Genomic DNA, 144,179 nt, shown 5'->3' on the forward strand with positions numbered 1-144,179 from the left:
TATTGGGATATAAATACTGGTTGGTTACGAGATTAATTCCTTAATTCCTTAAGGGCTTGCTAAACCAATGTTCATTTCCAGTGACCTTTTTGATAAGATTCATTTCTTAACTCAATTTGATACCTTAAGAATATTTTATAAACGATAAACTCAGCAGGTTATATAAATTGCACATCTACTGATTATTTTTAATAATGATTAGTATTTAATTAGCCGATATTATAGATTAATTCAACTACTGGTGATTTACATTTTCAGCATGTTTATCAAAATACTGTTTTGCTAATTGATTTTATACCTAACTTCTATTCATAAAGTTTAGCACACTGTGAAAATTGATTGATTTGAAGCATGAAACACGCATAAATTAAACATCATATGATACTGATAGATTATTAATTTCATAATATTTGTAAATTTGTAATCAGAAAAATACGCTTATTTCAAAAAAAAAAAACAAAACAAAAAAAACAAATAAAAAAAGGAGCTGAAGACATACCTTTGGAGTTTGAAACAGGTAAATCCTGTGTGGGGGTCACTTTGTTCCAACCACGGAAAACTGGGTCTAATCATAAAAAATGTTTTAGATTAAAAATTATTAATAAAAAAATTATTAATTATAAAAATACTCTATTCGGTTATATTGTTTCAAAACCCAGCAGGTTTGTATATCAATGGCACATCTACTGATTATTTTAATAATGATTAGTATTTAATTAACCGATATTATAGAATAATCAAATACTGGTAATATACATTTTCATTTATGTTTAGCATGTTTATCAAAATATTGTTTTGCTAATTGATTTTATACCTAACTTCTATATGTGAAGTTTAGCACACTGTGAAAATTGGGTTGATTTGAAGCATGAAACAAGCATAAATATCCATGTTGAGACTCAGTTATATTGAAAGAATATCAGTTTCATGATATTGGTAATAGAAGAATACGCTTAATTCTAACAGAGGAGTTGAGGAAATACCTTTGGAGCTTGAGACCGGTAAAGCCTGTTGCGGTGTTACTTTGTTCCAGCTACGGAAAACTGGTTCTAATCATGGAAAAAAAATTAAGATAAAAATTATTTTAATGATCAATATAATCCTTTTGAACACGTAAAAGACATATTACTAATAAGAAAAAAAAATTAATTTCTAACAAAAGAACTGAAGACAAACCTTTGGAGTTTGAGAAATTATGTTGCGATGTCACTTTGCTCAAACTACTGAAAACTGGGTCTAATTATAAAAATACTATATTGGGTTATAATGTTCAATGATCGCTACATTCGTTTAAACACATAAAAATCACATTTTGGAAACCGAAAATCAGTGGAAAAACGTTTATTTCTATCAAAAAAAAAAAACAAAAAAAAAAAAAAACAAACAAAGACAAACCCTTGAAGTTTGTTTTTGATGGCGTCTCTTGTGAATCGACTTTGCTCCCATGACGAAAAATTGCATCTAGGTATAAAAAGATAGTTTAAGGTGAAAATATTTTAAATGATCATTGGAATCGCTTTTAAACGCCTTAATACAATATTTTACAAATCTCAGATTCTAAAAAATGATTTATAGAATGTTTCTGTGGCTAGTTTTGTTAAACATTTAAACAATGATTTGTGATATCCCGGGCAATTATTATAAATTAACTTAATGTTAAATTGAATTCATTCACTCACCAGTGCGTTTGTCCTGGCAGATGGAAGTTAGCTTTCCTTGACAATGTCTTGGTATGGCTTCATATACTCCGTTCTGCTCTCTGACACTGATACACACCGTCCCTTTCTCCAAAGAGCTGGACCCTGAGTAAATCACATTTTTAGCTCTTCTGAGCCAAAGGCTCAAAGAGCTAATGCTATGGCCATTTGTGCGGTGTGCGTCAACTTTTTAGAAAATGGGCCATAACTCAAGAACGCCTTGGCCAATCAGTGTCAAATTTGTCACAGGGTATCCTTGGCCCAAGGGCTACCATTTGTGCTAAAATAAGGGTTGGGACCCTTAAACAAAGGGAGATAATCAGGAAAACACAACCAAAAGTACTGGTTGCTAAAAAATCTTCTTCTCCAGAACCACCCGGCAGATTTTCACCAAACTTACACACAAGGATTAGAATATGTTGAAGATTAAATATTGTTCAAGGCATGACCCTGGGACAAAGGGCGTGATCTCAAGGTCGCTTCAAAGTTTACCTAAATTTACAATTGATAAAAACGTTTATATTTTGCTTACTATAAGGACTAGGATCATCAAATCCTGTAAGTTGATGCATCTTAAGACTTCACATCATGTTAAATCAAAAGTAGGTCACCGTGACCTACTTTTTTAATTTTGCGGGTATTTGTTTTCAAATTGATTTGAAGGCATATTTTGGACACTTTAAGGCCTATGATCATCAAACTTTGTTAGTTGATGCATCTTGGGTCCTTGAACAACGTCAACTTAAAAGTAGGTCACCTTGACCTACTTTTTGAACTTTATGACTTATCCTTTTTAAAACATTTAATCCCATTATTGCAGACACTGAGAGGGTTAGAATCATCAAATCTTGTAAATTGCTGCATCTTGGGACCTTAAAACATATTTATGAAAAAGAAGATAACTGGGACCTACTTTTTGAATTTTACAGGCATATGTTTTCACATTGTTTAAAAGGCATATTTTGATTACCTTTAGACCTACGATCATCAAACTTGGTCAGCAGATGCATCTTGAGACTTTGAAAAATGTTGACTAAAATGTAGGTCACGATGACCTACTTTTGAAATTTTATGGCTTTATTTAAGTATCTTCGGTATTTATTGGCTAAGAATCATCAAATTTTGTGAGTTGATGCATCTTGGGTTTTCGGAGAGTGACGACCAAAAAGTAGGTCACGGGGATCTACTTTTGACATTTTATAGCTTTTTTATGTATCTTAGCTTAGGATCATCAAACTTTGTGGGTTGATGCATCTTGGGTTTTCGGAGAGTGACGACCTAAAAGTAGGTCACGGTGACCTACTTTTGACATTGTATAGCTTTATTTATGTATCTTAGGTATTTATAAGCTTAGAATCATCAAACTTTGTGAGTTGATGCATCTTGGGTTTTCGGAGAGTGACGACCAAAAAGTAGGTCATGGTGACCTACGTTTGACATTTAATAACTTTATTTAAGTATCTTAGGTATTTATAAGCTTAGAAAAATCAAGCTTTGTGGGTTGATGCATCTTGGGTTTTCGGAGAGTGATGACCAAAAAGTAGGTCACGGTGATCTACTTTTGACATTTTATGGCTTTATTTAAGGATCTCTGGTACTTATTGGCTTAGAATCATCAAACTTTGTCAGTTGATGCATCTTGGGTTTTCAGAGAATGTCAACCAAAAAGTAGGTCATGGTGACCTACTTTTGAATATCTCAGATACATATTGGCTGAGAATCATCAAACTTTGTCAGTTGATGTATTTTGGGCTTCCAAAAATCGCCTACTAAAAATTAGGTCACAGTGACCTACTTTTAACATTTTATGGCTATAATTAAGTATCTTCAGTACTTATTGGCTTGGAATAATCAAACTTTGTCAGTTGATGCATTTTGGTTTTCCAAGAATGTAGATGAAAAAGTAGGTCAAGGTGACTTACTTTTGAATATCTCACATACTTATTGGCTTAGAATCTTCAATCTGTGTCTATTACTGCATCTTGAGTCCTCAGAAAACTTCAATCTTAAAGTAGGTCATTGTGACCTACTTATGGTTTTTTTTATAGCTTTATTAAAATATCTTCAGTTATAATTGGCTAAGAATCATCAAACTTTGTCAGTTGATGCAACTTGGCTCTTAGAATACTTAGGGTTAGAGGCTTCAAATAGAAGTGATAGGTTGTACAATTTATCAGAAGAGCAATTCAAGGCCCTTGGGCCTCTTGTACTTGTACAAAATGAAAAAGGAAGAAAACAAACAGTGATGGATGAAATATTATATAAATATAGCCCTTTGATGAGCACAATCCATAGATATATCTACTCCACCCAAAAGAATATCGACCGAGCACGAAGGGCGCGGTCGATATGATTTTCTGTGAAGTCGATATATCTATGGATTGACCGAATTAAAGGGCTATATTTGTTATATTATTTTTAACATATATTGACAAAACAAAATTTGAAAATAATGGAAAAAAGGCACAAATTTTTCCTCTTTAACACTTAGAGACTAGATATCAAAATGAATTAAGCTGTTTGATTTGAATATGTTTCTTTTATATTGACGTAGTTATTTAGAGGATTCATTTATTCAAAATACTTAATTCATATGATTATGTTTGTATCAACTTTTGACAAACATATTCAATATGTTTTTCGAGGCATTGTTACGTCTCATCAATTACGAAACATGAAAAAAATATTAATACAAGTAAAGTTGTACATAGTAAATTTTTTTTTCAGAAACATCAAGTCATATTCTGTAGTAGTTATAATTGTGAAATAAGTACTATTTTTGTTTTACAGAAAATTATTTCCATTCTAAGAAACATCAAATCGATATGCATATCAGATTCTAGAAATAGTAACGCAAGTCTATATGCTGTTATATACATTATCATGTGATCAAGTTTGATCCAATCAGAGAGCTTGGGGTAAATGATTAAAATAATATGCTAGAATATTATGGAGATTATTAACAGTATTTGATCTCAAAGCAAACAATAAAAAGAAGGAGCAGAGCAAACACGGACCTCTAAAACATCAGATATGTACACAACCGTAAATATGACATAAAGAAGGACCTTTGTAAATCCCAATGGCGAAATCAGTTTCCGCTTTGGGTCCTTTGTATACAGTAGTTCAGGTAGACGGGACATGCCGTAGTCAATTTCAGTATCAAAACAATAGCATAACAATTGTAATTAAACAAGTCAGGCAAAATTCACCCAATCATAGGTTATTTTTGCTTACATGGCCATTTTAACAATAATAATATCCACTAAATACTGTCTTTATATAAAAAAAAAAAACAACATAGGATTTACTTCAGCAATAAGGAATGTTGATGATGGTGGAAAAAGAAAGTTATAAACTAAACGTTTGTCATACAAATAGAGTTTAGTTAGACCTTATCATCTACAGCTGATAAACACCCAAATCTGAAAGAGATGCGGCATACTTGAAGGTGTTTTTTAATTTGAACTTCACTGGGAAATAACCAATCGACATAAAGATGAAAGTTATTCTTGTTAATTTATAATACATCGTCGAAATATCTAAATGTTAACAATATTAACATTCTACATGTAACCCCCGCTTTTAAAAAATGTCAACGTTTCTTACCATCATTCCAGTTTATCATTAACCGTCGAACAAAAGGCAGCCATCTTGGAAGAATGTTCATTTTCTTTCCATTTAAATATGTGCTTTTGGCAAAACTTTCAGCCCATGTACGTCTTGTGTTGTCTATGATTATACAACGAAACTATGAGTTTTACCATATCCAAGGCAGTATCAAGTCATTTTGAGAAATTCTGCAGAACGTTTGATAATAGCAATGACAACATACCCGCTGAATCACAAGGAAACGTTTCATTTCCATTGACAGTCTCTATCAGACATTCACCTAGAGTATCTTCTACAAAGAAAAACAATGTTTAAAGGATTTATGTTGATGCTGTATCGAACCTGTTCACAAAAATAAAATATTCAGTTGTTGAAGTAGAGTATATTTCTAGGAGATAAATAATTTCCTTAGATATTCAAAAGTTATGTGGTAGATTGCTGAAGAAACCTTAATTTGTAAAGGGTACGTTTAAGGAGTTTGAAGGGATAAGCATTTTTGGAGCATTGTCATATTACAATGATGCATAATGCTTTAAGCACAATGCATGAAATATATGAAGATAACGAACAGTATTTAACTCAAGAACCAATTGAACAATACAAACTAGGAGCATGGCAAACACGGTCTTCTCAAACATCAGAGGTGGGATCAGGTGTCATAGAGAAGTGAGCATCCCCTGCCGACCGATCACGTAAAGAACAATTGTCACTACCTTTAGTTATTATTAATTTTATTTACACATGTTTCAAATTCCAAGTTTAGTAACTGTTGAAATATTTTTGTAGTAGAGTAACAGTGCAGTACAGTAAACATTTCAAAGATGCATATCACTCTCAAAATATTTTGAGAACAAAAAAAAAAAGAATATCATTTTTTCGTAATCAAAAGTTTGTTGTTTTTTTTTTTTTATCAAAAAGAGGATTTAAAGATAGTTTATTGATTAAATGATTAGTGGATGTAACAAATCTTTAACTTTGTTTTGTTATTTAAATAAAAAAATTTACCTAAATTTGTGATACGTTCTACTTTTCTATAAACAGCAAATGCATGGTAACTATTAACGGTGTTGCCTGTTCCAATTATATCGTTCTTGATACTGAAGGAATTTTTCAATACACACGTGCCATTGTGTATTTTTCCAAAAGCTGCATTATTTGCACAAAAACAAATTGCATTCTACAAAAAATGAAAACTTCGAAAAATACAATCATTTAAGATTTGAATGCTGTATATTTTTATTCCAGCAAGTCAAGGGAAAATGTCAAGCAAAGAATAATGTAAAGTTTATTTGGTGCCCCTCTAATAACCTCAGGAATATCAAACATATGTCATATGTGGAGTCTTCTTATTCCCAGTTTTGGTTTTGTGATTTATGTTATTTTTCATTCATCAATGAATGTGTCACCTGCAAACGGAGTTTATATTTTTCAGTTGATTCGATACAGAAGAGCAAGTTCTACGTATTTACAATTTAAGCGAGGTAAGTTATTGATAGACACACTCGTGAAACAAAAATATCAGCAATCTCGTTTAATGTCAACAATTCGTAAATTCTATGGCCGATACATGGACCATGTATTCGTACTTACATTTATCCCAAATAAGGAATATTCTTTACAAATTTGATAGCACTTAGTGAAGAGGCTGATTTTTGATGTGGCATCCGTAATACTTGCGTTCTTCTCCACGAATCTATACAGAAAGCAACCTGGAATCAAAAGAAAACATTTAAAGTAAGTAGTATCTTTGGAGCAAGCAATTGCAAAGACCTGCTCAAAGATTTATGAAGTCCTGGAGACTTAAACTGATCTACTTTTAGAAGATCTCATTGTTCATACTTCATGCAATGTTTTTTGATAAAGTATATATCATAGGTACTTTACACAGGTGTAATAAGTTGCGTTTTAATGTGCGTGCTATAGAAACTTGTGGAAGGATTAAATTCCATGTATATTCATTATTCAAGAACATTTATTTAGACAATGTAATATGGCGATTACAAACAGTATTCAAGCTCTAAAATCCATTAAAAAATTCGAATCGGAAGAATAGCAAATGCCGATCTCTAAACATCAGAGGTGGGATCAGGTGCCATGGAGGAGTAAGTATCCCCTGCCGTCGGTCACATGCACCAGCAGTGTGCTTCATGTCATGATTGGGCAAACGATAAATCTGCAAACGATTAAGTGAGTAAATAATGGTCTAACAATTCAAATAAAGAGTGTAAATCAACATTGACTCAAGGATAGATTGAATTTGCTGATAACGTCATTGTATCAAAGATAGAAATTGTCGAATGATGACTTTAACCGAGACCGTTGATATCGATATCCATGTTTCATCATCTTGCTTTTTTTTTTACAATAACTTGCTTCGTTTTAGAAATCGTCCACATGCAGAATATGTACTTGAGTATAATATCAAGTATGAAACGTCAACCTCATAAATTAAGGAAGTTGAGTTAATATGCAACAATTGAAGTAATCACGTTAATCTTAAAACTTAGTTATAACAGTGGATGATATCATTAACATCTTTACATATTTAAGTACCTAGTATATATTAAACCTTATGTGTCAAACTCTTGTAGTATCTTTTATTTCAAGTTCACGGAGATGAAATATGATATATATGTATATAGCTATACAAGAATATGTATCTTTCATAAATATCAATTTATCTAGATAGACACCAATGGCCAGTTCTTATAAAAGCAAACATTCACATGAATAAAGAGCCTACAATAAAGCTACAGTAAGATAAAAATCCTTAATAAACATTTAATTACCCAGCAATTCAAACCATGGTGTGAATGTCCCTGTAGCTCCTATTCATTGAAGATCACTCGGTTGACGCCCAATAGATTGTGTGGAGGTTGTGGGTTTAAGAATTGGAATGTCTGTGATTGATAGACCAAGGAAGAGGGACCTATTGGACACGAGCAAGTTACAATTATCTGACGCCTGTGTCCAGTTATTCAGGATCTTCTCCAAATAATATCCTAATCAGGACAAAATGTACCAAATTATACTCAAGATAAAAACATTCTGCTTTTATTATTTGTCAATTTGTATTTTGTTTGACTTTAATTTGATATTAAGGCTTGTTACGAGGAATTGATTTTGTTAAAGTACGATTTTCACAATTTTATCGAGTCGTATAATTTTCATATGTTCTGATGTTTTTGTTATCATTCAAAATTCTACCATAAGAAATAAAATTCCTAAAATAATCCTACCTTTTCTGCCGGTTTTAAGTAAAGAATCAGCCTTTTGTAATAGAATCCAGACTAGGAAAAAGGCAAGTACTCGAGGAAAGTGGGGTTTCATTGCTGGTCTTGAGGTTAGTTTTCCCTGATGTCGTCAATTTCAATTTTTAACCATAAACACGGGTTTAATTGTTTAATCAAACAACTTTTTTGTCGATGATGACCCTATTTTTCACGTACTCGTTAATAAAATAAAATGCTTTCTTTGGCACCATAGTGTACCAACACTAAAACTGCAGACACATTGTCTCTATATACCAAATAAAAATAAATGTTTATGTCAAATAAGGAAGTTTTCTTTTTTCAGTGGTGATCATTTCCGTTCAATAATTATGATGGGTGTGATATAACACGAAGACTCAGTTAATATCTATTTTGGAGCAATTAATGTCTTAAATTGAATTGTAGAGGGAAATCTTAAAATAAGTTGTTTCTGCTTTGCAAAAGAAATTATTCTATATTTTGTTCTTACATCCTGAAAGTTAAATTCTTTTATCCCCTCAAATTTTTAAAAAAAACAGATCTAGAGGAAAGATGGTGTGCATTTGCCTTTAAAATGTCTGATATGATTGTTTATACATTCTAAAACTCTGTATCCATTCTGCGTGAAGGTGTCGAAGTTTTCCCTTCATATTTTTTTGACGAATAATGTTCTGTCACCATTAAAAATTGACTATTTGGAAAGTTGCATCTTATATTCCTAGATTCGGGAGTTTATAGTTTTGTCATGTGAATCCGTCTGTCTGTTTTCCGCAAATATTTTAACCTTGCCTAGTATTTTTGAGTGTGTGAAGCTATATCTTTCATGTTACGTGTATATTCTATAGGTATATGTATGTTATTTATGTGTATTTCTTGTAACTTTCTTTTGGGCGTATTTAATTTGACCTCTTGACCTTGGAGCTTGACCGACCTTTACAAAAAAACTACTTAACTTTAACCTTGACCATACCCTTTGAATAGATGGTCCTATGGCTTTAGTACTTCACATTTGCTTTTATTGAAACAAGACATTTCAAAGGGTTCACATTTTCTTTTTACTTTGACCTTAAGGATTGACACAATTTTAACAAAAAAAACTTTAATCTTGGCCATAACTTTTGAATAGTTTATATTAGAGCTTTCATATCACCTTTCGACAAAACCTTCCTTTTTTGACTTGTTGACCTTGATTTGGATTTTGACTTACATTTGATAAATTTCTATCTTCACCATAATCTGCCATAGGGGGACATTGTGTTTCACAAACACATCTTGTTTTTCAAGTTTTTTAACAATTGCAAATAATTTATATCGTTTTTTGATACTTAAAGACCCAGAAACATAAAAAAAAACACCAATTTTAGAACAACAAGTACATTTTTTAATACAGAACTTTAAAAAAAATTTCAATATTAATAACGATACATATTAACAACATAAAAATCATTTTTTTTAATTAACCACAAGGGATAAATTGTAACTCATTCTAAACGCGTAAAACAGTAATCATTCAAATCATAAGTCAAAACTTTTGGACTGCCAATAAACATAATCTTTTTAGAAATGATGGGTATTGAAAGAGAAAGAGCCACTTTTGGCCTTATTTGGTCCTGCGAATTACTGAAAAATCAAAACCGCTATGTTTAGGTTGAAAATACAGTAGCTATCACTTGAATTGTTGGTGACAACGTATTTATTAATCATGACGTAATTTTCTTCCTAGTCAATGCATTATGACGTCATTAAATGCGTCATTTTCCTAATATCCTGTAAATTCCTTTGAAAATGGCCTATAGTTGTATTCTTTTACAATATTTCATATAGAGCACAACCTCTGCTACAAAATATGAAAAAAAAAAAAACATAATGAAAGATCTGTTTCTGACGATCAAAAAACATGTTTGGTTTTTTTTTTTTTGGATTGTGAGCCGTGCTTATATTTTAATTCTTTGCTGAAGGTAGTCAAATACGCATGTTTTCTGCAAATTTCAAGAACATTGCAATTTCTCAAAGCCTGTTTTCCAATATCTCGATTCTCAAAAAGAAATGTTATTATAGGTAATGATAGGAAATAATAGGAAGTAGACACCAAGTGTCTACTTTATTTTGATATATGAAATGGAAAGATGGTGATAGTTAATTAACTGATAAAAGTACAGGGCCATTTTATGCATAAAATGAATCTCGCTTTTTTCCGCATAAATAATAAATGTATATCCCTGAAATCTTTAACTTTCAAAATTGAAAAGATATTGATGCAAAATAAAACCTGACGTAATTAAACTACACAAAAGTGAGTGATAATTAATAATTTCTAGAATAACTGGTTTGTCTTAGTTTTTTTTTAATAACGTTTATAGACATTGTTTTGTTTGCAATTTGGCAAAATAATTCTTTAGTGAGAACTTCAGTAAGTTAGCATATTCCATATGATGGTCGAATATGAAAAAACTAAAATTACTAAAATTAAAATCTGTTAGCCATACTTTCCAGCCTTCGATTTTGTCTAAATATTTAGCTTGTGTGATGATACAATGATTCATTTTAATTGACAATGCTCTATTTTCATCACCGACTTAAGTTAATTCTGTATTATTAGTATCTGTTTGATCATACAAATTGTCATCATTTCTGTTTAATATTGTTTTTTTTTTTCTTCAATTTCTTTAGTTATAACTGTATTACTAGTAACAGTGATCATACACGTTTGCGTCATTTCCGGACATTATCGAGCTATACACATAATCTGTAAGCTGTATTGTGATTGGTTTATCCCAGGTGTGATTATACACGTCTGCCTCACCATTAGGCACCAACTTCCCATACTCTTTAGAGTCCTCAGTTATCTTCCTTTTTTTGACAGACATCATAGTATCGTAGTCTATTGTGTTTTCAGTAGGTGATGGTTCTTCTTTCTCCATTGATAAATGCGGTTTTCTGTCTTCTTTCATTTCTCTGAAATGAACTTTTTCTGTCGGAGTAGGGTGATATATCTCTTTTCTATCTGGACGCCTGGCAAAATAAATAACATAAAATAAGCAAAATTCTTTCAAAAAAAATATTTTTCAAGGGAAAATTTATATAGAGTAGGAATTTGCCATTTAAAAAAAATGAAAAGCACATTATAAAGGGCAAATTATCCCGAAAGAACTCATTTAAAAAATAAGATATCATTTTAAAACATCTATCGGGTTATATACTCACCGTCAATGAAAACGCAACACTCTAATTTTAGGGTGAAAAGTATATACGGGTTATAACTATGTACCAAAAAGGTTAGGACATCTTTTACTTTGCCAAATAAGTTATTTAACGGTTGAATGAATTTATTTCCTCTACCGGAAGTTGCTTTTTAGCCCTCTTAACAGAAATCAAATTTTTGCATTTTTAATAAAATTTTTAACAATATTTTGGGTTTTCAAGGTGTTGTAGCTGTTAATCATAAGTATTGTACTAAAATCCCGGGAAAAAATTCCTTCTTTCTTTACCTGGTGTGATGCTTATATTTCCTCAAAATGACTGATTTTCATTGCTAATGCTGGAGATTCTCAAAATAAAGAAGAAAAAAAAGCTGCAGATGCAAATGTACACTATTTAACGACTCATCAGGCTCATGTGTTTCAATAGCATAAATAACAGTTTCTTAACCGGAAGTCCAAAAGTTACTACACTACGCCAAGTTAGAGAAAATTCGACCGCAGTATCTGAACAACAGGCGATTAAAAATGCCCAAGAATATTTATTTCGCTCAGATAAAGACATTGATAAACCTAATGTATGGTAGAAATCGGACTGCGTACATGTATGTTGTTCATGGCGGACTAGCATGATTTGATTAAATGGTCGGAAGGGGGTGTTTTATTTAAATGTTATCTGTTAAGAGGGCTAAAAAATCAATTTTCGGTAATAGATTGAAAACCATTCAACCATTAAATAACTGATTTGGCAAAGTAAAAAATGTCCTTACTTGTTTGGTACTTAGTTATATCCCGTATATAATTTTTCACCCTAAAATTAGAGTGTTGCGTTTTCATTGACGGTGAGTATAAATACCCGTTTTACAGCCCGATAGATATTTTAAAATGATACCTTATTACTTATATTTACATTTGTGACTTATTCATACTTTATATTTGCCTGATTGTGACTTTTAACGTGTGAAATTATTTATTTTTCAAACGCAACGGCATGTATGTAATCCACTGTTCGCTGAGGTATTGTTTGTAATTATTTTTCACGTTCCTTGTTGCTGTTTCACACTTTTCTAATACTTGTACAACAAAAGGTGCATGAGAATTTTAAGGATATCCGATCCTCAGCCAGAAAGGATAACTTCAAAAATTAACATTTAATTTAAAATGGATCAAAATGAAGCTTGAAAATGACTTTTTTTCATGCAACAATTTTCATTTTATTCATCTTAAGGTATTTGGAAGTTTTAGAAAAGGTCTTACAAAAGTTGACATTTGTACCCTTTCAAAGGAGAAAAAATGAATAAAGTTTTAGAGAAATAAGACTTTCTTGAAGCCAGCCTTAGATACCGATGCTTATTAGCATGATATGAAATGGGAAGTGATTTATGGTGTGTTGCAATGATAGCAAAAGCCTTTTACACTATGAAATATAGAATACATGGAGGAAATAGAATACAAAAAAAAAATACCAAATAAGTATAAAAATAATGACAATTTCTCTGAATGCATCGATACCTATCGTTTTTAAGCCTAAATATATTTGCTGATTAATTTTCCATTAGAAAATGCATTGCTGATATTCCAATTCGCTTTTTCTACAAAAATATTGGAGATTTGACAATTTTCCCTATTTAATATGATTAACTTTGATCTTTAACTTTAAAGAAATACTGTTGATAAAATTACAGAACTTTGTGGATTCAGAGATACTTTTATAAGTATTTTTGATTACTTAACTGCTAATTTTATAAACCTGAGGATCGGACTACCTTAAGAGTTGTAACGAAATAATATATACCACTAATTAAGATAAATTCGTATATAATACCTTCTTTTGATGAAAATGACGATGATAATACCGACAATAACGATACATAGGAGGCCTCCTACAACACTTCCAATGATCAGAGGCAGTGTGGAATCTGGTGGCTCTGCAAAGTTAATAGAAATATTTTTATTAGGTATAAACGTTTTACAGATAAACGAGATTTTAAAAACGTCCAAGGAACCAATGGTTTAATTATTTCCGAATTGCTTTCGGAAAAAATTAAATATTTTGCACACAATATAGCTGTAAGAGAAGATAACAATGAGGTAAAGTCAAAACAACTTTATCTTACTTGTATTTTGTAATTTGCATGTCATTAAAATAATTTGAGTTAATACAAAGTCCATATAAACGAGAGAAAAAATAGCATTTCTATTTCTCTCCAAAAGTTGCTTTTAAAAAACAAACGTTTCTTAATTAAACTTGACATAAAGCCAGTTGGTAGAGACTCTCTATATGTAAACAGTCAAAAAGTATAAAGTATGAAGTTAGTTGGCATAGTAACCGTTGTTGTCATTATGACGATCAACAGGAGATGAGTCCGTTATTTGTTGCCCAAACGTCGATTGTCCCCTCGATGTTCCGTAACTAGATCTTGTAGTACGTGGTGTAGTTGTACCTGCAAAGTTAACAATTATTCAAAATTCTGAATACTTATGTTTTTATGCGGAGAAAGAGCTATTCAATCAATAGGAAACACATGCAGCAGGAGATGCTCACTCCTCCATGGCACCTGTTCCCACCTTCGATGTTTTGGAGCATGCCAAGGAAACCTTAGCATGCTATCCGTAGAACGAACTCAATAAAAGCCGAATTAACGTTAATCTGTGAAACTCCCCCGAGAGATGTTGGCGAGGCAATTAATGTCAGTAGTTTTGAGGGAGGGATCTTAAGTTTTACAGGGTTTAAAACATAGGTACAAAATTAATTATTTAGAAGCCTGTGCACCCTTTTTTTTGGGGGGGGGTCTTATTAAATAAATACTGTAAAAAAAAGTAAATTAAAGAAAAAGAAAGTTATAAAAATTATTAATTACCGGTATAGTAAACTAATTCGTCAGTAGAAATAAGCTGTCTTTCAATTTTTTACGTATTTCCATATAATTTTTTTTTCCTTAGTATAAATTAACGTAGGGTACGATGAACTTGCTAGTTTATTCCCGGAAGTTGACATCATTTCCTGGTAAAACAAGAAGGGAGAGGAGTACTAAATGGGTAGAAGTGTCACACCGGTAATTGACCAATCAAATTGAACTTATCAAATGTAGGTCCATACATATAGAACTGATTTTCCTTTCTTTTGAGACGTTTTTCTATTCTCTTCCAAGCCATTTTTACAACTTTGGTACTTGTGTCTAGTAAATTTTATGTACTTTTGAACAAATAAAGGTTTTTGACAGGAACTATTTTTTTCCGGGCATAGGAGGCTACTTCCTGTGATGCACTCGGAATGTTTATAAACACATTAAAAAACACGTGGATTTGAGGGTAGCCCTCTTTGCAGATGGAAAAAGTCAGAAAATGCCGTGTAGGTACCGTTTTGTGTGTGAGGGTGTGTCAGCAAGTGTGACAGGTAATGTTTAACACCTACTTAATATTTTTTTCAAGTAAACAATTACCTGATTTTTTAAAACAATTTTTTTAAAGTAAAAACAATTGCCGGTCTGATACCTAGACGCAACCTAATTGGCTATGTTAATATTTTCATTTTAAAGCCATATATGGCGTATGTACAATAAAAATTATTGGACTAAAATTATAAGAACTTATTATTTGTATCATTACTTTATATAAAGATAGAACTTTTCTGTAAATTACAAAATCTAATTCAATTGCGTTATAAAGATATCACAATTTAATATGGATTCTCGGAATTTTCTCCGACTCGGAAGAAAATACAAAAGATTTAAATAACATATTACAGAGAAGATAAAATCGTATTATTAGATGAAACGAGGTGTTCTCCGTGTTCAGAATTGTATGAAAAGCTTTAATTTAAATGTATCAACTATATTTCTTTACTTAATTTTGTATTTTTCAAAAATATATTTTTTTGATCAGTTCCGCCATATATGGCTTTAATGTAAAAATATCACTGATAGAAATAAATGGTGGAATGTATCAAGTTTTTCTTAACTAAGAAAGCTGAAAACCTAGGATCCATCCCCCTAAAATCAAATCGAAATCTGCTGCCGTAAATTGTCTTGCTGGACAGCGTTTGGGGAATATGGGTGATTTGCATCAATTACGCTTTTATTGACTTCATCGGTGCACGAGATTTCTTGGCATGGTCCTTGTTTGCTCTGCTCCAATTTGTATTGTTTTATTGGCCTTGATATTGAATACTTTTCGTTATCTCCATATCATATCCTTCATGCAATGGAATATACATTGTATTGAAAGAACGAGAAATAAATGGTTTGATTGCATTTTTATTTTTAAGCGCTAAGCGCGCATGCGCAAGCGATTTATAGGGTGTCTTCAGATTCCATGATGATTTTCACGATCTTTTTATCAACGCCCTCTACCGACCACATTTATCGGGTCTGCATTCAATACCGTAGTTGCTAGTAAACGTAAGCGTAGTTTAATATATTGCTATATACCCAGTTGTTTTGAAAAGACAGCTCGTCTACCCGTAAGATGTTAAAAAAAATTCTATTATACAATCATTTCATTTATAACTAATATATGGAAAAAGCATGCAAAAATTGAAGGTGTGAGATTTTACGATTAGATAGAGAACATTAATTCCTTCAGTTAGTACACCGGTAATATATACAGCATGTCGCGTGATACAAAGTAAATCCAAGTAGGATTGCAGGATTTCAAACTAGGCATAAGTATTTAAAATGTATATTTTTTACGTGACTGCTATTCTTGTTCAAATTTCGTATCTGTACTTAATATTCATCTAGCACTAAGATCTTGAACGCGCCCTCTATAAATACTGATATAATTATGTAAACAAATGGGTTCTATAATGCCTTTGCAAGGGCTACTGTTGTTGACCTAAATTATCTCCGTGGTGTAATATGGTTCTTTTTAAAGGTGATTATATATATATTTTTAAATAATGTATATTATGTTGAATATGTTCTCAAAATGACGAACTCTATAACGCGGAGTGATACATTTTAAAGTGTTTAGACAGCCTACGAAATACAGCACCACTTAGCAAGTTATGTAACTCTACCGAGTCGTCTAAAAATATACAACTGGAAATCCCCGACCCTCTGTCGGCTACTTTAGTGTAGGAGTTATCATAATAGGTGTTAATTAGTACAATCGATATTAATTTTCGTATGTTCAAAAATCCTGCGTTAGTGGATAAGGGCGGTTCTTATTTCCGAACAATATGGTGCGTATTAATAAGTACTGGCAAACACTAATTATATTTCACAAATCTTATTTCTGCAGTGGTAATTCGAAAAAGTAAATTACCATACATGTTTATATATTTATGCGCACGTGTATTTAAAAGTCTCATTAAGATTTCAATGAGTGTTTAAAAAATCAAATTGGAATTAAATCTTTTAGAAGTATAATTCCATAAAAAAATTATTTTATTAGGTTCTATATCTAGTTTGTATCTACATTTTGTAGTCTCATTACATGGGTGTTGTGGCTATTACTTTCTGTCAACCTGTTTTACATGATAGTAAAAAACTGAAGCATTTTAAAGTATTTTCGCCAAAATGAGTTCAAGAAAAATACGAACGAATTTTAATGTGATATTATTTTCTTAGTAGAAGAGTATTTGATTTAACTTTTTTTATTTTAAAAAGAAATATTGACAAATCGGCTTTAAATATAGCACGAGAAACAGAATGACCAAAATTTTTTTTATTAATTTCAGTAAAAATAAATTATAATTCATGTGTGTGAGAGTCATAGATGAAAGATCACAGGTACTTGTGGACAGGACTTCCCCTTTCATATTGTGCACATGATGAATAAGTGTAATAAATATAATTTGTGAAAAAATGTCCAACAAGCCCGGGGGTTGAATATTGAGGGGGGGGGGTCCTGTCCACAAGTACCTGTTTGAAGGATAATAATGGTTTTTCATCAAAATGACAAAAAGACAAATGCAATATCTTTATACCCAAAATTGATATTTACATGTAGCAAAGTAATCTGAAAAAATGAAGTAAAGTCTTCGGGGATTTTTGTTACATGATGATAGCAACATGCTGCGCGAGGTTAGATTGGTATCACAATAAATGTAACATCATGTTATTCAAGTGTAGCATATTCAAAACAAAATTTAAAAGTTCAATTTTTATTCATTATTTATATAACCATAAACTTGTAATGATTGTGTGTATATATTACAAGCTACTATACTAGGAATTTTCATTTTGTAAAACCTTATTTATATAAATTATAACTTTATAAATATTTATGAAGAGGAGAAAAAAATCAAAATAATAAAAACCGTTCAAACAAAATATTATGTCTTATTTTAAAAATCGTTAATTTATAATACCAGTATATTTTATCATTAAGGATGGAACAAATGAAAAATAATATCTCATTTCTCCGTGTACACTTTCAAATACAATCACCAATAGATCGATCACCCCTGCGGCCGATAATAACAAATAAAGATGCCGACAGCCAATTTTGAATTTTAATATGAATAATATTCTTCATATTCTTGAGAGTAGAATGATTCGTTGTTCAAAATTTCATTAGAAGGTTTTGTGTTCTCCACTTTACATTCCAGAGAAGGATATCAGCAACATTTTTTTTTTGTATTCAAAATTTGTCCAAAAAAACAAAAACAAAAACAAAACAAAAAACAAAAACAAAAAAGAAAACTTTCCAACTAATGCAGAGCTATATACATAATCTGAAATGAGGTAAGTCAGAAGAAAAAAATCGGATTGTAATATTTATATTAATTCAATTTTATCGCAGAAACCTGGATCCACAATGCAACATAGGTAATCTTGTTTTTCAGACGGGTAAGAGTGTTACTGTCCTATCGTGCGACAGAAGGGTTAAAAAAGTAAAATCACTTTCTTTAATAAGATTGCACAGGGATAGTAAATTAGATTCTCTTGGTTAATTTTTTTTCTTCAATTTTTAGACTTTGTTATAGTATCACAACTTACATTCGATGTTATTTAACGTAACAGTCAAGGCGATCAAGAGGCGGGTTTAGTTGAACCATGCTTAGCGCTTCCCAGTACTTTCAGTACTTTGACTATTTTTAAAGTAACACAATGAGTCAAAATCATGTGTTTCTTTTAAGATATCTGTACAGAAATGACTTCAAAAATGATGAGTATATAGCGAAGATGCGACAATTAAACTGCACTGTAAAGCAAGAAAAGACTGCACAATATAAGTGCCGGAAAAAAGGTTTTAACTACTGTTTCGTTGTATTCGTGTATGTCAAGATCATACCACTTTTATTTTTAGCTCAAAAAAAACAAAAAAACTGGAGTATGCAAATATGAGAAATATATTCCTGGGTCACAGACGTTGTTGACTTTATTCTGTATAATTTTATAACAAGGAATGTTTATTCCTTTCATCATCTGGACTTACTCAGAAATCAAAAATTGAATGTCGAATTCTTTTTCATTTCTAGGTGGAATTGCTAAGGACAGTGTTTATATAGATTAGGTGTCGTTCCTGACTGAATTATAGGGACTGAATTCTCCAGTGGGAGACCTGTGAGTCCAGGGCTGGAATCAGAGGGGCGGTGTTCGATGTATGGAGGCCCAGTGGTGTAAAATCTAATGAATGAAATAGCCAAACGTTAAAGTCTCCTTTAAGAAATAAAACATTGATAAGAATTAAATTTGATATTTAACGGATTTGATATTTACAGATTTTGTTTATTAAAAAGTGATTTTTTTCTGCAAAAACTAAATTAATACAGTTTTGATTTTTCTATGTGATTGTTTCAAGTAAAGTTACAATTTATGGTTTGAAAGCAACAATTGTTTGTTGACAATTGATTATGTAAAGTTAAATCTTTATTTCATTGTCAATATTATCTGGTTTTCAATTTAAAGTTATGTTTTGTTTTCTTTGTGATTGAGGGTGCGTGAGAGTGAGTTTGTTTTGATTATTTATTTGCTTTTTTTTATTAAATTAAATTAATTTTTTTTGTTTATTCTACGGCTTACCGTTTTCTCAACTGCCCGCACAAAACCCAAAAGAACTTCATGACAGCATTCATTTTGAGAATTTTATTCAGGAAGTCATAATACCCCTTTGATTTCATGCATTAAGAATATACTTGAGACTTGTGTCTTCTCAAGTGTATGACATGAACAGGCCTTTTTTATATATATAAAATGGCTAAAAACTATAGTTGAACGTCATAAAGATCTGTACATACGTCGTCTAAAGGTCAAATGTAAAGCATCTTCTGAACAGGATTTGAAAAATATGTAGATTTTTTACCAAAAAAAATTCGAACAATGTTTTTCGAATTACCGGGTAAGCAAATCATTGTTTCCTAGTTGAGACGAAGATAGTTTGAAATCCAAAAAAAAAAAAGAAAAAAAGAAAAAAAATAATGAAAGACTTCAAAAGTTGTGTTATAATGGACAAACAGCAGATGATTATTACTATATTTTGCAATATTATTTTTTCAGAATGTAAAAACGCAAGCTACATAAACATAGAACAAGTCTACTTTTCATAATAATTTTTGTTGCTAACTTTATAATTTGGATGTATTTTCGCCATTTCACGTTTATCGTGTATATTGTTTTTGTATATATTGTACATAGAACCTCATTTACCATAAATTGGAATGAGTGAATTAACTTAACTTGAACTTGTACACATCTGTCCACTGGTACTAAATTGCGTATGATTTAAAGATTCAAAAAGGAAGTAAAACAAACGAAAAAATTAATAATTCCATATAAACCTATATAGATATTTATCAAATTGTAATTTTTAAATGTTTGTGTTTTGTTTGATATCCATTTGTTTAAGTTCCAGGTTAAAAAATCATCACAATTTTTTTTTCAATATTAACAGATTTTGCGGTATAATCTGAACTGTATTTTGATAATGTAATATCCGAGAAAATGCGATGCATGTGTTCTGTGGAGCATGAAAGGTTAATTTTAAAGCAGAGCATGCTGTTTTTTATGGTTACAATATTAAATCGATGAAATGAAACATAGGAAGATAAAGAAAAGTCTATAAAGCAAAACAAAATATGAGCAGGGCAAACACAGAGCCCCAAAATATCAGATGTGGGATCAGGTGCAATGGAGGAGTAAGCATCCTCTGCCGACTGGTTACACTTGCCGTGAGCTGCTTGTCATGATCGGGAAATAGCGAAAAAAATCCGTCGTCAATTCAGTGTATAAATAATGGACTATCAATAAGTATGAAAAAAAGTCAGTCAACATTTGACTCGATAAATTATATTTGATGACAAGGTCATTGTACCAACGATAAAACTTAAAATGACGACTTTAAATGAGACTGCTGATATTCTTGTTTCATCAACTTGTTTGTCAATAATTTATCTCGTTTTAGAAATTGTTCATACGTAGAGCATGCTCTTTAGTATTGAATCAACTGAGATTTTATAAACTCCGTATGCAGGGGATGAAGGTATATTGCTGCATAATTAACGGAAGTTGGCGATAGAAAAGTTAAAATTATTACGTTTATCAAAGAGCTCGGTTGTTGGATTACCATTAACGCCTTTTTCAAATAAAATATCCAAATATGAAACAGATTTGTCAGACTCTGTGGTATCTTTAATCTCAAGCTCACCAGGATATATCGTATCGACATATCAATTCCAAGTATAAAGGCAACATATGCCAAAAGAGAAAATATCTTAAATGAAACCTTGTCAAAAAAATTAGTTAGGAAATAATTTAACTGTCCTTGTCCCTGTGGCGATTAATGGAAGTGGTAGATGTCATGTTGTGCACAAATGTCGTGTGCCTCATAGATGATTTGAGATCAGAGCTTGTGGTATGCTGTGTAGTTGTATCTGTGTTAAATCAAAATCAGTTATTAGCTTTAGAAATGGTTAATATTTATTATTAAAAGATATATAATGCATAAGATATACATTCGGTAAAAAAGAAATTGAAAGAAAATTAAACTGTTAATAGAAAAAAGTAATCGATTTCATTTTAAGTTCGAATCTTGATTTCAAGATTTTTTTTTTTCATAAATAACAAAAATAATATTTCTATTTCTATACATCCCAAATAAACTCGAGAAGGAAGCCTTTTATCATTGTTCTGGTCCACAACTTCTTATCAAAACAATTATATGTTATATTAATTTTATATGTTATATTAAGTTGCAGCTGTACAATGACGAACCTTCTATCTGATGAACAACAGTTGTTTGTCCTCTCTCTGTTTCCAAGTTAGAATTGGACGTCCTCGGTGAATTTGTACCTAAATTTAAAAAATATATACAGCTATTTAAAATTTTCAAAAATATGAAATAAATGTTATGTAATTATGGTATCTGTACCCTACCTATATTGAATATAAAATATATATCACTCAGTGAACAGGATATGCATGCACTATAGTACACACCAAAACTATCAAGTATTATTAGGTTTTCGGAGCATTTTTCTCTTGATTTTTTTCTTGGGGGGGGGGGGTGTCTTTCTTCTCATTTTTGTTCGTTCTTTTTCTTTTATTTTACTTGTTTCTTACAATATTTTTTTTGCTTTTTATAGGGCTTTAAACATCTATAAAAACGTAAGAGAAATTATACAGTAACCTGTCGTTGTGCCTGCATTCTTGCATATGGAGGTATGAGTTTCGTCACAGCGTCGAGGTAAGAGTTCGTAAGAGCCATTCTGGTAACGGACTGCTATACATACTGAAGCTTTCTGTTCAGCACTGATATCTGGTAGAAATATGTAAAACACGAAATATGATGGTGTTATTATGAATTGGAAAAAAACAGTTATAAAGTTACAAGTTAAAAAAAAAAAAACAAATTGAGAGCATAGAGAACTTGGACTTGGAAACACAAGAGGGGGTCAGATATCATTAATAAAACCTTTAACAATAAATTCAGTCTTACATTACTTTTATATTTGTGTTGTTAAAGGGGTAAAAGCCAGAACTACAAATACATGAAATCCTAAATATAGGGACTCACAAGTTGGAGAATGGGAAAAAATTTCGTCATTCCTTGATAGAGGATATAATGCTATATCTTTGATGGTGATATGTTGCAGTCTACTTCATATGGCATAAAAATACACATGCCAAAACGTCTAGCATTTTATGGAATTGTTTACATAAAAGTTTCAAGTCAATATTGTGTTCTTACCTTTCTTCCAGCTTATAATTAATCGTCGAACATAAGGTCTCCATCTTGAAAGACTGTTGTTATTTGTCTTATGTCGGTATCTTTCTACCCTCGTACGTTGTGTAATGTCTAACAATAAAACTGTTACGATGAATTTCTTGCAATTCAGATACATTAATTAGAAGATCCATTCGATATTGACATGACAAACCTGCTGCATCACAAGGATACGTCTTATTTCCTTTCTTTGTTTCCATCAGACACTCGCCTAATTTATCATCTGTGAAGAAAAAATAATCTTCTGAAAGCATTACATATACATGTACACATATTCCAAGCTATTCAATGTATCAACTTTGAACGAAATAATCTTCCAAAAGCCTAGCATACATATGTCGAACAATTCAAGCTACAAAATTAAGCACATTTTACTTCCTGGGGAAAATCTTTTCTATAGGTGAAAATGTCTAATTACGAGAAATTTTCATTACCTTTCTTAAAGCGCACTTTGAAAAAATATGCATTTTAATTGAAAAACTAGTTCAAAATCTGTTAATTTTAGTAGCAAGTAACGCATTCTGAAAATAGTATTTCTTTTCATGATGCGTTTATATTGATCATGTTAAGGCACGTTGAAAAATATGTGTACGGCTTACTTAACATTTTTGCAAATGATAATTTTTTTTTTTTATTTTTCGGTGATAAAATTTCTTCAGATTCTTAAACTTAGATTTTAAGATTTTTTGGATTGTTTCTTCCCCAAGGTACTCTTAAATGTCGTAAAAGGGAGGTTGATTTTTCTTATATTAATTGATGAAAGAATTATTTTTTAAAATCACAAGATCGTTCCATTTATTTAATACATAAAGGGCTTGATAAATGAATTTATTCATTTTTAGCTCTACTGGTCAGAGACCAGAAGAGCTTATGCGATAGTAATGCATCCGTCGTCCGTCCGTCCGTCTGTTTGTCTGTCTGTCTGTAAACAATTTTTTAAAATGCTACTTCTCCTACAGTTTTGGTCCGATTTCAGTATAACTTGGCACACAAGTAGACGACACTAAGATACATAATTCTGTGTATCGGTTTTTGATTTCGATGAACGGTGTTGCCGTGGTTACTAAAAATAGAAAATTTTGTGAAATTCTTTCAAAATGCTACTCCTCCTACAGTTTTGGTCTGATTTCAATATAACTTGGCACACAAGTAGACTACACTAAGATACATAATTCTGTATATCAGTTTTTCACTTCAATGAATGGTGTTGCCATGGTTATTAAAAATAGAAATTTCTGTTAAATACTCTCAAAATGCTCAAAATGGAGATAACGAACAGTATTCAGTCTCAAAGTCCATAAAACAATGCAAAATAAGAGCAGAGCAATCACGGACATGATCAGGAAATAACGGGAAAAATCCGTCGTCAATTCAGTTTATAGATAATGGACTAACTATTGGTATGAAAAACGTCAGTCAGCATTTGACTCAATGATAAATTGTATTTGCTGACACAGAGTCATACACATTGTTTCATAGTTGGATATTTTACTTGAAAAAGACGTTAATGGTAATCTAACAAAAAAATTCTTTGATAAACGTGATGACCTTATCTTTTCAATCGTCAACATCCCTTACTTGAGCGGCAATATACCTTCATCACCTGCATACGGAGTATATATATCTCAGTTGGTTCGATACGCAAGAGTATGTTCCACGTATGAACAATTTCTAAAATAAGGAGAGTTATTGACAAACAAGTTGATGAATCAAGAATATCAGCAGTCTTGTTTAAAGTCATCATTTCGTAAGATCTATGGTCAATACAATGACCTTGTACAATTTATCATTAAGTCATATGCGGACTGGCGTTTTTCATACTGATTGTTAGGCTATTTTAAAGTGGAATATCCCTCTGATAAGAGAGATAACTCTTCTGAGAAGAGAGATAACTTTCTTCAGACATTTTGTCATGAAATTCAGTGAATTGTCATGTCAGAGTTTACAAGTTTCATTCATAAGGACAATTTTATAGTCAACTCAATCAAACCTATAGTATGATACAAATGTTGATTTCTAGTTTCTATTGCTAGTATATTGATTAATTATCTATAATAGTTTACTTAAAACATTTATACTCAGTTCCTTTAAACAGTGTAAATTGAGAAATCTTTTTCTCTTAAAGTATATTTCTTCTAATTGTACAGAAATTTCAGATGCAGTATTGTTTATAAACATTTAATTAATACTTTGTTTCATTAAAAAATATTTTCAAGGGCGATAATGGAACGATAACTCTTGTTTATGGATGCGTGTTATTTTAAGAGTAAATATTATTTTTATATATACCTCATATTTCTAATTTAATTGTGAGATAAAAAATAATTAATCTTTCTATTTACCATATCAAATTTTCTTCACATCATGATCTGACATATTATTCATTTCTGAAAAAGTAAGCAACGCTTCATACTTCAAACTATTTTCTATTTGAATTTAATGCTACAGTTGTTGCTGAAAATCAATGTCTGGATTTAAAAAAAAAATGTCGTGAAATTTGGAGCAGAGGGATATTGCCCCTTAAACACACTGAGTTGACGACGGCTTTTTTCGTTATTTCCCGATCATGACAAGAAGCAAGAGCGGATGTGACAGGGGATACTGACTCCTCCATGGCACCTGATCTCATCTTTGATTTTTGGAGGTCCGTGTTTGCTCTACTCCTATTTTGCTTGTTTGATTAATGAACTTTTGAGCTTAAATACTGTTTGTTATCTCCAATTATTTCATTCTGTTAGAAAAACAAAATAAAGGAATTAACAGTTTTGATATCTACGGATTCTTTTTTTTTTTTTTGCAATGAATAACAGCTTTACCTATTTCTGTGATATTTTTGATTTTCCTATACAATGCAAATACATATCTTCTCGGTACCAATCTCTGATCGTTACCAGTTCCGACCAAGTCATTCTTAACGTTTTCTGAATTTTGTAGACGACAGGTCAAATTTTTAATCACACCCGCATAATTATCCTCTGAGCAAAAGCAATGCGTTTCCTACAATGAATTATAAAATTTTGTTTAAATTCTTTAACAATTTCACAAAATTAACCTAAGCTGTATGAATGAATTTGCACAATAATTTTTTTTATCCAATATGTTATATTTTATTTAATGTCTTTCCCTTTGAACGTTTGGTCTCAATATCTATGAACATGAAAAGGGAAATATAAAGTGATTTTTACGAACTCCTCAAATAACAGTTATTGTAATTGTTGAAACAATTATCAAGTTGTGTTTTTCAACAAAATCTAATTTTAGAAATCAGATAAACAACTGAGACTTTTCAATAATGTTAAACTTAAATAACTTCATAAAAATCTAATAAATCTAGTTTGCTTTCTTAAATGATAAAAGTCACAAACAAATCATTAAATCAGCGAAATATCAATTTCTAAAGCGAGGTAAATTATTGACAAATAAGTTGGCGAAACAAGAATATAAGCATTCTCGTTTACATTCATCATTTTGTAAGTTCTATGGCCGATACAATGATCTTGCAGCAAATCTAATTTATCATTGAGTCAAATGCTGACTGACTTTTTTCGTACTTATTAGTCCATTAATTGTACACGGAATTGACCACGGATTTTCCCGTTATTTTCCGATCATGATAAGGAGCACACGGCGGGTGTGACCGGTCAACAGGAGATGGTCACTCCTCCATGGCACCTGATCCCACCTCTGTTGTTTTAGAGGTCCTTGTTTGATCTACTCCTATTTTGTATTCTTTTATGGACTTTGATATTGAATACCGTACCTTATCTCCATATCCTTTATTGAATACTGTTCCTTATCTTCAATTCGTATGAATATGACTAATCATGGGTTCGATGTTCTTGATTTAAAGATTTTTTCCTGTATGTTCTTACATAGATTTGATCAATCTGGCCAAAACCTACTCCCTTAAAATGGTTTGGTGTAATTTTCTTTAATAAAGATGTCTTTCAGAAATTTGATTTTGAAAAAAAAAATTGTTATGACTACCTACACTCTATAATTATTTCATTTTGAAAATAAATAGATTTAAAACAAATCGTTTTTGGAAAGTTATCCTTTCGTATATGGATATACTTACGTTTATTCCGAATTCTTTGTAGCTGTTTTTCCGGTTTTCACATATTTGATGACATTGAGCCACAGGACCAAGGTTTGAACTAGACCTCCATTGTTTAATGAATAAAAAGCTACGATACAGGTTGCATCCTAAAAATTTTAAAAAATTACTTCAACTGACGTAAATGTAGAGTAATTTTTTTCCAGGACCTTGAAAGCTTTCTTTTTTTTTTTTTTTTTTTTTACAATATAACCAAATTGCTGCAATGTTTTATCTGATTCATTTAAAAAAAAATCGTTTTTGTTCTATTTCATTCGGGGAGGAGGACGGGAATTCATTTTTTTTAAATTTCTTTTTTTTTTTTTTGCTTCCTGTTTCATAATTTTTTCTATATTTTCCCAAGCTGTACTCATCTGTTCATTTGTAGAGAAATTATACAAACTTCCCTGAAGTACAAATATATGGAAATAAAAAAATATCTATAATGAACACCAAACTACCTGCTAATTCAAACCATGGCGTGAAAGTTCCTATTGCCCCTATCCAATGAACATCATCAGACCTGTTGATCGGATCAGACGATCTGTGTCTGAGAACAGGGATATTAGTAATGGGAACACCGACGCGGAGAGTTGTGTTAGAGACCACCAAGTTACAGCTTTGTGACGCTTCACTCCAGGTCTTCTTGGCCTCTTCAATGCACGGATCTATCGAGATATATCCACAACGTTTTATCTAATAACAATATTCATTTTCATCCCTTAGTTGTTTTGATATAAATAAATAAATGTATCTCACTGGATTCGACATATAAAACATATTGCAAGGTCTCACTTATCTGTTTGGATACTAGAAAAGAATTCTTATGTAACTATTTATATATGATTTACTGTAAAATTACGTATTTTCGTGGGGTCAAATTTTTGTGGTTTGAGGAAAATCTTTTGGTTCGTGGGGATTTGATTTCGTTGATCAAGAATTAATGAGTACTTAGGTATGTAACATTTTACATTTCGTGGTGGATTTGAATTCGTGGGTCTTGTTATACATCAAAAACAACGAAAATTAATTCCTTAAGAATTTTTTTTATTTCACAGTGTATAACTCTTTAAGAAAACACAAGGTGTTCGTTTTAAGTTCGTTTTAAAAGGATGTATTCGCTTTGACAAAAGAATTGACCTATAGGAGAAAATAATTTCCCGGAAAAGGTGACATTTAAAATTTCATCTTTATTTGTTGTTTACTACCGTATATATGTTTAAATTTTTCAAATTTATATTTTACACCTAAAATTTATTATTTACAACTTTACAGTTAACCTCCAAAGTTGGCCAAAACATCATTCTGTACGTTAAAGCGTTGATTTTTGCATGAATTTTGGCCTAGAAGTCCTTTAGGGCAGGCCTGCCCCTAAATAAAATTGTGATATTTTGATAGGTTTTGATGTAAGGAATAATTTAAGATAGGATTTATTTAGGGGCACCCCTACCCTAAGGTCGAAATTCACAAAAAACCTACAAAAAATAAGGAAACCCGATTTTCATAATCTGCTTCAAATTTATACCTATCAATATTATAGTCAGACTAGCTCATTTGATATGTGCGCTGACTTTTACACCGTGTAAACAAACATTTTAAAGTCGGGGGTTCAAATCCACCTGGTACCACACTTTTAATTTTTTTTATTTTCGCCTTTTCAAAGACTATTTTAAGTTCTTTTTTATAGACTTGTGTATTTTCCTTCAATTATCTATCCTTTATGCATGGCCATTCTTGATATCAGAAACATTAATAAAAGAGATAATCAAATCGTAAAAATCCAATGTACAGTTGTCAGTCAGGCAGAACAAACCTCAGTATAAGCACACTTTCTCTGAGGACAAGAATAACTCACTCTCTGTTACTCAATACAGGTATCCTTGGCAGCATTGAGCTGCGATGAATGTCAATTGTATATATTCCTTAGAATTTAATAACATTGATTTTGGGTACATATATCAGTGACTGTACTCCCTCGGATTTGATTTAGGCCTATATAATTTGCACACATTAATGGCAGTTTTATTATATTCATGGATAAAATAGCCTAGACATAAAAATAGAATTTCAGAGGAAGTAAACATTACCATTATGTACAATGCAAGTAAAGAAAAATATCAATTATTACATTTGGAGATAACAAACTCAGAAAATCAATGGAAGAATTTCCTCCTACCTCTACTCACTGAAATAAAGATTTGGGAAAAAACAAATAGTTAGATGTATTTAGCCTAATGTCATTAATCAGAACGGAAATCGACAAGTTTTTGTAGAGAAAAAAAAACGTGTCCTGTCTTATAGGTCAAATCCCTATCTATAATGAAGTGATCCTTTATTTACATTATTTACACATCATAATAAATCACAGTAACATCCAAGAATCACACACACATAATCCTAATATTAAAACAATTATAATGTAATCCAAGTTCAGCAAGTAAGTGACTTATTACAAATTCTGCGCAAGTGTATACTTTCTGAGAACATCCCCCCTATATATATCTTTAGGCCATTGCTCGCGAGGAGCAATGCGTTTTTGGTCATTACATAATAGTTGACCATTGCTCGCGAGGAGCAATGGTACGTAAACAAAATACTACATGTATCTCTAATTATATAATAACGGAATCAAATATAAATAAACATAATGAAATAATTAAAGATCGTTACACTTGTCATGATCAGGAAATAACGGGAAAAATCCGTCGTCAATTCAGTGTATAAATAATGGAATAACAATTGATATGAAAAACGTCAGTCAGCATTTGACTCAATGATAAATTGTATTTGCTGACAAGGTCATTGTATCGACCACAGAACTTACGAAATGATGACTTTAAACGAGACTGCTGATATTCTTGTTACATCAACTTGCTTGTCAATAATTTACCTCGTTTTAGAAATTGTTCATACGTAGGGCATGCTCTTGCGTATCGAATCAACTGAGATATATATACTCCGTATGCAGGTGATGAAGGTATATTGCTGCATAAATAAAGGAAGTTGACGATGGAAAAGTTAAAGTCATCACGTTTATCATATAGGTTGTTTGTTAGATAACCATTAGTCTTTTTCAAGTAAAATATCCAAGTATGAAACAGAATTGTCGGACTCTGTGGTATCTTTTATCTCAAGCTCACTAGAATATATCGTATCCACGTAGGAATTAAAATTCTTGTATTCTAAAATCATGTGTCGTTTTAATATATCTATTTATAAAAAGAAAAAAGTTGAAAATTGTTATTTTACACTCAAAACTGTTCGTGAGGAATTCATTCATATAGAGCTGTTGAAAGGCAATCCCAACAAAAGTAAAGGTCTGGATAACATCCCAGCTAGATTTGTTAGAAATGGAGCATTTTGTTTTTAAAATACCCATTACCTATATAATCAATCTGACTATCACTTCTGGTATTGTACATGATGATATTAAAATAGCTAGAATTAAACCTCTGTATAAAAAAGGTAGTTCACATGACGTTGGTAATTACAGACCTGTTAGTATTTTGAGTATTGTTTCCAAGGTTTTAGAGAGGGCTGTTCATACACAACTTGTTAGATTTTTAAATCAATATAAAATTTTGTATAAATTTCAGTCTGGTTTTAGAGGACATTTTTCTGCTGAAACTTGTTTAATACATTTGTATGATTTTATAAAAGGAAATACATCAAAGGGTTTATATACAGGTAATGTTGGACCTTCAAAAGGCTTTTGATACTGAAGATCATAAAATTTTATGTAGAAGACTAAATGCGATTGTATTAAGAAATACAGACTGGTTTATATTTTACTTGTCAAATAGAAAGCAATTTATTTGTACAACAATTAGAAAATGTTATGTCTGACCAAGATGTAGTAAATGTGGGGTACCTCAAGGCAGTATTTTAGGCCTTCTACTATTTTTAATCTATGTCAATGATATGGCTTCCAGTATTGATCCTGACTGCAAACTTATTTTATATGCATATGATAGTGCAGTTTTATTTTCACATAAAAATGTAGATTATATTTCAGAAAAAGTTAGTACTGTTTTAAAACAATGTTCTAAATGGTTAGTTGATAACAAGTTATCACTACACCTGGGAAAAACTGAATGTATTTTATTTGGATCAAGAAAGAAACTTACAAATGTTCAAGATTTTCACATTGAGTGCAATGGTCATATAATTCATTCTATGGAAAAAAGTTTAATACTTAGGAATTTTTATTGATCAATTTTTGAGTGGTGAATTTATTATTGAGTCCATTGTTAGAAAAATTAACAATAGGTTGCGTTTTTTATACAGACAAACTCGTTTTTTAAATATAAGAAGTAAAATGCTATTATGCTCTGCTCTTGTACAATGCCAATTAGATTATGCCAGCTATGCATGGTATGCAGGTTTATCAAAGAGCCTTAAAAGAAATTACAAATATTCCAAAACAAAATGGTGAGATTTATACTTAATCTATCCCCTTTGCTTACCATAAACTATAAAGGTCTTAGTACACTGAATTTGTTGAATGTAGAAGATCGGCTAAGACAACTCAGATGAAACCATGTACATGTATATAATATATACCATGGTAATGCGCCATCTTACTTAACCGAAATTCTTACTCTAAAATCAGCTGTGTCTTCACTCAACACCAGAACATCCACTAATGAAGATTTTTTATACCTCATGTGAAAACATGTCAAGCTGACAAGTTTTATTATAATGGCATAAAGGACTTGAATTTTTTACCAGCCTCTATTAAGTGTACAAAAGGAAAGAGTGATTTTGAGAAACAAGTCAAGACTTTTATCTTACAAAAAGGCATTTTAGAACATGAAAGTGATATGTCTCTGTACAAGTTTATAAAATATATTGTATTATTTTATTGATAAAGTCAATGGTGTCATATTTAAACTCAGTTTAAATGTTTATGCTAAAGTTAGTGTGCCAAAATTATTATAGTGCTTTAATGATGGAACATTCATTACATTGTATTGTTATTTATTCTTTAAAGTTATTTAAGATAGGACCCCATTGGAAATAAGCTCTGGGGCTTTAATGGGTTATCCTAGGCCTGGTATAAATCTAATCACAGTGAAATCGTATTTCTAAAAATATTGTTACCTTAATTATTTATTTATAAAATCTTGATTACCAACTTTCGTGTTTTATAAGATAATGTATAACTATGTGTATTTGTTTTATGTATGATGAAATGATACCAAATAAATACTACTTCTACTACTACTACAAGTAAAACATGATAAAAGCGAAGACTTTATTTTTTTATCGTCAACTTCCTTTACATGTGTAGCAATAAGCATGTACTCTTAACATATAGGATTTATGTCTCTCAGTTAATTCGATACAAAAGAGCCTGCTCTTCACACAACGTTTTTTGAAACGAGTTAAGCTTTTTAAAAACATGTTGATGAAATAAAAATATCAACTATTCTTTAAAATTATCATTTAGAAAGTTCTAATGACGATACAACTAACTTTTCAGCAAATATATCTATCAATAAGTCGAATGCAACCCCAAGTTTGTTGTACATATACACTAATGCATTTAATTACCATTACTATAGGAATTTGGGCATTTAATAACCATTACTAATTCTCTAATTTCTTAAAGTTATTCTATTTAGTAAAGTGACCATTACTTTTATTTTTGGGTTTGTTCAAAAACAGAAATTAAAAATCTATTTTCATATGCATCCCGCCCTTTCAAAACCAAACATGATGAATGATAAATAATTCAAATTTGATTTCAAGTACTTGTATTTATTACATTATTAATGCTGTACATTTACTTGTCAAAAATTGTTTCAATGGCTGTTAGGGCTTGTTTACAGTTTGCCATCTTATTTCATTTAAGGAGATTGATTGATCGATTGATTGTCATGATCTTCTTCTTTGTTGGAAATAATTTAACGTTAAAAAATTATTATAAAATAACATAATCATGTGAACGTCATACCTTTGTTGACAGTTTCACAAAACGACTGAGATTGGTGGCACAGAATCAAAATAAGTAACCCTCCCCAGAGAGCAGTGTCCCTCATGTTGTATATATCTCAGTTTAAATGTCCTCCTCCAGATCAGCAAGTTAACACATCAGGGGAATTCCACACACTATGTCGTCCTGGTTTTCTTACAGTCACAGTTATAATATACTTCCTGATATATTTTCATGAAGATCTTTTGTGTGCTTCATAAATCCATTCTATTCTTCCTGAGTTTAAACGATAATTAACCAAACGATAGTCCAAAAGAATATTAAATTGAACGTAAGTAAATTGTATTATTCAATACTTTACGTCTCGAGCATTTCTAAGAACGTAATTTCATTTTCATATTATTTATCATAACGAAAGAAAATGCTCAAAAAGGGTTAAAACAAGTTTCTGTCCTTTACAAAAAGGACTACAATACGTATGCACGTGTTTCTAACCGAAATCCAATTAAAGACAATTTCTATATTCATTAAATATTGATGTACATTCGTTCAAATATTTTCTACAATGATCTGCATCTACCTACTTGACTAAAAGTACTTTCATAGCAAAATTGTTAAATTTCATCTCTGATTGGCCTTTACTTTTCCTATTTGAAAAAGTCGGTCTATTTTTATCCATGTAACACATAAGGGGTTTCATATCAGATATGACTTTATGCGGAAGAAATCGTACATTGGAAAGATAGATTTGATGGTATCGATGTAGCACAGATCTATCGTACGCATGATTTTTTTTTCGGTCACTTTCCTCTCCCAAATGGAAAAATGTTGCTACAGGCATGTATCAAGCTGTATTTTGGATTGCTGTATATCAAATATTTTGAGAGCCCTGATGCACAAAACTAATGCCGGGAAGACTTTTTTTAAAACCTAGTACTAGTCGTTGAATGAAATTTTTAAATTGTGAAGCTATTTATAGACGTCGAAACCGGGAGGCTGGGGGGGACTTATTAGCACTCCTTTTTTTTAAAACATTCTTTGCAAAGATAAACATAAGATAGGCATTGAACATTGGATCGTTGGTTTGGCCACCCTCCCCAAAAAGACGATGTCAAAGAGACTGGAATTTAATATATTATAAAGAATGGTATATAAAGTGATGAAATGTTGATGTTTTTGAAGCTATTTATATAAAATTGTGATTTCAAAATTTCTAAAAGTTCCTCGGAAGGTTTAAATGTCCACATCTGAGTTCCATCACTTCTCGAACATACTGCTTCAAAGTTCTCCTGTAGTTTGTCCCTTCACTGCTGTTTTAAAATACTTCAGTGAGGAGTAAAGTAAGAGTCTTCGCAGAATATTAATTGGACCATTCCGTACTTTTGATAGGAATTCAGTATAAGTATGATAATTAAAATTCATTTTGATTGTAGACAATAGAAAAAAAATAACCTCACACACGATTCTGAAGAATGTTCTCACTAGCAAGGAAGGTATGAGTATAAGTTGGATAAACAATTGTAGAATTAAATCCAAGTTCCTTTAATTAAAATACAGTTCAAATAATGAGTCTTACGAAGAAAATGTTGCATGTACTTGCTTTGTCAGCGGGAGAACTTACTGATAGGTAATAACTAATATTTTCCAAGTCTATTCCATTCTCCAGTTCTTAGGAGAAAAAATTCTAAGAATTATCCACTTTTCTAAACTTGTGACATGATATTAAGTCTCCTCTACAGAAAAAAATTGTTTGTATCATCTGTCCTTAAAATAAAATCAAGGATTTCAATTACACAAGGTTCTCAAAATATAAAGTAAGGACAAATTTTAAAACCACAATAGTGTTGCTCAAAAGGTATATCTCTCCTCATGCAGATATTGATTGATTTAGTCAGGCAAGCTTTTGAAAAGCTGATACTTGTAAAATAGAAAACTCGCTGAACGTTGCCTCGTTGACATTGCTTTCAGATTGTCATTTTTTAAATATATTTACAATCCAGTAATAATGGCTACTACATATAGCATTTATATTTTCAAAGAAGACTTGAGAAATCATTTCTCTTAACAGTATGCTGGTTATTTTATAGCAGTTGCAAATATAGAGTGGCGTGTATAGAATTGTAATTAAATTCATTCTTTTTTTATAATTATACATAAAAATTGTGTAAATTGTGTACATAATGAAGGATATGAAGATAAGGAACAGTAATCAATATCAGAGTCCATAAAACAATACAATAAATATATGGTTTGTCTTATATATTTTTAAAAAGTTTATAGACATTGTTAATTTTGCAATTAGGCAAAAGAAATACTTAGAAGTAAGTAAGTATATTTTTTTGGTGGTTGAATACGAAAAAATTAAAATTATCTAATATCTGTTAGCCATATTTTCCATCCTTCGATTCTGTCTAAATATTCAGCTTGTGTGATCATACAAATTTAAATCATTTCCAGTTGACAGTTATCTGTTCTCATCACTGACTTTAGATAACTCTGTATTATTAGTATCTGTGTGATCATACAAATTGTCTTCATTTCCGTTTAATAATGTTCTTTTCTCTTCAGTGTCTTTAGTTAACTCTGTATAACTAGTAACAGTGTGATCATACTCGTTTGCGTCATTTCCTGAGAAAGTCGAACTATACACGTGATCTGTAAACTGTTCTGTGATTGGTTTATCCCATGTGTGATTATACACATCTGCATCATCATTAGGCAGTAACTTCCCATACTCCTCAGAGTCATCAGTTATCTTCTCTTTGTTGACGGACATCATGGTATCGTAGTCTGTGCTGTCAACTGTTGGTGATGGTTCCTCTTTCTCCATTGTTAATTGTGATTTTTTGTCTTCTTTCATTTCACTGTAATATACATTCTCTGTAGGAGCAGGGTGAGAGTTCTCTTTCTTATTTGGACGCCTGACAAAATATATAACTTAAGATAAGCGAACATATTTCAAAAATAAAATAAAAATGAGAAGATAAAAATTATATATTCAACAGAAATTTGCTCTATAAATTAATAAACATTTATGCATAAAAATACTTGCAAAGCACAATATAAAGGAAAAATTACCCAGAAAAAACCCCATAGACAAATAAATTATAACTGTAAGAACCGTTAAAGTTGTTTGTATATATATCTATATTGCTTCTATATTTTGGGTTTCTGTTTACATTTACATTTTCCAAATATACACTGTACGAGTGTATAACAAAAGGCACATTGGGATTTTAAGAGTTGTAAGAAAATCATCTTCACTAATTCCTGTATTTGCAGTTACCTTCTCTTGATGACAATGACGATGATCATTACGACAATAACGACAGAAAGAAAGCCTCCTACAACACTTCCAATGATTAGAGGCAGTTTCGAATCTGATTGCTCTGCAAAGTTAATGTGCTATTAAAGTTTTACAGATAAACGAGATGTTAAAAAGCTACTAAGAACTGATGGTTTTATGACTTCCGAATTGCTTCTGGGAAAAAACAAATATTTTGCAGACAAACTAGCTATAAGTTATCAATGATGTAGTATGATGTAGTTTCATTGCAAAACATTTTACCATACTTGTATTTTGTGATTTGAATTTCAAAATCTTTTGGGTTATAAGTCCGTATGAACTAGAGATAGCATTTCTATTTCTCCCCAAAAGTTGCTTACAAAACAATTGCTTCTCAAATGAACTTGAGATCAAGCTAGTGAATAGAGATATTTCTCTATGTAAACAATCAAAACATAGAAAGTATGAAGTTAGTTAGAATAGTAACCGTTGCTGTCATTATGACGATCAACAGGTGATGAGTCTGTTATTTGGTGTCCCTTCGATGTTCCGTGACCAGATATTGTAGTACGTGGTGTACTTGTACCTGCATTAAAAAGATAGCAATTATTCAAAATTCTAAATATACTCAAAGTTTTTTATGCAGATACAGATGTACTCAATCAACAGGATGCACATGCAATAAAACGTTGAAAGAATGAAAAATGATGGTTTGATTGCATTTTCAATTTTAATTATTTTGCTCCATTTTTCTTTTTCTTTTGCTTGCAATACACAATACCATGTAAACACTATTTGTTACACAAAACTCTGTACATATGCCATGTGTTTTTGCTTTTTTTTGAATTTAATGGAAAATAACGAAGATGACCATGGTTAAAATGATCATTCACATTTCAAGTTTTTTGAACTTGTAAATCAATATTAGATAGATGCTTAAATGATGCAGTGGTAAGAACGTTTTACTCTAGATTCTCAGAGTAATTAGTTGACCCTTACGTAATGTGCAACGAAGAGACCAATTTATTGGATAAAACCATGTAAATCGCGGTCCCATAACACAATACGTGATAGCACGAAACGACCTTTCGTACGAAAAATTAGACAATGGATGTGAGATACGCAATTACGAAAATGCTGAGATATTAAAATTTTTGAAATACTTATTTTTGATTTTAATAGTATTACTCCTTGTGTATTATTCTCTGAGTATGCATCTCAAATTTGTTTAGCCTTGATAAGTAGCTGTGGTTTATGGTGAAACTGGTTTTTTCCCTTTGTATATATCGATGTATATAAGATTGATATCCCATCAGGCAAATTACTTATAAGCCCTGAAAATAAGATTGTTTCTGTTACGCATACACATTTACTAGGACAATTTATTTAGGAAGTTATAAAAACCCTTGGATTTTTTGCATTAAAAATATGCTTGATACTTGTGGCTGCTCAAATGTATGGCATGAACAGACGCTTTTTAAATACTTTATGGCTGAAAACTATATTTGAACAATGTCATAAAGATCGGTACATACAGAAATGGCAAAGTGATATGCGCAATTCGTTTAAAGGTCATTTGTATTAAGTATGTTTTAAACAGAATTTGAAAATTATTAAGATATTGAGATCTGTAGCTATAGAGCATGAAAGGCTAAGTTTAAAACATAGCATGCTGTTTCATAGTTTTTCAACATAAACCAATCAAATACATACGAGGGGCGTTCAATAAATAATGTCATTGGGGCTCGGAAAGAACAAAAAAAAAAGCTTTTGTACGATTTAGTACTAATGATTTAACTAAAATATTATCTTGTAATTAAAACACACGTCCGTGACATTTTCCTTCAGTTTCTAATTGTTTTTAGAACACATTTTTGAGTATGATGCTTCTTATACTGGAATATGACAGATCCTATGATTTGTTTGCTGTACTTGTTTTTTCCTTTCTAATAGATGTTTTTCTAAGTTGGGGAAATGAAACAAGTCAAAGGTTGAAGGATCTGAAAAATTTTGTTGGTGTAACAAAACATTAACTTTCTGTTTGTCCCCAAAACTCATTTACTCTTCATGGCATGTGGGTTTGGACGCTGTCATGAGAAAATTTAATGTAGTGAATTCCTCATTCTGTTTCTTTCCTCTAATAAACCTTACAATATTTTCGCAAAACAATTGTTTTCTAGACTCCTCCAGAAATTGAACTTCCTCCCTTGAATATGAATTTGAACAATAAGACCGCTAATATTTAAGAAAATAGCATATAAAACTGTTTTTCTGCTCTTTCAATTGTTTGCTCTTCTTAGGCCTTTGCAGTTTTGTCAAGTGCATCTTATTTGAAAGAACTATATGCGGTATATTACATATATTTGCCCACACAAAAGTCAAATTTTGAAAACTTCCTGAAATGTGCTGAAGCCAATAAATTGTATGAGAAAAATAAATTTACTGAAAATATTATAATGTCAAAGCAGTGTATTCACAATTTTTGTTTTTATGACGTCACAAACTAGTCCGATTTTATATCCTTTTTCAAAAAGGGGACAAAATTTCAACAATTTTAGCTTTAAAATTTATAGAGCGCAAGTTTGTTCGGGAACAATATTTACATATTTCATTGATATTATCATTCTACACATTATATCAAAATATTTTTTCTGAACACACATGCGCTCGGTGACTTTTACTCAAAATATTAACGAAATATGTACATTTTTCTGTAAAATTCATAAAAAACTGAAATTTACGTCATCTTTGTGACGTCATTACGTACATATGGCGTCATTACTTATGAAAATATTCAGTGCTTTGAAGTCAGCATATACTCCCCTGTTTAAGAACTTAATTTTTATTTTTTTTTTTTATTTTTTTTTTTATTTTTTTTTTATTTTTTTTATTTTTTTTTTTTATTTTTATTTTTTTTTTTTTATTATTTTTTTTTTTATTATTTTTTTATTTATTTTTTTTTTTTTAAAACAGGTGGCTCCCATCAGCCACGTACCTCCGATCACCTGACTCTACACTAATTTAGTGTTTCGGCGGTGTGAAACGAGGTATATTTTTATAAATTGATTTATGATGAAGAAATAATTTTCTTCATATTGCTGCAAATCCGCCTCATCAGGAGTTTATTTGCATTATGCATTTATGTATCTACACATAATATTAAATTAAATTATTTAATTGTTGAGGAGGTGAGAATATCACCTAAGTTTTTATTGCGTTTGTAGGACACAATAGGTAATTCTGAGAAGACTTTTTTACAGTCTTCATCCTTTGTAAGGATATGCCAATATTTTATCAGTTTTCTTTTTAAATGTCGTATACAGGGGTTGTATTTTGTGACAAAAACAAGAGGAATTCCTTTTTTCTTGATGTCACTTTTACTTTTTAGGGTTTTCTCTCTGCTATAATTAGCGAGTACATTTTGCATGTTAGATTTGATTTCAATTTCATCATATCCTCTTTTTAAGAGATTAAACTCAAACTCACGCAGAATTTCAAGCAAAGTTATTTCATTGCTTGTATTTCTCATATGGCGTATTGTTTCACCTTTGATGAATCCTTTAAAAACAGAGGAGTTATGTGCACTATTCCCTTCCAAATATTGGAATGTGTTTGTTGGTTTAATGTAGATTTTAAAATCCAGAATTTGATTGGTTTTAAATCTTTTTCCTTTGAACACTGTAGTGTCTAAGAAATTGATTTCTTGTGTGGAGATTTCATATGTGAATTTGAGTAGAGGATGGTGTGAATTGGCTATCTCAAAGGGCGACTTCGATTCGTACCCGAGTACGTACTCGAGTTACTTGAGTTTCAATCGAACGACCATAGTTACTCCTCAAAATACGTCATATGTCCTTATGAACTCTACCCAAGCTAACCCAGCCATACAGTAGGATTACTAGAGTTTCGATATGGCGGCGTCGAAAGAAAAACCCGAGTGTAGGAATTATATTTTACTAAATATTGTGTTTAGCATCGGTTATCCATAAAAGCAAACTTCGAAACGCACTTTCTACATGAACGCTTTATAATTTATATGAATATATGTTTATTTGATTAGGTTTTTCAGGCTTACTGCCCAATAACAGCAGAGACATAAATTCAAATTCGAAACCAAAAAAGTTCAGAGCTGAAAAAGAAAAACATTTCAACTGCAGCAAAAGCTATAGAAAAAATTAACTCAACAGATGATGTCAAAATGGACCTATTCGACCGCCTTTTAAAACTCATAGAGGAAATTTATTTTATTTTCGCTACCCTTCAAACTCATATGAGTTCGCTTGAACACCACATGTTTGTGTAAACATCCGGTTATGTGACGTCAACCAAGAGTTAATACTCGGGTATGAATCGAAGTCGCCCAAATAGTTCATGGATGACAGCTTCCGATCCGTGAAAAATGATAAACCCGTCGTCGCGATAGCGACCATGATATATTAAATCATTCTTCCCTGTAAATTTATCGATGATTTCATCTGTGATTTGGTGAAGGCGAATGTCGCACACAGATGGGGAACACTTAGAACCCATCGCACATCCTATTGTTTGTTTATACATAACAGAGTTAAATTCGAATATATTGTTTTCTAGTACAAGTCGTAATAGAAAACAAAGATCAGCTGTAGGCGGAGCTGGTATAGTATATTCTGCTTTGCTGAAGTTGGTATAGGCTACTTGAACAGCCGTAATTAGCTCCTCAAATTGCATATTTGTGTAGAGTGAAGTTACATCATAACTGACCAATAGGCAATTTTGCTGTGGTCTGAGTTGTTCAACTTTTAGAATGAAGTCTGAACTGTCCCTAATATACGTGCTTAGTGTTTGCACGATGGGAGTCAAAAAGTAATCTACATACTGGCTAATGCGTTCTGTAGGTGAACCTATTTGTGAGATTATAGGTCGACCTGGTGGAATAATTGGTGAATTGCAGCTACCATTGTTTTTAATTTCATTAAAAGTTTCAATGTTGAGCTTGTGTATTTTAGGGAGCAAATATAATCTCCCTACCCTCGTATTTTTAACTTTCCGTAGAAAGTCATAGGTAATGTTGTCAAGTACACCCTTAGTAATCATCTCACACAGTTTTTCTGTGATACTATCTTTCAGATGATTTAGTTTGGGATTAGTAATTTTACAGTAGTATTTGCTATTTAACACCCTTCCCCGCAGTCACGCATTTTAACGCATATACCATTTCCTATTTCTAACGCAAAATCACGCATTTACCGTTTCCCCGCAATCACGCATTTTCACGCACTTTAAAAGTTCATTTAATCTTTAATTTATTGCCAAATTCCAACTATTTTATACTTGCTTGAATCTCATAAAATAAGATAAGTTATTTTCTAATTAAAATATTATTTCAGAATATTATTTAAGTAAACTTTACAGAAATTTGTACCCCACTATAAAGTGCTTGCGGGGAAATGGTAAAGTAATATTTCTATGACGCGAGGATTCAATGTATGTTGCATAACAATCCTGTAAGTTGTAAAGAGTTAACTGACGTTCACCTTCAAGGAATCCAGCTGACCGGTTACCTAAAAGACAGCCGATGGACAGAGAAAAACGCGGGAAACATGTACAACAGAGAGGACAAAAATTCCGTCCTTATTAAAAACATGGTGTACTCTGAAATAGACATTGTTCTATATTGAATCTCAATTATGATTCCTTTTATTTCATTTGTGCAAATCTATGAATTATATTCTTTTGTTTATTGGGATTAGTAAACCAATTTACTATGAAAGGTATCTATTTCATTTTCTTTCGACATGTCAGAATGGTATCTTGGCTGCTTTAATCTGATTGGTGCGATATCGCCCATAACTCCTCCTACATTCTGAAGGATACATGTATATCTGTTGTCATTCATTATTTTGTACACATTCACTTGCAGAATGGCTCGTCGTTTCAATCGAAACGCCAAATCTAAATCTAAAAAAAACAGAGCTATGAATTTCAAAGCTCGAAAAATTAGAGAACACAAGAATAAAGTGCTAATAGCACGAGATCATGTGTTTAATCTCACACCTGACAAATTGTCAGATGATGAGTATTTACTTTTGGCGAAAGGTCTAAAATTTGTACCTTCACCTGTCTCACACAAAGTCAAACAACAAGTGATGAAAGATTTTAATGAATTTGCAAGAAAATTAAAATGTAGATTCATGTTTCATGATCCAGATAGTGACAATGATATACATCCTTTCCGCACGAAAAGCGGTTTTGAACCGCAAATTATGAACAATTCAGTTCAAACGTATATTGACAAAACAAGACTTGAATTGTCATCTATGGAGGTTCGCAAATCATCTGTGATAATTTAAGCACTTCTGAACGCCGAGCATTAAAAAGGCTAAAAGATCGTAAAGACATCATTATCAAAAAAGCTGACAAAAACAACATGTGCGTTGTTACTAGAAAAACTGATTATATCCTTGAAGGTGAACGTCAGTTAAATAGCAAATACTACTGTAAAATTACTAATCCCAAACTAAATCATCTCAAAGATAGTATCACAGAAAAACTGTGTGAGATGAATACTAAGGGTGTACTTGACAACATTACCTATGACTTTCTACGGAAGGGAGATTATATTTGCTTCCTAAAATACACAAGCTCAACATTGAAACTTTTAATGAAATTAAAAACAATGGTAGCTGCAATTCACCAATTATTCCACCAGGTCGACCTATAATCTCACAAATAGGTTCACCTACAGAACGCATTAGCCAGTATGTAGATTACTTTTTGACTCCCATCGTGCAAACACTAAGCACGTATATTAGGGACAGTTCAGACTTCATTCTAAAAGTTGAACAACTCAGACCACAGCAAAATTGCCTATTGGTCAGTTATGATGTAACTTCACTCTACACAAATATGCAATTTGAGGAGCTAATTACGGCTGTTCAAGTAGCCTATACCAACTTCAGCAAAGCAGAATATACTATACCAGCTCCGCCTACAGCTGATCTTTGTTTTCTTTTACGACTTGTACTAGAAAACAATATATTCGAATTTAACTCTGTTATGTATAAACAAACAATAGGATGTGCGATGGGTTCTAAGTGTTCCCCATCTGTGTGCGACATTCGCCTTCACCAAATCACAGATGAAATCATCGATAAATTTACAGGGAAGAATGATTTAATATATCATGGTCGCTATCGCGACGACAGGTTTATCATTTTTCACGGATCGGAAGCTGTCATCCATGAACTATTTGAGATAGCCAATTCACACCATCCTCTACTCAAATTCACATATGAAATCTCCACACAAGAAATCAATTTCTTAGACACTACAGTGTTCAAAGGAAAAAGATTTAAAACCAATCAAATTCTGGATTTTAACATGCATTCTCTGTAAGCACCAAAAAATCTTGGAAACGACATGTCTCCGATTTTGATGAAATTTGCACCACAGGTGCACCTTGGTACAAAACCAGCAAATATGGTGTTAGAAGTTTCCCACGTGCACCCGGTTGCCATGGAGACGGATCCATTGAATTTGGCCATTTTCGGCCATTTTTGACCAAACAAAAGCATGAAAATTGAAGAAATATGAATGCATTTTTATCTTTATGTAGTGAACTCAAATATAAATCTTTGTATCATAAGAAAACATCAATTGTTAAAGAATACAGGGCATATAATCAGTTATTCCAGAATTGACCCCAATCTTAGAAAATGGTTCGGCAAAATAGCATAGTTTCTCAAAATGTGAAAAATGGAAAATTTGGCATTTTTTGAGAAATTTAAGGCTAAATAAAAAAAATTGTCTACGGAAATTTTTCAAATCATATGTGTGTCGTCAAACGTCAGTATTAGTAGTGTCCACTCATGAAAAAATTGGAGTGGGATCTCAATGCTATTTTTAGTAACATGTATCTAAAAATAGACATATTTCAGAAAAATCCAAAAAATGAAATTTGGGCAGAGTTTTAGATGCCATTGCTGGGTAATTATGAAAAATACTGTAAAAGTCAATGTGCTAATGTCAGAGACTGGACACCAATAACTACCATGCATATTATTTTCAGGGATTTCCGTTTTCTATTTATAGCTTCAAATGCCTAAATATAGACATGTCTCATAAAATGATGAAAAATGTCAATTTTTCCTCATTTTGAAGCTCCACTGAATCATAAATAATAAAAATATGGATCTCTCCAATATTTCATCAATAAGAACAAGGAATAGTATAATATCTCACAAATTATTGAGGACAGGCTCTCATCTCTATAAATAGTACAAATGTCTAAAAATAGACACATATGAAATTAACTGTTTAATGTTGATTTTCCACTAATTCTCAAATTAGAGATGGGAAATTTACCAACTTACTGTCACTAACTGTAACTGATATTATGTGACTGACAAGAACAAAAGAACATTCAATGGAATGCAGCATGAAAAGCAGAGGTTTCCATTTCTATTTATAGTAACACATAGTTAAAAATAGAAATAATGCAAAATATCGGAAAAATGTCGTTTTTTGTACTTTTTTTTCACATTTTGGATGAGCAATTGCAGACAATATGTTTTTACTGCTATTGGCATTCAGTGACCAGCAAGTAAAAGAAAGCATATATGAAATACAGAATGTGAAGCAGAGGTTTATATTTCTATTTATAGTAACACATGTTTGAAAATAGACATGCTGCAAATTCTCGAGAAAATGTAGACTTTCGCACTTTTTTCTAACATTAGGGATGGTCAAAGTGCAGACAAACGGCTTTTATTTGTTATTGACAGAATGTGACTAACGAGTATGAAAAAGCTTTAGCTAAAGTGTATAAGAATAATGTTTAAGCGTATTTTTACATTTCTGCCTATAGTAACACATATTTATAAATAATCAGGAAAATAAAGAATCATTCGTTTTTCTCAAATTAGGGATATGAAATTTGCAGTCAAACTTTCATTAGCTGTAACTGACATGGCTAATTGTATTCGTCGCGCCAGCGCGTCCACCTCATGCCAATACATATATCACAAAAGTATGTTCTCCTTGCATTAAAACACTCAAATGACAGCGAATTTCTTTATAAATTAAGCATTATCGGTTATATTCAGGTCCACAGCCCAAGTCCGATTGAAATTCTTTTGTTAGGTGGATCCAGAAAAATTTCCCTAGAAAGCGGTGGCTCAAGAATTTAGAAAGAAAAAATGGTACTGAAAGAAGTACAGTTTTGTTATGACCCTAGAGATTATTGCCATGAAAATCAAGTCTTTAAAAAGGAGATAAAACTCTATGGTCATAACAAAATACTTTGTTACATTCATGTTAGAAGGAAATTAAAAGTGAAGAGGGGGGCCCAAACATGAAATCCTATTTCATGTGAGGGGGATTGAACTTCTTTCAGTACCATTTTTTTAAACACTACAACTTACCCTTATTCGATTACACTGCAAAATGTCTGCTGAAAGGGGGGGGGGGCTAAATCTACTCCCCATTATTTATTACCTATGTGATGTCTATCTTTGACCCCCCCCGTCCCAACACCTTCATGTATGTTTATACGTAAAATAAATTTATAAAAACCAAAACAACAATTTTTTTTTAAATGCTTTAGTTTAAGTCTAGAGAAATCTGTTTATATGAGATGCATGCATAAAGAGAGATATCGAAAGTAAGCCAACTCAAAAAACTTGGGCAAATTTCAGATTACTTTTGAACAATATGTGGTAAAGCATGCATGGATCAAAGGGGATCTGGATTCCTGGAATATTCAACTTCATTATATCCCCCCCCCCCAAACGAAGTTTTGGGATATATAAGAATCAGTTTGTCCGTCTGTCTAGCTGTCCATCTGCCCATCTGTCTGTGCAAAAGTGTCCGATCCATATCTTCTTTAATGAGGAACATTGGAATCTACTACTCCACACAAAGATTGTCCATGACCTAAGTGTGTGTCATGACCTTGACCCAAGGTCATTTGGGGAACTTCACGGTCACTGGAAGAAAAATTTTATAATTCGTGTCCAGTCAAGATCTTTCTTATTGATTAACTTGGTAAGTTCCTATTTCACATAAAGATTACCCTAATATTGTGTCATGACCTTGACCCAAGGTTATTTAGGGAAGTTCAAGGTCACTTGAAGAAAAATTTCATTATTCGTGTCCAGTCCAAATCTTTCTTATGGATAAACTTGGTAGGTTCTCATTTTACACAAAGACTGCCCATGACTTAAGGGTGTGTCATGACCTTGAACCAAGGTCATTTTGGGAAGTTCAAGGTCACTGAAGAAAAATTTCATAATCGTGTTCGCTCCATATCTTTCTTATGGATGAACTTGGTAGGTTCTCATTTCACACACAGACTGCTCATGACCTAAGAGTGTGTAATAACCTTGACACAAGGTCATTTGGGGAAGTTCAAGGTCACTTGAAAAAAAAATTATTTTTTGTCTGGTCCATATCTTTTTTATGGCTAAACCTGAATCTACTACTTCACACAAACATTGCTTATTACCTGATTTTCTGTCATGACTTTGATCCAAGGCCATTAATGCAAGGTCAAGGTCACTGACAGAAAAAGTTCATAATTCGTGTCTGGTCCGTATATTTAGTCTGTTTTTTAGCTCACCTGAGCCGAAGGCTCAAGTGAGCTTTTCTGATCACATTTTGTCCGTCGTCCGTCTGTCTGTCTGTCCGTCCGTCCGTCTGTCTGTCCGTCTGTCCATCTGTAAACTTTTTTACATTTTCGACTTCTTCTCAAGAACCACTGGGCCAATTTTGACCAAACTTGCTACAAAGCATCCTTGGGTGAAGTGAAATTTAAATTGTTAAAACGAAGGGACATATCACCTCGCAAGGGGAGATAATCAAGAAAAGACAAAAATAGGGTTGTGTCATTAAAAAATCTTCTTCTCAAGAACCACTGGGCCAGAAAAGCTGAAACTTATGTGGAAGCATCCTGGTATAGTGTAGATTCTAAATTGTTCAAATAATGACCCCCGGGGGAAGGGCGGGCCCACAATGGGGAATCAAAGTTTTACAAAGAAATATATAGGAAAAATCTTTGAAAATCTTCTTCTCAAGAACCATTAGGCCAGAAAAGCTGAAACTAACGTGGAAGCATCCTGGTATAATGTAGATTATAAATTGTTCAAATAGTGACCCCCGGGGGAAGGGCGGGCCCACAATGGGGAATCAAAGTTTTACATAGAAAGATATAGGAAAAATCTTTGAAAATCTTCTTCTCAAGAACCACTGGGCCAGAAAAGCTGAAACTTATGTGGAAGCATCCTGGTATAGTGTAGATTCTAAATTGTTCAAATCATGACCCCTGGGGGAAGGGCGGGCCCACAATGGGGAATCAAAGTTTTACATAGAAAGATATAGGAAAAATCTTTGAAAATCTTCTTCTCAAGAACCGCTGGGCCAGAAAAGCTGAAACTTATGTGGAAGCATCCTGGTATAGTGTAGATTCTAAATTGTTCAAATCATGACCCCTGGGGGAAGGGCGGGGCCACAATGGGGTATCAAAGTTTCACCTATAAAGATATAGGAAAAATCTTTGAAAATCTTCTTCTCAAGAACCACTGGGCCAGAAAAGCTGAAATTTATGTGGAAGCATCCTGGTGTAGTGTAGATTCTAAATTGTTCACATCATGACCCCCGGGGGAAGGGCGGAGCCACAATGGGGAATCAAAGTTTTATATAGAAATATATAGGAAAATCTTTGAAAATTTTCTTCTCAAGAACCACTGGGCCAGAAAAAGTGAAGCTTATGTGGAAGCATTCTGGGGTAGTGTTAATTCTAAATTGTAGGAATCATGACCCCCGGGGAAAGGGTGGGGCCATTATAGGGAATAAAAGTTTTACATAGAAATATATAGGAAAAATCTTTGAAAATCTTCTTCTCAGGAACCACAGGGCCAAAAAAGCTGAAACATATGTGCCCATGGAGGGATCATGGGGTAGTGTAGATTTCAAAATGTCTAAATTATGATCAGTGGGGTAGGGTGGGGATGCATTATGTATTACAAGGGGGAAATCTGGTAAAGAACAGAATGGTCAAAGCTTCTCAGGTGAGCGATGTGGCCCATGGGCCTCTTGTTTTATTAGGATGCGCCTTCGTTTCATTTATGAAAATATTATGAGCAATTACATTTGCATTAAAAATGTTTTAGCATTTCTCTCTTCTCTTAGAATAAGATCCATTAAATATTCATGATTTAGCACCTCTGAAAAACCCAGCGGGGTATTTAGTCCAATTTGGACAGATCTAGTTTAAACTGACATAGTGATTAGAGACACCGGCTCCTAGGGAAAATTTTCTGGATCCACCTAACAAAAGAATTTCAATCGGGCTGGGGCTGTCGACCTGAGTATAAACGATAATGCTTAATTTATGAAGAAAATCGCTGTCATTTGATTGTTTTAATGCAGGGAGAACATACTTTTGTGATATATGTATTGGAATGAGGTGGACGCGCTGGCGCGCCGAATACAATTAGCCATGTCAGTTACAGCTAATGAAAGTTTAACTGCAAAGTTAATATCCCTAATTTGAGAAAAACGAATGATTCTTTATTTTCTTGATTTTTTATAAATATGTGTTACTATAGGCAGAAATGTAAAAATACGCTTAAACATTATTCTTATACATTTTAGCTAAAGCTTTTTCACACTCGTAAGTCACATTCTGTCAATAACAAATAAAAGCCGTTTGTCTGCACTTTGACCATCCCTGATGTTAGAAAGAAAGTGCGAAAGTCTACATTTTCTCGAGAATTTGCAGCATGTCTATTTTCAAACATGTGTTACTATAAATAGAAATAGAAACCTCTGCTTCACATTCTGTATTTCATATATGCTTTCTTTTACTTGTTGGTCACTGAATGCCAATAGCAGTAAAAACATATTGTCTGCAATTGCTCATCCAAAATGTGAAAAAAGTACAAAAAAACTACATTTTTCCGATAGTTTACAGTATGTCTATTTTTAAACTCATGTTACTATAAATAGAAATGGAAACCTCTGCTTCTCATTCTGTATTTGATATAAGGCTTTCTTTTACTTGTTGGTCACCATATGCCAATAGCAGTTAAAAACAGACAGTCAGCAATTATTCATCCAAAATTTTAGAAAAAAGTACAAAAAGTGACATTTCTCTGATAGTTTACAGTAAGTCTATTTTTTAAACACATGTTACTATAAATAGAAATGGAAACCTCTGCTTCTCATTTTGTATTTGATATAATGCTTTCTTTAACTTGTTGGTCACTATATGCCAATAGCAGTAAAATACAGATAGTCAGCAATTATTCATCCAAAAATTTAGAAAAAAGTACAAAAAGTGACATTTTTGCGATATTTTGCATCATGTCTATTTTTAAAACAAGTGTTACTATAAATAGAATTGGAAACCTCTGCTTCTCATTCTGGATTTCGTATATGCTTTCTTTTACTTGTTGGTCACCATAAGCCAATTAGCAGTTAAAAACATATAGTCTGCAATTGTTCATCCAAAATGTGAGAAAAAAGTACAAAAAACTACATTTTTCTGATATTTTGCAGTACGTCTATTTTCAAACATGTGTTACTATAAATAGAAATGGAAACCCCTGCTTCTCATTCTGTTTTTGATATAAGGCTTTCATTTACTCGTTGGTCACCATATGCCAATAGCAATTAAAAACAGATGGTCAGCAATTATTCATCCAAAATTTTAGAAAAAAGTACAAAAAACGACATTTTCGCTATATTTTGCATTACGTCTATTTTTAAACACATGTTACTATAAATAGAAATGGAAACCTCTGCTTATCATGCTGCATTCCATTGAATGTTCTTTTGTTCTTGTCAGTCACATAATATCAGTTACAGTTAGTGACAGTAAGTTGGTAAATTTCCCATCTCTAATTTGAGAATTAGTGGAAAATCAACATTAAACAGTTAATTTCATGTGTCTATTTTTAGACATTTGTACTATTTATAGAGATGAGAGCCTGTCCTCAATAATTTGTGAGATATTATACTATTCCTTGTTCTTATTGATGACATATTGGAGAGATCCATATTTTTATTATTTATGATTCAGTGGAGCTTCAAAATGAGGAAAAATTGACATTTTTCATCATTTTATGAGACATGTCTATATTTAGGCATTTGAAGCTATAAATAGAAAACGGAAATCCCTGAAAATAATATGCATGGTAGTTATTGGTGTCTAGTCTCTGACATTAGCACATTGACTTTTACAGTACATTTCATAATTACCTAGCAATGGCATCTAAAACTCTGCCCAAATTTCATTTTTTGGATTTTTCTGAAATATGTCTATATTTAGATACATGTTACTAAAAATAGCATTGAGATCCCACTCCAATTTTTTCATGAGGGGACACTACTAATGCTGACGTTTGACGACACACATATGATTTGAAAAATTTCCGTAGACATTTTTTTTTATTTAGCCTTAAATTTCTCAAAAAATGCCAAATTTTCCATTTTTCACATTTTGAGAAACTATGCTATTTTGCCGAACCATTTTCTAAGAGTGGGGTCAATTCTGGAATAACTGGTTATATGCCCTGTATTCTTTAACAATTGATGTTTTCTTATGATACAAAGATTTATATTTGAGTTCACTACATAAAGATAAAAATGCATTCATATTTCCTCAATTTTCATGCTTTTGTTTGGTCAAAAATGGCCGAAAATGGCCAAATTCAATGGATCCGTCTCCATGGCAACAGGGTGCACGTGGGAAACTTCTAACACCATATTTGCTGGTTTTGTACCAAGGTGCACCTGTGGTGCAAATTTCATCAAAATCGGAGATATGTCGTTTCCAAGCCCTATAGTAAATTTTTTGGTGCTTACAGAGAATGCATGTTAAAACCTACATTAAACCAACAAACACATTCCAATATTTGGAAGGGAATAGTGCACATAACTCCTCTGTTTTTTAAGGATTCATCAAAGGTGAAACAATACGCCATATGAGAAATACAAGCAATGAAATAACTTTGCTTGAAATTCTGCGTGAGTTTGAGTTTAATCTCTTAAAAAGAGGATATGATAAAATTGAAATCAAATCTAACATGCAAAATGTACTCGCTAATTATAGCAGAGAGAAAACCCTAAAAAGTAAAAGTGACATCAAGAAAAAAGGAATTCCTCTTGTTTTTGTCACAAAATACAACCCCTGTATACGACATTTAAAAAGAAAACTGATAAAATATTGGCATATCCTTACAAAGGATGAAGACTGTAAAAAGTCTTCTCAGAATTACCTATTGTGTCCTACAAACGCAATAAAAACTTAGGTGATATTCTCACCTCCTCAACAATTAAATAATTTAATTTAATATTATGTGTAGATACATAAATGCATAATGCAAATAAACTCCTGATGAGGCGGATTTGCAGCAATATGAAGAAAATTATTTCTTCATCATAAATCAATTTATAAAAATATACCTCGTTTCACACCGCCGAAACACTAAATTAGTGTAGAGTCAAGTGATCGGAGGTACGTGGCTGATGGGAGCCACCTGTTTAAAATATATCTCCATCAAAGTTTGATTTAGGGGGCAAATATTGGTTATTACCGAATAAAGTTCTTTGTTTTTAGAGTTTAAAGCAAAATGGATTCAAGTTTCATTATCTGTTTGAATTTCAGACAAACGTGGATAAGTACATTTTTTGATTTTTAAAAATTATTGTTTAGATATTCCTACACGCTGTCGTTTTCACTCATGTTTCAAAATATAGGGTGACTTTTGAGCATTAAACTTCTTTACTATCAAATGTTTCTTTAAAACAGTGTAAACTACCCCCAAAATGATTTTTATCAATTTTGCTATGTGTCTTAAAGTCAATAAAACATAATCAATAATAATTTGTTGAATTTTCGCAAATCTACATTGGTTGTTGTATTCATTGTTGCCAAGGACGGTATCCATTTCTGATGCCCATTATATAATTTGTGTTTATTAAAATTTACTTGTTCATGTTTCTATAAAACAGCCATTAGTTGCTGTAAATTCCCATATTTTAGTTAATATATTTTTGAGATATTTACAAGTTTAACAGCTGCTTTAATGAAGCGTTTAATTTTACTCTAGTTTACTGATTCTTGACTATTCATTTTGAATGCAGTGTCTCAAATAGCCCTTGTTTTCCAACTTCCTACAATGAAAAAATGCGATAAAAGTGGTCACATAAACTATTATCAATTCATTAAAGATTCAAGAATGAAAGGAAGTCAAGGTTATTGTCACATGACTTCTATGTTGTATGTCATCAAGCTAATGACATTATTTATTGAACGCCCCTCGTATCAGTTATAAGATGATATAAACAAAAGCAACCAACAGAGAAACATCCCCAATGAAACATTGTGAAAAAAAAAATTCTGAAAAAAGTAGTTAGAGTGTTTTTTAACCGTCCTGGTCGTTCTTGCGATTAAATGGGGTAGTAGTTGTTATTTGGTGAACGAAGGTCGTGTGCACCATTATAGTTGTTCTGCGCTAAGAGCTTGTGGTGTGCGGTGTAGTTGTATCTGTATTGATACTAGATCAATTAATAAATTTAAGAAAAACTTTATTTATAATCAAAAAGATATGTAATGAATAAGATTTACATTTAGAAAAAAAAATAAGAAAATCTAAGTAATGCATTTTCTCTTAAGTTTGATTATTTTTCAAAAATAACAAGGTTAATATTAAACATTGTCGTTCTGTACCGGATAAACATGTAGGAAAGTGCCTAAATCGGCTAGAAATAACCCATACAAGAAGGAGGGCTGAATGTTATATCATCGTTCTTTTTTTATTTTTCTAAGATTCATAATACTCCTTACACACAATGATACATTGCTGGTTCTAGCAACTGCGCCTTATCTTTATCTTTACAATAATATTATTGCTGTTAAGGAGAAACTTCAGTCGAATTACGTACACCTTTTTTTACACTTCGTACAAAAATACCTAACGACAAATTGAAATCTAGACGTTTTGGTATCATAAACAACTGCTTTTTCAATATTAACAGAACTCATATATGTTTACATCTTGTGATTATTCACCAACAAAATAGCTCTTCCTTAAAAACCACTGTGACTGCAAACTCTTCAGATGAGACCGTATTAATCGAGGTCCCGTGTCGCAGTAGGTGCTGATACAAAAAAAAACTTCACTGCTCAATGGCTCTCAGTGCTGAGTATAGGAAAAATTTGTAGCTCTCTATCTTCAAGTGGTGGCGTTTCAATACGAGTGAAAAATTCTCGAGAGTGACTTTAGCAACATACAATCAACCAATTGATCAACATTGACAGGGATGAATGTCATTGAATAATATCATTGGTGATGAGAGAGAAAATTTTGGCTTTTTAAGTTTCCAAATTCATTAACTATCAATACAATATTTAAGCTAATAAATTATTTATAAATCATATTTCTGTGTTTACCATTACTTAGTATAGAAATGTTTTTTAAAGAAAATTTTTCACTAGTTTTTCTTTGTATATTTACGTAGCTTTAGTTGAACCGTGCTTTTCTAGAATCATTACCTTTCATTAGGTCAGTCTGGCATAAAGAGGTATGTGTTCACTGCAGGGTAAAGGTATAGGTTCATAAGCCCATGATTGGTAGCGCACCCCGATACATACTGTCCCATCCTGCAAGGTGCTGTTACCTGTCCAAATATGTAAATATTTTAGTTAATAATCTGCATGAAAAGCAGTTGATAGATTCATTTGTCTTTTTAATCTGTATCCTTTATTATTTTAGATTAAAATCCAAGATACTGGTAACACTTAGCTCACAAATAATACACCAATCTCTCATATTTGTATAATGGCAAAGTATATTTCTTAGCAGTTTGTAAATGAAATTGTTTAAAAGTTCCATTGACTCCGTTCTCTCCATATTTTTCATTCAAGGGTTCAAGAGGGGTTGCATTAACATTAAAAAAATTTCAAAGTGAATTACATTTGGGACCAAATTAACGCACTTTGAAAAAATAGTGTATTTTTCAAAGTGCGTTACAATCTACCATATTAACGCACTTTGAAAAAAAGTTGATGGCTTGGTCAATATTTTTGCAAATCTCAGGTATGATAAATAATTGAACCTGTTTGACAACTCTTTGGTCATGAGGTCACTTCTGGATGTGAAAGTGAGCGATTTTGATTTTTAAATGTTTTACTGTACTTAATTTTTTCCATTTTGAGCGCATTTTATATATAAACTAAAAGTTATTGAAAGTTTTCAATGTCATACCAGTTATATGCAAATACATTTATTTGGGTGAAACATATGCATCGGTACCGGGAAGGGGGTCTTTTGCACACAAATGTTTTGCAAAGATATATAGGCATTTTCAACTGGGGTTTACCTTTAAGGGGGTCCACTTTCAATTTGCTACCGACTGCTATGTACAATGTATAAGAAAAATAAGTTGGGTTGAGAGACTTTCTACTCGTCTTCTCCTTGTTCCCAATGTGGTTAAATGAGTACATGTAAATTAAAATGTTTCTTCGACAGATATAACTAATGCAAATTCATTCTCTCAATTACTAAAATCTGAGTCTAGAGTTTTTTGTTTTATAGATATATTTGTTTCAAAGTGCGGTAAATGTCCCATGGTAAAAATATTTATATACACTCTTATCGCACTTTGAAAAAAATTTTCAAAGTGCGTTGAGTGTGTCTAAATTCAAAGTGCGTAATTTTTTCAAAAAGCGTTGCCACAATGCCCCTTTTGTCACAAAAAAAATGATAAAATCAATGTTTAACTATTGGATATTCTTGATATCTGTCTTAGCAAAACGTACAATAAAAACATTGATTAAGATATTGGCATAAATCCTTTCTTAGAGTTTTTTGTTGTAGAGAATGGTTTTTTCTTTACACTTAAAGTAATAATAGTCGGTTCAAATAGATATGCGAAGTAGAGATCGGTCCGTAAAAATCGATATCTCTTGTCGCGGAAGGTGATGGTGCCGAAAAAGATCTCCCTATTCTCAAAGGGCATAAGGTTCGCGTCCCGGGTCTAAATTTACAGCCCTCCACCGGAAAGTGGAGGCGTTTCAATATGAATTTTCAAAAATTTCTATGACGTGACATTAAGTGTATGTTGCATGCAAAACAAATCAGTAAGTTGTAAAGAGTTAATTCGATATTCCCCTATGAACTCGCAATAATCACCATAGACTCTCACACGTCTGTTGGATATTATACTAGTGAAAGATGTTGATGGAAATTAAAGGAAAGTAGTAAAAAAATATTTTTTTAAAAAAATGTAGATAAACTTTTCAACTTTTCAATCAATTTCCCTTAGTTATATAACAATAAATTACTATCACATGCATATGGAATTTTTGTTTCCCACTTGAATCGATAAGAAGGTGCTTATATACGTACGAAAAATTTCAAAAACGATCGAGATAAGCGTCTGACAAAAGTTTTATGTTTTACTTATTTTAATGCAAAATATATTTTTTGGTTCGAACATGTCCATGATTTGTTCTGCATTGAGGATTACCCTCTGTTACCATGTATGATACCATGTATGAGATCTTCCATAATTTAACTATACAGAAGAGAAAATAGAATAGGCAATAGCCTTGCTGATGTCCTGTTCGCATTTCATACAGGTCTGAACAAAAATGTGACATGGTTTTTATGCCTTTTTTAAAGAATCATATTATATTAAGGCCAACAGAAGCTTACCTTTCCTTTCACTTATAATCAGTCGACGTATGTAAGGAGTCCATCTTGGAAGCTTGTTATAGTCAATCCCTTGGCGTTTCAGACTTTCTGTCCATGTATATCCCATACTATCTATTGTTAATAAGACATTAAATTAAAATACATCAGCCATTCATTAAATGAAAGAAAATAAGTCAATTTGGTACCACCAATCGCGCACCTGGAGCATCACAAGGATACGTCTCATTGCCTTCTTCTGTCTCTCTAAGACACTCGACTAGACTATCCTCTACAACAAAAGTAATTTTTAACAACTTCTTGTATTGTTATTACACTAAAAAATACATAAATAGAATCTTAAATTTTAAAAAATCCGAAATAATTTTTTATGCTCCAAACAGTCAAATATAACGCGGTTATTTTTAGGCTTAAAGCCATTGGTCAACAGAAAGCAATTGTTACTTTCCAATAAAAGTTGAAAGTAGATAAAGGTTTTAAAATATCATGAAGTGTAACTCAAGCATAGTAGCTATGAACTTATTTTGTAATGGTAACCAACTTCACCTATATATGTGACATCATTCATTTTTCTATACATGGCGATTCCATTGTAATCCCCTGCTTGCCCAGCATCATATTTGGGTCCAACTAAATCTTTCAAAAAGTTTTCAGAATTCTGAAGTTTGCAGGTCTTGTTTGTAACTGAGCCCAGTTCTGTTTTCTCATTCTCTCTGCAGAAGCAATGTGTTCCCTACAATTATAACGAGAATTGAAAACTATATTCAAACTTTAAGCATAAGGATTTCTGTCTATGTAAGGTGTTTTACTAAAGCTAAAAGGATTATTCTATCATCGTTTGCTTTTTCTTCAATGTATTTGGCTGTCACGGTAGCTCAAACTGTAGAGTACTTGCTCCGTGTTCGGATGGTCATAAGTTCGAATCACGATTATAACTGACCCTAGTCGATAAAAAAAAAATGGGTAGCAACTGTTCCTTCCCTATTTGCTCGGCACTTGAAGTGAAAGTTGTGGGTCCTTCGGATGAGACCTTAAAAACCGAGGCCTCGTGTCAAGGTAGACGTTGGCACGATAAAGATATTCTTCACTGCTCAATGACCATATGTGCCGAGTAAAGGTAAAAATTTCAAGCCGTTCTGTAATGACTTCTCTATATGAGTGGAATATTCTCGAATGGGACGTAAAAATATTCAATCAAACATATATTTGAATTTTTTTAAAATGAAATATTGTAAAAAAAATTTATTTTTGGCCGTCACAATAGCTAACTTGCCACCTCTCATTGATTTCTGAAGAAGTGTATCTTAAATATATGCATTACATTTCAAGTTATATACTAGGATCCTCTATACCCCCAAGCTGTCCTGGCTACTTGGGGTACAAGACTGACAGTCTGTATTGTCATACTGTTCAATAGGCACCGTCCTTTGGTGCCCCAAGTAGTCAGGCCAACAAATTAAGTTTTCCTCCTACAGGCTGTCTAGGTTGCTTGAGGTACAAGACCGAGCAACCTGGTTTTTCATTTTTTCCAGACTGCTCAATAGGCATCGCCCCTTGGTACCTTATGCTACCAGGCCAACAAAATATATATACTTTTTGTAATAATATGATTATTATTAATAATAATTTGATAACATGTACTTGTATGCTATTATCCGCCTGGTCATTGCAGTATAAAGGAGCTTGGTATTTTATTAATATTATTATTTATTTATTTTTCTTCATATTTTATTATTATTATTATATGATATGTAATGCTAATATTTCATTGTGAACTACCCTGTATATCAGTATTTCAAATCTGAGAACTTTTACAAGTGAGGATCATGTCAATTTTGCATTGTTATAATAATAATTATATTGTTTGTCTCTTAATTGTATATGCCCCCAGAGGGCCCTTGATTGGTGAATAAATAAATAAATAAACATTGATGGGAAGGTCGTTAGTTCAAACTTTAGCTGCGACTAACCTAATTCGAATAAAAATAGCAGATAACCTATCCTTCGCAAAGGCTAAGTACATTGAAAAGAAGTCGCAGTTTTAAAAAAAAAACTTTAAAAAAAACAAGGTTCTATGTCACAGTTAGTGCGATAAAGATTTTCACTGCTTGTAGGTCCTCAGTGCTAAATGAAAGTGTAAATTTGAAGTCATTTAGCAGTAAATGTCAAAACCTCACCCATCTATGGAAGTGAAAACGTCACCGGGAAATGAAAAACTTTTCAATCAATCAATCGAATTCAGTTTTATCGTTGTCCTTGAATTTTATAGAAAACTGTAAGTGTTCCTTTTCTTTTACTGAAGATACTTTTTATTTGCGCAATTTTTCCTACTTAATTCAATACTGATATAAAAGCTGGAAACTTCGGATTTCCATCTTTGTCTTGATGTCATGAATGCTCGGTTAGAAATACGCATGCTTACATTTATGCCGAATTCCTTGTAGTTATCGTTCCAAACTTCACATATTTGATGACATTCAGCGACAGGACCTATACTTGAGGTGGACGTCAATTTTCTACTGAATGAAGGAGGGACAAAATACAGGAAGCATCCTGAAAAAACAACATAACTTAACGTAGGAAAACAACTAATCTTTTATACGAATTAAATCAAAAAAATATATTTATCATTTATAGTCCAGTTAATTTATTGCAAGACTTTTCTTTCAACGGTGACACTGATATTGAGATGTAAAGATAAATTTGCAAAAACTTGATTTGTTTTGTAATGTACTGGGTATTCGTGTTAATTCTACATATGAAAGAGAGAGAGAGAGAGAGAGAATTGATATGTTGACATAGCCAATATATATTTTTTTAATTTCGATTTTTGTAATAGGATGAGAAAAGCCCTTTAACGAGGAATTCTTGTCTCTTTTCTGACTAGATGCAATGTTCAAAATGTATTTAGTCTTTCTAAACATCTAAATATATGAAATTTAAATCATTCTTGTTCCATTCTCAAGATTGAAAAACTTTAAATAGAAATGGTATAATGATATTAATCTTAGTTTGAAATATAGCAGGAAGTATATTTTTAGCGGAACGGCGGCATATGAAAATTTTTTTTTTTGCTGCTGTAGAAATACATTTTAGTTCAGAGTAATTTTTTCTCTATAAAATCCATTAGAAAGGATGAGGTGACTTGCGGGCCCCGGTAAATTAACAAAATGTAAAATGTCTAAATTTTACTCAAATTTTTGTACGTAATTATTCACTGATATGTGTACCTTTATCGAATACTATTTTTAACAAAAATAGAAACGTGTTTTGAAAGATAGAGATTATTTATTGGGTTAGGGGTATCATTTTTACATTCAATTCCCATTGCATTTTAACCCCACCCCACTCTTTGAAGCCTTAAAATATACGAGCGAAGGCAGGTACAGTTTTCTCCTTTGGCTTGTCACTGTATTCTATCAAAATCTACCTATTTGTGAAAGGAGAAAAGTGTACCTAACTGCGCTCACATGCTTTAAAAAAAATAGTAAAATCTATATAGCTGGCCTTTCCCATTATGATCAGATCGACGGAACTAGATTTTCTGACGTGAGAATAAATTCATATTCTAAACGAGGCACTGGCTATACTTTATTACTGACCAATCAGCTAAATGAAATTCGTTATGAGTGAGTACCACAAAAATACTATGGGAACATGCTTGGAATTTTACTGCTTTCCAATATTTTTTAATGCATTTGAGTCAAAGATTAGACATGGATCTACATATTTACAATTTCCGAGATCACAGTAAAGGTTGATGAGATAAACCCCGGTGAGCTTGCAATACAAGATATCAAAGTCTGCCTCATGTATCTGTTTTAAATAAGATATAAGAATTGAAAGAACATATGAAAATTGTTCATTATATCAAAGGAACACAATGACAACTGCCCATCAATTTATTAAGCTAGTTTCAAAATTAATTGATGGGCAATTATCATTGTGTTCCTTTGATATAATGAACAATTAACAAATTTGGATATTTTACTTGAAAAAGACCTTATAATAATCTAACAACAAAGCTTTGTTATAAATATGATGACTTTAACTTTTTAATCGTCAACTTCTCTTACTTATACTGCAATATATCTTTATTAAATGCATAGGGGTTCTATAACTCTCAGTTAATTCGATACGAATGGGCATGTTCTATGTACAAACAACTCTTAAACGAAGTAAGATATTGACAAACAAGATTATGAAACAATAATGATAAGAACAGTCTCGTTTAAAGTCATCATTTCGTAAGTTCTATGGTGGATACAATGACCTTGTCAGCAAATACAATTTACATTGAGTCAAATGCTGACTGACATTTTTCATACTTATTGTTAGTCTATAATTTATACACTGAATTGAGACGGATTTTTCGGTTTTTCCCGAGAATGACAAGGAACACACGGCAAGTGTGACCTGTCGGCAGGGAATGCTCACTCCTCCATGGTACCTGATCCAACCTCCGATGTTTTGAAGGTCCATTTTTGCTCTGCTCCTGTTTTGTATTTTTTATTATGGACTTGAATAATGTTCGTTATATTCATATGTTTCATTTTAATGAGTGAACATTCAATCCTTTTTTGATATCCCGGGATGTTAATATTATTGTTCTAGGCCCACTAATCCTTTTCCTTAACTGAATTCCTCTCCTTTTTTAAGAATATTTTGTACCATACAATTCGGAGTAGACGGTGAAATACTCCATATTATCATTAATATCACCAGATTTAAAAAACGCTTACTTATACACCATATCAATAGTCTTTCTATTTTTGATAACAATAATGTTGAACAACAGCAGAAATCAGGAAGTATATAAAAACAAGGACCCATGGGCCACATCGCTAACCTGAGTTACTGTGGTGATGCAGTTCTTTACCAGATTTTCCCTCTTCTTACATCTATCATGCCACCCGTCATTACTTTAAAAATTTAGAATTTACACTACCCACAGGATGCTTCCCCATAAATGTTTGCTTTTATGCTTCAGGGGTTCTTGAGAGGAAGATTTTTAAATGAATATATTCTTTATATTTTAATGTAAAAATTTGATTCTTTATTGTGCCCCCCCCCCCTTCCCCGAAGGTCATGATTTTAACAATTTAGAATCTACATTACCCCATGATGCTTTCACATAAGTTTCAGCTTTCCTGGCTCAGTGGTTCTTGAGAAGAAGATTTTTGAAGATTTTTCCTACATATTTCTATGTAAAACTTTGATTCCTATTGTGGCCCTGCCCAACACCCTGGGATCATGCTTTGAACAATTTAGAATCTACACTACCCCAGAATGCTTTCACATAAGTTTAAGAATTTTCCTATATATTTCTATATTTAAAAATTTGATTCCCTGTTGTTTTATGGACTTCGATATTGAATACTGTTCGTTATCTCCATATCCTTCCTTATTGTGGTGCATCCAACTCCCAGGGGTCATGGTTTGAACAATTTAGAACCTACACTTCCCCAAGATGCTTTCACATAAGTTTAAGCTTTTCTGGTCCTATGGTTCTTGAGAAGAAGATTTTAAAGATTTCCCGATATAATTGTATGTAAAACTTTGATTCCTTATTGTGGCCCCATCCAACTCCCAGGGGCTTAGAATTTAGAATCTACACTTCCCCATGATGCTTCTACATAAGTTTCAGCTTTTCTGGTCCAGTGGCTATAGAGAAGAAGATTTGAAAGATTTTTCCTAGTATATATTTCAATGTAAAACTTTGATTCCCTATTGTGGCCCCGCCCAGCTCCAAGGGGTGATGGTTTGAACAAATTAGAATCTACACTACCCCAGGATGCTTCCACATAAGTTTCAGCTTTTCTGGTCCAGTGGCTCTTGAGAAGAAAATTTTTTAATGACCCCACCATATTTCTGTCTTTTTTTGATTACCTCTCCCCTTGTAAGGGGGCATGGCTCTTCATTTTAACAATTGAAATTCCCCTTTACCCAAGGATGTTTTGTGTCAAGTTTGGTTAAAATTGGCCCAGTGGTTTTTGAGAAGATGTCGAAAATGTGAAAAAATTACAGATGGACGGACGGACAACGTACAAAAGCTCACTTGAGCCTTCGGCTTTGGTGAGTTAAAAATTGGCAGGATTTTCATGTATCATAAGAAAGTGTAGGGGCATTGTCATTTAAAAAAATATTGTAAAATTAATTATATTGCATGTTTTTTCATTGAACATTTTGAAAAAATACGTATTTAAAGAGACTAAATAATTTTCGAAAAAATCAAAAAATATAGCTGCGGTGAATAACTGGTTCAGGACGATAAAAGATCGGAATTGAAGACCACGATTTTCGATCGCGGTTAGTTCTCGCTCGCGAATAAAAGTTAGGTTACAGTACCTATTAATTTAAACCATGGTGTGAATTCCCCCGTGGCCCCTATCCAGTGAATGTCATGGGACTCGGTCCTCTGCACCAGAGGTCGGCGGTGATCAAGCATGGGGAGTCCTAAGATAAAGACACCAACACTGAGTGATGTGTTGAACACAGCTAAGGTACAGCTGTCTGACGCTTCTGTCCAATTTTTTGTTGTCTCCTCCAAGCACATACCTTCTGTAACAAAATTTTAAATGCAAATGAAAACTAGTGCTAATTGTAACGGGGACCGTTACATATGTTCCCCAAACGCTCCCCAACTCCCTTTTGGTGCCATATTCCCTGTAAGCTTCATTAAATAAGACAAACTCTGTGCATTTTTGACTTTAACAACGTTTTCTCAGAAGGATATTATTTATATTCAAATTTTAGCATTGCACCCATGCGCATGTGAATGCATGTGCGTTATCATCATATCATCTTGTCTTCACTATCTACATATTTTAATATACAATATATTAAAGCATTCAGTCCAAAAGTATGAAAAATCACTCTTTTAAGTGTATTTTCATTTCACTCGTTCTAATTGCACGCACGTGCGTGCACGTGCATGATGACCACACCTTCTTGTATGAGTCCCTTATATCTATCTATATTCTAAATCCCATCCTGTTTGGTTGAAAAACAAGGGAGTTATAGCCATTTCAAGTTTAAGCCAATCAGATTGCAGCGCACGTGCATGCGCGTGCTTTCATGACAAATGTTGTATATCATATTGTAGGACATCCTAAAGTATGCTTATATTTTAAATTTCATACCATTTCGTTAAAAAACGGAAAAGATATTGAGATTTTTGTTTCAGCCAATCAGAGCGAAGCGCAAGTAAATGCGCGTAAATGCGCGTGAGTTCTTGCTAATTTGACAGTGTCACATTATCTACACTATTAATATATCCTTATATAATGAGTTTCAAAGCATTTCATCGGAAAATGTTAAAGTTATGGCTATATTAAATAAATTAGCTTCATTAAATAACACAAACTCTATGCATTTGAGACTTTGTTAACGTTTACCGAGAAATGTACCATGCTCATTCAAATTTAGCATTGCATGTGCGTGCATATGAATGCATGTACGTAATGACCATATCATCCTGTCTACACAATCTAAATATTTTAATATACTAAATATTAAAGTATTTAATCAATAAGTATTAAAAAAATTCGCTCATTCAAGTGTATTTTTGATTTTACCCATTTCACGTACACGCACATGCATACATGAGCATGGTGACCATACCTTCTTGTAGGAGTTCATTTAATCTATTTATGTTCTAAATCCCATCCCGTTTGGTTGAAAACCAAGGGAGCTAAAACTGTTCAAAGTTTCAGCCAATCAGATAGCAGCGCATGTACACGCACATGTATGCATGTGCATGGTGATCATATCTTCTTGTAGAAGTCCATTATATATATCTAAGTTCCAAATCCCATCCTGTTTGGTTGAAAACCAAAGGAGTTATAACTGTTTAAAGTTTCAGCCAATCAGATTGCAGGTCACGTACACGCATGTGTATGCATGTGCATGGTGACCATACCTTCTTGTAGAAGTCCATTTTATATATCTATGTTCCAAATCCCATCCTGTTTGGTTGAAAACCAAGGGAGTTATAGCTATTTAAAGTTTCAGCCAATTAGATTGCAGCGCACGTTCATGCACGTGTTTTCATGATAATTTCTATATACCATGTTGTAGGATATCCTAATGCATGGTTATGTTCAAAATTTCAAAGGATTTCGTCAAAAAACAAGAAAGATATTGAGACTTTGGTTTCAGCCAATCAGAGCAAAGCGCACGTGCATCCGCGTGAGATCTTGCTATTTTGACCATGTCATCTTGTCTATATTACTAATATATCCTTACATTATGAGTTTCAAAGCATTTCATCAAAAATTTAAAAAGTTACGCCTATATCGATTAAATCGGTCATTTCACGTGTTGCACGTGCGCGCTCTCGCGCAAAATGACCTACAAGATCACTCAAGGACAAAATTTTCCCAGGAATAATAATACCCGGTAATAAAAACTAGATACGATCTTGTTGCGAGCAGCGAGTGGGTCTTCCGTTCGATTCTTGATGAGATGAAATCAGATTTTCATTCTAAAATAATGATCTTCCATAATCTGTAAAAAGACATTGAACAAGACATTGAACAATAAAGACTTCTAAAATCGACTTTTGGCCCCTCACGGCCCCTAAAAGTTGGGATCAGCCCTTTTTTTTCTTCATATCATTTTAAAGCTCTCTATACGACATTAAAATCATAATATACAGTTGTAGATTGTTGAGATAAACATTTTTGCTTAAGTAATGTATGACAAAATATTGACTATAAAAAAGTTATCTAAAAAAGACTTTAAGCCTCTTCATATCATTTTAAAGCTCTCTATACGACATTAAAATCATAATATACAGTTGTAGATTGTTGAGATAAACATTTTTGCTTAAGTAATGTATGACAAAATATTGACTATAAAAAAGTTATCTAAAAAAGATTTTTAGCCCCTTTTGGCCCCTAATTTGAGTGCCCAGCCCTTTTTTCTGGATTTTTTCTTGAAGCTCTTAGGATTTTGAACTTTTTTTCTTCGACAACTATTTAGAGATTCTTTTTCGTTTTCGAGTAATTCGAGAAAGAAATATTTAGGGGCCAACCCTTCAACTCCTTAATGGGGACGCTTAGCAAAAAATGAAAGGTTGCATATTGTTCAGAACATGATTTTGAACATCTTTTGTTCAATATTACTTGTCAAAATATTTCTCACTTTCGAGATATAAAGCGTAAAAGTTTTAGCATTTTGGACCCCTAATTATGTAACATACGACATTAAAATCATAATATACAGTTGTAGATTGTTGAGATAAACATTTTTGCTTCAGTAATGTATAACAAAATATTGACTGTTAAAGAGTTATCGAAAAAAGACTTTTAGCCCCTTTCGGCCCCTAATTTGAGTGCCCAGCCCCTTTTTCTTGATTTCATCTTGAACCTCTTAGGATTTTGAACACTTTTTGTTCAACAACTATTCAGAGATTCTTTTTCGTTTTCGAGTTATTCGCAAAAGAAATATTTAGGGGCCAACCCTTCAACTCCCTAATGGGGACTTTTAGCGAAAATGAAATTTGGCATATTGTTCAGAACATGATTTTGAACATCTTTTGTTCAATATTACTTATCAAAATATTTCTCACTTTCGAGATATAAAGCTTCAAAGATTTAGCATTCTGGCCCCTTTTGGCCCCTTATCATGTAATGTACGACATTAAAATCATAATATACAGTGGTAGATTGATGAGATAAACATTTTTGCTTCAGTAATGTTTAACAAAATATTGACTGTTAAAGAGTTATCGAAAAAAGACTTTTAGCCCCTTTTGGCCCCTAATTTGAGTGCCCAGCCCCTTTTTCTTGATTTCATCTTGAACCTCTTAGGATTTTGAACACTTTTTGTTCAACAACTATTCAGAGATTCTGTTTCGTTTTCGAGTTATTCGCAAAAGAAATATTTAGGGGCCAACCCTTTAACTCCTTAATGGGGGCATTTAGCGAAAAATGAATGGTTGCATATTGTTGACAACATTATTATGAACATCTTTTGTTCAATATTACTTATCAAAATATTTCCCACTTTTGAGATATAAAGCGTCAAAGATTAAGCATTCTGGCCCCTTTTAGCCCCTTATTATGTACAATACGACATAAAAATTATAATATACAGTTGTAGATTGTTGAGATAAACATTTTTGCTTCAGTAATGTATAATAAAATATTGACTGTTAAAGAGTTATCGAAAAAAGACTTTTGGCCCCTTTTGGCCCCTAATGTGATGACTTAGCACTTTTTTCTTGATATCATATGAAAGATCTTGTCATTCTGCACAAAGTTTGTTCAGTATGTTATAACAAAATAATTATACTTAAAAGATATGATGCAAAATGTCTCAAAAAATCACTCATGATTCATGTCCTAAATTTTGACCCCTACCGAGCTTCCATACCAGGCACTTCCAGAATATATCCTGACCCAGGCGCAACATGGCAACATCTCTTCTATCATCCCTAAAAAAATCAGCTTTCTAGCTTGAACCGTTCTTGAGTAACATGACAGACAAATAGGTCCTGTAAATTTCGATCAAAGGGCGATAACTTCCGACCGGAAGTGATTTTTTAAAAATTGAATCGGCGGTATAAATTAATTTATCATATGTACTAGGAACACGTGCTTTTGTTTATTATTACACTTCGTTTGTCTTTATTTCCCATTAAAGTATTCCATATACTTAATTTTCTAATTTGTGCACTATTCACAAAACGTGAAATTTTAAAGAAATTAAACGACTAACGCCGTGTTATGTATTTTTACTGAAAAATGTATGGCGTCCCTTTCTCGTGAAATATAAATTATTCCTAACAGTTAGAGAGTACAGTATAATCGAGTCATAATTGTATATCTCTGCAATAATAGAATACCAACGTTATTATAAAGAAGGAAATAAAATAAGATGAAATAAATACCCTCGGGAAAACAGTTTGAAAATAGTTAATTGAAGGTAAGTTATGTTAATTTAGCATGAAATTTTTATTCAAAGACATCGTAAATTTTTTGGTTGCATTTTAATCGATACAAAATATACTATTTTACCTTTATTTTATGCATTTGTGTGAAAATTGAGAGCGATCGAGAAGTCATATGAACAGGATTTTCTTGGGTTTTTTTTTTTTGGGGGGGGGGGGTATAAATAAAAGTCAAATGTGTACATCTTTTCATGAAGTTAAAATACATTGAATTACATAGTCAAGTTTTCACATTTCTTATAGTTTTTACGTTTATGAACATGTTAATGAACAAACTGAAATAATGGAGTGTTCAATTGCCTTGGAAACTCTTGTCTCACTTTTTGGGAATATAATTCCTCATCGGACATTAAAATTTTATAAAAATCGTAGCCACTTCCTTTCTTTATTATACTATTTGATAGACAGGGTAAATTTTACCTCTTTATAATTACCTTCTATATTTTTTTATATCGCTATCTTATACCTCATTATAATATGCTAATGCAACGCACTATCTGATTGGTTCTAGACAATATGTCAGTTTTCTTTTAGTTATTTTATCTACGATACGTATTACTCATGGCAATAACTTTTCCTAATACTCATCTATAATGAAAAAATGTGTTTGAAAAATAAACATGAATTCTAGTTACTTGTAGTCTTATATTGTGTTAGAAAATAACAGGTTGCTTTTTGTTTACCTACAATGTATATGATTTTTATTTGATGAATAAATCTTCCCTACGATTAAAAATATATGAACGAGTTTAACCGACCGTGACATCAAACAGGGGTCTCTTGGACACATGTAGAACACAGTCGAGGTTGTTTTGTCAGAGGTGGTCAAGAAGCCTTTAGCCCCCCCCCCCCCTTTTTGAAGTCGCCAAGAAATGGTAAAATATTGATGACTTAGCGAAATTAAACGATCAACAGTTATGTTCTCTCATAAGCTATATTCCTGAAACTATCACTGTCTCTGCTAAAATGTTGAAGACATATTCTGCAAATATGTTTGAATGATAAATAAAAAAGAAAAGATTTTCAAAAAAAAGAGAAAGGGGGTTCTTTTAGCCGAAATTTTAGACATTTTTATCATTACATTATTTGATTTTATGCCAAGATGAATGTGAAAGTAATTAATGACGTTTAATTAGATACGATAGACAATCCCTTGTTTAAACATGGCATCATATCTGGTGTGTGAAATGTGTTTCCGTATAATTTGATTTATTTACAAATTGTTCATGTTTGTCGTGTTGATGTGGAATTATTATAAATTCCCGAATTCTGATACTTTACAATTCTGTTGTGTTGGGAATGAACATTAGGAAGATGCATCTACTTTCAACATAAGGAAAAATATAAAGCAAATCGAACACCTTTTTGTGTGCAAATCATGAAATGTACTGAGCTCAACAGGTATTTGTTGTCCCGAGCGCATTAATCTTGAAGCCCAAATTCTTACTTGGCTAGTGATACCTTTAGAAAACATGTGTATCTAGATGAAAGTTAACTCGGCAACATGCGCCATCCCATTGTTTAAGTTTTATTAGGTGATTACACCTCCTATACCCGATTTCGCGGATTCAACGATACCCTAATATCGAGTATTATACGCGATTTCACGTATAATACCCGATTTCGAGTATTCTCTCCGACCTGATAAAAGCGACAGTAGCTATTGGTCAGTATTTAAAGGTCGATACCTGTAGAACAGGTATTCACTTTAATCACGATTTTAACTCATTCGAAGGCTTTGCTTTGCGACATTCAGACGTATACTTCCTAATGACAAAAATTGTAAGGAAACAGGCCCATCCCTGTTTAGAAAGTAGATTCTACAACCAGTGACCAGTCTACAAAGAATTGCATTCAACAAAGACAGCTATTCTCCTCAAACATTCAGTTTGCCATCGAAATTACAGAGTGAACCACAGTTCCCGTGGTAAAGTATCCAGAATAACGCATGCAGACCGAGAATTCTCAACCCCGAGACACGTACATGTATACCTGAAGTTATGACTTTTCACGACTCAATAAAGGACGGGAAGTCCAGCATTCGTTACATCAACAGTCAAAGGAGATTTCACAGTCATAAACAGAGTAAAAAAGGGCCATTGAAGCAAAAGATAAGTTTGAAAACAATGTTTTCAGTTTTTTGTGATAATTTAAGTTCAAGTTTTTGAACGCGGCATTAATTTATCAACCATTTATTATTGTAAAAATAAAAGTACACAATGAAAGGAAACACAGACAAGATACCTCTTCGATAAGTTATTTCACCTATGTATCTATCTTCTTAGAATTTTCCACTGCTCATCGGAAGACAAAGGTCCAGATTCGCCTGAACAGTTCAACAGACTTTTACATGCATAAGCAGAGAGTACATGATGCTCATTGAAGTAAAAGATAAGTATTTTCGATAATACTTAAGTTATTTATAATGAAAACGTTTTGAATACATTTAAACACACAGAATACATGTACTACTTCGATAAATGATTTCGATTATGACTATGAGGGAGTAGCTAGAATCTAAAGCAGGCTTTGATATACTGTATGAATACATTTGTACATATACATATATGCTTAAAACAAACCCTAAAAAACTGATTTGGATTTGATTTCACAACTAAGTTAAATTAGGTCGGGAGATTATAATTCAGCTTAATTTTTACAGATTCCCTTTGCAATACAGCTTCACATGTAAAACAATAAAAACTTTAGATAAAACCACTAGATTTAAGATAGATGTATGTTAAATACTATCAATCAAAAATACAAAAGCCTACTGCTTGTAAATGAAATTATTTCATTTTTTCGTTATTAAATGAAAGATAGAAAGGAAAAAGCTCAGGATTAATTTTATATTCAAACAGTTAAGTAAGTTATTTTATATTGTTGACTCTCTTATTTGGTTTAATGATTAATATCCAAGTATACTAGATACTTCATTAAAATATAATGAGGTTATATGGAATACGATTGATTGTGTTCAAGTTTCACGGTCAAATTTTGACTCAACTCTGAATGTATTGATATTCATTTTATAAATAGCCATAATGAAAATAATTCTACAAGACTAAAATGGAAATAAAATATATAAAAAAAAAAGGTTATTTTTGGACATGACTTGAAGAAACTAGATTTCATTCATCACACTACGACGCAAATTAAAAATTGTTTTCAAAAGACATGAGATATTTGAGAACAAATAATGAATCGGTTGAAGTTGTTGTGTGTCGAGGAATTTTTCGATTCAGTGTATAGATAGTAGTCTAAGTTTTCAAGAGCGTTCAAGAATAAAATTGTATATATAAGTTTTGGGGGTAGAATACCACAACGTCATAAATAGAAATATCTTAACTATTATTATTTTAGGTTTTATTTTGAAATAATCGTAATGATTTATAAATTTTGAATGAGGGAAGTTTTTCATATCCCTATATTTGAATCTACATCGAACATTAAACGGTTGTGATTATACTTTATCTGTGTTATCTATGATACTGCTTCGTTAAAAAATTAGAAAATCGGATGTGCATGGAAATGCCGCTCTAAAGGCTCAAGACCCTGTGTTTGTATCTACATTGAACGGTTGTGATTATACTTTATCTGTGTTATATATGATACGTTACTGCTTCGTTTAAAATTGGAAAATCAGATGTACATGGAAATGCCGCTCTAAAGGCTCAAGAAATTTAAAATGTTATAAAAATCATATCCATGGACACTGTCACAGAATATAAAATGAATAGTGATCTAGAAGTCGTTAAAAATTTACTTGTGAAAAATTCTTTATATAGTGTAATGGAAAAACAGTACTGAATTGTATTTTGTAATAGAAGTTTATAAAATAGTTATAATTTTGCACAGTTATGAAGTTTTGGTTTTACTACACATGAAGATTCATAATGTATGATACATTTAATGCACAGAAATCTTTATAGTAATCCTGGCGCTAAGCATACTGCAACTAGTAGATTTAACATTATGTTCTTGGTGCATAGCATGTTACAGCCAGTGAAGTTTATATTGGTGCGTATGTGACGCAAGTATAGTTTCCAGGGTGTTTCTGGTGCACAGCACGATCCATCCGTGGAAGTCCTGGTGCATAGCATGTTGCAGCCAGTGGAAGTCCTGGTGCATAGCATGTTGCAGCCAGTGGAAGTCCTGGTGCATAGCATGTTGTAGCCAGTGGAAGTCCTGGTGCATAGCATGTTGCAACCAGTGGAAGTCCTGGTGCATAGCATGTTGCAGCCAGTGGAAGTCCTGGTGCATAGCATGTTGCAGCCAGTGGAAGTCCTGGTGCATAGCATGTTGCAGCCAGTGGAAGTCCTGGTGCGTATTGACGCAGCCAGTGGAGTTCTATACATTTTCCTTGTGTGTAGCACGTCGCAGCTTGATAAAGTCTGGTCGAATAGTATGTTCTCAGTGGCGTTATCATGATAAATTCAAGTTCACAGTCTGATGCAGCCAGCAAATAATTTACAGCGATACTATGGTATACAAAATTGATATATTTGTACATGTGTTTATTCTTAAAGGCTTGTTGAAAATTCTAATTGATTTTCAGAACTTATTTACTTTCGGCAAGAAAATTGAAGGAAAATGCTTTACGGCGATAATAATGATGATTACTTAAGCTAAACAATCGTCATTTGTTTTGTTTGGAATGTAAAGATGTCGTTTTTATTTAAAAATTCATAAATGTATAGGAGATATACATGTTTGCGTTCAATCTGGCCAATGGAAAAATCAAAATCTATATACATAAAGAATATACATCTGCTTCATACTTGGATATTTTACTTGAAAAAGACACAAATGGTAATCTAACAACCAAGCTATATGATAAACGTGATGACTTTAACTTTTCTATCGTCAACTTCCCTTACTTATGCAGCAATATACCTTCATCACCTGCATACGGAGTATTTATATCTCAGTTGATTCGATACGCAAGAGCATGCTCTACGTATGAACAATTTCTTAAACGAGGTAAATTATTGACAAGCAAGTTGATGAAACAAGAATATCAACAGTCTCGTTTAAAGTCATCATTTCGTAAATTCTATGGTCGATACAATGACCTTGTCAGCAAATACAATTTATCATTGAATGAAATGCTGACTGACGTTTTTCATACCAATTGTTAGTCCATTATTTATACACTGAATTGACTACGGATTTTTTCCGTTATTTCCTGATTATGACAATGAGCACACGGCGGGTGTGACCGGTCAGCAGGGGATGCTCACTCCTCCATGGCACCTGATCCCACCTCTGATGTTTCGGAGGTCCGTGTTTGCTCTGCTCTTGTTTTGTATATTTGTTTAATGGACGTTGAGATTGAATACTGTTCGTTATTTCCATATCCTTATTATTATTATTATGGTTCTATATTGTTAAAAGAATATACTGATGTTTGGGTCAATTAAAAAAAAAAAAAAATTAAATGAATTGAAGGTAATACAACTGTATTAACAGCGCATATTATGATGATTTACATCTGATAACATTTGTCATGTCTGAAAAATAAAATCTTTAAGACTTTTACTTTTATAAAAGAAATATATGTATACGTTCAGTCTGCTAATGGTGAAATACGTGTCAATAATATATTAAACACTCAGATATATGATTTGTTTAGTTCCTTATGTTTGAAAGTTTAAGATGAATGGTTTTGTTAATTGAACTAATACTTTTTGGAGATTCGATGTTATTTTATGATACTTATTCTTTATCAATTATAGAAAAAGCAAAACGGACCTGAACAAAGTGAGTACGATCTAGTTTTTTATTTCCAGTACCAGCGTCAAAGCTATGGTTGCTTTGTTACAAAAGCTTGTCTTAAAAAGAATCATTGTTCTAAACATATATTCAACACAAGAATTGGATAAACATTTTGAATGTTTTATATTTATTTGGGCAAATATAGGTTAAGTTTGCATATCTAGTTTTACTTAAAATATAAATAAATAAATAAATATATTTTCCACCAGAAATTGTTAAACACACATATGATCAAGAAAAATGCAAGAAAGGTCAACATTCACAAAAATGTTTAGCAAAGAATCCTCATATAAATGATCATTAAATTTAACTGCTTCTTGAGCTTGTAGAAAAACCAGAGCCCTCTTTCTTTATGTTCGAAATATTGGCAAGCAAGCGCTTCCATTCCTATATAGACAAGTGTTCTTGTTTTGATTGTAAATAATTTATGTTCGTTTGAGTGAAACGAATTAGAACATAAATTAATTTATCATATGTACTAGGAACACGTGCTTTTGTTTATTATGTGCTAATAAAAGCGACAGTAGCTATTGGTCAGTATTTAAAGGTCGATACCTGTAGAACAGGTATTCACTTTAATCACGATTTTAACTCATTCGAAGGCTTTGCTTTGCGACATTCACACGCACCCACCCACCCTCTGACTTACTTCAACCTTTTTTACTTGTCTTTTGTTTGATAAAGAAAGCAATTGTTTTCATTACAAGAAAATTAAAAGTTTTGTACACAACGGATTAATTGTCAAAGATGGGAAACAATTTGCTTAGTCGCTTTAAATAATTTTATGTAAAATTTGATATAAATGTAAGATTGTTGTGTAATGGTACACAGTACCTACATATAGTCGAAATGTATTTACAGATAGTTCTAACTTACATTTATTTTGCATAGGTTTTACTTAAACTAGTCATGTAATTGTACATTATAATATATGGCCCTTACGTAAGTTTGTGAGAATGAGTCCGCCATTCATTTTGTTTACCTCGCAATTGCTGCGGACTTACAGGTTTCCATAGTTTTTTCAACATAAATCGATGTTGTTTTTTATCTATGGTTTTTCCTGGGCGGCGAGGGAAGCATAATTATATTCATACAAGCATTATATTTCGTTTTTAATCGGTAAAGTGAGGACATATAAAAGCATTGTGTTAAAATGCATTTTTTACTCTTATGTGTGATTAATAATATTTTTGATATATTGTAGAAGGAAGGTAGAGAATCGGTACCATTGAAGACTTTATGTAAATGTATACGTCTAATAAATATTGGCAAGCAAGCGCTTCCATTCCTATATAGACAAGTGTTCTTGTTTTGATTGTAAATAATTTATGTTCGTTTGAGTGAAACGAATTAGAACATAAACTTCAGATAGAAACACATAAACTCTGAAAATTTGAATAAAATCGAACGAGCAATCTCTGAGAAATCTTCTGCACAAATTTTGTAAAGAAAAAAAAGAATAAATAATAATAATAAAGGTAAAAAAGAAACCGAAGAATAATAGAAGGGTCTTCCGCTGAAGACAGAAGACCCTAATAATAATAATAAGAAACAGAGTAAAAACAATATGTTCCCCAACTTCGTTTGGGGAACATAACTAACATCAGTATGCATCAGCAAGTGAAGTTTGATAACACTACTGTAAATGGATTCTTTGAAACTGAGCTAAAAAATAATTTTAGAAAAGTGATGTCAAGGTATATAAATAAAATACATGTATAAGGTCAAGCTTAAATAATGTTAATGCAGTAAAAAAGCATGCATTTATAAGCATATGAAGTTCGATTGCACTTTCTTTAATGGTTTCTTAAGTGAGGTAATGTTAAGGTAAAAACAATTGATCCAGTTAAATGGTTCTGATCAATATCTATCAGCATATGAAGTTTCATAAGATCAAATATCTTGAAGTTTCTTTGAAACTGAGCATTTACAGAAGGACGGAAGACGCACATTACAAACTCTTTATGCCGGTCATTTTCATGGTGAGGCATGAAAATGCATTGTAATAGATTAGATGTACATGTTACCTGTCTAACCTGTGTTTGCAGTATTTCATACAATTTACAATACAACAATTAACTTAATAATATAGTAAAAACATCGAATAAACTTTGCATCGACAGACATCGGTCTATCTGAAATCCTCTTCAACATACTAGTAATAGAAAGATACTTTTTTGAGTGAATGCCTCGAACGCTGTACATAATACTAAACCTGCTCAAATAGTTGGAATTGCATTGATTTGTATGATAACACGAGGAAGAACATGATGGGTTTGCATGTTCCTTTATGCTTTACACTAAAACATAATGTCAGACAGCTTAAAGATAATCATATTGGGCAAAAACGATACCCAATCACCTTATTTCACCTCGAGAATATGCTTCTCACAATAGAGTAACTATATAAATATACTCGTATTGCATTTAGGGTTTATTTGATAAGCTTGAGCAGTGAGCTATGCAAATCATTTCATTGTACATGTATAGCACTAAATGCTAGTTGAATCAAAAGAGGAAAGGAAATGTTGACAGTGCGAATTAAGTATTTTATTTTTCTCTTCCATGGATCTGCATGTTCGTTATTCATATGTTGAGCCCCCTTTTGAAGATCCTAATGTACGGGCCACACCCATTACCTTAAGCTTATAATAAGATATAAAAGGTACATAAACATTTTATCAGCCCTTGTCTTTGTTAAACATTACTAAACGAATGAGGAACTTAAACAAGTTACTGTTTGGAAATGTTATATAAAAACCTTACCTTTGACTACAGTTTCACACGATGAGAGCGATTGATGACACAGAATCAAAACAAGGAAAACTCCCAATAAAACACAGTCCCCCATTGTAAATCTCAGTTTAAATGTCCTCCTTGAAACCCTCAAGTTAACACAGTTTAAAGGGGGAATTCCACACCATGTCGTCCCAGTTTTAAACAGTCATCAAGCTATAAATATCATCAGTGACAATAGTATTCGCTATTTTGAGCAACCTGTTTCCTCGTTATAAAGAATTATTTTTGAAAAACTTTAAGTTTGTATGTAATAGAAATTAATTAAGTGAAAAAAAAGATTACTGAGAAGAACAGAAAAAAAATTTAAGTTTAACTTAATATCTTTTTTTTTCATCTAAATATAACATAATGATATATGTTAAGATCATAAGAAAATAAGAAAAATAAAGATAGATATCCTCATTTTCATTGCTTGCTCTTGATTATGGTGTCATATAGATCTCTCAACACTTTAATTTATAAAAAATATATTGACTTCCTTTTTAAAATATCATTATAAAAATACTAGTATCAATATTATCATAATGCATTCATTTAAGAAGAGGTCATTTTATCTGGCTTTGTTCACCCTTTCGTTTTAATCCTCTGCTCTGTTACTCTAGTATTTTTCACCCCATACAGGGAAGGAAATGATGAAGAGGGTTATACCAATAAACAAATCACAAGGAGTACTATCTTATTTGTTAATCACTATCACTTTCCATTTATATTTCCGGTATGTGTCAATTGGTCAACAAATGATAGAAATATAAACAAGGACATCTAAATGTGTTAAATTGTGGGACTGAAGTCTAAAATGTTTCTTGTACTATACTCGTTTCTTCATCGTAAATATATATATTTATCTTTGAGAATCTTCAGTGTCATAACAAAATTAAACTGTCTTAAGCTATCACAATCTCAGCAATAAAAATGTGTAAAAAATGAAAAGTGAAATCTCCAAATTCCTTTGAAGAATTTCAATCGTGAGATCTTGTGAAGAAAGTTTGATTAAATTCTGCTTCATGAGAATATTGGAAGGTCGCCTAAAATAATAAGCAACAAACAGGCATTAGAAGATTTCAGTCCAGTTAGTGGCCTGGTTATTCAGACAAGATTTACAATAGGACATATATCTAACCTCCAATATATGATTGATTGATTATCTATTGTTTAACGTCCCTCTCGAGAATTTTTCATATGGAGACGTCACCGTATGCCAGTGAAGGGTTTAAAATTTAGACCTATACTCGACACTTAGGGCCATTGAGCAGTGAGGGTTCTTTATCGTGCCAGCGCCTACCGTGACACGGGACCTACGTTTTAAAGACCAGGGACTTTCACTTCTAATGCCGAACCTTGGCGAAGGAACAGTCACTACCTATCTTTACGAATTTGGTTGATGGAATTCGATTCTTACAATTGAGATGTCATTCGTAAAGAAAAAAAATGATCAGGTGAAACTACATTATACACAGTCAGTTTATGAAATTGCTAATGCTAAGTATCTGGGTGTAACCATCACCAACAACCTAAGCTGGAATCACCACTTTGACCTAGTCTGTAAGAAGGCATACTCCAGATCACATCCTTTCTCCAGAGGAACCTACCATTCTGTCCTCAGAAAACCAAGGAGATGTGCTACACTTCAATGATCGGATCTCAGATGTTATATGCTTGTATTGCGTTCGAACCACTACAACATAGTTTAAGTAGACAACCAGCCAAAGCGGTGTTTGTATATAAGATCCTGCATTCTCTTGAAGCCATTCCACCCTCACCTTTTTCCATCCTACTGGTGCTGCTGCTACTAGAGGCCATCAACAAAGACTGCAGAACGCCGAACAGACATCTATAATGAATCCTTCTTTCCATCTGTGATCCGTCTGGAACACTTTACCATCTAGTGTAACAGATGTCTTATTCAAGTCAGGACTTAGAAAAAAACTGGTAAACATTAAGTGACAATAGTTTTATTCAGTTTTGAAAATTTTAAATAGAGGATTTTCTACTGTGCCCGCGTCCTCTTTCTTAATTTTCAAGTTCCACGATGCCCACAATGTCCTGGAAAAAAAAGCTTCGTTGTTTCTCTTGCAAAATATGTCCAAGCAAGAACAGATGTTATCGTTTCTTTCAAGCTCACTGGCAAGCTTGTTTCGACATAAGAATGGAAATAACCAGGGTTAATTGACAAAATGTCGAGTTGAAGGCTACGGCAAGTGTTTTCCTCTTAGCAATTAGTACCCATGGGAATTCTAACAGATTATTGGAATACCTGATCTCCAAAAACACACAGATATTGTCATTCAGAAACTCAAGCTTTTTTAAATATAAGGATATGGAAATAACGAACAGTATTCAATCTCAACGTCCATTAAACAAATATACAAAATAAGAGCAGAGCAAAAACACATCAGAGGTGGGATCAGGTGCCATGGAGGAGAAACGGTCACAGCGTGTGCTTTGTCATAATCAGGAAATAACGGAAAAAATATATTTCAGTGTATTTGTGTGTACATGCAATCAGAATGTTGTTTAGCAAAATAATTTTACAAATGACCAATAACAAGGTACAGTATGTAAATTCACGAGTGACGAGTTCTCTTCTTATCGTAAAAGTAGTTGTCAATTATATCAAAAGGTCTGCACTTTAATGTATGGTGGGGAATTGATTTACATAAAGTTGAAAAGTCGTAAGATTTTATGCCGTAGATTTTGATGCAATTTAGTGATTTCAAGTTTTCCAAAAGTTCCACTTATTTTTTTAGCATTCATATCTGATTTACACCACTTTCGAATATACTCCTAAAATTTCTCCTTCACGATTGTTAATATTTTAGTGAGGCGTAAAGAAAGAAATATATAATAAAACATTATCTGGAAATTCTAACCTCTATAACATGCCCCATTCTGTCTGAAAAAACAATTAATAATGGAAAGCTACACTGATAAACGGATTCGGCAAATTATTTAAAGGATCATAATTGATTGTACCTGTGATATACGTACCGGAATCCTTGGCAGTAAAAGTAGTTGATATGGACAGGCCCTGACGCGATCGTAGCCGCCGTCTGCATGGTCTGTGTCGCGCTCTGCATCACTGCCTGTGCCAAACTCTGCATTATCACAGGCGCCGCATTTTAATCGCTTACTGTGTCGCCAAATCTGTACTTCACGTCGCGTCACTGGGCTATAGTGTAGCCCTGGCACAAGCGTTGTCGCAACTTGCCGATTTCTAGACAAGCGACCGAATTTACAGTTTTTATCCTATAATTTTGTCTCTATCTGCCATGAGTCGGCATACTGAATCTGAATTAATTGAAATTACATGCGCAATCTGAGTTGCGAATCTCTGAAAATGACTACACAAGATAACCAGGTTTATTCACATTGGAAAAACCTTACTGATGAAGAACCCTCTCTATTAAAACTGTGGTAAAAACTTAACAAAGAAAGTATGAATTAGATTGCTATATTAACCATTGTTGTCTTTCTGACTATCTACAGGAGCTTAACCTGTTATTTGGTGCCCAAACGTTGTTTGTCCCCTCGATGATCTGTGACTATAACTTGTAGTAAGGGGCGCTGTTGTATCTGCATAAAAAATATATCAATTATTCACAAATCCTAGAAACAATATTTTATAATAAAATGTTTATCATGCAGAGAACAAGGTAAACAGTCAATATAAAAGTCATGCAGTAAAAAGCATTAACAGAATGGAAAGTAGGTTAGATTTCATTTTTTGTATTTTCCTTTTCAATTGTTTTTTTTTTTAGTTTCCTTCTTATCTTCAAGATTTACCTTTTTTTAATATATTGTTTAGTTTACAAGAAGAGAATGAAAAAAAAATCATTTCTTTTTTTTTCCTTTTTAATTAAGTACAAAATAGACTTTTTAGCTCATAATTTTTTTATTAATTGATTTCTGTGTTTACCTTACACATGTATTAAGTATGGTAATATTTTTTTAGAACTTTGTAAATTTTCCGTGTATCAATATTCATTATTTACGTAGATTTGCTGTTGTTGAACCTTTCCCTGTCTTTGTATCAGTCTTGCATAAGGAAGAATGTTGTTCACTGCAGGGTATAGGTATAGGTTCATAAGCCCTTGATTGGTAGCGAATCCCGATACATACTGTCCCATCCTGCAAGGCGCTGGTACCTTATCAAAAAAGTGAAGATTTATTTTAGAATTTTAGATGAAAGTCAGTTGATTATAAATGCAGTCGTCTACTTATCCCTTTTATAATTTTAGATTGAAACTAGAAGCACTGGGAGCATTTAGCTCACTATGCGACGTAAAGAGCAGTTCTTCAGACGAGACTGTTTAAACTGAGGTTTCGAGTCGCAGTAGTTGCTGGTAGGAAAAAAAGAGTTCACATTGCTCAAAGGTCACGAGTGCCAAGTACAGGTCTAAATTTGCAGCCCTCCACCGGCATGCGGTGGTGTCTTAATGATCTATGTGGAGATAACTAACAGTATTCAAGCTCAAAGGTCCATAAAACAATACAAAATAGAAGAAGAGCAAACACGGACCTCCGAAACACCAGAGGTGGGATCAGGTGCCATGGAGGAGTGAGCATCCCCTGCTGACCGGTCACACTCGCCGTGTGCTCCATGTCATGACCGGAAAATAACGTAAAAGTCCGTCGTCAATTCAGTGTATAAATAATGGACTAACAATTAGCATGAAAAAAGCCAGTCAGCATTTGACTCAATGATAAATTGTATTTGCTGACAAAATCTTTGTGTCGACCACAGAACTTACGAAATGATGACTTTAGATTGCTTATATTCTTGTTTCATTTACTTGTTTGTCAATAATTATCCTCGTTTTAGATATTGTACTTGTACATACGTAGAGCATGCAATTGCATCTCACAGACTTGCACGTATACATATTTGCATGTATGCCTACGTGACAAGTTTGTGTGGTTCACACACCAATAACCCACAAACAAAACTTACAAACATCCCTTAAGTATTATCCTTCGTGTAAGCTACTGTTAATGGAGGAGCCAATGTAACAACTTCTGGTAAATGTGAGCGTCTTTTTTTTTTATATTTTCGCTGATGACGTAGGACGTTGCACTTCCCCTGCGTTAAACGTTTGTGACGTCGATATAAAACACATGTTTAATCTTTTGAGCCCCCTTTCTGTGTTATGGTGTTTTGAATGGCATAGATTTACACATATTTTATATGCAAAATACTTATATTTTGTAAATATTAAGTAATAAATCAGTATCATTTGTATATGGTGTTTATGTTAGCAAAGTGAAACCGTCTTTAAGTTGAATAATGAATGACGCCTCTCGGGAAATTTCTTTTGTTTGGCGATCGTCCCATGGGGCACACGGACAGTGTGACCGTTTGACAATGGAGGGGTTCATATTTCTCTAATGCACCTGATTTCACTTCTGATGTTTTGGTGGTCTGTGTTTGCTCTGCTCCAAATACATACTGCAGTATTATACCTGTGGATTTTAGAGCTTGATTACTCGTGGTTATCTCCTCACATTAAAGTCACAGAGCAAACACTCTAAAAGGGATATAGTACTTCAATCGTGTGTATTGGTTTGTGAGTGAACCGAGTTTTTGATGTACAAAATATGAGTTAGGGTATTTCAATCGGAACCGATCATACTGGTCTTTGGAGGGGGATGCTCCGCTTTGTGGTACCTTCGTTTTATTTGTAAATACAGTAAATTGTTTTTGTTTTGCTTCTCTGAGTCTAGTGCGTATCCTTTAAAATCATGTCCATGGTCTATTTTGCATTGAGGATTACCCTTAATTTATTGTTAGATAAGTTCGAAGATCTCAATTTACAGAATAGAAAGTAGAACAGATATGCTGATATCCTGTTTTTTATACACGTCTGAATAAACAATAAATAAACTTCTTTTTAAAATCATATTTAAGGTCAGTGTGAACTTACCTCGTTTTTCACTTATAATCAGTCGACGTGTGTAAGGAGTCCATCTTGGAAGTTTATTATTATCAATCTCTTGGCGTATCAGACTTTCTGTCCATGTATATCCCATACTATCTATTGTTAATAAGACATTCAATCAAAAAACACCAGCCATACATTAAATGAAAGAGAATAGGTTAATTTGGTACCACGGATCGCGCACCTGCAGAATCACAAGGATACGTCACATTGCCGTCCTCTGTCTCTATCAGACACTCATCTAGTCTATCGTCGTCTACAACAACAGATAACTAATTTAACAATTGCTTCTATTAATTACACATAAAATAATGCTAACTGCTAAAGAGAAACCTTAAATTCAAAAATTAAAATACCCGGTATTACTGAAGCAGTCTAAATAAAAAAGGAATTTATTTAAGTTTACAACAATTTAATGTTTTTGACGAATTTTAGTTTTGGTCTGTGCAAAAAGTGAACAAAAGTTGAACATTTATGTGTATCTTTTGTAACTTTTAAGTTTTATTCTGTTGGTGCAGTTACTTTATGAATGTTTGTGTATTGGTAACCAACTTCACCTATATATGTCACATCATTCATTTTTCTATACATAACGATTCCCAAAAAACTCCTTGCTCGCCATGTATCAATTTTGGCTCCAACTAAATCTTTCAAAAAGTTTTCAGAACTCTGAACTTTGCAGGTCTTGTTTGGAACTGAGCTCAGTTCTGTTTTCTCTTTCTCTCTGCAGAAGCAATGTGTTTCCTACAATTATAATTTGAAATTTATATTCAATATTCCTTTTCCCTAGATATGAAAAAGATGACATTTCTTGGGCAATACTATTTTCTAAGTGTGAAAAATGTTTAATACATGTAGATAATGTCCTTGTTTATTTTTAATAAGAGTATTTAACACTGTTTAACATAAAAATTTAATATAGTCCGATTCTGAATTCGATGTGACCTTCACTGTATCTCAATCTCTACATGATGAGAATGTCGTTGGTTCAAACCCCGTCTTTGAATGACCTAAGTCGATGAGAAGTAGTTCGCAACTATTATTTTCTGTATTAATCCTTTTGAAAACAATGCTATATGTACTTGCTACATGTACTTCAAAGTACATCATACGATAAGATAAGCTTTATTTAAAGCCAGTATGGTAGTTTGAAAATACATGTACATCACACAAGTGATATCCACTACCTTATTTCAAGTCAACATATCGTTAATGCTATGGTTCTTATAATTACCTTTTTATCAAATATGACCTATTTCATACCAATCGTTAGGCCTTTTGAACTGAATCTAATTATGGAATGCCCAGCCTACCTGAACAAAACATACAGCTCACGGCGGGTGTGATCGGTGACAGGGGATGCTTACTCCTCCTTGGCACCTGATCCTACCTCTGGAAGTTCCAGGGGTCTGTGTTTTATGCCCCCTTCACAGTTTGTACTGTTTATAGATTTCTTGAGATCGAAATCACTGTTGGTTTTCTTCAATCTTTTCATATATATTTTTTGTTTTAAGACGCTCTCTTGAAAACCATCTCCAATATCAAATGATAAGTGAGTAATGAGTCCTTTTAATTTACAGAAAATACTTTCTTATTTAGATGCCACCTAATGAAAGTTTTAATGTAAATCTCTTCAGGTTTAAAAGCTAGGAGTTTGTTTTGATATTATGATTATATAGACAAAATTATGTATGCTTACATTTATTCCCAGATCCTTATAGCTCTCATTCCAAACTTCACATATTTGATGACATTCAGCGACAGGACCAATACTTGAGCTAAACGTCAATTTTCTACTGAATGTATGAGGGAAAAAATACAGGAAGCAACCTGGAAAACAAGCTTAAATTAAGGTAATTGATAAATGAATAAAAAATACATATATTGTGAGCATGCAGTCATATATTGTTGGGTTCCTGGCCAGCATCTCAAGAAGGAATATGTACATATAACTTACTTTTCTTCAGGTATGGTAGAATGAACTATAATACATTTTATATACTAAGAAAATAGCAAATAAGATTTTCCCCTTCTAAGCGTCTCGATGTCATCAAATTACCTAATAGTTTAAACCACGGTGTAAATTCTCCCGTGGCTCCTATCCAGTGAATATCAAGGGGCTCGGATCTCTGCACCTGAGGTCTGCGGTGATCAAGGATGGGTACTCCTGAGATAGAGACACCGACACTGAGTGGTGTGTTGAACACGGCTAAGGTACAGCTTTCTGACGCTTCTGTCCAATTTCTTGTTGTCTCTTCCAAGCACAGACCTATTGTAACAAAAATTACTCTGTTTCTTTCCTAAATCATTTCAATTATGAATCTGATTGACTTAACCATGTGTTACGTTAAAAGTTTAAATCTAAAGTTCAAACTTATCTATAACTATCTAAATTTGAACTTAAGATTTTAACTTTTAATATAATACATGTAAATTTTGAAACTGATTGACTTTTATACAAAATTCAAAATATGTACTTTCATTAACGTATATCATGGACACATACTAGTAATTAATTCATTTAGACTATCTTTAATTCAATTCATTAGTGTTTGTATCATTTGTAGAAAAGTGATTTTTTTTACTTAGAAATCACTTAGTTTAGTGAGTGTTAATTTGCGTTGTTTTCGATGTATGGAGAGACTCACGAATTTATCTATGAGCACCTAAAAATGTATTATTCCCTATGAATTACTACCAGGGAGTATTATATACATTTATTGACTGAGATCGAGGGCAACATGCGTTTTGCCATTAGGCCGAAGGCAGACAGTTTGGTTCGAGGGTCGACAAAACGCATGTTGCCCGAGAACTCAGTCAATAAATGTTTTGTTATACCTTTCAGTTTTTTTAAATACATGTATTTTGTATTGTCTTCTGTGATGTAACATCAGGTTCGTCACTGTTGAACACCAACGAATGAAAATGAGATTTTGCTCCGCCCACTCTGTGACGTAAGTGGTCCAAAATCTCACCGACCAGTCCAACATCGATTTTTTTATGCCCGTTCTTTTTATTTTTTGTGGCAAGATTTATTAGATACAAAAAATCTTGACCTCTTGACCTTGGAGATTTCCGGACTTGTGAAAAAACATTAACCTTAGCAATAACTTTTTAACAGTATGGGCTAGGGCTTTCATACTTCATATATGTAAATCTTGTGACAAGACCTTTCATTGCATACCAATAACCTTGACCTTCTGACCTTGATCGTGGAGTTTGACCTACTTTAAAAATCTTTTTCATCTTGCAAGGGCTTCCATATTACACATATGTATTCTTTGTGGCAAGACCTTTTATTTGATGCCAATAACCTGACCTTCTGACCTTGATTTTCAAGAATTCTGCACTTATGAAAAAAACTTTAACCTGGCCATAATTTGGGAACATATGGTGATTGGGCTTTCATATTTCAGAATTGTGTTTCCAATTTGGAGACCCTACTTTGGGTACCAATATATAAAATTGCATTTTAGAAAAGTTTAATCTTCACTATGTTGCCATACGGGGGCATCAGTGTTTCACAAACACATCTTATTCACCATGGATCTGCATTTTCGCTTTCAATAATTTGATGCCCTTTTTATGCCCCCGTAAACGAAGTTTCGGGGGTATTTAGTTTTTGTTGTGCCCGTCCGTCCGTCTGTCTGTCTTTCTGTCTGTCTATCTGTTCGTCTGTTTGTCCGCAAAAACTTTCACCTTGCCTATAACTTTTGATTTAGTGGGCTGTTATTTTCATATTTCACATGTGTATTCCTTGTGACAAGACATTTCTTTGGGTACTACCAAATTTGACCTTTTGTCCTTGGTGTTTGACTCACTTTTACACAAAAATTCCAAGCTATTACTTTGGCCATATCTTTTGAACAGTAGATAGCAGAACATTTATACTTCACATATGTATTTTTGTTGAAAGACCTTTCATTGGATAACCTTGACCTTTTGACCCTGACCTTGCGGATTTACGTACTTGTAAAAAAACTTTAATAATGGCATAACTTTTGAACGGTAAGGGATAAAGCTTTCATATGTAATCCTTGTGAGAAAACCCTTCATTGGATATCAAGAACGTTGACCTTCTGACCTTGACCTTGGAGTTTGACCTACTTTTAAAAGCAAACCTTGACCATAAGTTCTAAAGGGTCAGAGCTAGTGCTTTCATACTTTAAATATTTAATCCTTGTGACTAGACCTTTCATTTGATAACAAGAACTCTAACCCTTTGACCTTGACCTTGGAGTTTGACCTACTTTTAAAAAAAATAATCTTCGCCATAACTTTTTAACTGTTAGCGCTAGGGCTTCTAAACTCTAAATATGTAATCTAGTGACAAGACCTTTCATTAGATACCAATTACTTTGACCTTTTAATCTTGACTTTTTTGTACTTGTGAAAAAACTGTATTCTTTGCCATAACGTTTGAACGCTAAGGGCTAGTGATCTCATACTTCATTTATATAATCCTTGTGAGAATACCATTCATTGGATACCAAGAACTTTTACCCTTTGACCTTGATCTTGGAGTTTGACCTACTTTTAAAAGCAAACCTTGACCATAACTTCTAAAGGATCAGAGCTAGTGCTTTCTTACTTTAAATATTTAATCCTTGTGACAAGACCTTTCATTTGATAACAAGAACTCTAACCCTTTGACCTTGACCTTGGAGTTTGGCCTACTTTCGTAAAAATCATTTTGGCCATAACTTTTGAACGGTTAGCACTAGGGCTTTTAAACTCTAAATATGTAACCTATGTGACAAGATCTTTCATTAGATACCAGTTACTTTGACCATTTGATCTTGACCTTTTTTGTACTCGTGAAAAAACTTTAATCTTTGCCATAACGTTTGAACGCTAAGGGCTTATGATCTCATACTTCATTTATATAATCCTTGTGAGAATACCATTCATTGGATACCAAGAACTTTTACCCTTTGACCTTGGCCTTGGAGTTTGACCTTCTTTTAAAAAGTAAGCCTTGACCATTACTTTAAAAGGGTTAGGGCTAGTGTTTTTATACTTTACATATTCAATCCTTGTGACAAGACCTTTCTTTTGATAACAAATAACTTAGCTGCAGAACTGTAGCTCTCCGAAAGATATATTGACAGACCGGAGAGCTACAGTGCCACCCATTGAAATTCTTCCAAATTCTTACCTAAATTGAAAAAATGCTAAATTAAAAAAAACAAATCCTCACTTTTTTATAATCAAGTACTCTCGTAATCGACGTCTGAACGAAGCATGTTAGACCGAATTATCTTGCAAACAAAAATGGCAGGACAAATAGAAATTTTCGATGATCTCAATTTCACTGCCAGGAGCTAGGGCTATTAACAACAATTATAAGGAAAGTTTTGTTGTGGAAACAGTGAAAAAATTGTTAGGATCAGACTTTTAGTAATATTCTGATGTGACAGTTTGAAAAACATGGAGCAATAAATCGAGTAAGAGCGCGCTTTTTGTGCGCAAAAAATACACAATTTTTTTCAGTGGGTGGCACAGTAGCTCTCCGGTCTGTCAATATAGTTTTCGGAGAGCTACAGTTCTGCAGCTAGCCATACGGGGACATCATTGTTTCACAAACACATCCTAATGGACGGGCCACGCCTATTATTTTATTCACACGGTTAAAAAGGTATATAAATATTTCATCAGACTTTGTCTTAGTTACACGTACATGACTAAACAAATGAGGAAATTCTTTACCTTTGACTAAAGTTTCACACGAGGAGTGCGATTGATGACACAGAATCAAAAGAAGGAAAACTCCCCATAAAACACAGTCCCCCATTGTGAATCTCATGCAGTTTTTAAAATGTCGTATTTTTAGACCTTAAAGCTTACAGCTTAAATGGGGGAAGTATTTAAATAGTTAGGCCAAATAGTGTTCAATATTCTTGAAGTTAGTTCAGCCTGGACTTCCTCGTAATGCACAATAATTTTGAAAACTTTGGATTTTTTTCCTGTAACAGAAATTCAGTATGTAAACAGATCAATAATTAGGACAGATAAAGATTGTTTTAATAAATATTGATTAGAGCTATTTTTTATCTAGAAGTACCGGTATCATATGCTAAAGGAACACAAGGAAAGTAAGAATTAACCCATGATATACTATGTATTTCAATAATTAAAATTCTTCCCCTTACCCATGGATTTTTTTATACTAAGCATAAAGATTTAGTTAATAGCAGACCTTTTTTGGCATTCAAATGAAGCAGAATTTGTTCAAAATCTTTTACATGAAAAGAAGAGAACACTTGCTCTGGCCTTCTATTGACATTAATTCAGTGGCATATGTTCCTTCCTGCTGATGTGTAGGCTAGTGTGAAGCACAGACACTTGTTTCGGAAATAAGTTTTTAACCCACAGTATAATAATTTCCGAAACAAGTGCCTGAGGTGTGAAGTCACAGATTTAATCTGAGGCGCAGTGTGGGTAGACAATATAATGATAGGAAAACCACTTGACAGCATTGAGAACTTTTAGCTATTTTTACATTGCTTAGAAAAAATGTAAAAACTTCCTTTCTAAATAATCAAAATACGATCAATCCTTTTAACTTCCTAGTATACAATGATATTTCCAGTTATCAATTTCACATCCTGCACTAATCCTGTTGCTGTGGATGGTTTTGAAATTGTCTGAGAAGACTTAATATAACACTGAATCTCGGCTTAAATAAGCAAAACTAAAACATTTACATGGGATAGGTATAATAGTGCAGATTGCTAAGTATGCGCTTTAGCTCACCTGGGCTGAAAGCTCAAGTGAGCTTTTCTAGTCACCATTGTCCTTCATTCTGTAAACTTTTCAAATTTTCAACTTCTTCCCAAAGGTACTCTGGTGAGCAATACGGCCCATGTGCCCACGTGCTCTAGTTTGATATTTGCAACAAAATAATATAATCAAAGGCAAGATTTACCATCAACTCCCCTTTCCCATTTTTCCAACAAAATGTTTATCCCTGACAAAATGATGTGTAGGCTACAGCCTTTTTGCCCATACGGAATATACGCCACTACGGTTATTTCCATTCTATTCTCATATCGATACAATACATCCCGTTTAGCTTTAAATGAAAGACGTTAATGGTAATCTAACAACCAAGCTCACTGAGCTCTATGATAAACGTGATGACTTTAACTTTTCAACCGTCAATTTCCCTTGTGACATGACCCGGCGAGTTTTCCTTTGAAGTCAACCGTACTGTAACTGCGATACAGAACACTTTTTGTGGGCGTTTGTTATGCAAATGAGCAGAAACTGTACTGTATCTGCAAAATATCAAAGATACAGTACGGTTTATTTTTAGCGATGACGGAAAGCTGTATTCATATTCAGACACAACAATCGTTCAATTCGCATGATAGCACTGTTAGTAATTACTCAAAATTTGAGGTGATTTTATTAAGAATAAAATTTTACAAAATAAACTTATATGAGTGTCGGATTCAAAAAATTTAGAAAGGAGGGAGTGGGGCAGATCAAAAAGGACTACCTTGACCCCCCTAAAAAAACCCTGAAAATCGTATTGGGGGGGGGGGGGGTAGGTTTGTAATCAATCAAGACACTATGTGCGTGAAATCGTTACTTGTTTATAAATTAAAAATAGTATGTATATACGATTGGCAAAAATAATTTACAAAAGTGAAAAAAGAAAAAAAAAACTTTAAGTTGGGTGGGATGGGGGGGGGGGGGCAAGTGTGCGTACTGGACCCCCCTTTGGTTACTCTACATTTTATTAAAAACTTGAAGTAAAATACCCCCCCCCCCCTTTTCTTTCATCTGTTTATTTCAATTTTGTATATGATTACAGGTTAGAGGATATTGTCGGAGATTTCTCTCAGTATACGATATCCCCGAAGCATTTTTGTTTCAAAATATGATTCTTATAAATAAAAATGTTTTGCATTAATCCATAGCTTAAATAAAAAAAAATGTCAGCAAGAGCTGAATTGAGAAAAAAAAGAGAAACCTACCCAATCAAATCTAAATAATTTTTTTGGAAAACAAATTATATAATGCATTCCTCAAATAATTATTTTTAAAATAATAGTAAATAATTACCTGCACGTCCACCTCACTCGGCATTTCAGTTGCGAATGCTTAAAATGGGATACTAAATCAACTTTCTGCTAAAATCACCTGATTGGTTGAGAGATATGTACCCAAATATGAATGTAAATTGGTGAGGTCATTAGAAAGGTCATGTCACAAGTCATTTAGAATACTCGTTTCCTACTGTATCAGAGATACAGGGCGGGGCCCGGCTCGAGCTATCGCTCTCGCCTCAAGCCCCGCCCTGTATCTCTGATACAGTAGGAAACTCGTACTCTAAATAATACTTACTTTAATATACAGCAGTATACCTTCATCACCTGCATACAGAGTTTATCTCAGTTGGTCCGATATGCAAGAGCATACACCATGTATGAACAATTTCTAAAATGAGGCAAGTTTTGACAGACAAGTTGATGAAGCAAGAATTTCAGCCACAAACTCATTTACAGTCATTATTTAGTAACTTTGTTTGTTGATATATTGACCTTTTCAACAAATACAATCGAATACTGACTGACCTTTTCATACTAATTGTTAGGCAATATTTTGATGTAAAATATAGAAAAAAATAGTAGTTTTCTCCTGTTTTAATGTACACATGATATCTTTATGTTGTTTGTAATAAATATATTAATAAATAACAAACTACAGAAATGATATATACATGTATATAAATATTTACACAATGGATTTCAGATCTATATCACCTACTGTACATCGATCAAGCTGCCTTTTTGAGTAGTAATAATTATCAATGAAATTAATTGAACATAAAGAAAAATAATTCACAAAATTATAATTTGTTTTAAAATCCTACCATAAAGCTTTTTTCTTCAAAAAATCAAGAATCATATCATATGTCCATTCCTCATTTTCAAATGACTTATACATGCTTATGTTTGTATTTACAATAAATATGACATTGTCACGATATGTTCAGGAATTGGTAATGTTTGAAAATTATTTCATAGCTTGAACATGCAATCTTACTAATTTAATAAAAATTATGGTTCAATGCTAAAAAAAAGGGAGATAAAAACAAAGACTTTGAAATTTGGAAGACTGAAAATGTACAAAAATGATTATTATTGATGATCAAGATGGTAAAAAGCACCTTCAGTTAATATCCAAATTCTAATTAGTGTTGCCATTTACACGACTTAAGGTTCATCGATACTCTGATAAGAGAGATAACTCTTAATGACATAAACATCTATTATTCCTTTATAGATTTGTCAAGATGAAGTGTTGTTTTTTTGTTCAATTTGTTTGCATTTTACTTATAAAATACATTTCTTTTGGAAAATCATTGAGGTTCGATCAAGCAACATTTATATGAGTGAGCAGAGGGTTTATGAACCTTAAAATGGGGAAATATTTTTCAAATATGTGATATACTAGTATCTGATCAGTACAAAAAAGCATCAATGTACACAGAAATATCAAACATAAAAAGTCATTGAAGAAAAAATATTTTGAATCTTAATTATTTTTGCAGAAATATGATCTTTCTACCAATATACAAGGGGTTATCAAAACGTTTATGGACTAGCACAACAAAACTAAAACTGTTTAGAGCTCTACATCAATGAATTTTAACACATTTAATAAAAATTTTTATTAATCTATAGAATAAACCAAATATAAGTTTAACTTCTTACTCTAAATTGTTAATGTTTTTGTAAGCGATGATATGTCTAGGCAGTGCAAACTCCCTACGTGATGGTTCTTTACTTGAGTGTTATTGAGAAAAAGTCAATCTGTTCACCAACTTTTTGATAACCCCTTGCAAGAAAAGTTTCAATTTTTTCATAAATTACTTAGATTGCGATCAACATTTCTTACTAATCAAAGGAGGCAATGACATGAAATATCTATTACATACAAGTACACATGGTTTTCCTATGACAATAAAAAAAGCATGATTATGGTGTTATTGTCAACAAATATGACTGGACGGTATTATTAGATTTTATAAATATCACAGGATAAAAAGAGAATCACCAGATCCTTGAATAAACTTTATTACAAAAGGTGATTCACTTGACAACATTAAATTATAATACAAGACTAAAACTGTATTTAGAAGTAGCATGTTCTGGATTTCATCAAGAAATTGCTATCTTATAATCAGTACAATAGCATTCAAATACAAAATTGATCAAATGACATTTCAAAAATTGCTTTGAGCTTCAACAAAATCTTAACAAGACAAGAAAAAATAAATAGCATTTTCACAAGAAGTTCCGAAATATTTTTCAAATTCAATAGGAATACATTTCTCGAAATGAATTATACACTAATAGGATTGGTTGTGGTCAAATAATTGTAACAGTATATTGAAATCAGCCTAAATTTTACAAAGATGGCATTTACAAAGAATTTACAGAAATTTTTATTTTTAGTGACAATGCCAAAGGTGAAATCAAAAATCGTAACAGAATGTATCTTAGTGTAGTTACTTGTGTGCCAAGTTGTATTGAATTTGGTTCCAAAATTCACTGCGATGAAGTTTGGAAAGTTCACTAGAAAATTTTTAAGAACAATCCATGATCAGATCATGGCAATTAAAAACCGATATACAGTTCAATGTGAACAGTGTAGTCTATTTGTCAATTAAAAAATCAACAAAACAAAAGAGCACAATATTAGAATGTTCACAGAAATTTGGATTTTTAAAAAAAGACAATTCGTTGACAAAATTAAAAAACCGAGACACAATTATGTATCTTACCTAAAAATCTACTTTATATGCCAAGATTAATATTGAAATTTGTGTGCAGTTGTAGGAGGAGTACTTAGCACAAAAAGTTAAAAACAAAAAAAGTCACAAAAATGCATTCATCGCATAAAATGATTTGAACAAAAATCAAAGCATGATTATGTTTCCATTGACAAATATGACTGGCTATTATTAGATTTTATAAATATCACAGGATATCCTTGAGTCACCAGATTCAGGCTCAGACTGTAATTACAAAAGGAGATTCACTGACAATATTAAAGCTTAATACAAGAAGAGTCAGATCTTAGAATATTGCATGTTCTGGATTTCATCAAGTGTATAGATCTTATAATCAGTACAATAGCATTCAAATATAAATTAACAATGTTTTTTCAAAAAAAAATTGCTTTGAGCTGCAACAAAATCTTGGTAATACAAGAAAAAATATATATAAAATCCACAACAGTTCGTTATACATTAAAATCAATAGGAATACATTTCTCTCCTGAGAATTTTACACTAATGGAGGTTGTGGCCAACTGAACTCACCTGAGAAACAGTCCTTTTCAGTACGGTATACAGAAATGGCCTTTGTCAGAAATTGTCAGCAAGTCATTTAGATTTTTACACCCTGGAGTTGACAGGGTTAAAGGTTAGACCTCAGAAATCAGTGAACCATGTCAGATTGTTCCCAGGATACAAGGAGTCTGTAGATTTGGTTCCACAGGATTCACTGCGATGAAGTTCTGGCTAGTTACCTAGAAAATAAGAACAATCACATGATCAGATCATGGCATTGAGAAAGTGTTCACATGTTCGAAATGAACAAAAAGAAATTCAAAATTGTGAATAGAAAAACACGACAACAAAAAAGAAATAAAATATTAGATGTTCACAAGTTGGATTAAAAAGTAAGACAATTCTGACAAACATTAAAATAACCCAGACACACTTCAGGGAACTTGACCTAAAACACTTCTTTTTCCAGGTTAATTAGCTGGAAACTTGTGTGCAGTTATTACTTAGCACAAAAAGTTAAAAATCAAAAAAAGTCACAAAAATGCATTCAGAAAATGATTTGAACAAAAATCAAATTACAGAACTGTTTCCATGATTTCTGTGCTATTCTTACGCAGTGGTAGAAAATATCGATTTTCAAAATTGTTATCCAACTGAAATTCACAACAGTACATCAGAATCAATCTCCAATATTGTAAGAAGAATTATATCATAAAGTTTAAAAATCATGTAAGAGCTGTTTTGTTCCTCTACAAAAATTCACAGTTACGTGACTGTAAACTTTTCCAAATTTATAATTATTCATTTTTGCAAGCGTTGTTATTTAAATAAAGAAGGTCTATACAACTTTGCTCGGCATGCATACCAATACTTTGGTATATACCTTTCACATGTATGAATGTATTAGGTTACACATTACAATCTGACTGTGTAACTAATAGTAAATATTAACCACCTTGGGGTTGGAAAATTGCAAAAGGGGGCGGTTATTTTTGTATTCTCTTTATAATATTTAATTAATGTCATATTTTAACTTCAAAAAAATCTTTGAAAAAAGAAATAAATTCAAAGAACTACTTAAATAATGTTTACTTTAAGTGAAGATAATCAACCCATATTAAGTGAAATGATTCATTTTCCGCCGAGAAATCGCATTGTAGACACGTTTCATTTTCAGTTCTTTAAATTTTGTTGAACATGTATAAATAACAATCAGATGATTATAGTTTAACTTTACAAGGGGGGAAAACTGACAGTTGAAAAATTAAGATTCCCTTACAATGCAGGGGCGGTTTTAGGGATTATAAATTACTCCTTGAATAACTTTTACTATGCATGCACTCACACATGCATTCAAACCCACACTCGCAAGCACTTTACTATATTCCCTCCAAATTTGTTCAAGGGATAGTGATAAACATGAAACTTAACATGCATACAACACTGTATAAACTTTAATATTCACTTTTGACATAGATGAAAAACTTGTTAATGGAGTAAAAAATATATTGATGAAACAGAGGAATAAAGAAAAGACAAGTGGATTTGTGAAACAGGGTTATACATTTTCCAGTTAAAAATGTGCAGGCAAGATAAGAACAATTTCTAAATTTCAACTGAATATACATAGCAAAAAGATGAATCACATGCTGACCGCTGTGACTTAGACGTTTTGTTGGTATTCTTGTGGTACAATAATGAAGAGATTTCAAAATTTATCAATTTATGCAAAACAAACTTTTTTATGTCCATATATCGTATAAGTGGAAATTTTTAACAATTTTATGCCTTAAAAACAACTTTATTTTAATTGATATATTGCACATTAAAGAAGCTTTTACAAATAAAACACAATTAATTTTTAGCGATATTTAATTTTAAAACACCCTCGCTAATAATGCCAAAATTAAATCCTCACTAAAATTTCAGTATAAATGTATTCTTCAACTAAAAATCTGACAGCATGAGAAATAAGTGATTTTAGAGAAATCACATAACATTAATCTTTTTCCTTAATGAAAAAGGACAATATCATCTTGGATACAGTGTACAATCGGACAGAATTTTTTAATTTTACATCTTGTTTAAATAACAAATTACAGAACCAAAGCGTACAGATAAAGAATATATAAAGTATATAAAGTTGAAAAACAATGGATACAGTGTAGGACTTTGAAGTATTGCATAGTAAAATAAGATGCTGTGTAGCTCTTCATGGTATCACACAATAGAAGATATATAGATGCAAGACTAAAACCAAGGCTATAAAAGAATGCTGATCTAATGAACTACAGAAGCAAAACAAGCAAAATATAATTACTTTTCTCGGGTAGGACTCACATTGTCACCCGAGTAATAGTGGTTACTATGACGATGAGTTACGGAGGAAATCTGGTGGGATCCACTCCTCTCCTGGTTATAAAAAACAAGACAGGTTAGTAACCATGGTAACATCAAACTAAGGTTAATTGTCACTGTATAAAGTGATTCCTCTTGGGTTATTGTTGTCAGCTAACAGTTAATGATTAGTTCAAATACTTCCGACATTACAATATATATATTATGGTGGGATGCTAAACATGTAAAGTTCATATTTTCAAACTTTAAGGATAATTTAAAACTCAGTCTGTTAAGCCAGTATTTCGTAAGAAGATAATCTCAGATTTATTAATTTAATTTTCTAAACTTAAGTTTTTTCTGCTCATTGTATCCACAAAATCACAGTATATAAAATACTGACATATTGATTACTGTCGTAAATGGACTCTTTCAATTGCATTTCATCAGTAATTTTAAAAAAATATTCTACTTTTCTCAATTTTCATTTCCACCATTTTTGCAATTAAATACTTATAGGCAATAAAACAAAACTACCGGTAATGATGTTCCTTCGCAAAGCTTGAAAGAAAGAAATCACTGAACAGATTTGTGGATTGGCCTTTGAAGAAAGTAAAGTGAAGTAGATTTTATGCCTGGGCAAATGTAATATGTATTCGGCAAGTGGTCTTAATCTTGGTCAAGTATTATTGGTTTCAATTTATAACAAACCCTCTGCTAATTCAGTAAATACAAAAATAAGCTTCCTTAAGGCCCTGTCACACCAAGCTGCGTTCACACGGAGTCATTACGACATTGTTAAATTTTTAAAATTGCCGTGGAATCGCAGGGAAATTGCACAAATTTCTGTAAAATTTTCACAATATGAAGATGTCACGGTGTCCCGTACGGCGACGGACGCGATTCTACAGCGATCTCACTGCGTTCAAATCGGAGATTTCTTCGGCGATTGACTGCGCTTCTGCTGTAAATTTCAGGCGCGTTAGAAGTTTTCACCTCGTGTTCATGGCGTTCTCACTGCGATAGGTGCGTTCACAATACGTTCACAATGCGTGAGATATATCATTGATATATATTTAGAAGGAATGTAAAACATTTTTGTTTAAAGATTCAATTTACGCGATGAAAAGACTTCTAATCATGCCAAAAAATATTCTTAATAATTAAAAATGTTCTATATTTAGATAATTAAGTACCAAATTATTAATAGTTTTATTATCAAACTCCTTTTTTTCAATTTCATCGGTTCAGTTGAGTTGTTAGATTTTCTTTATTTTTTTTATGAATGTAAAAAAAATAAACACATCGAAAAGTTTTCTACAAAATTTAAGTGAAACAACAGAACAAGTTCTGGTGTAATTTTCTCTTCCATTTTTTTCACTTAAATGCTCTTGTTATTGCTGTTCAAATATGATCCCATTGCTCTTGTTTTGTGAGCAGGCTGACAACGCTCTAACAACGCCGTGAAAGCGCATTGTGATCGCCAGCGGACGCTGTAGAAACGCCCTGGGAGCGCAATGATCGCAGTGACAACTCCGTGCTGTCGCCGTGTAATTGCAGTCGAAAAAATCACAAGATGATAAATCTCATTAGAAGCGCCAGAAAAACGAGATAGAAACGCAGTGAAATCTCCAAGGACTCCGCGACATCTCCGTGAGATCTCCGTGGAAGCGCAGTCTACTAACACTGCGTTCGTGCCGCGATCATGTGCGTCTTCACGGCATTCATACGGAGCTCCCACTACGTTGTTAGAGATCTCACTGCGTGTATACGGCGATCACTTTACGTTTCTACTGCGTTCTTATCAGACCGCGATCACACGGCGCGTACTTTGTGCATGCCCAAAGTGATCACCGTCCCCTTGCGTTCTTGGAGACCCTACGGCATTCAGTGGAGATCTCGCCGCGTTGTCACGGCGCTGTAGGAGACTCTACTGCGATCACCTTGGTGTTTTGTATTTTTTTAAGGACGCCGTGCAGTGGCCGTGAGGACGCAGCCCTGGTGTGACAGGGGTTTTACTCCCTAAGAGCTATGAATTACCTTGTCTTGAAGACATTTAGTGTTGGTTAATTTCAAAGTAATCCAATCAGTAACACCAAACACTTTTCTTCAAAAATATATTAGTGATTAAATTAAGTTTAACTGTTAGTTCCAATATTCCTTCTACTTTCTCTATTTACTGTTTTTTGACGCATGCTGTGACAAATCCCAGTGATTTAATTAAGTTCAATTGTTAGTTTTGATTGTCCTTCTACTTTCTCTATTAACTGTTTTCCCTATCTTTCTGAGGCATGCTGTGACAAATCCCAGATTTCTTACCTGATGCTGAGCTGGATTCTGCTGTAAATGTGGAGGATGATCTGAAGTTGTCTCCCTTGCCATAGAATGGTGTCCTTGGTGATATGGTGTGGCACTATGGGACTGGTGAGATGAATTATGGGTATAATGATCTGATGAGACTGGAAGCTGACTGCTGTATGGGGTGGGTGGGGGTCGACTGGGAGGGGGCACCGTGAATCCTGTAATTTATAATCAACGTTTGACGTTATATACATGTATTGTATACAGGGTTATTTTCACCATTTTATACTTGCTAACAATTTTGCCCCATTCACAGTTCTGTTTCAGAAATTATACTGTGTTCTTTGAATTCGCCCCATTTAAAATTTGCCCATTTGTGACAGGGGCGAAAATAAAACGAGGGCAAAAATTTCTGGATAAAGTATTCATAGGAATTTAGGAGAATATAATTATAGCCATCAGTTTACTCTGAAAAATATCACTTACTTTGATTATACTAACAGACAAATTAAAAATATTGTAGCAGAGTTCAAAATTAATAAAACCCATTGTTGTGCTTGATCTGACCTGAGTATTTGGTGGAGACGTCCTTGTACACTCGGGGACTGTTCTCCACGAGGCGCGGCACTCGGGCTTGAGACAGCTGTAGGTTGTGTTTGTAGGATGCGATGTCCTCACAGGAGGATCCCGGATTTTTATAATCCTCCCCCTGCTCCGAGTACTGTCCCGGGGGGAAGATTGTGTCACAAGGGGAATTCCTGTGGCTGCTGTGTTCCCGACTGCTGTATCCAGACTCCCGAGGGGAATCCCCCCTCTCCTCCTCACAGTTTACAAACACAGGTGTCCTTGACCTCTCACCTTGAGGTCGGTCACTAGATACCTGGGGTAGTTTGGGAGGTAGGGGGTTGTAGGGTCTTGATTTTGAAGTGTCACTACTGAATCCTGAGGACTGAGAGGAGTCATGATCGTGGGGATACACGGGGTTAGCACTACTAGGGACTAGAGGGTGGGGGGAGGGCACACTCATAGAGCCGTCCCCACCAGGGGTTGGGATCTGAGTGACTTCCTGAGTGTACACAGTCTCACTTTTTTGGTAAACCTTTTGACTTGGACTCTGCCGAATCATTTCCTGTGTGTATAAAGTATCACTTTGTCTGTATGTCTTCTGGTTTGGACTACTACTCACTTCCTGTCGATACAGAGTCTCGCTCTGTCTGTACATCTGTTGGTTTGGACTCTGACGAGATAATGGAAGTCTCTGATAGGGCGATTCTGATCGATGATTTTGAACCACATTTTCAGTGATGGCGAGTTCAGAAATGCGCTGATACATGGAGGGGGAGTTTGCGTTCCTCCTGTCGTAATTCACCACACCGTAGGGAGAGTTTCTGTTAGGGGTGGGGGGAAGCTTCCTGTGTGATACTGAGGTATAGGTGGGTGAGGCTTTGTACTGGGGGGACTGGTCCTTAGATGCCGTCTCATTTACCTGCTATATATACATGAAATAATAATCAACTTAAGAAATAATTCAGAAATATTTAAGAGTACGTAAATTCATTTCAACAATATGTAAACTACCTATGAAAACTTAACAGCCTAACTCTTTTCATCTACATTTTGTTATTATTATAGATACAATCAAAATCTCGGGAATTTTTAAACAGAATGCAATACTTTGGCTTCACAATATAAAACACTAATAGCAGAAAATAGGGATGATTACAGCATCATTGTCAATTAGATTATTGTTTTTGGATTATCTGACCTGTTGATTGAGCTGTGTCTGAGAGCTGTTCATCTTCTGCTCCATCACGGCATAGAAATCCTTCCTCCAGTCCTTCCCCTGCTCCTCCTGACTGGCACTCCCACTGTCACTGCCCGACCGTGACCGACCAGTGAACCGGAACCCGTGGGGAGCCTCACTAGAGACCGGTGTACTCTGATCCACAATCTTACTGCGATGGAACATAGGGGAGGAGGGGTTATACCCACTGTCACTGAATACTGAGGTTTCTAGAGACCTAGCACTAGGGTCGGACATTTTGTCACTAGGTGCAGATGTACCCTGCACCTTTTGGGAAGCCCAATTTTGATTTGTAGAACTGTATATAGGGGAGGGTTTATTTTGATTCCTTTGGTACTGAACACTACCTGAGTTTGGCTGCTGTATGGGTGTGGGTCCTGAATGATAGGAAGCCATTTTGACCCTCCCTGAGTACCCCTCCACATCACTGGAGTACCCCACCTCTCGCTGCCGTTCCTTCCGAGGCGTTAACCCATCCCTGTCACTCTCATACCCTCCCCTCACAAAACCCTGATGATTGTACATCTGTTGTCTCTGTAGTCTCACAAACTCAGACTCACTCCGATACCCTGTGTCTGAATCGTAATCCCTGGTACGGTGGGATTTTCCTGAGGGACTAGCACTATAGGGGGAGTGACCACTCCGGGGGTCACTGAACTGTGACAGTCTAGATGAGAGCTCTGAGGGAGAGCAGTAAGAGAAGGTCGGGGTCCGTTTTGACACGGGAGTGTCCGGTGCTGTGAGGTCCTTCATTGTAGAAATGTCCGTGTTAGACCCCAAACACGTCGCCGGTCCTCTCTCAGAAAATCCCCCATCATCCTGCTGGCTTCTCCTGTTCTTCTCTTTACTTGGGTAACCTTCAATATCATTATTAATGTCAGTACTTTAAGAACACAGCATAAAATCTTATAATAGCCACTTTCTAAGAATATAAGATACATCCTGTGAGTAAAGGTGAAGAGGAAAAAAACCCAATTATTTTTAATATAGCTAAGTCAGACATCAAAATGCACTTGGTTATAAATTGCTATTCGTTTTAATTCAACAATAAAGATTAAAAACTTCACATTTCCATTTGAATTTTCCATTGAAGTGGCTGATTTTAACAAACCTTTTCTGGGAGCAGGCTGTGGTTTGGTGGCTGTGGTTACCTCCCCTACAGGTGACCTTGACCTGGCAGCCTCTCTCTCAGATTCTTGGTCTGAGTGGTGGCGCTGAAGTCGGGCTTTGTCTTTTGCTAGCTTCTCCTGTGAAACCCATTAAATTTTCCAATTAATCAGTTACATATACCGGTATATCATATGTTTAGGTATGCAGTTATCTGAGTAATAGAATTCTCTAGCATAAGGACATTGTAAGCATAACAAGTGAGTAAGTATAGTCTACACCCCTATAAGGTACTACCATCATATTATAAACTATTTTCAAACTCCTAACTTAAATGTGTTTAATCATCAGCAGACTTCCTAAATTACAAATTATTCTACGGGTTATATGTTATTATTTTCTGCAAACATTAGTGCAGCACATACACCTGTGACCATATAAGTTACTAGTACAATTAGATTGGCTACTGTTCCCTGTAATGATAGTGGTAACAAGCCCAGTACCTTGTCACACTGATACAGTCGGTGGGCATCAATCGGTGACGACGGGCGGGGATGTCGATTCAGGTCACCGTCACCATGGTTATCATAAACCAATGCAGAAGTCTGCAAAATTGTTAGGAAGTGTTACCATAGCTACACACACTGTTACCGCTAAAACACACTGTTACTATGGTTACCAAATTTAATCATTCTTTTATATTATTAATGTCTTATTTGTCAACTACTTTATCATCCAAGTTTCCAAATGCAAAGTATGCTATTTTGCAAAAATACTAAAGCAAGGCAAATTTGTCATCTCTTTGATATTAAGTGCACATTAAATATTAAAGTGCAAATCAAGATACAAATCAAGTGCCAAAGTCACAAGATGTGCATAAAAAAAATCAGTGTACATCACCAGGTGTAGAATTTCAAGTGGTTTTACATTTATAGTAAAGAACTTTATTTTGCAGCATACTTTCACCAACTTCATAATAGATCATCCAATTAAGTATTACGCTATGTTAGAGTTAAGATTCTCCTGTCTATCTACAGGAAAATCTACAATTAGTAATGTAAGGGACTAAAAGGGAGAACTAGAGATGTATATTTATTGGAAGTATCTAGTGAACATAATTCACCTCCTAGTTTACAAAGTATTGTAAGTCTTACTAGCCTCCTAACACCATGCAGTGACAAAAAATCAGTTATTGTGACAAATGCAGTTAAACATCTTAATACAAACTGTGTTCCTGTTTTAATACTTCATACTTTCAAGGAAGATTTGTGTGTCTCATACTTTTTGTTTTATTTTCCATTGTACAACATACAGATCCCCATTTATGAACAGTTTCCTTTGACCTTTTGACCTTACCTCTGCTGATAACCCTTGTCCTTGTAGAACTGTACATCAATGAACTTTGACCTTACCTATCTCCCACATTATACTTTATTTATATTGTTCTTCAAATCATTGAATATTAGCCTTAATTTTTTTCCCCTCATACATCATTTTCTATTTGGCTGAGATCTCTGGACCTATTACAGACATTGATGAACCTTGAACACTGGCGACCTTACTTTCACCTTAAAATCAATAATTAGTTTCACAAAACCAATCATCAATTATGAAATTCTTACCAATTCCATTACTACATGTTGCTTGTATCCACTTCACACTGATGAATCTTACTTCTAGCCTTTGTTTTTTGCTGTCCCAATTCATCACAAACCATTGACCTTTAACCTTACCCACTGAACTTTGACCTTACCTCCTCCTCGTATCCTCTGTTGTCTCTCCCTCCACTCCATCTGACGTCGGCCGGTCCCCCACTCAGCTTCTGTCTCATCGCCATGTTACGCGCATGTCGAATTTTTTCCCTCATATCTTTGGGGTAGGGGGTTGGACACCTAACCAGTGTACCCTACAAAGGACTTGGGGGGTCAGTGTAATGATACAAGGGGGGCACCTGTTGAGATTGCTTGAATGGCCTGGCTACATCTTTTCTGTACAATATTATTTAGTGCAGCTGACAGGCAGAAAATTGGTGATTTTTAACTGGTTTTCTTACTAGAGCTTTTATTCTTCCTATGTAGATTTAAGCCGTTTTTCCAAAAGATTTAGAGTGTGTCAATTAGTAAAACATTTATTAGTTTTTGAGAATACATGCCAATAAATACATAACTTATGGGTTACAACCTTCTCCAACTTGGTTAATGTTTTGATGCATCATTCAATGTGCAATTTTAATAACCAGTTAATTGTTACAGAACGTGGTAAAGTACATGGTCAAAATATGACTGAAAGTATTTCATTCTTTTTTCATCAATTGCTGCATAGTTCAACATATACAAAATATGGAAGGTCTATATACTAAGAGATATATTGTGTATACATATAATAATACAAGACAGAACATATAATTTGACAGCAGTGCATGCAATGAGCAAGTATATATCACATGCAAGCTCATGCCTTTATAAAATATGAAAGTCATTTCTAGTAATCAGTGATGACCCTAAAGCTAAGGAAAACTTGTTCTCTTTTCAAAAACTACATTCTCTCATAATTGAATTTTTAATTTTTTGAAATCTTCCCATTTTTTCTCTCTTTTTGTTTTGCTACAGATCTTACCTCTTCCTCCTCTTCTTCAGGGAAGGCGAAGTGAATGGTCTGTCGTCTGCTTCTCTCCTCGTCCCACATTGAGGCGTGAAAACTGTCTGTGTCACCTCCCTGACCTGAACGCATTAAAAAACAATGTTACCTGTTCATCATTGTGTACCACTCAAGAATATTTAAATTTATGAACATTAAAAAAAGAACAATTTGTCTGATAACAGTCAAATTAAGGTCATTTTATCTTCTGCTAAGGGGAGATAACTTTAACCTTGATTCAGTACTTTGTTTTTTCCTTAAAATATTCATCTTAATCATAAGTTTCATGATTTTCCCTATATGGTGTAGGAGATTCACTAACACAAATATTTCGACCCTGCTAGAAAAATTGTCCATTTATAGAACAATTCCCTTCAGTGAGCAATGTTTGAGTGATCTCCCTTTATTTGACCTTTGACCTCCTTACCTGAATCACATGGTCTGTCCTCGTCCCCTAACTGTGGAAGGAGGTAGCATGTCAGAATCTTCCTACCGTTATCTGGCTCATGGTCAGACTGCAGGGGGATCAGAGGGCAGGTCTATAAATAGAACAAGTCAGATTTCAGGATAGTGTACATAAAAAATAATATAACATTTATTGTTTTCAGATTATAAACCTCCCCTGACAGATAGGTGTGGACTGGTTTACCTGATTCTCTGCCAGCCAGAGGGCCTGTAGGTCCTTCAGTTTAGTGATCGTGAAGGGGAGGTACTTCAGTCGATTATCACTCAGGTTCAGGACGCGAAGTCTCGGGATTCGTCCGATCTCGTCAGGAATGTACTCCAGGTGATTACTCCGTAAGGAGAGAACTGTGATCCCATTACAACTCCCAATCTACAGAAAGTAGACACATCATTACAAAGTCTAAAGAATGTTCACTAATCAGCACAACTTTATCAAAATGATATATTTCAAATGTATGACAATTTAGCATGTACCAAATTTGGTGGAAATTGATTTTTGAACAAGTAGGCCTAGATTTGAATTAGCACATTTCTCAATGTTCTTATTTAAGTTTAGGTGTGTTAGACATTTGCCCCGAGGGGTGTTGATAGGTAATTATGAATTACCAAGCACGTGTGCAAACATTGGTTTACAGTAATATATTTCTCATGTTTACAAAACAATTTTTCCTAAATTATGCATCTCCAAAATATATTTTTTAATAAATTACACCATGATGTATTCGAACACAAACCTCTGCAGGAATAAACAGGAGATCGTTCTCGTCAGCGTAGAAGGTGCGGAGGTTCCTGAGGAGTCCTAGACTGGCAGGAAGTTCCTCCAAGTTATTACAGCTGACATTGAGTTCTGACAGCGACTGTAGCCTGTATCAAGTATATAAAACAATCTAACAATGGCTATCACTTTATTATAAATGTAGTTACCTGGTAATTTTGGTTCTATTCAAATTTTGATTGTGTGCACTATTTAAAGAAGTCTGTTATTTATTCAAGTCTGAAATTCCATTAGATAAAATACACAGCAAAAAATAATTTTCTTCACATTTGATTTTGAAGAATAAAAGTTTTTAGACTCATCATTAACAGTCAATTCATTCTAATTAATTTATTCCTGTTATTAACTATTTTTATTTATGTGTATTTATTTTTTACATACCCTCCAATAGAGGTGGGTAACGCCGTCAGCTGGTTGTTGTCAATCTTGAGGGTGGTCAGACTCTCCAAGTTACCTGGAAAACAAGTAATACTTATATACATAGGTATTACAAACATAGCATAGGTATAACATACACAGTGTACATATATAATTACGCAATTATAAAACAATGGATGCTGCACAAATTCTCAATCAAATATATATTCATTTAAAAAAATAGCCATTTTTGGCTGAGCTGCTTTTTAGATTAACTACGGTATTTGTCCTTCCCAATAACGACAAAATTCCAGGTACATTTAAATTTCCTCGTCACACCTGAGTCAAGATTTAAAGGCCTTGACTAAGCAGGTAAAGCTCAATATGACAGGCAGTAAAGTCTGTCCTGATCAAAGCAGCCAGCGATTGATAATTTAATGAAACCATTTAACGGAATCCAGTTCTGATTACAACATCTATAGGCAGAGAAAATGAATGGCTACAGAACCAGAGGCGTCTCTTTGTATTAGTCCCATTCAGTCAAATTTAATCCAGAATTTATTTTCTGCTATTAAATTGGATTGATCATACTTATCTTTTTTTTAGCTTCAGAGATTGTAAACCAATTTCAATGTGCAGTGGGGTAGTAACATCGTTTTATTATCAGTACCAGGGTTATCAATTCATTTCCAGCCTAACGACAGCTTTCTCAGTACACCAATGTTAACATCTTTCATATCTTAATTTATGTTTAATGCATTTTCTAGCAATTTAACTTTTACATAAATTTTCAGTCCATTTAAGCAGCTTTAAATCTTCGCAAAAGGTTGACCTGCACATAACGGGGTTCCTATTTATCAGCTGCACATCAAGTGCATTACAGGAACATCAATATTGTGCGTAAAATTAATTTCTCCTCTTCCCTTATCTCTATAGCCGTATATTAAGGCCGTACATTATGTGGCTGTATATAGATGTCAGGTCGTGTCTGGGCTTTACAAAGCCTTATGTGCCTATCATTTCAAAATTAAGATTCCATATCTTGACAAGAATATTCAAGCAGCTCTAATTATGGATCTCTTACACAATGGCTCCGAATCACTGTGATGGACACAAGTAGAATTCTCAAAAGATCTCCAGCTTGTATAATTCAATTATTCCGATCAATTATTATTACAGGGAGAAGACAAGAAATTAATCCACGGCCTTTAACATCGTTTCCATGAGCGGAACTTTCAAAAGACTACACTGGTGCATTCCTTCATTGTATTCTGTGAATTTATTTTTCATACCTAATTACCAGCACTAAATACTCCGCCTGTGTCACAAATCTTAGGTAATTAGAATCGGTGAAAGGCAATTACCAGACTTTAAATTTTATTCAAGATTGTTTTGTTTGAAAAGTGGTTTAATATTTTTCAAATTTTAAACAATTAAATGTATTCAAAGAACACTCTTCCTGATCACTTTAAATTCTAAGAAGAAAAAATGTGTAAATTCTGGTACCATTCAATAATACACAGAGTGTAATTTAGCCCAGATTTTATATCATAATATCCAGTAATAAATCTCCATTAGTTATTACTCAAAGTAATTTGTACATATATTAAAATATCCTTAAAAGATAACTGTATACAAATGATCAGTTTTAAGAAGTTAATGGTATGGAAAATTAAAGGGTTTCCTTTGAATTATTCTTTATTAATGTGTTGTGAATATTTAACTCTTGAAAATTATATCTTCATTCTTGCTTTCCAAATTACCCAAAGATTCTGGAAGAGCCTGAATTCTATTGGTTGTCAGGTGAAGATCACCCAATGAGATGCAGCCTTCTATCTCTGATGGAATTGACTGCAAATGATTGGATGAGGCATCTAGAAACATCAACCGCTTCAAGTTACCAATGGTCTGCAAAGAAATAACAACTTAATAAAGAAACACATAACTGTAGGAAATTCATCAGAACTACAAATTTTTCTTCCTTGTAACAAGCGTTTTTATAGTCATATAACAGGTACGCAGAGTCTCAATGGATTCTTCAATGTTTCTTTTAATCAAGATTTCGTTGTAAGTGATTTTATTGTAACTGAGTTTGAGTCAACCATTTTGCATCCGTTTAAGACACACAAGTCAATATGTTCTACAGATGCACAAATGTCATTGTTGAATATTTGTAGAAAATTACAAAGACTCAATTGTTAAACAGTTGAACTACCCTTAATGATCAAACTTCTAAGGTGGCTTTCATAAATAACCACAATCCTTGAGTGATCTCCCTTTAATATGAGTGACTTCTTTTTCATGTGAGTGACTTCCCTTTAATCAGCTTTATAAGTCATTGAAAGGATAAGCCCTGCATATCTAGACATGTGATTTGTGCACAACACAAACACAAGGTCATTATTACCTTAATCCTCCTTAACTCTAACATTAAACAACTTTAATATTCAGCTATTTTTATCACAGAAAAGTTGAAGTAAGAAATTTATGTCAGTATGTTTTAGACTTCTAGATATACTATTCAGTTACAAATTTAGATCAGTATTAAATTAAAGTTCTAAAATTTTCTTTTTTATTTAAATACTAGATATGGAGATGCCAAATTACAGAATAAAGATAGTAATTATTTTATAATTTAAAAATATTCTTTTTAAAATACTAGTACTACAAATGTGCACTTTTTAAAAATATTCAAATACATGTACCGGTATGTACTAAATTCGCAACAGTCACGAGTGAAAAAATCATCTGATCTTCTGAGTTTGTTTTAATTTTTAACTTCTACAAATATAACCCTGTGACCATGCAGCTTAAAAATGTCAATGAAATACCAATAGGATAAAAAAGTGGACAAAATAACAGTCCCCAGTTATGAGTAACTTTTCACACAAAAGGCGGACAGATTTAAATACCTACACATTCAAATATAGCCTATCAGCTCTCCTTATCAATCCAGTATTATTGATTTTAACGATTTAACCAGCATTATTTGTACAGTGCAAGAGTGACCCATTCAAACTACAGATGCTATCAATTTCAATGCCGGCTTGTAAGACTGTGTCGTGTGGTTCTTTGTGCCGAGAGAGAGACGGGGTGCGTGCTGGCGGACTCTGATACACAGAAGAAGTCAAAGATCTAGAACGGGGGGCTTCTTGAATCTGACCCAACTAAAACCCCCGATGGGAAACCGAGATTTAATACAAATCTGTCCTGTCTTGAAATATAACTGAATACCTATCAATCGAGTTCTATACCTGCCCGACCTACGAGGGAATAACTGCGTGCCTGTAACAGGTCTGATTAGAGATCTGTGTCATCTCAGATACAGAACAAAGACAGATTATCTGTTGTAGTGCAGTGACCAGCATACTTTTATTGTGTCAATAGCCAACGCTGGCACCAAGCCTGACACAGAAGTCTAAATACTAAATAGCAATTAGACTTTGATTGTTTATAGACCAGTTATTTCTGTTTACCAAGCTTGTATTTGTAAATTTTGATGTTTTCTTTCACAGATGCTTGAAAATGACTGAGTTAATTGGATACAGAACCTGTAAATTTTAGAAGCTTGCAAACAGGATCTTTTCTGCAAGTCCTATAAGAGATTTTACAGTAGAGCCCTATAATAACTTACTGAAGTAAGTGTTGAGATCTGATTGTGGTCACACCAGAGCTCCAAGAGGCTGGTCAGATTCCCAATCACATCCGGCTGTAACAGACAAACAGACAAAGTCACAACAATGTATCTCAACAGATAGTTAATTACCTGATAGTAGTCTAATCACACAGACTTTAGTACATAAAAAGACAATTCAACATGTACGATTAGTGAGCTTAGGGCAAATATTTATGATTATACATAATTCTTTACCAATTGATAAAAAAAACATATGAAATGATGAAATTTATGCAACTCTTTTGATGCTTAAACTTGATCTGATGTCCAATTCACAGTGTAACTGTTTGTTAAATATGCTTCAATTATGTCTGCCTAATAAGAGTCCCGATTTTCCTTAGAACAGTAATACTTTACTATATACTCGAACTGACCAGCTCTGTGAACTCATTGTGTCCTATGTCCAGTCTCTCTAGTGAGGTCAACATGGAGAATGACTTGGGCAGAGTCTTCAGATGATTCTCTCTGATCTCTAATACCTTCAGCTTCAGTAGTCTGAAAATAAAAATTACAAGTTAAATTGATTTCTTATCAGATACAAGGGAAAGGCTAGGATAAAATATTAAACTTAATTACATGTACAAGCCATATCAATTTTTTACTAAGGCAGGGATGTGTTTGTAAAGCATGTTATGTGGACATGTTTTTTGGGGATTCATCAATATAGATTTTTTTATGACTGAAGACCAAAATTATCGTTGTTTATTAAAGTGTTTTATCTATAGTCTTTTAGTCAGTTTTTCCAATCAACATGATCAAAAAGTGAAATTCATCAAGTGTTTATTGTACCTGTGGAGCATCTTCTATAATATCTTATACAGCTCAGTAAGTTCTGTTTTAATTTTGACAGTCAATACATCATATATACTAAATAACTAATCCATTAGTTTCAAATGTTTATTGTATATGTTGAGTTTTTATCTATAATAATTTGTACAGCTCAGTAGGTTCTGTTTTAATTTTGACAGTAATACATCAAATATACTAACTGATTTGAAAATCATTAATTTCTACATTGCTGAATTTATTAAATACCTTTTATTTCTTGTCAGTTTTAACCTTCATCAAATTAAATCTATATTACCCTGAAAACATAGAAACCTATCTCCATTACAATTTACATAAGACTACATAACATGACAGCTTAAAGAGAGTTTTGACACGTTGAGAGGGAGACTTGTCACTGATACTATTCAATATTTTGACTGCCTGGAATTTTGTTGAACCAAGCTCTTATTTAGGTGGTCTATTTTCAGTCCGTTAAAAGCCTAACACTTACGTATCACAAAGGACCGAGTTTTACAAGGAAAACACAAGTATCTGACATCTGTGTCTACTCCGAGATAATTAAATCAGAAAACGAACAACGGCAGCACCTTGGTCACTTCAGTCCATTTTGTGATTTAATTGACCATGAGGCTGTGTAAATATGGAATCTAATTTCTCTGTTCTCGGCCTGGCGGTAGTCTCACCTCTCTGTCAATACCAGACAGCGGACTGACAAACATTTCAACACCCGGGGATCTATTCCACGGTATACACGCTGACAATGGGATTATTCCCCCGAATTACACTGTCCCAACATCCTAAGTCTGCTAGACGTCCGTGTTTATATACAACCATTGATTTATCTGAGACTTTAGTTTAATAAATTCTAATAGACTTAAGATAAAACAATTATTGAATTCCTGACTGATAGTAAAACAGAGAATTAATACAATGCAGTATGGTTATCCACATGTTGAGATTTATGTAACAGTACATTAATTTATATGTATGACTGTGTGTATTCATTTCTTTCCACACCTTTATCTACTTAGTGGAATAAAGTCACCTTGGAATGGCTAAGATTATATAACACATTACATCATGATAGCTATAGGTGTTTAAAAAGTCAACAAAAAACAGTGGATATTGTATTATAGTGATGGGTTGTTGACAAGTTTTATCTCGAGTGTTTACATGGGTAATCTGAATGGTACAATCAACCGACCACTATACTTAGGACCAACAGTGACCAATTAAAGACTTATCACAAACACATACAAACTCTTCACATGAAGACCAAACTGGACACTGGTCAAACGGTCTGTCAAGTGGCTGAAATTCTCCAACCACTCAGGACTGCCATAGAAACCAGAGAGGACCCACTGTGTTCCAACATTCTGATTTAACTCCTTAAACTTAATATCATTCAAATATTTTATAAACTAAATAACTTTAACTGAGGCAGACAAAAAGATAACACAGAAATGTAAACAGAACATTTTAAACAGTTTACCCTGAATATTGACAAAAACTAAAATCAATTTTCTTAGATCTTCCCTCTTAAGTTTGCATTTAAAGTGAAAATTAAGTTTTTATTCAATTTTTTTTCTTTAATGAAACTCTTCCAAACTTAAGTACCATCTGAAAGTAGTCAGCATTTGTCAGTTTTGATCAAGGACTTCATTGTTTATTTGGATGGGGACCTGCTTATGTTAGATCCCCAAGACAACAGAAACCATTTAAGGAAGTCCATACATCTTTGTTTTAAAGCTATTGTTTCTAAAATAAATGTTCACTTTCTCTTGTCTTTAACATGACATTTCCCCGTCTGTCGGTCGATAAATTCCTGAGGAGACCCGGAATCTGTTAAAACACCCTCCCTACGTAATCCTCAGTAAATTCTATATGACAAGCTAACTCTGACAAAATCGGTAAACAAGGGTCTGGGATCGATTAAGGTGTTATCACGCGGCTAAGTATTGTCAGGTAAACGGAATACGTAAGACAGATCTCTAATTTAGTTCCTCTGGTGTCGTACAAATCATAAATAGTGCAAACGTAAATGTATATGACTTAACTCTACAAAACTATTTCAGAACTGATCACTGTATTACTCCTCTCTTGTTAATGATACGATGATATAAATTACTAATCTGGTGCCCTGACAATGAACTGGTACTCACCTCCCGAAAGTTCCTGGTAGATAGTCTAGGAATGTATCGTTGAGGTAGAGTTGTGTTAGGTTCCCTAGCTGTGTCAGTCCCTCGGGTAACCTACAAAGTGTAAAAAGTGCATCATTAATTTATCTACAATACTCAAGTGTACAACTATAAGTATACATTTTTATCATATTTAAAATATGTTTAAATTAATTAAGCTGCAAGTACACTTTATCTGATTGTAAATAAAATAATATGCAAAATTGATCTTCACCACTTTATTTTTTCTTTTGAAATAAGCTTTCATTTATCTTTTGCTCAAGATCATAAAATTCATAAAAATTTGTTGTTTTTTTTCACTTTTTCAGCATTCATAGCAAATCATGTCTCTAAATTGTATCAATTAAGTTTCACTTGATATTTACTACATAGTTTACTTCAATAGACATGATACTTAATATGGAAGGCTAGCTCATCCTTCATAAATAACTAGATTACAATGCATATAAATCATACAGAGATTTTATCTAGTCAAGCCCTCAAAAAATCATTTTGTGGGTGTGTCTATATAAAGGCCTCAGTTTACTCGAGCATGACCCCAGTTGACCCCTGTTACAAGTTTGCTCTGATTCTGTAATGTCCCATATGATATTACAATGAATTATCAATCTATTCTTCACCAAGAAAAATAAGAGAGAAGGGTGGGCAATAAATTTTGTTCTGAAATTTATTTTAAAAGTGTTTAACCATGTTGAAAAACACATGATAGTAGCTTATGAGCCATCTACAAATTTCTGAGCCGATAGTGATCTGGATTTAACGAAGCGTGGCCATCTTGAGAGACATCTGATTTTGTTAAAATAGAACCAGGTCGGCTTTGATCGCGAACCATCAGAATACCAGACCGACAGATTACCTCCCTTTACCAACAGAACAAGACATGCTGCAATAACTTCATTGTTTATAAAAAGGCCCTCCAAATCAGTTTTAACTCCATTTTATAACCCTGTCGTTTTAGGGTAATACTTTGAGAGTCTAGCTATACTCATGTCACCAAGTACAGTAATGAGAATAATGTTTTCTTTACCTTTCCTCTTTAAATACAAACTCTATTTCAATCATTTTGACAAATGCCTCCCATCAAAGATTAAAACCAGTAATTACTTAAGCAACAATTTCTCTTTTTTGTCAGAACTGAATAGTTCAGAATTATAAATACCATGATTATAGAGAAATAAATGAATTCTCAATAACTTACAAGTGCCATTAACAAGTTGTTTAAGGGAAAACACACACTTAAATAACCTGCAATCAGATTTAGTCCAAAGTTCAAAATGTCTTTGAAGTCAATGCATTCTAAGAACTCCTTCCTTAAATACCATTCAGACAAAAAAAATAGACTTGTCTTTATAAATGAAAGTTTAACAACTGCTATTGACTTTTTGATGAAATGAAGACAACAAGCTGTTTAGGAGTTGATTTATAAAACAAATCACTAGAAAATCTACCAATATAAATGAATAATACATTATACCCAGCAAAATAAGGTCTTATTACTTAATAATGGCTGTAAATACATCAAATGCTTGATTTTTATTTTTAAAAAAAGCCTATGGGAATAGCTATTTCAGTATATTTTTCAAGATTTATACCCAATTATATTTAAAAAGATGTTTTTAATTCTTACCCATAAGTAAACTTTACTTTGCAAATAAACTGCAAAATACAAATACTCAACAAGTGCTAAGAAATTGTTGACGTTCCTCTGCTAATAACGGTAGCCATTGATTCACAGAGTCTATAATTGGCCGGGATTACCTGACTCTGAGACCTGCGGGAATTTGTGCAGTACCGTTAACCAGACCTTCAATAACTTAGCTGGAGTTGTTTAACTGTCGATAATTGGACAATAATGCCACTAAGAAACCTCAAGTGTTGGTTAAATGGAATCTGGTAGCAGACTCTTAACAAAATACTTGTACCAGAGCTATACTTATCAGAGCGGGGAGTCTATTGGAGCTGGGAGGGTCTATAGAAAACCCCCGGAATACCCGACCATTTCTTACACAACCCAGTGTTTCCGTGTCATATACTAGGGTTGAATACCCAGTGTTCTCCTTTTTACCTCGTACACAGAACGCAAGCAGGAACCTTGTGTTTGTATGCTTATTTGCACAGGTTTTATTGACACAATATTTTCATTATGTACTTGTTTGTACTCCACACTACGCAGTGTACACAATATTTAACAGTATACCCAAAGACCCCACTCTACAGACTGTCGACGCAGTGATTGATAAAATATCCAATCTAGTCGTAAAAATTATCAATTATGAAATAATTTTGTCTTTAACATAGTTATTTAAACATTGATTTCATATTGAAATTTGATGACAGATATTGACTGATGAATTTTCTCTTCTGGTTAAATAAAATAACAATGATAACAGTACATATAAATTGGAAATAAAAACATGATTAAATGATAAAACATTTAATTTCTAATACAGCTATCAAATGTCTATTTTTTAATCATTTTTTTTCATATTTTAATGATTATAAAACAGTCAAAGTAGATTGAATAGACAGTATCACATTAAAAAATAAAATGTTTATTTTAAGTGATGAGAGTCTTAGCTGGGGATACATTATATACATACACCTGAAAAGGTTAACATTTCTACCAATTTATAATTGTCACTAAACGTAAAATGCACCACTGAATTCTAATAGATGCTGCAAAAACACTTTGCAATATATCAAGGTGTGAAAAACCAATTTCCATTAAGTTGTTAATTTAAAGAAAGTGAGGAAAGTTATTCCAGGTATTCTTATTAGAATCCGACCAATTACTGAGATTTATTTGCAAGTTTTTACAGGTGTCAACCGTAAGGCTGGACTGAACTCTCACGTTATACAGACATAAATTATATCTGGAATTCCTTCAATACAACAGAGACTGCAGGATCCTGGGTCATGTGGGTATTCAGAACAATTTCTACCGCTCTCTGAAATCTGACTGAATAGACCTCCATAAGTGTTGAATTACTTTCATTGATACTTATCATCAGAAATCAAGGATTTTCTTTGAAAAATCTATAGATAACCCGGTAAAAAATATATTGTACATAGCTCTATAGCATCTTATCTTCACTGTTTACTCTTTTTTTTCCCTTAGATTTTTAGAGATTTTGATACTCTAAATTCTTGTCTTTAGAACCCCCCATCAGGTGTCCCCTCCTGGTATGGCTAAGTAGCCTGCCCCTCAATAACGACAGGTAGCTAATTAATGCAGAAACTGATCATTCTACTAATAAAGAGGTGATCCAGTAAACACAATCTTCCTTCTTATTCAGCGTATAAAGGTATTAACCATGCAGAAAATTACGGTATAGGTAATGGTGAAATTTAAATCGGGCGATTACACCCAAGTCTCATGTAATCATTATGTCACACAATCACGGCATCCAGTGCAACCATGTATAAAGGTAGAGCTCATTACAAGAGTTGTGGGGCTGTGTTAAGACTAACAAAAAATGGCAGGACAAGATTTTAGAGAAACTCTAGCTTCAAGGCTGTTCCTTCTTATTTCCATTATACAGCCATTTTCTATTTTATTTAAACGAAGTAACCAAGGCCAGAATGGGGAGAGAGAATGCTGTGTTTTATACCTATCGCTGCATCTTGAGACAAATGTTCTGAGATAGACTATGAACATCTTTAATTCTTTGCTTACTTTTCAAATGGATTGACGTTCGGTGATTTTAGACATTTATAACAGTGATACTTACTTTCCCAGTGGGTTGACGTTGGCGTTGACCGACCTCAGACATTTACAACAGTTGATGTTCTCTGGGATATCAATGATACCTATAACACATAGAAGTGATAAAGAGATCAAACTTTGTCCTACTTTGTATCAATTATGTCCCTTTTTTAATAATTTTAAAATAATATATATTATTATAACAGTAACTTGATCCGAAGGGTCGTATCATGTCGAGTTGACAGGCTTGGATCGTCAGATCTAGTTTGATCTGATGATCCGCGCCTGTCAACCAGACATGATACAGCTCTTCACATCAAGTTACTGTTATAATGATAAAGATTTATTATATATCCCCTTATAACTAGCTAAATATAGCAAAACAAAACGTTAGAGATAAATTGTATACTATTTATCAATAAAACAATGCATAATGAGGGACTTTTTAACCTGCAAGAAAAATAACGACATGTTTCTGCGTACTACGTCATCAGTTTCAGAGAGTGGTGATACCGTATATCCATTTTTTTTTTTGCGGTGATCTATTTTCTGCATTTTTTGCAATTATGTCAGCTATAATGTGGCATAAAAACATTACCATTTTAAACAAAAAGAAATCTTCAATCGTAAAAAATAACTTATGCAATATAAAAACTATACTAATCTACCCTTTTTTCGCAAAATTTCCAACACGCAAAAAAAAAAGGATATACGGTATGGATTCAAAAAACCATAGTGGTGATCCGGAAAGTCGGATCACAACGTCACGTGATAGAGTTAAATCAACAGTAAAATTGAGTGATACACATTAGGAATATAATAAACTGTAGATATATACATGTAGTAAATTTTCGTTACTCCTTTTTTTCATGAAATATGTACATGAGAGTGATACTTTTATGAGCACGAATTGTCTTGTGTATTTATGTGAATATAAAGTTTTCTTGAATAAAAATGGATTTACAGTGTAAGTAAATTTAATAAATACAAGAGGCCCACGGGCCTTACAGGTCACCTGAGTATCATGTAACAACTTTCCAACAATTGAATTTGGTTTGTGTTTTAAACCAGAGGCCATGAAATTCACAATTTTGAAAGAGGCACTATTGCTTATCATACTTATACACTTAGCAATGCTTACTAGATAAGTCACTTAACACCCATAAGTAGATCAGAGTAACTAAGAGAAAAATGCACTTCAATTCTAAACCATGCAATTGTGCACCCCACCCCACCCTATAGGAACCACAGACCCTGGGGTCACATATTTCAAAATTTTATCATCATAAATGTTATTTCATCAAATATGGTTGATTAATACTAATGAGCAGATTTCAAAGCATTCATTTATTTTCAGACTATGTACCCCCCCCCCCCCCCCGATACCCCTGACCCAGGGGGCATGAAATTAACCATTTTGCTAGATCATATGCACCTTTCCTCATCATAAATATATATATATATATATATATAAGATCATTGGCATAATACTCAGGAGCAAAGGAAAAGATTTTCAAAGAATTAATGTAATGTAGAGCCCCCCTCTCCTTACACCAAATAGCTAAACCCCTGAAATAGGGGCCATGAAATTAACATATTTGGAAGAGGCACTCTTGCTCATTATAACTATGTACTTAGTTAGTTTATTTAATACCCAGGATCAGAGGAGAAAATTTCTGAAAAAATAATGCATTTTCACTGTATAATCTATATAGCCCCGCCCTAGCACTAGAACCCCCAATCCTGGGGCCAAGAAATTCACAAATTTGGAAGAGGCACTCTTGCTCATCATAACTATGTACTTAGTTAGTTTATTTAATATCCAGGAGCAGAGAAGAAGATTTTCAGAGATTTAATGCATTTTCACTATATAATCAATAGAGCCCCACCCTAACACCAGAACCCCTGACCCTGGGGCCATGAAATTCACAAATTTGAAAGAGGCACTCTTGCTCATCATAACTATGTACTTAGTTAGTTTATTTAATACCCCAGAGCAGAGAAGAAGATTTTCAGAGATTCAATGCATTTTCACTATATAATCAATAGAGCCCCGCCCTAACACCAGAACCCCTGACCCTGGGGCCAAGAAATTCACAATTTTGGAAGAGGCATTCTTTCTCATCATAACTATGTTCTTAGTTAGTTTATTTAATACCCAGGAACAGAGAAAAAGAGTTTTAAAGAAATAATGCATTTTCACTACATAATCAATAGAGCCCTAACACCAGAACCCCTGACCCTGGGGCCATGAAATTCACAAATTTGAAAGAGGCACTCTTGCTCATCATAACTATATACTTAGTTAGTTTATTTAATACCCCAGAGCAGAGAAGAAGATTTTCAGAGATTCAATGCATTTTCACTGTATAATCTATATAGCCCCGCCCTAGCACTAGAACCCCCGACCCTGGGGCCAAGAAATTCACAAATTTGGAAGAGGCACTCTTGCTCATCATAACTATGTACTTAGTTAGTTTATTTAATATCCAGGAGCAGAGAAGAAGATTTTTAAAGAAATAATGCAGTTTCACTATATAATCTTTATAGCCCCACCCCAGCACTAGAACCCCTGACCCTGGGGTCATGAATTTCACAATTTTGGTAGAGGACTCAATGCTGATTACAATCATACCAACAGTTTGACTGCTTGATGTCCAGGAGTAAAGAAGAAGATTTTTTAAGATTTCATTAATTTTAGTGGTTTTGGCCCCACCCCTCAGGCCCCAGGGGGGCGAGGACCATAAAATTCACAATTTTTGTTCCCCTTCACAAACTAATTGAGTGACTCAGGTGACCTAAAATTTGTTATTAAGAATTGAATAGTCCTGGTAGTCTCATTTAGTATTTTATAAAATAGACCGAATTAAAGATGCTTTACAATGAAGGTGTGCAGCTTGGTCAGCTGGGTGAGAGGTAGACTTTTGTATAAAGAGAAGTTTCAGTCAATAAACATTTTTATTGATAAAGCTGCTCTCAAACCGTTATAAAAACCTGTGCACAAAATTCATACTTTTTACAGTGCCCAAATCAATAAAACAACACAGTCAAAACACATGTTCTCTCTCTAAATATTAATCAACCTCCAGTTTCAATGCATGGATATTTTATGACAGACATAAATCAAGAATATCTGCACAATGAAAATCTGCATAAAGAAATTTCTGTTTTTATAAGACCCAGATTTGTTCCTGAGACTGTTGATAACAAGAATTTGAATTTACATAAATTTCCCATAAATGTGCAGCTATAAAGTTCTATAAGGATTCTTTTGAAAAGTTAACAATACTTTTCTTCATTCTTATCCTGTCTGCATTTTATGACAGTACTACCATTTCACAAGGACATACCTTATTGTCATTAACTGTAGTATAGGTGGACAAATCAAGCAAACCTTTTTTTAATTTAACACCAAAAATTTCGATACTGGAAAAAAAATAAGGTCGTATGATATCCTCTTCAGTTTAATTTAAGCTAAACCAATTAAGTGACTATAATATGATATTTCTTACAGAAGATGATTAAAATTAATAATTTTTTTTTTTTACCATTTTTACTGATGTCCAACTCCTCAAGGTTGATCAAGCTTCCGATTGCCGGAGGAATATTAGTCACCTCATTGTTACTTAAACACAATTTCCTGATACCATGGCAACAAAATAACTCCTAAAATTAAAATAATAAAGAAAATAATTTAACCAGTTTAAATATGCAGTGATCAACTTCTTAATACATTTCACCAGATTTGGTTAAAGCATTATTGCAATGTAAGAACAATTTCACATTTATTAAAAAAAACATGTCAAAAACTAGTTTCTAAAATAATTTCATGAATTTCATCTACAGACAAGCCAAGAGTTATTTACCCTGGCCAAGAGTTATGTCCTTGGCCATGAGTTACTTACCCTTGGTAAATCCTGAATTTGGTTGTTATCTAAATATAGCTCCTCTAGCGTCCGTTCAAAGTTAAACACCTGCGCGGGGACATCAGTGAGGTTACAGTGGCGGTAGTCTAACTCGTAAATTTCCTCCTGAATCTTTGGTCTCAGACACGGGCATTTCTTAACAAATCCAGCCATTATCTATCCTGAAAGTAGAGAAAACAAACTAGACTGTATTGTAAGTCAAGGTATTTTAACGAAGTTTTTTTTTAACATTTTGTATAAGGGGAGACTTAAACTAGACTTACATGATTTAGTGATATTATCAATATTATAAACTTATGCTGCCATTATAAATTTTATAATTTTGACTCTCTCATAACAAAATATTGCTAATTAATATCGGAATTTGTTTCTATATTGATGACTTAACAGTCACCTGTGTTGTAGGTCAATATTTTCTCTAAGAGCTATACCCGGCTCCGTAATAATTCTGCTGTGACTTACAATTGCCGTATTGTCAATAAATATTGATTTCATAAGAATCTCAAGTCCATACTCCATCACTAATTAAAAATATTGGTATTCAGGAATAAGTAGATAATTAAGCTCTAGAAACCAATGAATATTACTATTATTTACTTTGAACAATTTGGGTACACAAGAAACTCACATAAAAAAACCACTATAAAGCATACATCATTCTTTAATAAATCTGCTTGGTGCAAACATTCCAGATTATATAAACTTTATTTATATGACATCATATCACACCTGAGATGCCTAAAAGTACAGGTGTAAGAGACAGGGGGGTATAATTCTGACTCTGATCATTGTACTAACCCTCAAGTGTTGAGTCAATGTTGACTTACCATCCCACCAATGACAAACAACAGACACAATGAGATTTAAATACAGATAAAACACAAATCTCCCTAATCCACCAAGAGAACATGCAGAGTTTTAGTGCATCAATTCAGAATGAACTACAATAATATTCATTCAAAAACCCTCAATATCAGGACTTACTAGATTACTGGGACTGCTAAATGTTCCCATCTCCAAAGCAGAAAAAGTAACCTTTTGTCCAGACTGAATATTTTTTCCCATTTGTCATAGCTTATTAATAAAGCAGGGCATCACCAAGAAGAGCATCCCCATGCAAAAAGACATTATCTATAAGGCAGCAATAGACATCTATCTTGATGCAAATTACATTACTTCCGTTACAAACAAAAGTATAGGCCTAACCTCCCTATAAACATATAAACAAAAAATGATGAGTGTTGGAACAAAAAAAATTCAATGTTGCTTGTTCCCAAAACTTTCTCATTTTCCTAATGGTCCCTGTCCTTGAGCCAAATACTAACGTTAGCTTCGTAGACCACAGTATTAAAGTTCACCTGGACATACCTGGTGTGAAGTTCCCCAGCCATTACTGAATCTCCGGGCTGTTATCTCCTTTAACTTATAGCAAGTTTAATGATTTCACATTCGTCATACTGGTCATATATCTAACAAATTGATAGTAAACCCTCATATTACATTTGATGTGGAATTATGACAGATGATTGGCACCTAAATGTTAAGCTTGTTTATCATTTGAAAAAGTTTAATAAAGTCTGAAATATTTGTGTTTCTTATGACTGGATTAGAGATTCTAGCTCAGGCCATCATTTTAGACCTCTTGTTTCTTACAAATTGGCACATTTTTACATATCGGTAATTACTACCTCATCCTGTGTTCCAAATTCGCCCTGTCTATGTTTTTTTTTTTCGGAAATTAAGACTGAAATGAGCCTTTTCATCTACCTTCCCCATCAACATATAGTCCAAAATTAGGGTATACAGGTCAATAATGACAGGGTTTAAAAGAATATGAAACATCTGAAATCTTTTGGTTCAAAATAATGAAGATAAGATAATTAATTGATTAGATATACCTCAATATAATTGATATATACCAGTATCTCATCTAAGAACAGGAACAAACCCAGCTATCTGATTGTGAAAAGAATGTACTACATAACAGCCCAATGCTGTAAAATCAATATGTCTCGGACCCTCAATCTTTGAAAACTGAATTCTAGTTTGCTGTCCCCTCCTGTATATCATAAAATAGCCTTCACACTCCACCAAGTTTTATTACCCAGAACTATCAGACATAACATTACACCAATTTTAATTTTAAAAAAATCTTCCTTCTCAAGTTACTCATGCAACAATAAAATCTTAAACTGCATAGCTATTATCAGAACCATATGTAATGGACCAAGGCATGATCCAAAATTTTAATTTCACATACTTAAAGACAATATAAAGTCATCAAAGAATTTTCATTCAATTCATTTTATATATATAATATGAAGTCTTGAGATGACTAAAGGTTTCTTGGATTCTAATTTACTTCACTATCCCCATTAGAAGACCCAGTTATGCTCGGCTTGTATCAATTATTCACCATTCAGTTCTTGTAATTTACCTGTACATGTCCCTGCATAAATATAAGTAACACCTGCAGAAAATGGTCCATCAATAAGCCATAACATTAGAGAACCATAAAGAAAGCATCTTGAATATATAATACTGGAGTCTAGTATTACATTTGAACCCAAATATTCACAAGGTGCTGTTAAATACCCTAACTGAAACCTTTGAACTAAAATCCACCTCATCATGACTCATGTTCAAGTAATATATACAATTTTTTTAATATGTTTTTGGATTTTTTTTTTTGCACGTGTGTAAAATAAACAAATACTTTTTTACATATTCTAGATATTCTGAGCACTTAACATGCTTAACGGGAATTTCTCCAACTCTTTGTTGACTTAACTAAGTTAAAGCTAACTCTTAAACATCCAGCTACCTGGATACAAAATCTATGTCCTTAATTTTACCCTAAACAGACAAAATAATTATATAAATGACACCTTGAAACCTGTAAACTTCATTAAAATGTTTTCACCTCTTTTACCCAGATAACCCTCAATGACCCGAGTGCTTACTTAATGATAACGCAGGAGACACACTCCGGATACACGAATTCTCCGAGAGCTCGACAATACTAATTTCTATATAGAAAGCAAAGCATGGATGTTTATACAGCACTACACCCAAGTTGACAGAAACAGCAAGTGTCACAAAACATGGTCGTAGAACAGAAATTGTTATCTGACTGTCCCTCCAAAAAACATCCATTCCAAACCTCGCAAAATTCCACCTCGACCCCCACTCACGTTTCATAGTCCTATCAACCCGCAAATAAAAAGGTATGTCAGATACATATATTGGATTGTAGACAATAAATATGAGCTTCTTTTAGAAGCTAAAGCCATTTTGATTTGGAAGTAAATATTTGAAGTAGTTGTGAAAATCGTTGGAAGAGGATTATGAGATTTAGCTTTTTAGACTTGTGAGGACCGTGTATAAATCGACTATATCTGTAGTGTAGAATCAGTCAGTTGGTGATCTCCTAGAAGTTAAGTTTCGTAGTCCCACCCGCCATGACAGATTACGCAATGAACAGCTCTTCCTAACCATGCTAACCCCATACCACATCTGGGGGAATATAACTGTCAGCATTTCCTTTAGTCATGCTTACCTTGTTCAATTTTTCTAGAACATTGTAAAGGGGTAAAGAGTAAATTATTTCTAAAATTGCCTATGTAAGTTCACAATAAAGTACTTATACTGTTTCATGTGGCTCTTGGAAAACTTTTTGGTTAACATCAATAGTAAAGTAAAAAGTTCAAAGAGTCAATATATTCCTTGGTTTCTGATTTCCTAGCCCTGTGTGTCTACTGTCCGACTCCAATGATCACCCAAGGTTGACATTCTTCTCTAGTTGTACTAGGCACTCCCAGTTCCTACCTCTCATGTCTAACTCGATATCCCACCTTATAGCAAGGCCCTGCTAATTCTCTCTTCATGTCAGCATTGACCAGAGAAGGACAATGTATCATGGGTATTGGTGTGATTAAATTTCTTCCCTCAAAGGAAGAACGGGTACTACCCAAAAGGCAATGACACCCCTGCAAAATGTCCCAACTATTTGAACGAATAATCAATCACAGAAATGAGACTGTCATCTTCAAAAAAGGGGTCAACGGCCTTAAATCTGGAATTACATGCAAGTTTAAATGAAACAACCGGGGGAAAAAAGCTTTGAGATCAGGGCAGACATATTCCTTTCAGATATTTAGACTCGACAGTGAAGCTGTGAACTCTATACCTGGTCTCCTCTCCGCGTGGTTTATGACCGATTCATTGTTAAAATCCCCAGAATCAGATTCCAAGCACAGATCGTCTGTAATGTAGCAGCATGGGTAATCCTTGAAAATTAAATTCCACAACAAATTTAGGTGTTTAAATCAGACGCCTTATGTAATGTCTATTCATCCAAGTATACAAAATAACAGGAAAACCAATTAACACACTCCTTAATGGCCAGGGAAAAAAATAGATTCAATGAAATTCAGAAATATAAGGTCTTACACAATACAAGTACGGACATATCAATAGAATCACTTTTTAAAGTTTTAATCCACAATGAGACTTTTTCCGTGCACTGTCATATGGCATGGCGATCACTGCATTAAACTCCACTGTTTACCCTGTGTATTGTTCACGGTGATTAAATCGTGTTTCCATTGTGTGATATCACTTACAGACAATCTCGTCCACCACATAAAGTCCACTGAAGTGATAATTCCATACAAAGTGTATTTATCTTGTAAAAGCTGTTTACAATCCCTGGACAAGACGTCAATTGGACCATGCTGCTATAAACGTGGATATTTAATGGTAGCTTACCCTTATAGCAGCTGGGTATAGGCCAGCGTTATGACAGAGGACAGACCAACCAACCGTGAAAAACCAAAGAATTTAACCTCAACCAATTCACACATAACTGACATATATGGTCTAAAACCCCATAAAGTCTGCCAACAGCAATAGGCTCAGTCCCTAACATAATTCAAATGTTACTCAACAGCAGGCAATGAATTAAACCACTTTAACAAAAACATCAGGAATTGTGGGGGATTTTTAGACCCTAATAAAAGCATCTCCACTGCAGTAACTTTGAATCAATTATTAGCATGATTAGGGAGAGAAAAACAGACATTTTCGTTCCTACATTCCTCAATATTATTTATGAATTAAAAGTTAATATTTACCTTATCAGGAAAATTAACTACAATGTAATGTTCGAGTTTTGTTCATTTGTCATCGTTAATCCATTAATTACTACAATCCATGGAAACAGCGTATTCACAAGGTTATTCCAAACTCACGAAATAAGTTCTGACGATTCACAATAATTCATGATAATTACACACATTACATAATTCACAAGAACTCAACAGGATCAAAACATCCAATTTTAAATTGCTTGCCGTAAATAAATGTAAAGGTGAAATTTTCATTCTGCACAAAAAGGCCTATTTTGAAGTATGTATTATATCAACAAATGAAACCCCTGAGAGCTCTTAGATTTTGGAACACAGGCAAACCTTGAATAGATATTTACACAGGCAGCATTTCACCTTAGTTTGGTTGCGACCCACATAAAAGCAGATATTAACAAAAGGGCAGAGACAAACTTTTACGAGTTAGCGCGTATCCCAATCCCCCCTGCCTTCTATCGATCTTACAGAAAGAGTTCATTGGGCGCTGCATCGATCATATACATTTCAATAATGCGATTCATTTAAAAATGCCCATACTTTAAATCCAATCTTTTTACACACGCTGTATTCACCTCGATTGCAGCCATTATCAGTTTATCATGAATACGCCATTTAAAACTTTTACATTCACTGAATGACAGAGAAAAACATGACGTTTAATCAATTTTTAGAAACTGAAGGACAGAAGAAAAGTTGTAATAAACAGAAATTCAAATGTCCTCCAATTTCCTTTTCATTAAAGCCTTGAACTTAGCTTTATTACAAACAGTCAGGCAGAAAAATTTACTATACCTCTTAAACTAAATAATTAACAAGAGAAATCGAAGTTAACGAGCATGTCAATGGCAAATTCTGGTGGAGTCGGAGTGAATTTCACCTAGAAATGGGCGCCAACTGACCTATCTCATACACTGAATTCAAGATTGTCACAATAACTCAAAGTAACAAAAGTAGTAGCACTACTATCTTACTGATATCATAAATCAAAGAAAATAAAATTATTTTTATATGTTATATATATATCTATGATAAGAAGGAACAGTGAAAAAAAGAAATGACATGACAAACTCAACTGGTTCAGGGAAACTGTCTGCCTTGCAGCAATTAGTTAAAAAAAAAAACATATGTGGTATTGATAAATCACAAATAACTTGAAAGTGCAGATTTTTTATATAGGTCAACTGATTTTAGGTTTTCTAGCTTATTATGCTAAGAAAATTAAGTTGTCTAAAAAATATGTACTAGTTTTTTGCAACTGATAAACATTACATGTAATGGTTTGGGCCACTGACATCGGCCTGGATAGCTCAGTCGGTAGAGCAGCTCACTAGAGATGCAGGGGTCCCGGGTTCAATTCCCAATCCAGTCATTCATTTTTTCCTTTTCTGTTTCAAAAACAACCATACCAAGCCAAATGGTGATTCCTCATTCTTCAGGCTTTTACACTAATACAGTTGCTACAAACTCGCCAACTTTTATCAATTGTCCATAAAATGAAATGAACTAGTGCTAATTGTAACGGGGACCGTTACAGATGTTCCCCAAACGCTCCCCAACTCCCTTTTGGTGCCATATTGCCTGTAAGCTTCATTAAATAAGACAAACTCGATGCATTTAAGACTTGAATAACGTTTACCCAAAAGTGTACCAAGTTCATTCAAATTTTGCGTGCGCATGTGAATGCATGTGCGTAATGACCATATCATCTTGTCTACACAATCTATATATTTTAATATACTTAATATTAAAGTATTTAATCCAAAAGCATTAAAAAGATACGCTCATTTCAAGTGCACGCACGTGCATACATGAGCATGGTGACCATACCTTCTTGTAGATGTCCATTACATCTATCTATGTTCTAAATCCCACCCCGTTTGGTTGAAAACCAAGGGAGTTATAGCTGTTTAAAGTTTCAGCCAATCAGATTGCAGCGCACATACATGCACGTGTATGCATGTGCATGGTGACCATATTTTCTTGTAGTAGTCCAGTATATCTATCTATGTTCCAAATCCCATCCTGTTTGGTTGAAAATCAAGGGAGTTATAGCTATTTAAAGTTTAAGCCAATCAGATTGCAGCGCACGTGCATGCACGTGTTTTCATGATAATTGCTATATATCATGTTGTAGGATAACCTAATGCATGGCTATTTTCAAAATTTCAAAGGATTTCGTCAAAAAACAAGAAAGATATTGAGACTTTAGTTTCAGCCAATCAGAGCAAAGCGCACGTGCATGCGCGTGAGATCTTGCTATTTTGACCATGTCATAATGTCTATGCTACTAATATACCCTTATATTATAAGTTTCAAAGCATTTCATCAAAAATTTAAAAAGTTACGCCTATATCAATTAAATCGGTCATTACACATGTTGCACGTGCACGCTCTTGCAAGCACGTGCGCGCAAAATGACCTTCGTTCCGCAAATCTACATAACATGTCTACTGACCCTAAAAACATTTCACCTTAGTCGGATGTATAGTTTACGAGATCATTCCCGGACAAAAAAGTACCCAGGAAGAAGAAGAAAAATAATAATAACTAGGAGACTTATTGTTCACAGAACAATAAGAGGTCTTTCCACCTTCTTTGAACTCTGTTTTATATCTGACTCCTTAAAAATTAAATTCCATGAAAAAGAAACCAAAACTCTCTTAAAGCATAGAAAAAATGAAAATTAAAAAAAAAAAAAAGAATGACCTTGACCTTTGACCTTGAAAAAATATTCAAGGTCAAAGGTCAAGGGTCACAATGCAATTGACCCCATGCTTCTACCACTTATAGTTTTCAAGTTATAAGGTTTAATAGTAAGTACAAAGAAGTTAAAGGGCAATAACTCATTTAAGGGGTCATCAGATTCTTTTGCACTTAAACAATGAAGTTAGGTCTAAAGACCCTTAAGACATTAGTGAAGGTTTGGTGTCTGTAGGGTCTACAGTTTCGGAGGAGTAGCGATAACAAGGTTTTTCGCACAAGGGGCAATAACTTTTAAAAGGTTTAATCTTAGGGGACAAGAATGAAATCTTTGAAACAGTTTTAAGAGTACATATCACTGATGGATAGACATTAAGTATATGTTGAAAGACAAAAGAGATACAAAAAGAGCTAATTTTCTCATTTTTGGAATGACCTTGACCTTTGACCTTTACATGAATTTTAAGGTCAAAGGTCAATAAATCTTATGGAGTTGGTCCCATGTCTCTAGGACTTCTTGTTTTGAAAATTTTTAATTATTTGTAAAATTCAAAAAGTTTCAGGGGCAATAACTCACTGAAGGGGTCAATGAATACTTTCGCAATAAATCATTGGAGTGTCTACTAAATTAGTCGAAGACAATAGTGAAGGTTTCATTTCTCTACGGTTTATGGTTTCGGAGGAGTAGCGATAACAAGCTTTCTTGCGAAAGGGGTAATAACTCCGAAAAGGATCAAAGTTCATATAGGCAGGGTCAACTGCGAAAATCTTTTATGAAGTACATTCTTATGAACTAAAAATCTTTTGATAAATCTTGAAACTCAAAATCACACGGCGGAAAAATAATAAAAAATAATAAAAAAAAGAAACAGAAGAAAATCAATAGGTCTTTCCACAGAAAGGTGGAAAGACCTAATAATAATAATAAGAAACAGAGTAAAAACAATATGTTCCCCAACTTCGTTTGGGGAACATAATAACAGAGATTGAAAAAGACTAACTTTTGTTTACTTTTCATACATTCATTCTTTATTTCCTCCGAACCGGAGGGTGTATAATATGTAAAGTTTTAAAACTATATTTTAATTTTTTAGAAAGCTAATTAGACAAAGAGCTCATTGTCAATACTGGCAGTTACAGGTCTGTTGTAATGGGATGTAAAGGGAGAGAACTCAGGATAGGAGTGGTAGAAAGGGTTTTCTATCATTAAAATGGTGTGTACTATGGACCCACTTTAATGATAGAATTCAGGGGAACCGGTCACTTAATCTAAACAATTTAAAACATTATTACACATTTTCTTAGATTCATCCAAAGATTTTCAACATCAATCTTGTGGGTGGGAAGCAATTTTTTTCAAAACCAATTTTAACAAAATTTTTAAAAATGTAAAGAAAATGATGTGAAGTTTTGGCTTTATGTGGATGATATTTATTGATTTGCTATTATTAGTTTGATAGTAATTTTTAGTGTAACTTTTAGTCCATTTATCTTTAACTTTGACCAAAACTTTTGAACGGCAAGGGGTAGGGCTTTCATACTCAGTGTTCATATTCTTGGTAGGCAAATCATTTAGGAAGCTAGGATCTCTAAATTAGAAAATAAACTTTAAATGCTTATGATATTATTAGGGACCCCATCTTACTAAAGTTAGTAAAGTAAATTATTTGGAGAACAGTCTCTATCTCTAAAAAAAAAAAAAAAAAAGCAACAGACGACTACCATAACCACTGGCACTGTTAACTCTACTGACATCATGATCAAAGAACTTTTTCTCTTCCCCATAAACCAAATAAACAGACAAGAGACAATGGAAATTGTTAAAGACAATCATGAAAACAATATAACTACGATAACACAGTCACTGTAAAAGTTCTATTGGGTCTAAACACTGATAGTGATAAAACCATTTTTAACGTGAAAGCGTCGAAAATTAGTGTAATACCAAACAGATCATAATTACCGCCAAATGCCACAGGTGACTTTCTTCACGAGTTACATATTAATCTGTCAAAATAAAAATAATCATTAATTCTTACCATTACTTCCAGCAAAAAAAATCATAGTGCACGCAGTACTCGTGAATACCCCGATGTCGCCATGTTTGTTTATTTGACCACGTGATCACGCTTTCAAAGCTTTTACCGTATCTCCCCATAAAAACATATGGGTAGATGGTCGAGTGTCACTAATTTCAACTTGCGGTTAGATGGCGTATTCTTGCAAGTTTTTTTTTCTTCATAATGTATGAAATTTGGATATGGATGACGATATTTTGCCACTGTCATCTTTTATGATAATTATTATCAACCGGTTTCAGGCGCGGATCCAGGAATTGGAGTTACAGGGGGCGCCAAAAGTAGGCAAGGCGTCTGGGGGCCGCCTTGAGGCCCCCAATGGGTCCAGGGCAAAGCTCTGGTGGGGGCCCAGGGGGCGAAGCCCCCGGAAGCTTCTGGATTCTAGTGATTTTGTAGGGTAAAAATGAGGTCTACCAAGTAGACATATTTACATTTTCTAGACGAAACTGTGATTTACGTTAACTTTGACAATTTTAGGGGGGGGGGGGGGGGGTGGGGGCGCCGCGTGCGCCCCCCTTTTCTGCCACTGGGTTTGTGGGATTTTTTCCAGGGGGGGGGGCATAGTCCAAAAAGATCTTACCCAGAAATTTCTTGACAATTAATCCAAATAAAAAAAAAACATTAACTACTTTCATAAACATTAAAAATCTGTCAAATTTCGTTGGGGTGAGGTGGGGTTATCTCAACGAGATTCGTAGCTATATAGACTAATTTAAACATTTTAAGCATGTTTTAAAAGATCCAAAGGATTTTTTTATTCCCCCGTAATCGCAGATTCAGGGGTACATGTATATAGTTTTTACCCTGTCTATCCGTCCGACTGTCCCTTTGTCCGTAAAAACTTGAACCTTGTCCATAACTTTGGGGGCATATCAGTGTTTCCCAAACAAACCCTGTTTCATCTTGTGAACATTAAGAGAGGAAGGTGTTCGTAGAGATGATCTCTAAAGCATTGTTACAACGCACTTTGAAAATTTACGCACTTTGAACAAAATTTTCAAAGTGCGTTAAATTTGGGACAAAGTTAGGCTGACGCACTTTGAAAACAAATCTTTTCAGAGTGCTTTTATATCGACCATATTAAATAACACACTTTGAAAAAAATGTTCACGTATTTGTCAATATTCTAGGAAATGCCTGTATTATGTCTATCTATCCAACAGCAACCAATTGTAACATGTACTACATGTACTACATGAACTACATGTACTACATGTACTTGGCCATTTCTGTGAACAATAAATTTATCTCCCGGAAAGCTACGAATGTAAACGTGAAACTTTCGGGTTATAACGCTAAAAATTTATTTTTTTAACCAACGAAAATGAGCTCAATGCGGAATGTAATATAACGACTTGTAGTAAATATTTTCCCTATTATTCTAAATTCTCTGATTGGCTAAAAATGATCACATGATCAAGTATGTCTAAAAGCATATAGACGTGTGTTACTATTTAAAGATTCTGAAATGCATATCAACTTGATGTTTCTAAAAATATAGAAATATATTTCTATAAAGTCTTGACTTGACATTGCCAATATGAGTTGATGCTTTATATCTACTTTTTCTTAAACAATCTAAATTGTAACATTTTCATAAAAAAAATAAAATTAATGTAGCTTTATTAATTGGTATACTAGTATATCATTTAACATGTAAATTTAATTCAATCTCCGTATGAAAACTTAGGGTTTGTTTTTATGATTTTAAAACATTGTTCATTTTGCATGTCGATCGTGGTAAGTTTTGTCTTGGCAAATGATATAACAAATGTAGCCCTTTCAAAGTAACAGTCAATACACAGATATATCGACTTGACAGAAAAGCATGTCTACCGTGCACGAGGTCGATATAGATTATATGAATCGACCTCATGTTTTAAAGTGCGTGTGGTCTATTTCTTTTAAAAAAGCAATGTTTTCAACATGTAAGAGATGATATTGCCTTACTATTAAGATTAAAGGAAAACAAAATTATTTCATCGGCTTGCTCATTTCATGGCGATATGGGAACCGCGAAATTAAGGGGGGGGGAGTGGTTTGATATAGAATTCAGAGCATTGAAGCCTTTCCCCGGTATTCAGGCAAGTCTATAATCTTCCTGCATGGTTAATGCCTATATCATGGTATACTATATAGTTTAAACTGGCTATAATACCTACATGTTCTTTGGAACACTTAAAAAACCCATGCAGTTACTACTCTAGTATATAAGTTAGACTGAGGATCTGTCTACTGGGAGGAGAGTATCGATCATCAGAAAAAGTTTTCACAAATTTAAGGATAAGTCTGGAGATGCCTTTCTATAATCTTCTTGATAAACAGATCTCTCGATCTCGATCTCTCTAGCTCTCTCTCCAGGCTCCCCCCTCTCTCCCCTCTCTCTCTCCAGTCCCTCTCTCCAGGCTCCCCCTCTCTCCCCCTCTCTCTCTCCTCCCCCCTCTCTCTCTATCTAGGCTACCCCCCCCCCTCTCTCTCTCTCTCTCTCTCTCTCTCTCTCTCTCTCTCTCTCTCTCTCCAGGCTCCCTTTCTCTATCCAGGCCCCCTCTCTCTTTTTCTGCAGGCCCCCTCTCTCTCTCCAGGCTCCTTCTCTCTCCCCAGACTCCTCTCTCTCTCCAGACCCCTTCTCTCTCTCCAGGCTCCCTCTCTCTCTCTCTAGGCTCCCTCTCTCTCTCCAGCCTCTCTCTCTCTCCAGGCTCCTTCTCTCTCTCCAGGCACCCTCTCTCTCCAGACTCCCTCTGTCTTTCTCTGCAGGCTCCGGCCCTCTCTCCAGACTTCCTCTCTCTCTCTCCAGACTCCTCTCTCTCCAGGCTTCCTCTCTCTCTCCAGACTCCTTCTCTCTCTCCAGGCTCCCTCTCGCTCTCTCCAGGCTCCTTCTCTCTCTCCAGGCTCCTTCTCTCTATCCAGACTCCTGTTCTCTCTCTCTCCAGACTCCCTCTCTCTCTCACCAGGCTCCCTCTCTCTCCAGACTCCTTTTTTCTCTCCAGGCTCCTTCTCTTTCTCCAGGCTCCCTCTCTCTCTCTCTCTCTCTCTCTCTCTCTCTCTCTCTCTCTCTCTCTCTCTCTCTCTCCAGGTTCCCCCCCTCTCTCTCTCTCTCCAGGCTCCCTCTCTCTCCAGACTCCCTCTCTCTCTACAGGCTCCCTCTCTCTCTCCAGGCGCTCTCTCTCTCCAGGCGCTCTCTCTCTCTCTCTTTCTCTCTCTCTCTCTCTCTCTCTCTCTCTCTCTCTCTCTCTCTCTCTCTCTCTCTCTCTCCAGGCTCCTTCTCTCTCTCCAGTCTCCCTCCCTCTCTCTCTCTCCAGGCTCCTTCTCTCTCTCTCCAGACTCCTTCTCTCTCTCCAGGCCCCCTTTTTCTCTCTAGGCACCATCTCTCTCTCCAGGCTCCCTCTCTCTCTCTCTCTCTCCAGGCTCCCTATCTCTCTCTCTCTGTCTCTCTCTCCAGGCTCCCTCTCTCTCTACAGGCTCCCTATCTCTCCCTCCAGACTCCCTCTGTCTGTCTCTCTCTCTCCCGGCTCCTTCTCTCTCCCCAGACTCCTTCTCTCTCTCCAGCCTCTCTCTCTCTCCAGGATCCTTCTCTCTCTCCAGGCTCCTGCTCTCTCTCTCTCCAGACTCCTTCTTTCTCTCCAGGCTCCCTCTCTCTCCAGGCTCCCTCTTTCTCTCCAGGCTCCTATTCTCTCTCCAGACTCCCTCTCTCTCTCCAGGCTCCTATTCTCTCTCCAGACTCCCTCTCTCTCTCCAGGCTCCTATTCTCTCTCCAGACTCCCTCTTTCTATCCAGACTCCCTCTCTCTCTCTCTCTCCAGGCTCCCTCTCTCTCCAGGCTCCTATTCTCTCTCCAGGCTCCCTCTCTCTCTCCAGGCTCCTATTCTCTCTCCAGGCTCCCTCTCTCTCTCCAGGCTCCTATTCTCTCTCCAGACTCCCTCTCTCTCTCCAGGCTCCTATTCTCTCTCCAGACTCCCTCTTTCTATCCAGACTCCCTCTCTCTCTCTCTCTCTCCAGGCTCCTATTCTCTCTCCAGACTCCCTCTCTCTCCAGACTCCTTTTTTCTCTCCAGACTCCTTTTTTCTCTCCAGACTCCTTTTTTCTCTCCAGGCTCCTTCTCTCTCTCCAGGCTCCCTCTCTCTCTCTCCAGGCTCCTTCTCTCTCTCTCAAGGCTCCTTTTCTCTCTCTAGGCTCCCCCTCTCTCTCCAGGCAACTCTCTCTCCAGGCACCATCTCTCTCTCCAGGCTCCTTCTCTCTCTCCAAGCCCCCTCTCTTTCTCTCCAGGCACCATCTCTCTCTCCAGGTTCCCCCTCTCTCTCTCTCCAGGCTCCTTCTCTCTCTCCAGGCACCCTCTCTCTATCCAGACTCCCTCTGTCTTTCTCTGCAGGCTCCGGCCCTCTCTCCAGACTTCCTCTCTCTCTCTCCAGACTCCTTCTCTCTCTCCAGACTCCTTCTCTCTCTCCAGGCTCCTTCTCTCTCTCCAGACTCCTGTTCTCTCTCTCTCCAGGCTCCTTCTCTCTCTCCAGGCTCCCTCTTTCTATCCAGACTCTCTCTCTCTCTCTCTCTCCAGGCTCCCTCTCTTTCTCACCAGGCTCCCTCTTTCTCTCCAGGCTCCTTCTCTCTCTCCAGGCTCCCTCTCTCTCTCTCCAGACTCCCTTTCTCTCTCTCTCTCTCCAGACTCCTTCTTTCTCTCCAGGCTCCCTCTCTCTCCAGACTCCTTTTTTCTCTCCAGACTCCCCCCCTCTCTCTCTCTCCAGCCCATCTGTCTCTCTCCAGGCTCCTTCTCTCTCTCCAGGTTCCCCTCTCTTTCTCTCCAGGCTCCTCTCTCTCTCTCTCTCTCTCTCTCTCTCTCTCTCTCTCTCTCTCTCTCTCTCTCTCTCTCTCTCTCTCTCTCTCTCTCTCTCTCTCTCTCTCTCTCTCTCTCTCTCTCTCTCTCTCTCTCTCTCTCTCTCTCTCTCTCTCTCTCTCTCTCTCTCTCTCTCTCTCTCTCTCTCTCTCTAGGCTCCCTACCTCTCTCTCTCTGTCTCTCTCTCCAGACTCCCTCTCTCTCTCTCTCCAGGCTACCTCTCTCTCTCTCTCCAGGCTCCCCCTCTCTCTCCAGGCTCTTTCTCTCTCTCCAGGCCCCTTCTCTCTCTCTAGGCTCCCTCTCTCTCTCCAGGCTCCTTCTCTCTCTCCAGTCTCTCTCTCTCTCTCCAGGCTCCTTCTCTCTCTCCAGGCACCCTCTCTCTATCCAGACTCCCTCTGTCTTTCTCTGCAGGCTCCGGCCCTCTCTCCAGACTTCCTCTCTCTCTCTCCAGACTCCTTCTCTCTCTCCAGACTCCTTCTCTCTCTCCAGGCTCCTTCTCTCTCTCCAGGCTCCCTCTTTCTATCCAGGCTCCCTCTCTCTCTCCAGGCTCCCTCTTTCTATCCAGACTCCCTCTCTCTCTCTCTCTCCAGGCTCCCTCTCTTTCTCACCAGGCTCCCTCTGTCTCTCCAGGCTCCTTCTCTCTCTCCAGGCTCCCTCTCTCTCTCTCCAGACTCCCTTTCTCTCTCTCTCTCTCCAGACTCCTTCTTTCTCTCCAGGCTCCCCCCCCCTCTCTCTCTCCAGCCCATCTGTCTCTCTCCAGGCTCCTTCTCTCTTGCCAGGCTCCTTCTCTCTCTCCAGGCTCCCTCTCCCTCTCTCTCCAGGCTCCCCCTCTCTCTCTGCAGGCTACTCTCTCTCCAGGCTCCACCTCTCTCTCTCCAGGCTCCCTCTCTCTCTCTCCAGGCTCCCTATCTCTCTCTCTTTCTCTGTCTCTCTCTCCAGAACTCACTCTCTCCCTCCAGGCTACCTCTCTCTCTCCAGGCCCCCCTCTCTCTCTCTCCAGGCACCATCTCTCTCTCCAAGCTCCCCCTCTCTCTCTCTCTCCAGGCTCTCTCTCTCTCTCTCTCTCTCCAGGCTCCTTCTCTCTCTCCAGTCTCTCTCTCTCTCTCCAGGCTCCTTCTCTCTCTCCAGGCACCCTCTCTCTATCCAGACTCCCTCTGTCTTTCTCTGCAGGCTCCCTCTCCAGTCTCTAGGCTTCTTCTCTCTCTCTCCAGCTAGACTCCTTCTCTCTCTCCAGGCTCCTTCTCTCTCTCCAGGCTCCCTCTCTCTATCCAGACTCCCCCCTCTCTCTCCAGGCCCCCCTCTCTCTCCAGACTCCCTCTCTCTCCAGACTCCTGCTCACTCTCTCTCTAGGTTCTTTCTCTCTCTCCAGGCTCCTTCTCTCTCTCTCTACAGTCTCTCTCTCTCCAGGCTCTTTCTCTCTCCAGGCTCCTTCTCTCTCTCCAGACTGCCTTTCTCTCTCTCCAGGCTCCTTCTTTCATTTCTGGCTCCTTCTCTCTCTCTCCAGGTCCCCCCCCTCTCTCTCCAGGCTCGATCTCTCCCTCTCTCTCCAGGCTATATCCCTCTCTCTCTCTTCTTAATCTGAATTATGTTTAGATGACTTTTTGTATATCATTAAAGTAAATCTAGGATGACATTTTAAAATATTGATTCTGTGCATTTTTAGTAGCAAAAGGGTGTTATAATTTTTTTTAGAGTTAAAGATTTTTATATATATATATATTACCCATACATGCTATACATGTATACTATTTTGTGGTTCTTTATTACTGTAAATCATGTAGTTAATCGGTCAATGGTGAACAATCTTAATCTTTAATTATAACAGCTGTTAAACTTAAGGTCAGCGACAATTTATTTTTTATTTACAGCGTTTCCGGAAATCGGGCATCCGGTGTTGACTTACAAAATAGAGTTTTAAAGATGGCCGCAAAAGACACTGAAAATTCGGACTAAAGATAGAAAGATAAGAATTGTAGTAATATCATGTGAAGCTGGTTTCAGCAATAATGTTAATGCACATCGTACACAATGACTTCGTTTTTGTTTGTTGTTAAGATTCCAGTTCACGAGGATGAACGACCGTCAAAGTCGGTGTCTGAAGAAAAGTCGGACGATGACAGCAGCGAGAAGGAGACTAAGGAGGAAGATGATAAATCAAACGATAAATTAGATGTGGCAGACGATGAAGAACACGCGGATCTTGACAGTGCTGACTTGACTAAGACAGAAAAAGTCAAGGAAGATGAGTTAAAGGAGGACAAACCGAAAGTAGAGGAAACGCAGGAGGATGATGATTGGGATTTTGGGGAGGAAGACACAAATAAGGACTTAGGCGATACAGCAGGAGCACAGGGTAAAACCAGTGACAATGAGGATGTGAAACAAAAACAAGAAAAAGACGAGATATTGTGTGAAAATGAAGGCGGCAAGGCTGAGAATACTAATAAGGCGGCTCCAGGGCAATCTTCTGAAGAGAATGAGACCCTAGACCAGAATAAAACAGCGGCAGAAGAGAACACAACACAGAATGTTTCCTATGCAGATGTTGTAAAAGCTGCCATCAGCTGTGAGAATAACAATGAGGAAAAAGATTCAGAACAGATACCTGAAAACCCTGAACAGCAATGTGAGGCAACAGTACAGAATAACACAGACATTTCAGCTGCAGAGGCAGTGGGATCTAATGATAGTAAAACAGAAAATAACAACAGTGAGAAGGAGAAAGAACTCCTGGGAGAAAACTCTGTAGAACCACATGAGAATGGAGATATTAACAAGGTGGAAGGAGGGAAGGATGGAGAACAAAGCACAGCACCGCCAAAAAAGAAATTTCAAGTGGAGAAAGCGGCAGAGGACAGTCTCCAACTGGATGAAGCTTTAAGTAGACAGAATCAGATTGAGGACACCGTTAAACACTTAGAGAAGTCGGAATCCGTCCCGCCCCTCAGGCTCCACGAGAAACTCCCCGTCCCAGCATCCCTGTCTGACGACAGACTCTCGGAGGTGGAAAACGTTAACTTTCAGACTGTCAGCTTTATAGATGAGGAACCACTGGTAGAGGTACACAAACGGGAAATATTGAATTCTAAACAGTAGAGAATATAATCCTATTAATTTATAAAGATTTATAAACTTTCTCAGAAACATGAAAGAATAATTGAAAATAATTTATTCCGAGTTCAGTATTGAATAAAAGATTAGTGTAATACATGTATGGTGCATTTGAAATTTTTACTTTTAGACAGTGAAGGCCATTGTAGAATCCTTCTCTATTGATAACTTCTCTGTTCAAAAGACAGAAAATGGAGAATTCTATCAGGTAAGATCACCATAATTATCCAGTTGTCATCTTAATGATGTAATTGTTCATTTGTCATCACAATTTTTAGCTCTTCTGAGCCAAAGGCTCAAAGAGCTAAGGCCAAAAATAAAAATAGTCTTGTTTCCTGCTACCCGACCTACCCTATTTTTTTTGCACCCGACCCTAAAGTTTTTATTTAGTTTTGGGGGGAAAATCAGAAATTTCATGATCCAAAAGTGAAAAAAAATATACATTTAAGTGGTATTTCATGAAATATGTATATTTTAAATATGGACTTGCATGAAACACTACTTATTTTAAATGATGACATTGACCAATGACCTGTTTAATTTGGTTTTGTAATAGTTCATATCCAACAAATACCACTGGAAAAAATAAAATAAAATAAAAAAATAAAATAATTTTCCGACCTACCTACCCTATTTTTTTCAGGCTGGTAGCAGGAAACAAGACTATTATTTTTTTTGGCCTAATGCTATGGCCATTTGTGCGGTGTGCGGTGTGCATTAACTTTTTAGAATATGGGCCATAACTCAAGAACCCCTTGGCCAATCAGTATCAAATTTGTCACAGGGTATCCTTGGCCCAAGGGCTACCTTTTATACTAAAATAAGGGTTGGGACCCTTAAACAAGGGGAGATAATCAGGAAAACAAAACGAAAAGTACTGGTTGCTAAAAAATCTTCTTCTCCAGAACCACCAGGCAGATTTTCACCAAACTTACATACAAGGATCAGGATATGTCGAAGATTGAAAATTGCTCAAGGAATTACCCGGGGGCAAAGGGCGTGGTCTCAAGGTCACTTCAAAGTTGACCTAAATTTACAAATAATAAAAACGTTTATATGTTGCTTAGTTTTAGGACTAGGATCATCAAATCTTGTAAGTTGATGCATCTTAGGACTTCACATCATGTTAACACAAAAGTAGGTCACGGTGACCTATTTTTTAAATTTTGTGGGCATTTTTAAAAAAATTGATTTGAAGGCATATTTTGGACACTTTAAGGCCTATGATCATCAAACTTTGTCAGTTGATGCATCTTGGGTCCTTGAACAACTACAACTTAAAAGTAGGTCACCGTGACCTACTTTTTGAACTTGATGACTAATTCTTTTTATAACATTTAATCCCATTATTTCAGACACTGAGAGGTTTAGAATCATCAAATCTTGTAAGTTGATGCATCTTTGGACCTTAAAACGTATTTATGAAAAAGTAGGTCACTGTGAATTACTTATTGAATTTTGCAGGCATTTGTTTTTGAATTGTTTAAAAAGGCATATTTTGATTACCTTCAGACCTAGGATCATCAAACTTGGTCAGCAGATGCATCTTGGGACTCTGAAAAATGTCGACCAAAATGTAGGTCACGATGACCTACTTTCAACATTTTATGGCTATATTTTAGTATCTTAGGTATTTATTGGCTTAGAATCATCAAACTTTGTGAGTTGATGCATTTTGGGTTTTCGGAGAGTAACAACCAAAAAGTAGGTCACTGTGACCTACTTTTGACATTTTATGGCTTTATTTAAGTATCTTAGGTATTTATTGGCTTAGAATCATCAAACTTTGTGAGTTGATGCGTCTTAGATTTTTGGAGAGTGATGACCAAAAAGTAGGTCACTGTGACCTACTTTCGACATTTTATGGCTTTATTTAAGTATCTACAGTACTTATTGGCTTAGAATCATCAAACTTCATCATTTGATGCATCTTGGGTTTTCGGAGAATGATGTCCAGAAAGTAGGTCACAGTGACCTAATTTTTTTACATTTAATGGCTTTATTTAAGTATCTATGGTACAAATGGTTTAGAATCATCAAACTTTGCTTGTTAATGCATCTTGGGTTTTTAGAGAATGTCGAACGAAAAGTAGGTCATCGTGACCTACTTTTGAATATCTCAGGTACTTATTGGCTTATAATCATCAAACTTTGTCTGTTGATGTATCTTGGGTTTTCGAAAATCGTCTACAAAAATTAGGTCGCAGTGACCTACTTTTGACATTATATGGCTATATTTAAGTATCTTGAATACTTATTGGCTTAGAATAATCAGACTTTGTCAGTAGATACATTTTGGGTTTTCCAAGGATGTAGACAAAAAAATAGGTCATGGTGACCTACTTTTGACATTTTATGGGTATATTTAAGTATATCAGGTACATATCGGCTTAGAATCATCAAACTTTGTCAGTTGATGCAACTTGAGTTTTCAGGGATCGCAAACCAAAAATTACATCACCTTGACCTACTTTTGACATTTTATGGCTATTTTCATATCTCAAGTACTGGTTGACCTAGAGAACTGTTAAACTTTGTCAGTTGGGGCATCTTTGGTTTTCGGAGAATGTGGACCAAAAAGTAGGTCATGGTGACCTACTTTTGAATATCTCAGGTACTTATTTGCTTAGAATCATCAAACTTTGTCAGTTGATGTATCTTGGGTTTTCAAAGAATGTAGACAAAAAAGTAGGTCACGGTGACCTACTTTTAAATATCTCAAATACTTATTGGCTTAGAATCTTCAATCTTTGTCTATTAATGCATCTTCAGTCCTCAGAAAACTTCAATCTTAAAGTAGGTCACTGTGACGTACTTATGGTTTTTTATAGCTTTATTATTAAAATATCTTCAGTCCTAATTGGCTAAGAATCATCAAACTTTGTCAGTTGATGCAACTTGGGTCTTAGGATACTTGGGGCTAGAGGCTTCAAATAGAAGTGATAGATTGTACAATTTATCAGAAGAGCGATTCAAGGCCCTTGGGCCTCTTGTTTATCTCATTTTGTCCTGCATTCATCTGTACGTGTATCCTGATGAATGTCTGTCTGTAAACTTTTCACAAGAAATATTACTGATCCCAAAGTAGTGACAACTTTTAAAACTCTTCATCTTGAGTACCACTGGGCCAGAAAGATGAATTTCAAATTTGTTCAATTGCATAAAAAAATCTTGAGAAAGCAGACTGAAAGTCAGATGCATGGGCCATGGGGCTAAAATCAGGGAATAAAGTTTTACATATATAGAATCTTTATTTGTATGATTTTAGGTAATTTTTCTGGATGAAGGAGGTGAACGTTGTGAATCGATCTTGAATCAGCTTGCAAAACAGAAGATAGGTGACAGGCCAGGGACATCTGTAAGGTGGGCACTTACAGCATTAAATCATAAATACGGTATAAATTATTTTTTATCATGTTCTGATGTGAAATCAACAGTTAATGAATGATATACATCTAAGAGATCAGTGTTAGACCTGATCAAGAGCAAACAAACACTTGACAATTGTGTTGTTGTTGCAGTATTTTCCCGTCCAGTATCTACCGTGGTAACATCCCCAATGACACAGAGGAGGAGTCAGAGGATGAAGGGTAGGCTTCTTAGTTAATAAATAAAAACAGTCTTCACGAAAACTTTTCAAACTAACTGGCCAGTCGGACCCGTGAACTTTCAAAATTTACTGGCCCACCAAAAGTTTTACTGGCCCCTTAATTAAAAAATAAAATAAATACATTTTCATAACAGTAAATTTATACATGTTTACGTACTTCAACTTTTGAATGCCGCCATTTTTCGTCCTTTGTCACGTTTCGGTAAGTTGTTCTTTGGAAATTCGCACATTTTACGTACTAGTTAATAGTTACTAGCTAGTTGGTTGAAAACATCCATTTTATAATAGGGTTACAATAAAAATTAAAAACGTGCTTGTTCTTATATTATATATTGAAATTTATGCAAGTAAGTCAGTTAAGATTGCTTACTCCACTTATATTGAACTCGCTTATTTTGAAATTCCGCTTATTTTGAATTAGAAATAAACATTTTGCCTCTCATATTCTTTGCATTAAAATAACGGTTATATTGAAATCGGTTATATTGAAATTTCTCTTATATTGAAGCCAATCGGTCCCCACAGGTGATAATTTGTTTTAATAACGGTTATATTGAAGTTTACATATGTACGGTTGGTGACAGTAATTATCTGATTGAGCAGTTGATATACAAAGGTGTGAATAATTAAGTTTTCAACATTTGTGTTTTAATACTGCATGTTCACAAATTCATCACTGTTCAATTTTTAATATAATACGGACATATTGAGGCTAAACAGCTAAACGTGGGTATATTCTAGGTGCAGCTTACTAATGTTTAAATGAAATGTAAAAAAACATTTTTGAAACCAAAACGATGTTTTTTTCATATGCCTTTCGAAATAACAATTATACACTTACGATGAAATACCAGCATTCAGCAGTACTTACATGTAACTGTTAGGAATTTTCTGCAAAAGGTAAATAAATGGATGGGAATAATTGATAGTCGTACTTTTCAATGAAACAGATATTTGTTTCAAGGACTTTCATCTTTGTAATATGTGTGTTGACAAAATTAATTTTTGGGTTTGTTTTTTTTGCGATTGAAGTTGTAAAAATGGGACTTTCGATTTTTATAAAATTAATATATTTAACTTATGGATTTCAATATGGGAAATTTATTGACTGTGTTGATTTTTATAACCAACAAGCCCATCGGACTTCTTGAATTTTGATTTTCACTGACCCGACATCAAAATTCACTGGCCTCGGTCTTCGGACCAGTGAGTTTTCGTGAAGACTGTAAAAATATCACATGGTTGTGTCAAAGTCCTTACTGATGATGCTTAAAAATTATACTGTCATCTACTGTACAGGCTATTCTTCTGATTGGTTTTAAACATTTTGCTTTTATTATAACTTTGCTCATCTGTAAATTCATCTTTTTATCTATTCATTAAATACAATTATCATTGATAAATGCAAATTCATCTGAGACATTCACTGAGACAAACCACATACAGTTGCTGTATAAATGTACATTGTTCTGGTATAAGTCATCATTTGTATTACTTTCTGTAGTTGGGTACAATCACATTAAGATTAAACAGTATCCATTTTTTTCCATCTTTTTCATGATGTTCAGGAGTGAGTCAAGGTAGGCTGGTAAGAACACTGCTGTCTGTGTTGTCTGGTACTATATAGTCCTATCAGTATCATTGTGTAACATCTGCTACCCAGAGAGGCTTATTTTATTTTACTATCTCGTAAAGTATAAATTCAGTTAAGTAATAAATAGGGTTTATAAGTCTTGAGTAGAAATGAGTAGTGATCATGATATTTTTATGTCATTTGCATGCTGGCACAGCTCAGTTATGAATTTGTTCAACTGTTGTCTTTACACTATGCTTAACATAATTGTAATAAAGAAGCTGTGTGTGGAGGCTGTATGGAGAAATGATACTAATCACTAGATGTAAATATTGTAGTAATCCTCATATAAATATGTCTTGTCATCAGCTACTAATTTCTCAATACTAATACCTGGTAAGACTTAAATAGTTGTCATTTGAAATCAAACTAATGCATATACATTGTATATGTTATTTCTTTTACAATATCTTATGCACTTTTTAAAATTTCTTTAATATCTTTGGCAACCTGATGGTATCTATATAATTATATAATATTTATATAACTGTACATATTTCATTTTCCTGGCATTCATCATGATTTTGTAATGGTCAATGTAGTGTACTGGGTAATACTAGTATCAGAAGAAACACATTGATGTTATCTATCAAATTGATCTTTTTTCATGACATCCAGGAGTGAGTCAAGGTAGGCTGGTTAGCACTATGTTGTTTTTGTTGTCTGGTAACATATAGATCAATAAATATCAATGTATAACATTTAAAATTTTATAAAATTCCTCAAAGATCTTATATAACTTAGTTCAATATTAGGGATAATTTTGGGATTGAATTAATAACTGCATCATGTCTGTAGAATTAAACTGTGGTTATATAATCTCCTTTGCATGATGGTACAATATTTTGAATTTTGTTGTTTCTATATTCTGATAATCATTTTAAAAGGGTGATACAGGTTGTGGAATGTTGAGTTGAGGTGTAGATTCTTAGAGATAATACTCATGAATCATAATTTTTATCCCACTACTCCTCATATGTACAACAATATAGCATGTCATCTCATCAGCTACTAATCTTTTAGTACAATTAATACTCTGTCCTTTATTAGGAAAGTGGTACATATGTATTTGTTCACAAGCCACAGGTTTTGTGACCATTCTATGGACACAAAACCCGTGGCTTGCAACGATGGCTTGTCAGATAAGACAGGTTTTACTGTATTTTGCTTAGAGTATGAAGCACAGATGTTTTTCTTTATTGTTTACAGAGAGTGGTACAAACCACTAATGTATAATGAGAAATATAATGTTATGAAAACAGAGTAAACTTTAAGTATAGTGTAAACTAAATTATAATTCCAGTGCAAGAAATTTTCATGAGGTTTGCAAAAGCCTTGTTATTGCAAATGTTTCTATCCATGAACTGGTCTTTAAAGTCTCTCATTCTTTTAAAAAACAGATAAAAAAAGGCTTGATTGCAAAAATTAATCGGCGTGAACTAGTTTACCCCAGTAAATCATGAAAAAAAGTCATTGCAAATGAAAGTTGGTTTGCAGTATTCAGTATTTTTGTACTATATACCATAAAGAGTGAGGAATGCAATGTATTCTTTGTTTTATATATGTTAATATACTGTTAACAGAGAAGAAACTGAAGACAGAGATGAGGAGACACCATTCAAGAAATCAATCAAAGCCAGAATGCTGGTCACTCAGGTAAGAATACTGGTCACACAGGTAAGAATGCTGGTCACACAGGTAAGAATGCTGGTCACACAGGTAAGAATGTTCAGTCAAAGCCAGAATGCTGGTCACACAGGTAAGAATGTTCAGTCAAGGCCAGAATGCTGGTCACTCAGGTAAGAATGTTCAGTCAAGGCCAGAATGCTGGTCACACAGGTAAGAATGTTCAGTCAAGGCCAGAATGCTGGTCACACAGGTAAGAATAGTTCAGTCAATGTGAGAATGCTGGTTACACATGTAAGAATAGGTCAGTCAATGTGAGAATGTTGGTCACACAGGTAAGAATAGGTCAGTCAAGTTGAGAATTCTGGTAATACAGGTAAGAATAGGTCAGCCAAGGTGAGAATATTGGTCACACAGGTAAGAATAGGTCAGCCAAGGTGAGAATGTTGGTCACACAGGTAAGAATAGGTCAGCCAAGGTGAGAATGTTGGTCACACAGGGAAGAATAGGTCAGTCAAGGTGAGAATGCTGGTCACACAGGGAAGAATAGGTCAGTCAAGGTGAGAATATTGGTCACACAGGTAAGAATAGGTCAGCCAAGGTGAGAATGTTGGTCACACAGGGAAGAATAGGTCAGTCAAGGTG

General features: G+C 34.0%; 5 protein-coding genes across 12 annotated transcripts in view; 1 reads left to right on the forward strand and 4 right to left on the reverse strand.

Annotated features, from left to right (window-relative positions):
* Positions 1-499: 499 nt before the first annotated feature.
* LOC134229361 (uncharacterized) lies at positions 500-78,915 on the reverse strand (the record flags this gene model as incomplete). Its single annotated transcript, XM_062711110.1, has 12 exons — positions 78,469-78,915; positions 75,448-75,633; positions 62,295-62,507; positions 6,900-7,018; positions 6,315-6,486; positions 5,533-5,601; positions 5,307-5,429; positions 1,680-1,802; positions 1,396-1,461; positions 1,177-1,236; positions 984-1,049; positions 500-565 (listed from the first exon to the last, which is right to left on the reverse strand). Coding segments are annotated over exons 2-12 (1,162 nt in total), but the record flags the coding sequence as incomplete, so codon positions are not given.
* LOC134229382 (uncharacterized) lies at positions 10,499-33,530 on the reverse strand. Of its 2 annotated transcripts, XM_062711125.1 has the most exons (12): positions 32,985-33,530; positions 27,487-27,693; positions 27,008-27,135; positions 25,746-25,926; positions 23,084-23,152; positions 22,894-23,001; positions 22,333-22,461; positions 21,918-21,995; positions 21,464-21,577; positions 14,088-14,201; positions 13,583-13,685; positions 10,650-11,572 (listed from the first exon to the last, which is right to left on the reverse strand). In XM_062711125.1, the coding sequence occupies exons 1-12, from the start codon at positions 33,067-33,069 to the stop codon at positions 11,245-11,247; spliced, it is 1,644 nt and encodes a 547-aa protein (XP_062567109.1). In that variant the 5' UTR covers positions 33,070-33,530; the 3' UTR covers positions 10,650-11,244. The 2 variants fall into 2 exon arrangements, with proteins under 2 accessions (XP_062567113.1, XP_062567109.1); XM_062711129.1 differs by lacking the exons at positions 21,464-21,577; positions 21,918-21,995 and having other exon boundaries at positions 10,499-11,572.
* LOC134229349 (uncharacterized) lies at positions 35,308-57,494 on the reverse strand. Its single transcript, XM_062711104.1, has 7 exons — positions 57,420-57,494; positions 56,493-56,679; positions 56,149-56,217; positions 55,950-56,060; positions 36,737-36,835; positions 36,250-36,352; positions 35,308-35,884 (listed from the first exon to the last, which is right to left on the reverse strand). The coding sequence occupies exons 1-7, from the start codon at positions 57,492-57,494 to the stop codon at positions 35,428-35,430; spliced, it is 1,101 nt and encodes a 366-aa protein (XP_062567088.1). The 3' UTR covers positions 35,308-35,427.
* Positions 78,916-94,902: 15,987 nt separating the features above from the next.
* On the reverse strand, positions 94,903-128,781 carry LOC134229396 (uncharacterized). Of its 7 annotated transcripts, none has more exons than XM_062711151.1 (20): positions 128,692-128,781; positions 118,785-118,966; positions 118,428-118,545; positions 114,905-114,983; positions 111,138-111,227; positions 108,561-108,681; positions 108,145-108,219; positions 106,274-106,418; positions 104,535-104,607; positions 104,113-104,242; positions 103,563-103,748; positions 103,341-103,452; positions 102,893-102,996; positions 102,030-102,182; positions 100,780-100,881; positions 100,281-100,416; positions 99,131-100,026; positions 97,933-98,854; positions 97,384-97,583; positions 94,904-95,139 (listed from the first exon to the last, which is right to left on the reverse strand). In XM_062711151.1, the coding sequence occupies exons 2-20, from the start codon at positions 118,956-118,958 to the stop codon at positions 95,044-95,046; spliced, it is 3,912 nt and encodes a 1,303-aa protein (XP_062567135.1). In that variant the 5' UTR covers positions 118,959-118,966; positions 128,692-128,781; the 3' UTR covers positions 94,904-95,043. The 7 variants fall into 7 exon arrangements, with proteins under 7 accessions (XP_062567158.1, XP_062567135.1, XP_062567127.1 ...); XM_062711143.1 differs by lacking the exon at positions 128,692-128,781 and adding an exon at positions 123,941-124,545; XM_062711160.1 differs by lacking the exon at positions 128,692-128,781 and adding an exon at positions 122,995-123,594.
* A 6,702-nt stretch (positions 128,782-135,483) lies between these two features.
* LOC134229371 (midasin-like) overlaps positions 135,484-144,179 on the forward strand; it is a gene marked incomplete at its 3' end in the record, with an annotated part of 16,801 nt that continues 8,105 nt past the window's right edge. Inside the window, exons 1-7 of the mRNA XM_062711117.1 lie at positions 135,484-136,614; positions 136,796-136,873; positions 139,934-140,028; positions 140,187-140,255; positions 141,844-141,855; positions 142,527-142,538; positions 143,492-143,564. Of these exons, the coding sequence (XP_062567101.1) occupies positions 135,583-136,614; positions 136,796-136,873; positions 139,934-140,028; positions 140,187-140,255; positions 141,844-141,855; positions 142,527-142,538; positions 143,492-143,564 (1,371 nt within the window). The remainder of the gene's footprint in view (positions 136,615-136,795; positions 136,874-139,933; positions 140,029-140,186; positions 140,256-141,843; positions 141,856-142,526; positions 142,539-143,491; positions 143,565-144,179) is intronic.

This window comes from Saccostrea cucullata, unplaced genomic scaffold, assembly GCF_032062105.1.
Source record: "Saccostrea cucullata isolate Sc308-1 unplaced genomic scaffold, CSIRO_AGI_Scuc_v1 ctg6713, whole genome shotgun sequence".
Taxonomy (NCBI): Eukaryota; Metazoa; Mollusca; class Bivalvia; order Ostreida; family Ostreidae; genus Saccostrea; species Saccostrea cuccullata.

Coding starts and splice junctions, on each gene's coding strand:
- LOC134229382 (XM_062711125.1), bottom strand. CDS start 33,069: ATGAGGGACACTGCTCTCTGGGGAGGGTTACTTATTTTGATTCTGTGC. Junction 27,694..32,984: donor TTGTGAAACTGTCAACAAAG/GTATGACGTTCA, acceptor ATATCTCGATAG/ATCCGTGCATTGAAGAGGCC. Junction 23,002..23,083: donor GTATCCTTGTGATGCAGCAG/GTTTGTCATGTC, acceptor TTTTATTGTTAG/ACATTACACAACGTACGAGG.
- LOC134229349 (XM_062711104.1), bottom strand. CDS start 57,494: ATGCCTATTGAGCAGTCTGGAAAAAATGAAAAACCAGGTTGCTCGGTC. Junction 56,680..57,419: donor TCAAGCAACCTAGACAGCCT/GTAGGAGGAAAA, acceptor TTATAATTGTAG/GGAACACATTGCTTCTGCAG. Junction 35,885..36,249: donor GTCATTGTCATCAAGAGAAG/GTAACTGCAAAT, acceptor ATATTTTGTCAG/GCGTCCAAATAAGAAAGAGA.
- LOC134229396 (XM_062711151.1), bottom strand. CDS start 118,958: ATGGCTGGATTTGTTAAGAAATGCCCGTGTCTGAGACCAAAGATTCAG. Junction 111,228..114,904: donor AACGTCAACCCACTGGGAAA/GTAAGTATCACT, acceptor TACACTTTGTAG/GTTACCCGAGGGACTGACAC. Junction 97,584..97,932: donor CGTCTCCACCAAATACTCAG/GTCAGATCAAGC, acceptor TATAAATTACAG/GATTCACGGTGCCCCCTCCC.